Source organism: Lissotriton helveticus, chromosome 5_1, assembly GCF_964261635.1.
Source record: "Lissotriton helveticus chromosome 5_1, aLisHel1.1, whole genome shotgun sequence".
NCBI lineage: Eukaryota > Metazoa > Chordata > Amphibia > Caudata > Salamandridae > Lissotriton > Lissotriton helveticus.
The window spans coordinates 1,093,421,074-1,093,565,252 of record NC_136065.1 but is presented as its reverse complement, the minus strand read 5'-3'; the positions used below and the strand labels follow the sequence as shown (position 1 = coordinate 1,093,565,252).

The window sequence follows — 144,179 nt, the reverse complement described above, 5'->3', positions numbered from 1 at the left end:
GGTTTCCAAGCCAGGTCCCAAATGGACCTCCCTGCGACACTCCTGTCCATGTGCAGCCAGTGTTTTTCTGAGAGTTGTTGGGACCATTCCACCAGCACGCGTAACTGCGCAGCTTTGTAATAGAGGTGCATATCGGGGAAACCCACCCCCCCTCCTTCCGCGGCCGCCGTAGAGTAGTGAAGGAGAAACGCGCTCGACCTCCCTGCCAGGTGAAGCGCAGCATCAAGGTCTTGAGGCGCCGGAAGAAGTCCATGTCTATCGGGATGGGAAGAGCCTGGAAGAGGTATAAAAATTTGGGGAGGAGGACCATCTTTAGAGCGTGGATTCTACCCAGCCACGAGATGTACTTTGGTTTCCAACGATCTAAGTCTGCCCGCACCGATGCCAGCAACGGGGGGTAGTTCGCGGAGAACAACTTCCCTATGGAAGGCGTTAGCCGAACTCCCAGGTATAGGAGAGAGGTGGTCGCCCAAGATAGAGGGGTCAGTAGCCGCACTCGTTCCACCTCAGCAGGAGGAAGTGTGAGATTGAGGATATATGATTTGTCAAAGTTGACGTTGAAACCGGCAACCCCCTGAAGCGACAGAGGGCCGCTTGGACGTGCGGGAGTGAGTGCACCGGATCCCCAACGGATAACAAAACGTCATCCGCAAACAAGGAGATTTTGTGTTGCTCACCGGTAAAGGGGAGACCCTGGATCCCCTCATGCTCCCTCACTGCCAGCGCTAACGGCTCAATGCTCAGCGCGAAGAGCAGGGGGGAGAAGGGACAGCCCTGTCGGGTACCGCGGGAGTGCGAGAAGAAGGCGGATAGGTGTTCATTAACCGTTACTCTAGAGCGGGGATCGCTGTAGTTTGCCCGTATCATTGTTATAAACTTATCCGAAAAGCCAAAGGCGGCCAGGGTGCGGAATAGAAAACCTCAGTCCACGCGGTCGAAGGCCTTTTCGGCGTCAAGGCCCACCAGCACTGCTGGTATATGAAACCTATTGGCTTTTTCTATCAGGTGGACCACTTGCCTCATATTATCATGGGTCTGCCGGCCCTTGATGAAGCCGAACTGGTCCGGATGGATGAGGACCGGCATTAAGTCCTGGAGCCTACGTGCAATGATAGAAGAGTATAACTTAGCATCAATATTGAGGAGGGCTATCGGGCGATATGAAGAGCATTTGGACGGGTCTTTCCCCATCTTAGGAATAACGTAAATCACCGCCTCAGCCATAGATCCTGAAGTTCTCCCAGTCGTCGCCATTTCATTAAAGAGGGAGACCAAATAGTCACACACCTCTGCCGCGAATGTCTGATAGAAAAGGGCAGTATAGCCATCGGGACCCAGCGCCTTATGGAGTTTCAGGGCTTTGATGGCGTCCAGCACCTCTGTTCTGGAGATGGGGGCAGTCAAGAGATCATTCCGTTCTTTAGAAACCTGGGGTATAGGGAGCTCTGCCAGATATCCCTTCTGATCCTCAGGATCGAGGGCATCCCCCGTGTAGAGATCGGCATAAAAGCGGCCAAAGAGGGCCGCCTTGTCCTCATCCCAGTGTTGCAGGTCACCTGACGAGTCTCGGATACCTCCGATGTATTCCCTCTCCCTCCTATCCCGAAGCTGGCGGGCCAAGTGTCGTCCCACCTTGTTCCCCTGAGAGTACGAGAGGTGCCGGAGCCTTAGTAGGGTGAATTCTGCCCGATTATTGTAATGGGCCTTTAGTTTCCCCCGAATCGCTGTCAGTGGGCGAAGGGTCAGTCGAGACGGGCGCAGTTTGTGCGCTTGTTCCAAAGCGGCGAGTTCCGCCTCCAACCCTTCCCGCTCCTTCCTCCTCAGTTTGTTAAGGTGAGCGTTGAGGGCCAGGCAAGTGCCCCGCAGCGAGGCCTTGCAAGCGTCCCATGTGGTGAATACAGACGTGTCCGAGATGGGATTAAGGGACAGGAAGTCCCAAATGGCCTTTCGTAGTTCCCTGCATGATGTGTCGTCCCGGATGAGCGCGGCTGGAAAGTACCACTTGCGAAGGTTGTCACCTTTCGCCACCCAGTGTATCCTAAGGACTAGCAAGCTATGATCAGACACAGACAGTGGAAAAATGCTGGAGTCGCGGACATCTCCCCTGAGGGCCTGGCTCAAAAAGATATGCTCTAGGCGGGAATAGGAATGGTGGACATGAGAGAAGAAGGTGTAATCCCGGGACTGGGGATGCAGGGAGCACCAGCCGTCAATCAGGCCCAATTCACCCACCAGTCGCTGCGTTTCAGTAGAAAACAGGCCAGTGTCGGATCTTTGAGTACGGGAGCTATCTAGGTCCCTGTCCCAAACCAAATTAAAGTCTCCTAGCAAAAACAAGTGCCCCTCTACAAAGTTCCCCACCCTATGCAGCAGATCTTGGAGAAAGCTATTTTGACCCGCATTGGGGACATACACCACCACAAAAGTGCAGAGCCTACCATGCAATAGCCCCTTGGCCATCAGCCAGCGGCCTTCCCTATCGCAGCTCACACCCATTGGCTGAAAGTGGAGGGACGCACAGAATAAAAGCCCCCCCCCTGTGTTTAGTGGAGGCGGAGGACCTGTAAATGAGGGGGAAGTGTCTGTGCTTAAGGCGTAGCTCATCTTTACAGGCTAAATGGGTCTCCTGGAGGCCCACCACATCCAGTTGGTGATCATTTAAGTATTTCCACATTTTCTGGCGTTTCTGCGGGGAGTTCAGACCTTTCACATTCCAAGTACCAATACTAACTGGCATTGCAAAACATTAATTCCATTCTCACAGCCACCGCCTTGTCGATGAACCCCAGCATTCCTCTCATCTCCCATGTCTGAACCCCCCCTGCACTCCAACCCCACCACCCCTCTCGCTAGTCTGCCACGCCCCCTCCCTGAGCAACATCCAGAACCAATCCCCAGGCTGCACCGGAGGTCCTGCTAACAGCTGCACCAGATCGACATCACCTGAACAAGAAGCACAGCTGGCACCATAGCCAAGGCCCGCGCTAACAAAACGCAGATATAGTACCAATTCAAAAGCAACAGTCACACCAAACCACGCATTCCGGTCACCATCACCCCGTAGTGCAGCCCCACCAACTCCCCTACGTCCCCCCCTCCCCACTCCCTCAACATACCATCCCGGAACCCCCCCACCCAAAAAACTGCAAAGAGTCCCACCAAAGTGTGAGCAATGGAAAGATATACAACGAGTAACAACAGTTCCCATGCATGGGCAAGTGTAGTCGCCCCCCTGCGGCGGGGGAAGGTGCACCAATGTGTGTGCCCTCCGAGGGCCGGACTGGGGTGTCTTCCCAAAAGTACAAGTTTACCCACAGTACCTGAAGGAGAAGGGCCCCTCCGGCGCCATAGGACTTCGCTGTAAGGCTCAAGCCGCCCCAGAGCTAGCCTGTGACGATGGCACCGTCACAGATGCGACAGAGGCAACCGCTGCCCCCTGCTCCTGCAAGCTGGTCGTGCGATCAGGTCGTCTCAGATTCCTTTCTCGGCCCACTCTCTGCCAAGATGGCGACCGCCGTCTCCGCCTCGAAGGGGAGCCCCCGTCATCCGAGGCAGGGGCTGCATCATCAAGGCCCAAGATGTCCCTGGCCACCTGAAGAGACCGGACCTGCACCAATCTGTTCTGCCACCGGAAGATGAGGCGAAAGGGGTGACCCCAGGAGTAAGATATAGATTGTTCTCTGAGATAGGAGGTTACAGAACGAAACTCACGTCTCTTCTGGAGTGTCGAAGCCGCCAAGTCCTGGAACAACTGGGGGCGATGGTCTCGGAATTGCAAAGATGGGGTCTCCCGAGCCTTCCGGAGAATGCGCTCCTTCAGTTGGAAGTCGTGGACGCAAACCAAAATATCGGGGGAGGCCCCCCTCCGCGCCTGGGCAAGCCGACCCTGTGGACCCTGTCCATCCTTACGGCACTCACTCCCTCGTCATTTAGGACCTGTAAGAAGAGCACTTCCACATATCCCCGCAAATCACCAGCTTCCCCGTCCCACGGAACCGCCTGGATGCGGATGTTGTTCCGGCGGGAACGGTTCTCCAAGTCCTCCGCATGTGCCTGGAGATCCAGGTTCTGTTCCGTGAGACGGATTACATCTTGCTGTAGTTGGTGCACGTCGTTCGCCACACTGAGGTCATGGTCCTCCAGAGTGGCCACCCGCTCCCCGATGCCGTCAACATCTCTCCTCACCTCGCAAAGGTCCGAAGCTAGCTGAGAGCGGAGTTCTGAGATGTCCTCTTTTATGGCGGCGAAAATTTCCATCATAAAGGCCTTAGTTGCAGGAGCCTCATCGTCGTTTGGTTTGGAAGATGCCCTGGGTCCAGGAGATGCCGGCTGTTGGGTTCCCTTCTGAGGTGCATCCTGACCAGGCTTCCCTTTACGCTGTGACGCGGACATTGTGGCGTCGCTGGTTCTCCCACTCTCTAGTGGCGAAAGACAGCCCTGGCCCGCCGGGATGACACGTCGCGGGCCTCTTTGTAGATAGCGTCACCCCGCCGCGAGAGCAGCTGGCTCCAGCCCAGGGATCAGTCAATCCACTACTTCAGCCTCGGATCCCTCGGACCTATCTCCAATGGGCAGACCCTGCACCTTCCCAAATCTGCTTCTGGCACCGGTACAGGACGCAAGCGCCTTGCGGTCCGTTGGTCACCACGTGGCGTAGGCCGCTTGCCACCACTCACTCTGCCCGGGTGCCTGTGCAGGTCCACCCCATCATATGCGCCGCCAGGCCTCTGCACTGGAGCCGGTCCAATCACTGTTTGCTGGAGGGTGTCGCAAATGGCTCAGCTCCACACCGCGGGTCCGAGCCCACTGTCGGTGGCTCCCCAGGGCAACAGGCCCAGAATGACCAGGGGCACCCCACTGCGACGCGAGGAGAAAGCACCCCACACCAAGGTCCCGAAGCGTTGGACGCCTCACAGCCTACATCGCGGGGCCTCGGATGATGTGAGTCCGGTTCCAAGCTGCTGCAGGCCCTCTATGCACGGGCCCAAGTTCTGCATTGGTGGCCTCTCAATCCAGGAGGCCCACGAGGCACAGGAGCTCCAGCGCCACCACGCTGGGGGGAGGCAGTCGCCGCTGTTGACGGGATAGATCAGCAGCACAGATCTACCCCTCGCAGGTCCCCAGATGGCACTGGCTCGGCTCTCCGGTGATGTAGGCCCGAAATGTCCGGGTTCGATTTGTGTTGGCCGGCCCCTATTCAATGCGCCACCCAGGCTCCAGGCGCTCCTACGTTAGGGGGATCGCCGTCTCTTTGGTCCCACAGGCCGCTCCCCTTTCGGCCCAGAGAGCCGGGCGTCAGGTGGGCCCCTCCGTCCGGCCGTCACCGCTGGGACGCCTAGGCCACAAGCCTCGGGCTTGCGTGGATCGCAAGGCCGGGAGGCGCGCCTCACCCGGGCCGGGCCTCCGGCACTCCACCTCGTTCAGGGCGCGCCGCCGCACACCCCAAGGCAGCGCCTCTCACCTTCGGCCAGCTCCCGGGCGGACCCCAAAGCGCAGCCTCCGCGCGCAGCCCAGCACAGTCGAGCCGCGGTCACGATCGTCTCCGCCGCGGCTCGTGTGCGCGAGTCGCCGGCGCCGGTCCCGCCAGGCAGCGCTCTCCGCCCCCGGGCCACCGCGGCCGGCAGCGGAGCTACGGTAATGGGGCACGGAACTTCTAGAGATGCAGGAGAACTCGGAGGGCAGCTGCCGGTGCCGGTGCAGAGTGCTAAACAACGCTTTAGAAGGCCAGGCACCGGAGGGACCGAAAAGTACGTCCTAGTCCGCCGCCATCTTGGCCACGCCCCCTACCAACATTTTTTAAGACTTTCAAAACAGAGAAAGGTAGAGAGTGTGTGCTTTTTTGTCCGTTTTGACTGATACAATCTGACCAATACCTCACCATACCCGACTGAAAGCAGCTGTACCGCTCAATTTACCAGAAAATACATTTATTATGGGTGTGTAACACCCCAAACACCCACCAGTCTCCGTAGCTACACCCCTGCTGAACAGGTGTGTTGCAAAACTTTGCCACTTGAAGCTTTGCCCGACTTCATGAAGGACAATGTTTTCCCACTTCAGTTGATTGCATTGGGATCATTTCTAGTTCAGCCCCCCTTGTTCAGCTTCACTTTCTCATTCACACACAGTGATGATGTAAGAAGAGCAAAAGGGGCTCCAGAGAGCGTGAGCTACTAGGGTCTTAGGCTCAGGTGAAGAAAAGGAGTCTTCAGTGGCAGCTCACAGCCGGTGGAAGGGTTCATTGTGCAGGCAGGGAATAGCTGGAAAGTTTCAGCTCGGAATGTTACATGGAGTGGCGGCTCCTCCATTATGGCGGAGGAGTATCGCCCTCCTGCCAGCAGAGGCAATTAAAGAATAAAATGATGATCATTTAATTTTTCGGCCTTTAGCTGAGTCTTGGGGGGGCGTGGTGACAGCACTGCAGCAGGGGGAGGAGGGGTGGAGGGCACTGCTGTCAGTGCACATGACGGTTTGGCCAGCCGTCTTAGGATGGCCAAATCATCATGCGCACTGACAAATCTCCAATCAAGCAGTGTTGCTGGGTGGAGAGACCAGCAGGCACAGGCTCCCAGCTCCCAATGGAGTTAAAAAAAAAGCAAGGTCTGTCCAATCCCGATACTGCTCCCATGGGTATGAGAGCAGCATCTGTTTTGGCCATAGGGGAGTCTGGGAGCTTGAGCCTGTGTCCGGGGGAGCAGAAGAGCGGCGGGCAGAGCAGCATACAGAAGACAGGCAGGTACGTTTTTTTATTATTCATTTTGTTACAGGGCCCACCCCACACTGCCACACCACAATTTCTTGGCACCAGCCACTACTGGTTACGTGGAAATTTGTGAAGGGTGGAAGACATTATAGGAGGACCCCAAAAGTTAAATTTTCCATATAAGTACTCAGAGAAATGTTAATAATTGAGGAAAAATAGACCATTGCCTAGTGAGACCCATTTATAATAATATAACAATAAACTTTATTTCGGTCAATTGGTCATAAAAGTTGCAAATAAAAACAATCATAAAACAAATTTCCATATCATTGTGAACAAACATCACATTAGTTTGGCAAACATTTGACAAGCAAAATGCTAATGGAAGGATCTCCAACATCATATAGTAATGGGTCAACAAGCAAGGAACAATCGTAATCAAAAACCTATAATGGTCCGTCATGTCATATGAATGAAGCTGTGCATGTCCCCAACCCAAATATTGTCCATGATGTAGGAGATAAATAAACCGGATTTTCAGATTCCAACACAATAAATACAAAATACGAATATTCACGTTTGTCATCGTCATGTCATATAAAGAGCAATTGCATAAAAATGCTTCACGCACAACTAAAAGGTTTGAATCTTAAAACATTATGTATAAAAATATCATTGGATGTGAGCCTCGTTGAAATCACGATAGTAATAGCAGCGTGGGCTCAAAAGTGCAGAAGTTAGCATGACAACGAACAGTAGTTTTTTAAATACAGTTTTTATTAGCATTTATTATTAAAAAAAAAACAAAGAGGCAGAGGCCTTAAACGATGAACAGAAAGTGAGGAGGAACAGGAAATGGGGTGGAAGCGTGGAAAGAAAAGGGGGGATAAAGGAGGAGAGAAGCAGCTCAATTCAACAGATGCATCACAGTATCTCAAGGTTACAAATAATGAGGGATAGATTTGACAGTATTACTGAGTCTGTAAGTTACAGACAGAGCTTGCGGGAGTCCAGGCGCCTCCAAGTTGTAAAGTTGTGTGGCACTCCAACATTAGGGAACCACATCAGGGGGAGGATCAAGCACCCCTCCAAAGTTCAGATGTACCTAGAGGGGGTGCGGCCACTACAGGGTCCAGGGAATGGGTATCGCAGACAAGTCGCCATCTGCCATCGATCGAGGGGGAGTCTCATATTCACAGGTACAGTAGCAGTGGCTCCTAGATATCTTTAGGACAAGATGCTGACAGCATTAGTTCCCAGTAGGTGGTCAGTTGCTCTTGACAGTAGGCTGCATCCTGTAGCCAGGAATCAACTTTGGGTGCAGGTCTCCTCCCCCAGTGCATGGCCACTCGACGCCTAGCCAGAAGAAGCTGGTCCTAGGAAGCTTGATTCCGGTCCAGGGAAGGCATGGCTTGGCAGTTCGGGCTGGACTGTTCCCATGAGGCACAGGGTCAGACTGATTTGCATATGGCCATGTCTGAGCTGGGGTGGCAGAGTGGGCTAAAGAACGGTGATCTATTAAACCCAGATCTCTTGACTGGGTGTGAGTGTCTGATTGGTTCAGATGCTCCGTCCATCACCACTCCCTTTTGTATAGCCAGAACCAACAACATAACTGTGAGATGTTGAGTTTCAGGAGGGATGTCTCTGACAAAGCCCAGAATGCATTTCAATGGGGTCTGCAGTATGGAGCGGCCAGTAATCTGTTACAAGGTATGATGCACTGCCCGCCAATAGTCTACCACCCTTCGGCAGTACCAGGCGAGATGCAGAAAAGAAGCCTGGGGTGCTGAACACCTCACACAGCTCGCTTCCATCACCAGCCCCATCCACTGTAATTGTGTCAGTGTAGGGTGGAGCTGGTGGAGGAACTTGAAATCAATAAGCCTCGGTCTGTAGTTAGGTGAGAGAGCTGCAGTTTGCCCACAGCAGTAGGTCCACTGTTCATCCGTGAGGGGAGTCAGTGTCTAGGGCCCAAGCAGCACAGGCTGTGGGGGAGCAGATTGATGCCTTGTCTTGCATAATTGCATATAGGCGGGTGACCACTTTGTTTGGTGAGGCGTTCACCAGCTTGTGCTCAGGGGCGTGTAGCGTAGACAGAGGTTCAGGGAACATGTTGTGTATTGCTCAGCATGTGGAACGGATCTGGTGATAAAGGAAGATGTCTAGTGCAGTGGGGCGCAGGGGTTCGTTTAGGGTAAATGGATGGAGGGAATTGGCCATCAGGGTAAAGGTCAGTGAATGTTAATAGCTTTCTCTTGTGTGCTCGTGCTTTAGACCGTCATCCTGCAGGGCTGGTAGCAGAGGGTTGCGCGCTAAGGGGATGGACCGGGCATAGGTGCATTGCCATCAAGCACGTCATTGCAGGTCATCTCATGCCCACTAACACACTCCACTTTTTTTTCTTCAATTTTTGTGTGTGAGGGCTTGTAAGCCTGATAGAGCTCAGTGGGTAGCAGCCAGGGGGATGCCAGGTGCGCCTCTACCGTTGCATGTGGCTTGAAGTGTGTGGGGTATAGACAAAATTTAAGATATTGAGCCATAGAGCAAAATGCATACAATTTCATGTCTGGTGCATTAAGGCCTCCTTTTCATAACAGTAATCTGAGTATGTTCCATGCAATTCTCAGCTGCTTTCCAGCCCACGCATTTATAGCAGGTTTGAGCGCAGGCACCAAAGAAATTGTGTAGTGAGCGGCATGGGGATGTTAAGGAAGAGGTATAGGAATTTGGATAACACAATCATTTTGGCTATTGTTAATCGCCCTGTCAGTGACAAAGGAAGCCGGTTCTGTGTTGGGAATCTTTCATCTAGATAGGATATGGCCTTACCGTAATTAGCACGCCACAGCTCATGCATGTCACGGCTGAGATTGCGCACTGGTTCTGAGACCCACCTCAAGGTGAACTCATTTAAATGCCAGCGTACTTGCAGTAAGTGGGAAAAGCCTGGATTTAGCCCAGTTTATACCAAATGCCTAAGTGACTGCCAAATCTAATAAATTCCCCTATGATTGGGTTAAGATTCTCTTGAGGGTCCCGGACATAAAGTGCAATGTCTTCCGTGCACATGGAGATTAAGATCCTCCATGCTGTAAAGTTAAGCCCCTGGTGTGTGTGATGCTGTCGGAACTGGCCAGGACAGCCAGCAGCTCCATCGCAACCGCAAAAAGGACAGGCGAAAGGGGACCACCCTGCCGACTACCGCTCCTGATCAGAAACAGGTCTGATATCATCCAGTTTAAGCGTAGTCTGGCCATTGGAGAAGTATATTCTAACTTGATAAGGAGCACAACATGCTGACTAAGACCCAAACGAGAAAGGAGAGAGAATAGGAAAGCTGATTCCAGTGAATCGAACGCCTTTGTGGCATCTAGTAGAGCAGCGATCGCAGTGAGACTGGCTCCATGATGTTCAAAATTGCAAACAGCATATGAAGGTTGTGTGCTGTGGACCGACCTGGCACAAACTCTGATTGGTTTGGGTGTACTATGTCTGGAAAAAGAGCAAGGAGGAGGTTAGCAATGAGTTTAGGGAGTATTTTATTGTCAATGTTTATCAATGACAGTGGCCTATAGGAATCGCACTGGTTCACTGGCTTGTTAGGTTTGAGTAGCGTATCGATGACTGCCTCGCGAAGCAATGGTGGCAATTCAGCCACTTTCAGAGATGCCTCAAACATCGATAGTAAGTGAGGGATCAGTAGAGCAGCCCATTCCTTGTAAAAGTAAGTTGTAAGTCCATCTAAACCAGGCTCCTTATCATTGAAAAGGCTCTATTAGACCATTAGTGCTTCATTCTCCATGAAGGGGCAAGCTAAGTCTAGGTGATGTGCGCGGTTGAGCCAGAGTAATTGTATAGCATCCAGGTAAACTAGGAGCTCCTCTCTGCTCGCTACTGTTGTGGCCTGATAGAGTCAAGAGTAGAAGGAGGTCATTGTGTGTAGCAAAGTGGTGGGGGTAGACCGTCACTCCAATCAATCAACAAATAGTTCTACTGTCAAGGATCACTGCCTGCGGAGCATGTTAGCGAGTGTTCGACCGGGGTGAACACACTCACCATAGCGACATGCAGTTGCTTTGCACATCAAGTAGTTAAACTCTTGCCCTGTCTCTTTGTTTCTCAAAAGGTTGCCATGATGGCTGGATCCTTAGAGACATAGTAATCTAGTGTGAGCCCCCAGAGTTCGTGCTCCAGCATGGCAAGGCGCGTTCTGGTTATCTTGAGAACACTGGCTTGCTTTGTGATGCACACGCCCAGATCACAGCCTTAAAGGCCTCCCATAAAGTCAATTGGAAAGAAACTGAGCACTTGTTGGTCGCAAAGTAGTCAATAATGGCAGTACAGATTTCAGTTCAAAAGACAGACTCTCGAAGTGATCAAAGGGGCAGTCGCCAAGTGAATGCATGTGCAATGGCCAATGGCGGGGAAAGTTCCCAGAGTACCGAGTGTGGTCCGAGAGTGTACAGGGTAAATGTGGTCCATTTGAAAACATCACGGGTGGTCAACCAATAGTCTATATTCAACCAAGAGGCATGGGGCGATGTGCAGATGTAACACATGTGCCCTCCCTACTGCACCCGTGCATGCATCTCCAAAAATCTGCAAGGCGTTTATTGCTAATTAAGGTGTGCAAATGTGCAGATGTGCAGATGCCTAGGTTCAACCGGGAGCACCAGAGTGATCCATATTTGGATCCAGTACTACATTAAAGTCACCCCCCCCCCCACCACCAGTCCCATCTGCCCCAACAGAGGCACAGAGCTGCAACGAGTGCTGAGTCCATTGAAATCACGAGCCCTGGGTGGGGCCCACTTGCAGTGATGATCACATCAAGGCCAGAAGAAGATCACAGCTGAGCCTAGCCCCCTGTCTGCAAGCCAATCCAGAGGCACTGGATGACGTGTACCTGGACGCTAGCTGTTGTACCGGAGCAGCTGTGGTTGTAGTCCCAAAGGAGGTACCAGCAGGCGAGAATCAGAACTGAAGCCCTGTCTCACCCCAGAGCGGCCCCCAGCTCTGGGGGCACAAGTAGGCCCAGGAGCAGATCACTGGCCACCAGAGGTGGAGAGCTGTGGATTGGTTAATGGGCAGAGCACATCTCTTACACAGAGGACGTCCTGGAAGCCCAGAAATGTGGCAAACAACAGGGCACCCTTGATAGGAGTCAATAAGGGTTCAACAGCTACCTAGCTACAGTCGAATGAGGGCAGTAGCATTATTTATGGGCTATCATCAAGCAGTCGGTCACCCCTTGAGAATAACGGTTTTAGAGGCACTAGGGGAATGGGCCTAGTAAAAGATGTAGAATCCCTAGGTCTAGGGTGTTAAATGGAAGATATCAACAAGATTCACCACCCACATGGATTTACCAGGCAGCGGGCTTGCAATCTAGAATTGACCACCCTGTAATATCTTTACCCTTATTTCAAAAGATGTCCTCCATTCAGATTACAAAAACAATTGAAAGTGACCATGGGCAACACCTTATTGAGATCCAGGTCCAATGTACAAGACATCAAAAGGTAAAGTTCCTTCCTGGGGAGTTAATAACAACAAACTGTAGGAAGCTGTATTGGTCGGAAGGAACTATAAATTCAATTAGAACCCCGGCTTCAACTTTGGTCGAGTATTGTTTTTTTAGTAGATTCTCTTACTTTACCAGTACAATCAGCTCTATTTACAGAAAAACTAATGGCCACCTACTCATCGAAAAATAATACTACCACTTGGCAATTAAAAAGGCCAAGCACAAAATTTAAGCAGGATTAGATCATCAGCCTTCTGAAGAGTAGTTGTAATAGAATTCTGAGGCAAAAAGAAGTGGCCAGGAAATGAAGAGCTCCAAACTGAATTGAAAACTATCAACAAAGACTTTGGCAGGTTAATCTGAGAAAATAAATCAACAACAAAACAAATACTTTGGGCAAATGTGCTGTATAATGGCAAAAAGAAACATTCAAGAGACTTTTGGAAGATGATTAACAGCCTGAACAGAGCCCCAACGGCAAATATTTATTTTTAATTTTTAATTGTTTTTATTGCATTTTGAATATAAACAGCCGTCATCCTATCCATAGTCGGCATTACGAATGGTAAGAGACAATCTGCTAGATGCATCAACGTTCGATTTTGTGAGTCCTTAATTGCGAAGTTTAAGGATTCGCATTTAGGGACTCGCAAAATCAGATGCAGGTAGGATTTGCTAAAATATTAGCAATTCCTAAATATTCCTTATCTGCGACTCGCAGAGTGCGATTCGCAAATAAGGAATGACATCTCATTGATTCCTATGGGCCAAGAGGCCCATAGGAATGAATGGGGAGGAATTCTCAATTTGCGATTAGCAATTAGCTAATCGCAATTTGAGAATGCGATTTCAAGAGTGACGGGTGTCCAAAGGATACCCTGTTGCACCCCTTAAATTGACCTGGACACTGGTATTGCGCACACACATGTCCCAAGGACATGTGTGTGTGTAACATACAACTTTGAAAGATGCACTTTAGTGCATTTTTCACAGTTTTCGCTATTTACCATGAAGTTTGATTTCACGGTAAATAGCGACCCCTATCAGCGAAATCACTAGCTATTTTACATTCATGCATTGCATTTAAGGAATCTCAATTTGAGATTCCTTAAATGCAATCACAAATAGCGATTTATGCATTTGGGATGATGCATCCCAAATGCATAAATACCGGTCGCAGCGGGGCAGATTCTGAGAATCTGCCCCTTTGCGAATGGTATTTCGCTTGATGCATCTAGCTCACGGGTACTCATAGTACGACAGTAGCCCGGCAAGCCTTCCGCCAGCGGCCCGGCAAGCCTTCCTTGGCGGCCCGCGGACTTGCTGACATTGTACCTGTGTTTTTTGGGTTTTTTTTAGTGTCAGGAAACACCGCCGGTTGCCGAGAAATTCTGTTCTAAGGGGGTCGGGCGATTCCAGGGCAATTCCAGCAATAGTATAGTGGAGCTGCAGGGGCCTAAGAAGAGGTGAAATAGAACAAAGCCTCATTAACATGTAAATGGTCTTTTAAAGACCTGTGAAGTACTCGGGTGCGGCTGTGTGTGCCTGGAAGCTGTCTCAGCCAGGGCTGACACACGCTCGGGGTGAGGTGACAGAAGACAGCAGGGAGGGAGACAGAAGGATAAGAGAATCGCCGACCCCCACAGAGTTTCTCGGCAACATACTAGATAACGTTTGCAAATAAAAATAGTCAATTCACCAAGGCAGGCCTATAGACGTTGTCAATGTTCAACTTATGTTGAGACCTGTAAATTATGCAGCATGTTCGATTATGTGGCAAATAGAGAAAATCCATAGGTATGCCGAGTACACAACATGCAAATAATAGCACAGGGTACATATTCAGTGAACAATGTGCAGCACAAGATATTTACACACTGTACTGTGCTGAATGCACAGGCTGCTCTTGGTAATATGCAAAGTGCATTATATACATCAGATGATTTTCACACATAGGATAGCCTAAATGACACATAATATACTACTGAATACATACCACATAATACACGCATTTGAATGCAGAGCATAAAATACCCTGCACAAGGTATGGATAGCACAATGGAAAGTGTTCAGCATATCCTGACCAGCACGCAGTGCTCATTACATTATACACATGGTGCATAAGCACTGCACATCAAAAGCTGTATACGAATCTCAAAACACAATCGCATTGCACACAGCACAGACCGAGAACAAGGGACAGCCAACACATACTGTGCATCCAGATGTACAGATGACAACACACGAAGAACATGACACACAGAGGCACATTCAGAATCCAAAGTCCAGAGAATGAAACACATGCCGCAGTGTGGGATTCATAACAAGCCTGCCTCACAGTAATGGCACAGCACCATGAACAGTGTTTGCGGCATGTGCTATACAACCCATGCTTCAAAGCTCCGAGCACACAACGAATGCTCAGATCAGGGGACACATCGAATGGTACACTGCACAGGAGGCAGTGTACACCCTGCAGACCCCAGGATACGAAGTGCATACTGAAGGAGGGAGACAGAGACAGACAGAGGGAGAGACAGAGGGAGAGGCAGAGGGAGAGACAGATGGAGGGAGGGAGACAGACAGAGGGAGTCGGAGACAAACAGAGGGAGGGAGATGGAGACAGACAGTTGGGAGGGAGACAGAGAGAGGGAGATAGAGAGAGGGAGGGAGACAGAGAGAGGGAGATAGAGAGAGCCCAAAAGATGGAGACAAACAGAGGGAGGGAGACAGACGGAGGGAGGGAGACAGACAGAGGGAAGGAGACAGACAGAGGGAGGGAGACTGTGAGAAGTTGGCCTGATGTGCAGTGCTCACTATTCTAGTGATCACTATATATCAGTCCAAACAACCCTTATTGATGATTGGTTGTAAGTCAACCTTATAGACCAGCTATCCTAGTAGCATGGATACGAGCAGTCTAAGGCTAAGACTCTAGAGGGCGTGTTAAGCCAGCTGTTTTACCATCACATTACCCCTTGAACACCCAGTGAAAGGACACCACACAAGTTGTTATGAAAATAAACAGTGTATTTATTTATAACAAGACTACCCTGGCTCTTTATGAGACAGGGAGCTAAGCACACAACAAAACTCTTACGAAAATACTTTTAAGTTAGCACGTTACACAAATGCCCGAGGGGCACGAAAAACCATATACGCTAAAAGTGGAATGCGAATTACTAGCAGGTAAGTAACAGTTCTAATAGGCTTTGGAATCGCTAGGACTGGACTAGGGAATTGTTAGATTACTACTAGGAGGCCTAGGGGACTCGGGTGCAGAGTGTGCACTCTCACGCGGGATGCGGGACAAAGTCTATGGAAGCTAGAATTCACAAAGTTAGTGTTCACGGGCGAACCCGACCTGGTAGGGAGAAAACGACAGTGGATCCTGAACCTTGGATAGTGAGGCTATGCTGGGACACCGGAGTGCCGAAGTTACCTAGCCCAGGGGCTGCAGCTGCATAGGTCTGAAAAGACGTCGGGGATCTCGTTGCCGGACCAGGAGCCTGGAAGGAAGAAGTTGCTGGCAGGCGACCAGTGAAGGAAAGTTCGATGGATCCAAGCCTGGATCAAGGAAGAAGAAAACCTGAAAGCAGAGGGGACCAAGTTCTTGAATCACTAGCCAGTGATTAAGTGGGCACCAGGATGGCACCGGGCGAAGTCACCGCAGTCAGGTGAGTGGGCACTGCTGGGCTCTGCAGTCTCTCGGACCAGGAGGCGTTGTCGGCGACCAGGATGGAGGTGCGAGCTGTCCCACGAAGGTTGAAGTCGTTGGCGTCGAAGTTACCCAGGAGTGGGCAACAAGCCTTGGCTAATTCAAGCCCACGCGGTGGACTCAAAATGGCGTCTTGAGTGGACCAGGAGGGTCCAGGGTGCTCCTCTTCGGGAAGGGAGCAAGGGCCAGTCTGGAGCAACCAGACCAGCAGCAGAAATGTCGTCGGGCGTCGTCAGGAAGGCCACAAGCCAACGGGCTAGTAGCCAAACAACGCGGTGAGCAGCGGAAAGCAGAAGGGCCCCACGCAGATCGTGGAGATGCTGGGGGGCTGCACTTCGGAGCTGGAGCTGCTCAGAGTCGGGGCTTCTCGGACCCCAAAGCACTCACCAGTAGATTACTCGGCGGGCTTGCTGGAAAGAAGTCGTGCAGTCTTGCAGATGGCCAGTCCCTTGAGGTCTCGTCGCACCCACGGTTCTCAGCTGGGCTGTAGAGGTGGGTAGAGGTCAGAGGTGCCAGGGAAGCCGGTTCTCGTCGAGCTGGGCAGTCGGATTCCGGAGGAAGGACTTACAGCAGACCGCAGTGTTCTTGGATGGTGCCTGCGGATGCAGGGTGACTACTCCTTAGTCACAAGGGAGAAATCTTAGGAAGAAGTCTTGAGTTCCTTTCGCAGAAAGTAGTTTCAGGATTCAAAGATGATCTGATTTGGAAGGGGGCCAGTCTCTACCTTTATCCTGTAAAAAGGGGCTGGCACGCGACTAAGTCCTGCCCTATGGGTGGGACTAGGAGGGGGGTGGTTACACCCACTTCCTTGGCGGGCTTTTCCCCAGCACAGGGTCTGGAGTGACCCTGGAACTGGTTCCAGCCAGCCTATGCACAGTGAGCACCGGGGTGCCACGTGCAGTCACCTTCCTCTAAAGCCCTGCCTACTTACAATGCACAAAACCCTGTCTGGGACGGTGCTGGCACCGCCCCTGGCAGGAAACCCTTTGTCCTTATCTCCTGCTCTGGGAGGACTCCCAGCAGCAGGAGGGCAGACTTGTGTCTCGGTGGCAGCATCCATTTTGTGGATGCTAAGGCTCTGTCTGACTTTTAACCGGGTTATAGGTTACAGGCATGTCGTGTCCCTCTAGAAGGGTGGAATGCTAACCCCGTCGCCAGAATTGGCGAGGGGTTAGTATTCCAATTCGTATGACACCTTACTCGACATGTTTTGATAAAGCGATACCAGAGTTGGCACATAACCGCGAGGATTATAATGCACTTAAGAGTATATGGTATGCGATATCATGGAAACGGCTAAGGGATGGATCCCGAAAGCCGCAGACAGGCTCAGCTCATGCCAGAGCACCATCTCACACGATTCCAAGCACTCTGCCTTCAGGATGGTTAAGGCCTGCTATAGGAGTGACTGATAGGAGATCTGTGTGTCCATTTTTAGGGTTAGATATAGGTATACTATATCTAAAGCAAAGGGTGAGTACACCACCTTGCCCCAGCTGTCGTGCAGCCAGTTGTGTCAGTTTTAGTTAGTCAATCCAGGGGTGGCACAATACATGCTTCAGCCCCTGGGAGACTTCTGGGTGCACCTCAGCCCTGGGTACAGGGACTTGGAGAGGGCCCAGTGCCAATTCAGTACCTGGGTACAATTTGGATAGAGAGAACAGCTAGGCTGTGGGTCTGATTAGCAGGCCCACAGCCAGGGAAAGTCGTAAACCAGTGCAGCAAAAAGCAAAAATCTGGGTGATCATAGGATTGCAGACCCTACTCTCCTACAGAGACAGACAGAGGGAGGAGAGTGACAGAGGGAGGGAGACAGAGGGAGGAGACAGACAGAGGGAGGAGGGAGACAGAGGGAGGGAGACAGACAGAGGGAGGGAGACGGAGACAGACAGTGGGAGGGAGACAGAGAGAGGGATCTAGAGAGGGAGGGAGACAGGGGAAGGGAGGCAGAGGGAGGGAGACAGAGAGAGGGAGACCGAGAGGGGGAGACAGAGGGAGGGAGACAGAGAGAGGGAGACAGAGAGAGGGAGGGAGTCAGAGAGAGGGAGGGAGACAAAGTGTGGGAGACAGAGAGAGGGAGAGAGACAGAGGGAGGGAGACAGAGAGAGGGAGACAGAGAGAGGGAGATGGAGAGAGGGAGGGAGACAGAGAGAGGGAGATAGAGAGAGGGAGGGACACAGAGGGAGGGAGACAGAGGGAGGGAGGGAGACAGAGAGAGGGAGATAGAGGGAGGGAGGGAGACAGAGAGAGGGAGGGAGATAGAGAGAGGGAGATAGAGAGAGGGAGGGAGACAGAGGGAGACAGACAGAGGGAGGGAGACAGAGGGAGGGAGACAGAGAGAGGGAGATAGAGGGAGGGAGGGAGACAGAGAGAGGGAGGGAGATAGAGAGAGGGAGATAGAGAGAGGGAGGGAGACAGAGGGAGACAGACAGAGGGAGGGAGACAGAGGGAGGGAGACAGAGGGAGGGAGGAAGACAGAGAGGGAGACAGGGGGAAGGAGGGAGAGGGAGGGAGGGAGGAGGGTGACAGATGGAGGGAGACACACAGAGGGGGGAGGACAGACAGAGGGGGAGGACAGACAGAGGGAGGGAGACAGACCGAGGGAGACAGAGAGAGAGAGAGAGAGAGAGAGAGAGAGAGACAGAGAGAGGGAGATAGAGGGAGACAGAGAGAGGGAGGGAGATAGAGAGAGGGAGATAGAGAGAGGGAGGGAGACAGAGGGAGACAGACAGAGGGAGGGAGACAGAGGGAGGGAGACAGAGGGAGGGAGGAAGACAGAGAGGGAGACAGGGGGAGGGAGGGAGAGGGAGGGAGGGAGGAGGGTGACAGAGGGAGGGAGACACACAGAGGGGGGAGGAGAGACAGAGGGGGAGGACAGACAGAGGGAGGGAGACAGACCGAGGGAGACAGAGAGAGAGAGAGAGAGAGAGAGAGAGAGAGAGAGAGAGAGACAGAGAGAGAGAAATATAGAGAGGGAAGGATAGAGAGAGAGAGAGATGTGTGTATGCCAGGTCTGGTGGCTCAGTGGACGAAGGCGTCCGCTGCAGGGGCCTGTGTTCAACCTCACGGTCACAGTTTATTTGTTGCTCTAGCCCCGCCCCCTCCCCCACTGACCCTGCCCCCACCGGTGTGGCCCTCGGCCACAAACCACACTGTAAATTTGGCCCCTGAGAGAAAGTTTGTGAGTACCCATGATCTAGCTGAATATCTTCCAATATGACAGCTAATCAACATCAAAAAAGAAACACAAAATGCAGGAGAGCACAGTAAAAAAATAAACAGATAAAAGAGGAATGAAAATACATAACGGTTAGCTGGTAAGTACATAAGCGATGGTAAATGTTTAATACATTCAAAGCATTTACAGGTCGGAGCACAGAAAGTCGATGCGGGTGGGTGACGTGGGTGATATTAATAGACTAGGTTCTGGATAGAGGTGAGACGTATTTTGTTGTAGTAGAGTGGTCTGGAAGGAGGTGGTACTGTGATATAAATCAGTCACCTCAGGGAAGAACAACAGGTAAGAGTGAAGGGGCTGCCAGATATTCTTAGGTCTAGAGGAGGGGAGCAGCAGGGTCGCATAAATATCGCTGGTGGTATCACAATATATCAGATCTCTCATCAGGCCTTAATTGTGCAGTAGTGCCACCCCAATGTATAGCGATCTGTCTCTTAGCCAACAGCAAAGCAATGGAAGCGAAGCGCCGAGACACAGGGCTCAGCGGTCAAATGTAGCAAAGCAGCGACAACAATGTGGAGGGAGTCAGCTCACATTCAAGCATTAGTGGTAGATGGCAGAAGGCTGCCTCCCAGAAAGACAAGACAGGGGGGCAGTTACACACTAAATGAATAAAGTCAGCACGGTCGGCAGCGCATTTGCGGAAATTATGGGACCTAGTGGGATCCATTTTAACACAAAGTGCAGGGGTAATATATGCTCTATGTAAGTACTTAAAATGAAGGAGTTTGTACTGGCAGTTGCTTTGTCCTGCAAGGGTTGGCCAAATCCCTTTCCCACACCACCCTAGCCTTGCCTCCCACCTCCGGCCATAGAGTGAGAGCCAAATGGTATAAACGGGAAACAAAATGGGTATCGTCAGGGGAGAAAATGACTATGGAGGGCGGCGGAAATTATTTCAATTCAGTGGTAGAGAACTGTAGTGCAGCGATTACGGAAGTTTGTGTTCTATGCAGGAGAAAGCTGTCCATGGGGGGCATGTAATATCCTGCAGTCAAGTCGGGTACCAACCCCAACTGAACCTTGTGAAATAGGTCCCCAACAGTGTGGAGACCACACCGGGACAAAATTTGCTTTGTCATGGTTTCAGTAGTCGGGGATAGTCAGGAGTTGCCCAGTAAAGGTAAATTCAGGGAGTACAGAAGGTATGCCCGGAGATAGCGACAAAGTATCTTCCATGCCCAGTACGTGTTATGTAATGTTTGTATATCCTTCCGTGTCCTAGTGAGCCCAAGAGAGAGAATGGTAGAGAGAAGGCGGGGGCTATGACCATTCAGGTTTCAAATATTGTAACGCGTGTCTGGGTGGTACCAAAAATAAGTGTAGTGTATTTGGGCGATGAGATAATATAAGTAGAAATGTGGTACCCCAAAGTCCCCATGCGTGAAGGGCATTGTGAGTGTCTGCCAGCCTATACAGGCCTGTTCGCCCACCCAGATCAGTCTTATCAATATGCTCCGAAGTGACTCAAAGAATTTAGTCGTGAGATGGATGGGAATATTTAAAAAGAGATAAAAGAAACGAAGCAGCACAACCATTTAATAATAGCTATCCTGCCGGCAAGCGACAAAGGGAGCTTTATCCACCAATCTATCTGCTTGGAAAGTCAGTCTACTGCTGGGCCGTAATTTAGGCGGATGACTTCGGAAAGGGTGAAACGTAATATAACACTGAGATATCGAGGGGGATCATCGCACCACTGCAGTGAAAAGTCAATTGTAAATGGGAGTGTGGCATCTGTTTACGGAAATAGTCCGGACTTGGACCAGTTTATGACTAGGCCAGAGAAAACCCCAAATTGTACCACTTCTCGCAGAAGCAGAGGAAGATTGATCTCAGGTTCACAAACGAACAAGAGAATGTCGTCCGTAAAAAGAGAGGGCAGGAGAGGTCCTCGGTAGAACCTAAGACCGCAGTGAAGATGCCTCTCCTGGAGATGTCGCACCAGAGGGTCCATAGCAATTATAAACAGTAGGGGTGAAAGTGGGCAGCACTGTCTAGTGCCCCTCGATAAAGTGAACTGGTCTGTAAGTTCACCATTTATCCGGAGCCGGGCCATGGGGTTAGTATACAAGAGACAGATGAGGTTACCAAAACAGCGAGGGAATCCTAGCTTACTACGTGCTGCATATAAAAAGGGCCATTCTAAAGAATTGAATGCTTTTTCAGCACCCAGTAATATCGTGGCAGCAGGGAGAGTGGGCTTGATTTGAGTGAGGACTGTGAATATGGTATGCAAATTGACAAAAGCGGACCTATTCGGGACAAAATCAGACTGAAGAGGAGAGATTATCTGGTTTATTAGAAGTGAGATGCGGGTCGCCTGTATCTTAGCCAACATTTTATAGTCCTGGTTAAGAAGGGATAGGGGCCTATAGGAGACACATCGATCAGGTAGTTTATCTGGTTTGAGCAGCAAGGAGATGATGGCTTCACACATCATGGGAGGAAGTATACTAAAATCAACAGATTTCGCATAAACTTCCAATAGGTGTGGAATCAGCAAAGTCATATATGTCTCATAAAAGACACTTGTGAGCTTGTCTGTGGCTGGCGCCCGTGCCCCATTTACGTCGTCAATTGCCTGTGATACTTCATCTGCACCTATGGGCTAGACCAAAAATTGGGGCTGGTCTTCATCGATCCAAACCATTGCTATTCCTTCCAGATATTCGGAGAGGGCTGTGTCTACTGGTGGGGAGTGAGTTGTATACAAACAAGAGTAGTAGGAAACAAATGCGGCCAAAACATCCGCGCTCTGAGTAATACGGGCGCCGTCATCTAATTGCAACTTAGTGATATAAGACTGGTGCCGGGGGCTAAGCATTCTGGTCTGTCCCGGTCGATCTCCCTGACCATATCTTCAAGCATAAGCCTATTTCCCAAGGTAGTTAGCCTCACGGGCCGCGAGTTCCTGAAACACCTCAAGAAGTCTTGCCACTGATGCACAGGAGATGGGGGTTGCCCGTTCGGGTGCCTGCATCAATATCCTTCAACGCTCGTTCATTCGCATCTTGGTCATGCTGGATAGTGCGCAAACCCACCCGCCTGTTTGGCAATGCAAATGCCGCAGATATATACTTTGAAGGCTTCCATTAAGTGGCGTAATGGGACACTGAGCCTGTATTAAGTTGAAAATATTTAACGATGGTCTCATTAATCTCGCTTTTAAACACTGCGTGAAGAAGAGCATCAGTAGGGAAGCGCCAGAGCAGGTATGGTTGTGTGATGGAGGGGATCTTGAACAATAGTAGCACCGGAGAATGATCCGATAAGGTGCGTGGTAGGTAGTCCGCTGAGAGTGTATAAAGTAAAAGGTCAGGTGTCAGGTACCGATGGTCTATACAGGACCACGAACCGTGTGGCGCTGCTAAAAAGGAAAAGCCGCTATTAGCAGGGTGGAGATGTCGCCAAGCGTCCGACAATAAGTGGCCCCCTTAATAGGTCTGTAAGTTCATGTGTAGAGTGTACTTTAGTGATATGTCCCGGCCCTGTAGTGTTGAGTGTAGGTTGCAGCGTGAGATTAAAATCTCCACCTAGGATAATGTAGTCAATGGCAGACTTGGAATTATGCATGGAGATACCAGAGAAAAAGCCATTCACATCCACATTGGGGGCATATACATTTGCCAACAGTATCAGTTTCGTGCCAAGAGTCCCTGTCACCAGTAGATACCATCCCTCGGGATCCTTAACTACTGAATGCGTCTGAAATGGTACAGATTTGTGGATTAAAATTCAGATCTCGCGGGAATAGGTGTTGTAACTGACGAAAAAGCAATTAGCACTCCAGGAAAAGGCAAAGTGATTGTCAGCAATGGGAGTGTAATGGGTCCCTTGCAAAAAAGCAATATGTACCTTGTGGCGGGAAAGGTAAGCCATGCACCTGTCTACCTTTACAGGGATTAGCCAGGCCTCTAACATTCCAGGACAAAAATTTCAGCTCTAATGCCCCTGAGTTCCCACCCATCTGTGCGGAAGAAGTGTTAGTCAGATGTGCGTAAAGATGTCAATATGAACAATCGAATGACACCAGTTGAAAAAGTGAACCTCCTGCATGAAACTAACAAATATCATACAGCATAACCAAACTCCCAACCCACCTCCCACCACCCACATCGGATATCCACCCAACCTGTATCCGGTGAATCTCATTGTACCCAATAACTTAGTAGGAGATCTCCTAGGGGAGACGCAATGCACAGGGGTGGGGGGAGGGGTGCTAAGAGTAAGATTGGGATAGCAACAAACCATTTGCAGCTAATGACATAGACATAAAACAAAGTTATATAACTATGGGGTATCCCCTCGATGCATCAGATAAACCACCAACAAGCTCAAGTTCAGTGGAGCCTACCACAGAGGAATCGGATATAGTACAGTGCATACAAGTAGCCCAAAGGGCAGTGTCTCTACTTCCCGAGAGAGGAGTTTGGTTGCAGTTTGTGACGTTTCCAGAAGTCTGCTGCATCTACAGGGGTGTCAAAGACTTGAGCTGTACCATTAAGCTGGAGGCACAGACACGCTGGGTAAAGCATGGCAAATCAAACATTTGTGTCTCTCAAGGTCCGCCTGATATCCTGAAATTTATGGTGGGCATCTTGGACCAATGGAGTAAAATCAGGAAAGAAGGACAAAGACATGCCCTGATAGTGCCGGTCTCCCTTGTCTCACCATGCATTGGGCAACTTCCCGATCATGATAGTTCAAAAGCCGAGCAATTATGAGTCATGGCGGGGCTCTGGGGGCCGACCTGGGGGCGAGTGTTCTGCCGGACCGTTTAATTGCGAATGGGGAAGAGGAGTCTCCACCAAAAAGTTCTACTAGGAGTCATACCACATATGGCACCATGGGCACAGTGTTAGTGGATTCTGCTACCCCCACAATTCTTACATTATTGCGTCAGGACTAGGCTTCCAAATCTTCTTCCTTGGTTGCTGTAGTCTTGAGGAGTCATTCCGTTAGCTCTAGGCGCTTAGTGATTGCTGATAGAGAGTCTTCCAATTCCAAAATGCAGTGTTCAGTCGCATCAATGCGAGACTCATGCTGTTCACTTCGGCCATACATGGTGTCCAATCGGGCTGCCAGGGTGTCAAAACATGTGTCTATGGCCCAGAACCCAGCTCGCAGTTCAGCTACTGCAGCGCCATCCATGGCGGGCTGATCGGGGTATGTCAATAATTGAAATGGAGGCAGCAGGGCACCGTAGCAGAGACTACAATGAGGTGGAGGCACAGAGGTGCCAATAAGGGGCCCAGTGTAGTGGGCCCTTGCTGTTGAGAGTCAGGGCAAAAAAACAGTTTGTAGGAAGACACCATCAAACCCAGTGCCAGCAATGAGCAGCAGCATGGTGTGGGAGAGAGGCTTAGAATCAGGCCTGTACATTAATTCCTCATCAGTTTGCCGTGGGCACGTATGGGGTCATGTTCGTTGGCGATAAAGGCGAGAAGTGGAGGCCCCCATGAGACACGTGCACAGCTGCAGCGGTCCCAAAAATAAAAATAAATCCCTGGCCCTGGGGCCCAGCGGCAGCAGACCCCACCAGGAGGCATACAACAGAAATATGCGATAGAGATCTGGGTGAAGGAGGGCCCGCAGGGTGGACCAAGGGCAGGGAGGACTTACTGCACCACATCCCCAATCAATGGAAGAGTGTGGGGCCTGGATACTCTGGATGCCCCCACCGGCTCCGACACCGCCTCCACCCCGGGCTTGATTTAAGAGGAGCAGCTCAGTCACGGCCGCGGCCCCGCCCTCAGGCTCGCCCACGGCCCCTGTCACCGCAGGGCCTTCGAGGGCTGCCTCAGGCCTCATCAGCGATGGGTGCATGGTCGTTCACCCCAAAGAGCTTAGGATGTTCCTCGGAGCAGCAGGGAGCAGCGAAGATGATCGGCTCCATTTATTGCGCCGGTGAGGCGAAGTAAGGCTGCATGACTCCGGAGCTGCTCGGTCGATCTGACATCTTGGCGCTTGGCCTGGACACGTCACCCCCGTCCCCCCCCCCTCCGTCCCCCAATGGCGATCATTACCTCTACCTTAACAGAAGCTGGTTGGTCTGGTTTTCTAACAGAACATTTTAATCAAGTTTTGAATGCCAACCTGTGCTCTATCCAAGAAACACAAAGTATAATGAAGCAGACAAATCAAGGTGAATATAAATTTACTATCTCAGAAGAGCAAGTATGCAAGAGCATTAAGAAAAGTATACAAGACGGGGCACATGGCCCGAACGGAATCCCACATGCCAAGTAAAAAGAAAAAAACCTACCTTTTGGGCAGGATACCTGATTAAAGTCTTGAATAATGCTCTTCAGTTGGCAAACATATAGGATTCATGCGAAGGCTCCATAATAACACCCATTTCTAAAATTGGAGATTGGTCGCAACCAGCAAATTATTGTTTTATTATGCTGCCAGATACAGAGGCAATACTCTATGCAGGAATCCTTCTGACTGAATTATCACAATGGTCAGTAGCAAGGTAGTTTATTCCGCCAAATTAATTGGGTTTCGCTAAAGGGTCAGGTCTCGCGACCAATATTTAGCACTTTCAATAATTATAGATAAATATAAGTCAAGTAAGCAACCAATTTACCTCTGTTTTTTTAGTTTTTAAGATCAGCGTTTGACTGTGTATAGCAGCAAGTTCTTTGACGAAAGCTGATCAAACAAGGAATACCTGCTAGTCTCTTAAAGGTAATTTATTTGTTGTACTCTGACACCTGGATCAAGGTGAGAATAGGTGACGGTTCGTATTTATCTAGGAAAACTGGAACCTCCTAGGGGCTAAAGCAAGGGTGTATACTTGCGCCATATTTATTTAATCTATTTTTGCCCGATTTAACCCAAACATTGGACAAAGCAAATGTGCATCATCCTAAGTTAGCAGACAAGTATATATTGAACCTACTATACGTCAAAGATGTCATTCTGTTAAATCAAAAAAAGGTTAGTTTGCAAATACTTATTGACATAATATCAAACTATGTATTAGCTAATGGCATGGTTATAGATGAGAAAAAGACAAAAGTTATGGAAGTAAGTCACAGGATACAGATAAAGTATACGTGGTCCTTACAAGGCCGCCAACTGGAGAAAATTAAAATAAACAGGTATCTTTGAGTACTTTTTGATGGCAAGGGTTCCTTTCAGCAGCATAAGATGGATGGACAGAAGAACTGTAATACCCTACTTTTATCATTTAGCACTTTACAGAGGTCTCTGGGTGGGCCAAACCAGCGCTCATTGTTAAAGGTAACAACAACTGCATAATTACTGCTTAGTATCTCTTATAGAAGCGAGGCACTGCGTGGTAGAGACTGTAATTTTAAAACACAATCATTGTAAAAATATTTAAATCTCATTTTCGTCTCCCCTGAAACGCCTCACTGGCCCAGCCAGATAAGGCTAGAATTTTGATTAATTAATCAGATTGTCACAAGGAAAGGGTATTATATTAAGGTTTGGAAGAGAATAAAATCAAACACCTCAAAACAAATGTGCCAAATTATTTTGCAAGAAGTCCAAACAAATCGAAACTCAATCCTGGGAGTATCTAGATGCAGCAATAGATGAATTATCTGCTCGTTCTGTATGGGAAAATGTCATTCTCTGCAGTCTTTAAAAAAAATAACGTATTAATTGAAAGAATCTCGATGTTGAAAGATAAAGAGTCCCCTGTGTAAAGATCGCATGGCTGGATGAAACTGAGGTCCATATTATCAAGAAAGGGCGATACATTATCGCCGCTTTTATCGGCAGTAAACTGCCGCTAAAGCGGCTATAATGGGCTTGATAATAGGCCCTTGTGAATTCCCATAGAAGCCCAGGTTCTGGTGTTAACCTGGGCTTCTATGGGAATTCACAAGGGCCTATTATCAAGCCCATTGTCGCTGCTTAAGCGGCAGTTTCCTGCCGATAAAAGCGGCGATAATGTATCGCCCTTTCTTGATAATATGGCCCCAGATTAGTATACAATTCTTACATTTCAGCCCTATCTAGAAACTGGCTGGCCAATGAAGCTAAAATACGTTTTTATTAGAGCACCATTCGTCTTACCACAGGCCTGGCTCACGCGATGCCTTGACTGCTGGTAACAACAAAAACCACATACTGCAGACTATGTAAAAATGGAGAGGAAAACATTATTCATCTAATTTGTCTTTGCCCTGAACTATCGGAAGAAAGAAGGGGGTATATGTACATGCTGGCAAGCAAGCAGTAATAGCATGTTTTAAAACATCTGATACCGTTTTGAATTACACTTTTACAAAGTTCTTAACACTTGTGGCTAGAAAACTGGATTCCTATGATGCCATTTTGGTTTACCTTTACTGTAAGTAATGGAATTTAATTTATTATATTGTATAATATTATAGACTCACGTTTTTTTATTTGAAGTCTGTTTTTATTTCACCCCCGAAGAAGGGAGTACACAAAAAAGGTGACATATACACGGCGATAAGCCTACAACCCCACAGGGGCCGGCCGAGTCAGAGGAAATGCAGTAAAATAACATGGAAAGTGTGTTTGCTTCTCAACAGTATACACAGCGTTCCGCCTACAACCCAATAGGGCCGGCCGCGTCATAAGATAGAAATAGCCTTCTGTCATGCCCAATAGTCACTGCCAATAAAACCTGGCCTCTAGGGCCAAGTGTAGACCAGGAACTAGAACTAATAAAACTACTGGACCAGAGTGGTCCAACTTACAACCAGGTGCCTAGGAAAAGGCAATAGAACAACAAGGGTAGCAGAAGAGAAGAAAAGGAAAGAATCAGGAAAGAGGAGAGAAAGGACCTAGAAGACAACGGAGGGACCAGCGGGAATAGAGTCCTCACAGACCCCGTCAGCAACAGGAGCACCCGCCACGTGCCACAGTACGGGCTCCAGGGCTATTACACCACAGGCCTGCGTGAGGTAGGAGGAAGCACAGCATTGTCCACTAGATGCAGCGCCCTCAGTTTAGGGGGCATGTTTCACGCATGTTCGGTTTTGCACAAATAGGTCACCAGAGGTTGCCATACCGCCTTGAAGCGTGTATTACGAGTCTGCAGTCTAGCGGAGAGTAACTCCATGGTAAGGACAAGCCAGAGTCTCACAAACCACGCAGCTATAGGGGGCGCCTCCGTCTTCTTCCAGTACAGGGCAATGAGTTGTCTGGCAGAGCCCAGCATTTGTAGCGCTATAGTCCAATCACTCCGGGTCAGTGCTGACAGATTCGCAGGTTTGATTCCCAGCAACAATGTACTAGCGGCATCAGGCAGAGGAAACCCCAGGACCCCCTTAATGTGACTCAGGACCTCCTTCCAGAAGGCGGTGATCAAGGGGCAGGTCCACCAGATGTGTAGGAAATCCCCAGGCGCAGCTCGACACCTCCAGCAGTCGGGAGAAGAGGTTGGGAACATTTTATGTAAGCGCTGGGGCGTGTAGTACCACTGGGTCATCATTTTATATGCGTTTTCTTGTTGCGGTATACTACGGTCTACTTTAGGGATATCCCACCACAGACGAAGCCACTGTGCCGGTGTAATATCCGTCCCTAACATCGTGTGCCACCGCTGTTGAAAGGTCTGCGAAGGCGGCACCTGAGGGTGTTGCAGAATCTGGTATATCTTGGAGATCAAGCCCTTCGTTTCGGTACAAGAACGGGCTAGGCGCTCGAACGGGGTAAAGTCTCGGGTGGCCCCAGGGTACGTTGCATCCGTCAGGACCCAGTGTCGCAGCTAGAGATATTGCATCTCGGCCTCAGGCGGGAGTCGGAACTCCTCCCTGCAGTGGGCAAAAGACTTAAGGGTGCCTCCATCAAAGAGGTCCGTAAGGACCCTGCAATTGCCCTGAGACCATCTACGAAAAGCTCTAGTACGGAAAGCCGGCGGAAACCACGGGTTTCCCTCAATAGGGGTGTGCGGGGAAGGAAAAGTCGTGAGACTTCTGCGTATCGCTATTCTGTCCCATATTTCCAATACTGTTTTCGTGGGCACCGCCAAGTAGGAGCTCGGGGAACGCCCTGCTTTATGGTTCCACGCCAAGTCCCAGATGGTATGCCCGGTTACAGCCCTATCCATGTGGAGCCACCCCTTTTCACTTTCTCTGGTGCCCCACTCGACCACGAAGCGCAAATGGGCAGCCCAATAATAGTCCACCAAATTAGGACATGCAGGCCCTCCACGGTCTCGTGGCACCATAAGGAGTGCTTGGTAGAAGCGTGGCCTCTTTCCCCCCCAGATGAAGTTGGTTAATTCCCTCTGCAAACTCCGAATATTATGTAAGGGGATGGGTGTAGGTAGACACTGGAACAAATAAAGGAGTTTGGGTTGGATGGACATTTTTACTGCATTGAGTCTACCCAACCATGATGGTATCAGCGACTTCCATCTCCGCAGGTCTTCAAGGACCGATCTGCGGCAGTCCCTCCAATTAACTTGCGACCAACCATCTAATGAAGGGGTCAGGTGTAAACCGAGATATCGAATGTGGCGTTCTGTCCAGCGATACGGGCACATCTGCTCCAGTGGGAGGATTTCGGGTTTGGGGATGGTAAGGTTGAGTGCCCAGGATTTGCTGTGGTTAATTTTCAGACCAGAGACACGTTCAAAGAGGCAGAGCGTAGAATGGATCGCTGGTAAGGACTTCCGGGGCTTACTAAGGGTGAGGATGAGATCGTGCGCATAGAGCGCCACTTTATGGTCCTGTCCACCCAACAGGATGCCGTGGATGTCCGGAGCCCGACGGATCATATCCGCCAGAGGCTCAATCGCCAAGGCGAATAGCAAAGGCGAGAGTGGGCAGCCCTGCCTGGTCCCTCTCCCTATGCTAAACGGTTCCGTTAGCTGTCCATTCACGCGGACCCTGGCCTTTGGTGCAACATAAGGCGCCATGATTCTAGTGACCATCTTCGGGCCAAGTCCCATCTTGCATAGGCCCGCCCGGAGGAACGACCAGTCCCCCGGTCAAGCGCTTTTTCAGCGTCCAACGAGAGGAGGCAGGCCGGGATCTACCACTGGTGCACCTTCCCCACCAGGTGAGCCACCCGTCGCACGTTATCAGCCCCCTGACGGCCGCGTATAAATCCCACCTGATCCGGGTCAATCAGGTCAGGCATATGGGGGTCTAGCCGCTTCGCCAGCACTTTGGTGTATATTTTAAAATCGGTGTTTAGTAGAGCTATCGGGCGGTATGATGAACATAGCGTGGGGTCTTTCCCAGGCTTTAAGACTAAGGCTATTTCTGCCATTCCCATATCCGGAGAGGGACCCTGTTCGTCAGTGAAAGAATTGAAGAGCCGGAGAAGGTAAGGTCCCAGCTGAGCCTGAAACAGGCGATAGAAGGAGAGCGGTAGTCCATCAGGACCCGGCGTTTTCCCCAGGTGGAGCTCACGAAGAGCCGAGGCCACCTCCTCTTGTGTTATCGACTCCTCCAGGAGCTCCGCCAAGTGGGGGCCCAATGTCGTCCCACCATAGTGCTCCAAGACTTCCTCCACCAAGTCAGGAGGCGGCGTCTCAGCAGTGTAGAGTGAGGCATAGTAATCCCGGAACGCCTGACATTTATCCTTAGCTGCCGCAGCCCTGGACCCATTAGGTAGCTGTACATTCGCTATATGAGACTTAGCAGCTCTGACCCGCAGCCTCCTCGCTAAGAGGCTCCCAACCTTGTCTCCCCCCTCAAAATGTGTCTGTTGACTCACGTTTTTTTAGCGGACATTCATGTATTTGCTGAACTATTTAAACAAAATGGCAATATACGTACACATGAGATGCTAAATCTTCACTTGGTTTCGGTATTTAGGATTTGTATATGAGCCACTATTCAGCTGGGATATCAAAAGAGGACCAGCATATAAGTTTGCTAATAGCAGACACCTGGTGTGCAGCTGGTATTTTAGGAATTTTAAATTGATTTTAAACTGTAATTTGAAAGTATTTCATTTAATTGTGCCTGAGTGATTTTAATATATTTTACTGTATAACATGTTTTTAATGATTGTATATTGTATGATTTTAATTACTCAACAATAAAAAATGTTCTCTCAATAATGGTTCCTAGAAATGTTCCTTTAAGTTAGTGGGAGTGCTGTTTGACATTTCAGTTGAAGAATGCCATAAATGCTCTCTTTTAATAGCTACACATAGCTGTTTGATCTTTTTGAGCCATGGGTACACACATTTCTATCTAGGGTAATTAATTTGGATAAGGCTTCCCTATAGAAAGTCAACTCTGATGTACTCTAGAGATGTACCCAGTATTAGAGGATTTTCAAGAGCGCTGACAAATCCACCTTATTCATAGCCAAATCAATACGTAGGGGCAACAGTGGAGTGCTTGATGGCAAACAAAGTAGTGAACAAATGAACTTTTTTTTGGTTTGGATTAGAGAGGAGAGGTTGGCAGCCTCAGATCTCTTCCCCATAAGTGACCCCAGGGCTGGGGTAACCGCATCACTGTTAGTGGCCCTTTACTTCCTTTTCACTACAGATTCCCTTTGATCTAAGACAGCTCTACGTTTTGCTATTTAGGGTGGACCAAGAGATATTGTCTGCCAGCCAGACTCCCAGATATTCAAAGTGGCTCACTTGCTCCGAGGGCGACTCGTCCACCACCATCCTACTGCTAAAGATTGGCAAGGATTCAAAGCCATGAATTTAGATTTGCAGAATATATCTCTATCAAAAAGAGGCAAAGCCATCCAAGAGAACCTGGAGATCCATAGGAGTTCTAGAGAGGAGCAAAGTATCATCTGCAAACATCAGGATAGGGGTAATTTTGCCTGCAGACAGATGTAGGCGCATCATGCCTGCAATATCCCAGCCAATTGACTGAACCATTGATATACAGGTTGAACAACATAGTAGCAAGGACACATCCTTGCTTACTCCACGATTCACTGCTGTGTTTTCTGTGTTAGTTAAAGAAAGGGTGGGAAACCCAATAAACCCTTGCGAGCTTGGGTCAATGTAAATAGTCAAGAAAGGAGTACCAGCAAGGGAATTCGTTTAAGTCAATTGTTTATCAAAATAATAATTCTGTGTTAAAACTAATCACAGAGCGCCTCTGAGACCCGCTTGCGCAGACGCACACACAGCCCCTGCTTTCCCCTGGCTTGCATGCAAACACGGCGCACACACACACAGCCAGCCCCTGCACATACACACACACACAGGCGCGCGCACACATACACGCACTGCCGCCCCCTGCACACACACACACACACACATATAGACACGCGCACACAGACACGCACGCATACACCCGCCGCAGCCCCCTACCCCCCTGCACACACACACACCCCCCGCCCCCCTTACAACTAAGCCCCACTCACCTCATCACCGCCACTCCTGACTTCAGCAGCCACCGCGGAGCCCCGCGTCACCAATGCTGCTCTCTGGCACTCCGTGGATGCGGGCTTCACGCAGAAGGCGGAAGTCCCGCCCCACGACCGGCTTCACGCTGCCGAACTTCCGGTTGCTAGTTTGCCTATGCTGTAGAAGTTCTATGCATTGGGGTTCGTGCATATTGGGTTGTCTTCTGAAACCTGGTAATTTGGGATGTTGGGGTACAGGGATGCCTTGCGCTGTGGTTCAGAGTAAACAGGTGGGTGTTTTAGGATGTGTCCTGAGCTCGTGCACGTCAGGCTGCTGGGGAACAGGTGAGCAGTGAATCGTGTGCTCGAGGCTTTAAATCAGCGCAGCATTAGCAAGAAACGCCATTACTGCGGGCCCTGGAAGCTTCCGGAATGGCGCCTCTCAATATAGCCAGCACCAAGCCGCGCTTTAAGTGCAGCCTTGAAGGCGCTCCACTCACGCGTGCCCCCGCCCCCCTTCGCCAGGTGCCGCTGCCCAGGGTGGCGCCTGACGTGCCGCAGGCAATTATTTCCCCCCTTATTTTCAGGAACCATAGAATTGCAATCATTCCGTTACTTTTATAGCGCTGCGCTGGTATAACCCCGCATAGAGTTTTATGAATGCAGCTAAATTATATATTCCCTCCTCCCCCTCGCTCTCTCTAGCTCTCCGTCTCTCCCACGCACCCCTGCCTCCCCCAGCTCTCTCTGACTCCCACTCATCCTCTCCTCTCCCTTCCTGACTCTCTCTCTTGCTCATTCCACCGCCCACACGCGCTCACCGCCTCTCTGCCCCAACCTATCCACCTCCTCCAGCCCCCACTCCCGCTCTTTCTCTATCATTGCGGTTTGCTCTAAACATGGCAGGAACTCAAAGCCACAAATCTTTAAACACAAATTCACCGACACACACAGACAAGTAGAATGCATGCACACACAACGACTTGTCACACACAGGCAATTATAAATACATACAGTCATACAGATGCTAACATGCAACCCACACCATGCACAGTTCATGCAGTTACATTCATTACTGTTACATATATGACCACACAAGCACTCACGCACATATGAGCTAATTCAGACATGTACAGATATAAAAAAAAATAAAGCAAAGACAGACAGATACATGTAACAATTGACATAACGTGCACACAAGCACAAAAGCACTCACGCACAAACAACAAACAAAGACACAAACAGAGAAAACACAAAATACAGACATATGACTCCATAGATAAACAGCAACGGTTGCTGTTTATCTATGCTGCAACACACACATGCAACCGCAAGCAGACACGCAGCACACCTACACTACAGCACATCAGAAAGTGTGTTATATTATGGCATGCTCTGAGCGTGTTTTTATAGTACATTTCCACCCCAGCATCAATCTGCGCAACCATTCAACAACAACTGGTTCAAATATGTTCTCTCAATGTTTCAAACTTTATTACAAATGTCACAAAAAGATGTTAATATTTCACTTCTGTTCTTGGATTTTCGTCACAATAAAATAAACTGAACATAATCTTCACAAAAGTTATTTACAAAAGTTTAAGCTATTGCCATTGTAAATTAAAATCCATTTTTTTTAAGTATTAATTATTTAAAAAAATTAAAAGCCATTGTAATTTGTAATATTAATACAGCTAAGTCACGTAAATACAAAACATGTTGCATTACAAATGCTATAGGTGTCACATTTGCGAAAGTTATAACTATTGGCATTGTAAATGACAAAGCTATTAATTTAGCTATTTTCAAAACTAACACATAAATAAAAAAAATTGTCATTTACAAGACCAATAGCTCAAACTTTCCTAATGCGAGACCTATTGCATTGCAGATGCTTGTTTTTTGTGTCACCTATTACTCTTGCATAGTGCATAATTTTGAACTTAGGGCCATATGTATGAACACATTTTCCCATAGACACAGAATGGGTAAAAGCCTCTGATACATCTGGCCCTTAGTCATCTCCAGGTGTTTATAATGGCTCTCACTTATGAGGGCCGGAGTTGAGGCTGAAGACATTACGAGTTTCTCACAGTACTTGTCAGTGGTCAAAATGGAGTTCAGAATAAATGGTCATACAATGCTTGGTCTCTCTGCGGAGAGCACAGAGCAATAGTCACATATTCCAAATGCAATTGTGATTCTCTGCAAATTTGTGTGAAGGAGGTACACAACTGTCTAAATATTGAGAAGGCAAGAGTAAAAGAAAATGCAGTGTTTACAGGAGAATGGGTGTGTTGTGTGTTTGGGAGGTAGTGAAGTGAAGGAGATGCAATGAAGTGCATTCAGGAAAGAGTGAAAAGAGGATTCTGAAGAGAAAGAGATGAGGTTAATTATGCAGACGGCATAGATATGGAGAGAAAAAATGTGTGCATATCTAACATAAATTGAACATAAAGGGAGTGATAGAGACACTCTAAAGACAACTGCCCCTTCTACAGACCTCCGTAATGTTTAATTCACAGTCTCATTTTCAAAATTGATTTTTTTTAATAATAATTATTTACAACTAAATCGTTGCTACTTATTTATCCCTAAACAGCTAACAGATATTGACAAAGCCAATAGTCCTGGCTGGTTGAGGTTAACCTGTTTAAGCCACGCCTTTAATTACATAGGCCACACCTGTTTTGGAGCCCCCCTACACACTTTTTTTATCCCACTTAAAGCCCTGCCCACAGGTGCGATCAAAGTTAACTCCATAAGACCAATGCCCCCTGTGTAAAGATAAGGGCCATACCCGGCTTGAGTTGGTCTTAGTAAATAGCTGAAAAGCACGCCACACACCCAGTATCCACCGGTAATAATGAAAATACGCTGTAGGCTCTGGGGCACAGGATCTTGATAGAGTGGATATTCAAACAACATGCCCTGCGACCAAAACATTTGGGCATGCCGAATGAAAAGCCTCCGGTGGTACAGTCATTTGCTCAGGCCGAAAGTCACAAGCTGTGCCACGAGATTCTCTGCAGGGTATTGATTTTCAGGGGCCCGATGACACTCTCACGTAAGAAACTCAGGAGTTGGTCAAGATATTTTTGATCAGTTTATCAATAAAGTGTGACGTTGGCAGCACGACACCAGAAACCTGTCAGAATACGTCTCCTTGTGACTAACGCAGTTAACACCTCCTGGTTCACTCTCTTCTATGGAACTACTATTCTTGCCAGCTTAAAAAAAAATGTTGTCACAATATAGCTATCTGATTCCATGACCAACCTTGGCCTGACTGGGTAGCACTCTTTTAAATTCAACCCCCTCCTACGCCACCTTCTTCCTCCATTGTAGGTAGGGTAAGAAATATGTCCAATAAGTATTGAACCAACTCGGAACAGGGAACCTGTAATAGACAAGTCAGGGTCAAGCCTCTAGAAAGAAAATTCCATGTGTGAGGTCATACCTGGGAATTGAAGTAGAGGCATGAGTATAGAGCAGTTCATACCTGAACTAGACATGGGAGAAGTTCGCGGAGTTCCACGTATGACCAATGAAACCCCGCCGTGCTGTGTTTTAGGTCATGCCGTTCGCACCGATATTTAGCGTCTGGTGTTTGTTCCGCGCTGGAAAATCACAGCGAACGGCACAATGTGCTACTGCTTATTTCTGCTGCTTGCGTAGATGTTCTACTCGAGTGGCAGCTTTTTCAACGCGAACAGAAGGTTTCTCAATGCGAGCCGTCATGACCATCCGCGACCGCCCGCGTTGAGAAATCTCGCTAGGAGGTGGTCTAGCATTGGGTTTTCCTCGCTCACGCTCACCAACTTAACAATGGCTAGCGAGGAAAAAACTCGGAACTCTGTGTGCTCCACATAGCGTGGAGTGTGGAAAACTTTGTAAATGGAGCAGAGTTCACCCCCAGGCCTAATCAAAATGCAAGGGGTTAGTCTGTTCAGCGAGATCAGATTTCTTTAAATAAGTCTTATGAGCTCGAGCTACATCGTTTCTATTGTTAAGTGGTTGACACATGGAATTTGGGGGGTAGAGGCAGTCTATGGAAATAACACTTTTTGTTTTTGAGTTTAGAAAGCTTTATTAAAATAAATAGAGAAAACATGGTACAGAAATATAAAAAAGAGCATGAAGCACAAATCCATAGAATAACGTAGAATAAAAAGTAAGAATCAAATGGAGAAAAACCTAATACATCATACAACAACGAGTAAAAACCAATATAAGAGGAAGAGAAAATCATATAGTACCATAATAAAATGAGCATTTTTGCTTTTGAGTTTCAAGAACAGAAAAAGAAGGAAAGAGAGAAAAAGGAGGAAAGAAATGGAGAAGAAAGGAGAATAACTCTTACTTTGACCTTTTCACTGTAGCAATAACTGCGCTACATACATGTTATCAGTATAATTGCTTCCAATAGCATGTTTTATCGGGGAACATTTATTTTTACAGTCATCGTTTACATATGTAAATAAACGTGATGTGATGGCGTGGGTAAATATTTTTTCTTTGAGGGTTTTGAACACGATGTAAGCTGCAGTGAGAGCATTAGCTAAGACAACACACATCTGCCCTTGCAGTGTGTTTAAACATCCCATCTTGTTTCAGTTCAGTAGGCGACGGTGCAGCGCCTCGAGGGTCGGTAGCTTCAGATGCCACTGCGTTTCTACAAGACGCGCACCTTCGGCTAAAATGTCACAGGAACCAGTTCGGTGGAGATGTTTGCATGAGCATTCCCTTCTATGCAGATGAAAGAGGCGGGGCGGGCTCGTCTTGTTTACTGATGGCCGTGTCAGTGGGCAGCACGCCTCTGCTTTTGCAAACAAGCTTTCCCCGAGCAGTCAGGTGGAAGGAGCCGAGCTTACCTGCAGACAGGCGATAATCGACCAACTTCCTACGCGCACAGCCAAGTGTTCAAAGACCTGCCAGGCAACGTCCCTGCCAGAAGCTGTGAGGAGACCGGGACAGAGCCAGCTTTCTAAGTTACCTCAGTTTGAGGAAAGACAACCACCTCAACTATTTTCTCTGGTCTTGAGGAACCATAGCGTTCATCTCAGATTTTGGTAAGCAGTTGAGCATTCTTGACCCATTGAAGTGTGTAGGCATCAGACACCGCCCCATTTGATCGCAGAAGAAGCCGAAGAGCGCGCCTGTGAAGATGGATAAGTTCCGCATGATCTTCCAGTTCCTTCAGTCCAACCAGGAGTCCTTCATGAATGGCATCTGCGGGATCATGGCCTTGGCCAGCGCCCACATGTACTCGGCATTCGACTTCAACTGCCCGTGCCTGCCGAGCTACAACATGTCCTATGGCATGGGCATCCTGATTGTGCCGCCCATCGTGCTGTTCCTCTTGGGCTTCGTGATGAACAACAACGTGTCGATGCTGGCGGAGGAGTGGAAGAGGCCCACGGGCATGAGACAGAAAGACCCGGCCGTCCTGAGGTACATGTTTGCCTCCATGACGCAGCGGGCACTGATTGCGCCGGCTGTCTGGATCTCAGTGACGTTACTGGATGGGAAGTGCTTCATTTGCGCTTTCAGCACCATGGTGCCTCTGGATAAGCTTGGGAACACGACTGACATCGGCCTTTCGGAGAAGGACATCATGAAGATCCTGGCCCGGCTTCCATGCAAGGAAATTTATGAAGGACATGAGATTATCGCAAGAGAAGTCGCGACCAGATACCTGCGCTGCATCTCTCAGGTAAGAGAGGCACATGCTATCCTGCATGTTACATGGGATGGGACTTTAAAGATAAGTTAGGTTGCAGAGGTAAAAGGGGATGATGGAGAAAGAAGCATCTCCTGAAAATTTAAGATTACTGCTGGGAGGCGCAATGGGATCACAATGTGAAGGTGGTACATGCCAGATGTACCAAACCAATTTGCAATCAGAAACTCAGATATTTGCAAAATCCGAGCTTTGTAACTGCAAAGTAGTGTTTTTGCAATATGCTAAAGCCATTTGAGATTCAGTAAAGACTTTCCTAATTGCAAAATGGATTTAACAACTGATTCCGCATAGCAAAGGGGGGCTTGACAGGAGCATCCTCTCCTGTTTGTATTTTGTAATGAAGTGTATCACTGGTTTGTGACCTCAATTGCAGTTGTGAATCATTGAAACGTTACTGGCTCCTCAAAGAAGGTGGTAAGGTGACCCATTTGTAAAGGGGAAGCTCTCCCTGTTGGACAGCTTCCACTTTGGGAATTTTGTTGGGTGGCATTGCCAATGACCTTTTCCCCCAATGTGTTGCCAACCAGGAATACTTTTTTTTAAAGCGGCAGTGGTTCCTTTATATAACACATTGTCCATTAAAAAAAAGTTTGGTGGTTAGAACTGTATTGGCAGAGATGGGGGATCTGCTGTTCCTTGCAGGCCAATAGCACTTTGCTTACAGCCAAGGCAGCCAATTGCAACCTACCTAATTAATATTCATGACGTGAGATTTTGCGACACGACCTAGTAGTTCCTAGGTCACAGTGCAAAATGACATTTCTCAAAAAGTCGGTGCTCAGTTTCTGACCACTATTTATGACGTGTTTGTGCACATGAAGCCCTAAGTTTGCTATCTGATTCTCCTTGGTTGTTAAAAGAAAAAAGTTATGGATTGAAATGCTTTAAGTCATCTGAAGTATGATTCCATTCCACCATTTTTTATAATGTCTCTACATTACACAAGGATCAACCACAGACAATTCAGTGTTTGCCACTTTCCAAAAGGAGCATTCCAGCTAACCCCCCCGCGAATAAAGCACAAGCCAGCCTTACACCTTTCAGCCTCCACAGCCCGCGTGAGGGAGGTAGAGCTTAAGCCCAGAGGCAGAGGCAGAGGCCCAGCACTTCACGATTGATTTAACAATTTCCATCCTACACTGTTTGCTGTGTCACTGGGTGTAGCCTGTGTTCTTTGCCGTCACTCAGTGTGATCTTGGAATGTTCATTTCACAGTTGATTGCCCCAATTAATTCACCTTATATCATAACTTGAAGTAGGGTTTGCTAGTATGGCATGTGGCTTTCACTTTAGAAATGCTAACATCCTCCTTTGTATACAGAATTTTACAGAAGTAAACAGAAACACAAAGACAGATAAGAGTCGCCGGAGACAACACAACGCGCGGACTAGTGGTCTGGGTGGCTTCTTTCTTACCTCAAATCATAAGATCTAGTTCCTTCACAAGCTTGACGTAAGGCGCGATTTTGGGAACATGAAATCAACAGTCTTTGCCTCAGTTCCTCGCAGAGTAACACTAGAGAGCGCTTCGAAACAGGGTGACTTGATGTAGTCGTTCACTATAGATCTTTCAAGTAAAACGCTGGTAGCGTGACTGCTTCTAGGCACTGTGGCCTACCTGATTGAATTAGAGAAGTGGAGAATGCTTAAAGGGCAGACTTTCAGACTGCAAACTTGGGCTCTAACTCCAGCTTCTTTAATGGGTCAAGATTGTCATTCTGGATACATCATTTTAGCTCTGACAACAACTCTTCAATAATAAAGCACATTACGGCCACTTAGAGAGGCATTGGTCAGCAGTATTTAGCATCACATAAAAAAAAACATGAATACACTGTCAAACCTGGAAGCCTCAAAAAGCAGATCACTTTTGGTTGCACCATAGGGGCTTCCTCGGCCACTCAGGGGGTCCTTAGTGCACCTCGATGTGTGAGATGGAAAGCGAGAGAAGTGACTGTCAGCGACAGAAAGAAGGATCAGAGACAGAAGGGATAGACAGGATAAAAAGCAAGGGTCAGCGAGCGAAGGGATGGTCACTTACAGAAGGGACGTCGGTAGGAGAAGGGATGGTCACCGAGCAAAGGAATGATCAGCGATTGAAGTTAGGGTCACTGAGCAAAGGAATGATCAGTGACAGAAGGGATGGTCAGTCACTGACAGAACGAATGCCCTGCAAAGGAAGGGATGTCCACAGGATGAAAGCTCTCTGGCTGGTGTCACGTACCGGATAGACTCCTGCATGAGCACTGGGAAATGCAGCAACTGTTAGCAAAGGCACAGGCGCAGAGTAAGTGTTTAAAGATGCTCCCAACATCAGTGAAGCTTTCCCCGCAGAATGCTTGTGCGCGAGTCTGACCCTGTGCCTCATGGGAACAGTCCAGCCCGAACTTCCAGGTCATGCTTCCCTGGACCGGGTCAGGCTGATTTGCATATGGCCATGTCTGAACTGGGGTGGCAGAGTAGGCTAAAGAACGGTGATGGATCAAACCCAGATCTTTTGACTGGGTGTGAGTGTTTGATTGGTTCAGATGCTCCGTCCTTCACCACCCCCTTTTGTACCACTTTCTTCGCCATAAGTTGGCAGGGTATGCTCAGACGTGAGTCCCTTGCTCACTTTGCCACTGGATTCAAGCAAGCCTGGCTGAAGATGGCTGAAATGCCAGAAAGCGGTCCTAGGAAGCTTGTTTCCGGTCCAGGGAAGGCATGGCTTGGCAGTTCGGGCTGGACTGTTCCCATGAGGCACAGCGTCAGACTGATTTACATATGGCCATGTCTGAACTGGTGTGGCAGAGTGGGCTAAAGAACGGTGATGGATTAAACCCAGATCTGTTGACTGGGTGTGAGTGTTTGATTGGTTCAGATGCTCCGTCCATCACCACCCCCTTTTGTACCGTTTAAATCAAGTGCAGCTCAGACTATACTTTCAGGGATCATTTCTATAGTTTTTAAATCAAGTGAAGCTGCACATCTTTCTCTAGTGCATGACTGCTGTTCAGGATAAGCCTGAGAGGGGGCCCAGTAGTCAAAGATGCCAATGAGACGAATCGATGACAGCAGGTGCCCTGACTCGGTGTCCCTCTCAGAGGTTAAGAGAACAGGGGATCAGAGCTCTCTTTTGCCAGGTAGCTGAACCCTTCAGCCCTGGAAGGGTGGCACCAATTGTGAAAGACGTCTACAGGGACAGAAATTGAAGCCTTCATCCATAAGCCATTGAGTGTGAAGGCACTTTATAGCGCCCTCTTCTCGGTTGGGAAAAGACCATTCACTTAGTCAGATCCTGAGCTGGACTGCCGGCAACAAGTAGACGCATTGGCTTGTCTCTTCACAGGACTTAGAGCCCAGACTACAGCTGTGCAGAAGGGCTATCAGTGGGAACGCTTACTTCATATTAAAAGTGGCTTTAAGGCAGAGCCAGTGGGTCAAGTGGTGTTTCCCGTTTCACTCAGCTTCAACAGGACTTTCAACAGTTTGGAGACTGAGATAGACACATTCTGCAGAGCTCAAGTGTCCCAGCAACATATCAGAGTCTGCTGTTTAAAAAGCATCAGGCAGGCCTGGTAGGAACTGTGCTCTAATACTGTTCTGCCCTGTCATATACCGTTTCCCAATGGAGTCAAGGTTGGTTTCTGCCCATGGCTGGGCCTATCTATGGCTGCACTGAAAGTAATCCCACCAGGCTTTGGGAGTGGCATAAACCTGCAACCACCTACTCAAACCCTTTAGCACAAACGCATGCTTGACCTTGTGCTAGCGCCCCCTGTGGACACATTCGGTCTTTTTCAAGCAAGGGCCCGCAGAAACTTTCAAAGGCTTGGAAACAAAACAAACAGTCTAAAAGAGGTGTTGATGACGAATGACGAAGGTCTACCAATGTGGGGCAGCCATGTTTTCAGAAGCAAGGATTAAGTGCTGTGGACCTGAACCACGGTCAGTTGCTTGCCAGTTGTATTTTGGGCACACATTTGCTTCCAGGGAGGAGGCAGGACGAGGGAAATCTGCTCCACTCGACCTAGTAATAGCACTGAGCAAATCTAAACCTGGGCCCGGAGGCCTATGGGGGCATCTCTGGGTGTCACTTTGTGCCACAGCAATGCTGAGACTGCATGACAGCATGTGTGAAGATGCATAGCACCTGACACTGAGTGAAAGGGGCCATGCAGTGCAGAGCAAACAAGCAGTGATGATTAACAAGTCAGTCCTGCCTCACCGACAATCACGGTCAATACACGTTCCAGAATGTTCCTCTGTTTGATGATGGTACTTGAAATCACAACGGAATTTCAGAAGATAAAAAGGAAGTCAATGGGGCATATTACCAACAACTAGCGATATTTATCGCTAAATGAGCTTAGTGAGGTTTTTTTTATCGCCAAGCATCACCAGATATTATCGCAGAGATAACGTGCTATTAGCAACGATTATCTCTAAAGCGATAAAATATCCGGCGATAGCGGCGAAATGCGTGAATATCGCTGACAATACAGCGATATTCACGCATTAACGCCAATAGGGTCTTAGCCATAATATCCACCTCCCATTGGATATAATGGCTAAGAACTGGTCTGAGCAGGCGTTAGCTTTTGGAGATATTCGCGCTTAGCGCGAATATTTCCATCGCTACGCCTGCGTTGATAATAGGGGATAGCGATGTTAGCGACTGTTTTTAGACGCTAACAGGTTGGGTATGCCCACTTTGCATGGTATTAGCGATAAATATCTCTGACAAGCAAAGCGGGCCCCAAACCGCTCGCTATCACCTATAAGCTGTCGGTAACTGCTGTTAGCGACAGCTTGCTAATAGAACTATAGAATTATCTCTTATCGGCCTCCTTGATAATATGCCGAAATGTTCATAGACAATGGGTTCAAAATGAGTGTTGCGTGCTTCCATATTTTTTCTTCTTCAAAGGTGTTCTGGCATTACCACTGAGTATTGAGTCCCTCACAGGTGAGTAGCCACACTTTATAAACCCCTGATTGATTGACTGATGACAAATTACTTTAATCATTTTAAGCAACTAAAGAAATGCTGCCAAGGATGAAGACATACGTTTTGTGGTAGAGAGTGTGGCCAGTCATCCAGGCGCCTGCATTTCACATGACAGTTCTGCATCTGAGCTAGTGCTGGAATCACAAATGCCCAGCGGCGGCTTCCTCATTAAGGCGGAGGAGTGCCACCCATTGCTCTCTGAGCAGGGCAAAATGGGAAATAAAATGATGATAACACAATGTTATTATCATTTTCTTACCCAGTAGTGAGCCAGGGCGGGGAGGGGATGTGCTATCCCAAAGGACCCCAGCAGCCAGCACGGAGGAGGAGTGGTGAGCACCATAAGTGCGCATAAGGGTTTGGCTGGCTGTCTTAGGATGGCCAAACCGTGATGCATAATTAGCATTTCTCTACTCAGCTGTGTTGCACTGTTGGCTGGAGAACACTCCCTGGCTCCCAGGTACTGTCTCAGTGGCAAACCAGTCCTCTCAGACCAATCACAAGACTACTGTCATACTCGTAATACTATGAACAGCATGACAGCAGCCTCTTGATTGGCTATGGGGAGTCTGGGAGCCTGTGTGCTGCTGGGAGTGAGGAACAGAAGAGGTGGCAGCCGTACACAGATAAGTGATCTTTGTTCTTTCTTTCTTATCAACCCCTCCCCCGCTGCTCCTCCACTTCTGGTCCCTAACAGCTGCCACTGCAAATTCCCACTTTTTGCCCATCATGGAGGACGATGCAGGCTTAGGGACAGCAGTGGGAAGGAGTTGATACAAACAGCTGTCTGGAAGACTAGAGTGGTCCTGTTAGATATCCCAGCCCTGGTACTGTGTTCAGAGGAGCATGTAAGGGGACATGGTACATGGTGGCGAGGAGCTGCAGCACAGCTGACCTGTGCAATGCTGCTTTAGAATCACAATTACCTTCGGATGAGCCAACACAGAGGAATGTGAGCACCTGATGTGAGGCGATCCTCAGACATGAGGTATCCACCCTAAAACCTGCACCTTAGCCTACCTGAGTTAAAGGCTAGTCAGTCCCTAAAGACTACATATTCTGAGACTCTTTCTTTATGCGAGTTAAGCATTTCACCAATTTACCATTTACAAAATGGAAAAATACAAATGAGTAAGTTCAGGAATCTTGGTTTGGAATCTATGTTCCACTACTGTGGTTTACGATGGAAGTTTGATATGCTTACATGCGTTTCTTGTAATTATAATTAAGGCTAAAGACAGCACTTCAATCAAAACAGTGTGGTATAGTGTATTATTAACATTTGCGGCTGTCGCAGGTAAACGCGGTGGGGCAGAGCGGAGTGGGAGGGTGGGGAGTTGACAGACAACGGAATACGTCTAATTAAATAAAATAATAATACCTATTCCATCGTCCGTCGGCTTCCCCCTCTGCCGCGCCGCGCCGCGCCCCGTCTCACCACGCTTACCTCAGCCGGCCGCCCCTGTTTATAAATCAGACACAGTGGTGATCAAGGTGGTCATTAACTGTTAAATTACCCCCATTTAACCACAAGATTATAATGAATTCATAAGCATGAAAAGAGTTCCTGGGACCTGTCCTGGGAATATGCCCTTAATGCTCATTTGCTGTGTTTAACCTGTTTCTAAGTACTCACACAATGGTAGATAAATGATAGTGATAGGGAGAACATGATTTGCCGAAGATGAAGCAATTTGATCAACTCAGAAAACACATAGTGCAATGCAGAACTGATCATGCAAAGGTCGGTAACTGTCCCACTATACCTGACACCATGGGGCATATTTACAAGCCCCTATCGCCACAGGAACGTCACTTTTAACGACGTTCCTGTGGCATTAGGGGCTTCGCCTTATTTACAAGTCGGTAATAAGCCTCTTCACAGGGCTTAAGCCGCCTTGTAAATAATATAGAGTCAAAGGTGCCAGCAAGGGACTTTGTTTTGACTAATTACTTTTCAGCTTAAGATTCTATATTAGAATAATCTTTAAATCTTATCTGATTAATCAGAAACTGCAGCAATTTAACTTTGTAATACATATACAGAGCACAGCATTTGACCAACTTAAATGTGTAAATACTGGAAATTAGAGATGAAGAAGACACAGAGTAGTAAATCTTTTGATAAAAAATTACTTTAGTTTTTATACTGCCTATGCAAGTCAAATGGGTACAAATCAACAATTACTGGTGGGTACACAGCACTAGACAAATGAAATAAGAAATTGTGAAATCAAACTATAATTCATTTGCAGAAACAAGTCCAATCCTATATCAAACAAGAGATGACAACTAATTCTTCATAATAAGACAGTCATCAATGTAAATTAAGGAGAAGGACTGTGTGGTCGATGTTTCGGTCTTCAGTAGAATATATCCTGAAGACCTTCTTCAGGACAGAAAAATAGATAAACAGTTATGACCCTTCACAAGAAAGTCCAAATGCGACTTTATAGGTCTCCACCTGTGGCGGTAGATTTCTGTGGAGGTCTTTGATTTTCTGTTTTACTTTTGTCAAGCTATTGGACAGCTGCTTGTGCTTGTTCAACCGTCACAATATATATATGGCACAGTCTTTGTAATTCTTTAAATTTTAAACAGACAATTTCTGCATTGAATGTCGGTCTTCACAGAGGGCGGCATCCAGAATGACCTTGATGGTAAATGATATTGAAAGGTGAAGACTTGATGCCCCCTCATTGTAGTATTTATCTCAGGGTTGTACTTACTTTGGGTAGAGGTTGTTTGGCATGTACTTTACGTTTCACCTTTCAATATCATTTACCATCAATTTGGGTTTTTAGGCAGAACTCCCTCACCTCTCAGGGGTGTCATTCCACTAAGCACCACCAATGTAACGGTGTTATTCGTGTACCTACTTCTCTCTTTTTATGTGTGGTTGTTGTGCACACAGCTGTGCCACACTAATGATGCATCAAGTTTTACTGATGCACATGCCTGTTATCTATCCTGTTTTTTCTTGTCTAGGTACTGTTCAGGAACGGCCTCCATCATTACACTGTAACCACAGTGAGGGTATACAGGTTACTGCCCTGTCCTACATGGAGGGTATATTTTATGTTTTGTCTCACGTGCACCACAATTTTAGTTCTGGCCCTGAAGAAGCGCATTTGACCCTTATGGCAATATAGGGGCGAAACATGTCGACCTACGACCAACGACACCCGGGCATAATATGCCACGAGGGGAACATTTTATTTTAGCAGTTAGATTCTGCTAAGGGTACATCAGTTTTACACTGGCTGCATGATGATCCTTTATTAATCTTCTACACTATTGCACGCACCACTTTCACACTCCATAGAGGACCCACTCTCCACACACCCGCATGCATCATCCGGCAGTCCTTAAAAGATCTCCAACAAAGTGACCCTTCGGGGGGCCCGTAGGGGATTGCAGCGCCGGCCCTACGAGGAGCACCGCCCGATGATGAAGCATGACATCCTACGGGGTGTGTGAGGGCAACAGAGGACAAAGAGTGGTCTTCCTTTAGCAGAGTGAGCCCTTCACCTAGGATTTCCTTTACTCTTCTCTTTCTCCGTTCTCTTTTTGGGCATGGGTGACTTTTTGCACCTAGCCATAGGAACAGTGTCCTTTATGGGTTTTCATGGCATGTATAGGAGCCAGTGCCAATATTAAGACCAGGGAAAACTACGTCTTAACATGGTGAAATGAGGAGAAATGCTTTCTTTTTCCTAATTTTGCTGTTTCTATCTGTGATGCATTGTGCAGCACACATGGTAATAGCAAAACGCCATGAATGATTGTTTATGTGCAGGAAGGTGTTTCTTACTGCACATAAACAGTCATTAAAATATGATGATTTGCAACTTCTATGCGTGCTACACAATGCAGCACACATAGAAGTTTCAAATTGCCATTTGTGATTGTTTAGGTGCAGGAAGGATCACCTTCCTGCACATAAACAGGCATTCCGCCAATGCAGTCACCCTTGCACTATGGTGCAAGGGTGCCTGCGTTGGCACTAGGCAGCTTCATTTAGCACCAGCATTATGGAATCTTTGTAAATGCGGTTCATGCCTGCATTTTCGGGCTGGCACAGTGTGGCGTTAGCATTTTGTGCTTAACGTCACGCTCCACCATTCCCTTGTAAATATGCCCCCAAGTTCTTCCAACCTTTGTCAAAATAGAAGCAGAGGTAAAGGAATGTGGAGTATTATGTGGTGATGCTGGTTAGGCTTCCCTATGCAATACTCTCACAAACCCCAGAGATGGTCCTTGGATTCACACTAATAAATTCTTAGCTCAGTGATGGTAGAGTGGCAACGAGCAGTCAAGCTTTATTAGAGTAACATGTGTTCAGCATTTCACGGTAACAACATGGACGATAAGTAATTGTCACGACTCGAGAGAAATCCAACACCAATTTATAAAAATCGAGTGTATTTTTATCTTAATTTAGACACTGAAACTAATAGAATAGCATACACATAACCAGAGTTTTCGATTTTAGAAACAATATGAAATCAGTGCAAAACAATACAGTGAAACTTTAACATTAGGGTCAAAAGGAAACACCACTATTGATTATTGGTCACTTGCAGATCGAGTTGCTTTGTACCCATGCAGGGTAATGGTGATGCTGGTCCCGGACCAGGCCACAAGAGTAAGTTCAATTTTACCTGGCCCGTGGAGCCCAGGTGCAGAGATGTTGCGGCAGTCCCTGGTGCTGAATGGGAGCGCTGCTTTTACCGCTTACACAATGCTGCGGGGGAACAAGATGTAAAAATACAACAATGAGGTGGCGGATGATGTTGGTCGAAGGTCAGATGGAGATCCCTCTAGATTCACCGTCGAGTGAAGAGGTCAGTTACCAGACTAGTAACCAGCAAGCCTTGGCAGCAGTAATCCTTGGAAAAAGGTACTTCAATGTCCGGTGGTCCTGGGGCGCATGGTAGGTGCCTGTACCTTCATGGAAGTCAGTACTACAGTTCCCACAACGTACTAGACCATCTGGATTTGGGCGATCCCACAAAGAACCCAATGGCTAGGGATTCTTTAGATCCGGAGCGTTGTTTTACGTGCAGTTTGCAAGGGACTAGTGCCACTTGTCCAGAGGAATCTGAGGTTTCCACAGGAGTCCCTCTGTCTGAGGGAACTGAAAGTTAGCCTAGGACAAGTCTCTATCAGACAGTTCTAGGAGCATTTCCAGAGGTGCAGACTATCCTTTTGCTTTGAGCTAGCCCAGTTGCCCCAGACACAGGTCTCTTCACCTGTCATCTTTGATGCAGGTTGTTTGGAACTGAGATTCTGGTGTCAAGGGTGTCCCTTAAATTCTAGATTTAGGGGAGTTAAGGGTGTGGGAACAAGTAGCAAATGGGCTGCGGGTCTCTACAGCTAGTCCGCCCAAGGAAGGTGACGACATCCGGCGATGTGGGTCAATTTTTATACAGTGGTTCTGCCACTTTTAAAATGGCAGAACCTTTCTTCCAGTGTACAGACTGTGTTGCCCAACCTAGAGGTGTGGCTAGCCTTCTGGGGTGTGACTATCTAGGCTGGGTGCAATAGTGTCCGGGGCAGGGGGAGGGTTGTTTCCTCCTCTGGAAATCAGCCCGATGCATATCAGAGTAGGTGGAGCCTTTGAAGCTCACCGCTTTGATGTGTGACTTAACTAGCCTGCCTGGGACGGAGGAGGTGTGACCTCCTTCCTGCCCTGTCCTTTGTTCCTGACTTCTGGGAGGGATAACACTGCCTGGCAGGAGGTCAGAACCCTGTCTTTGCGGCAGCAAGTGTGGGAAGCATAGGCTTGCCAGCCAGAGCACAGAGAAGCTGGGACAGCCAGATGGGAAACCTGTAAGGTAGCCACCTGTATGCATGTCATATCACCCTCAACTTGAGATTCATCAAGGAGGCCTTCCTTAGGGGTGACAGGCATATATCAAAGACAGAGCATTGACTATGGCACACATGGTGTGTATAAAGTCAAGTTCGAGCAGTTTGCACTGCTCCTGCAGTCTGCAATGGCAGGCCTGCTGTCAGTACTTTACTTGGGTCACTGAGGGTGGCACAAATAGTGATGCAGGCCCTGGAGACACCTTTACCACCCATGTCCTGGGTACCCTTGGTACCATATACTTGGAAGTTATAAAGGGGGTAAAATAATTGTCAATTGGGTATGCCGATTTACACATAACAGTTTTAGGGAGACAGCACTGGCACTGGGATCTGGGCATCAGACTCCAATGTACTATTAGAGTCATAACTATCAGCATTGGAGCAAAAAGTGGGGGGGGGTGGGGGTTACCATACAAAAAGGGCACTTTCCTACAGAGGAATATATTTAAAAAGTGACTGCCCAAAAGCACACAGTTAGCAGCAAGGATTAAAAACCACATCTCAATGATCCACAGTTTCTAATTTGTCCGCTACAGCACTACAGTGATAAAAGTAGCCGGAATGCAAAGCTCAGGGAGTGCCCTCTCCTGTGACATGTCTCTGTGGCAAGACCCTGGCCCAGATTTTTAAGCGCATTTGCAGCATATTTTGGTAAAGTTGTAGCATCAGAATTAGATGTCAGGACTCATTCCTAAATGGCTAAAACCTACCCACGTGACGAAATTTAGTGATAGGGTTGGTGATGTCTGCCTGCCCCAGTGAATTGCCCTTCTATTTGGAGGAACTGTTAAGGTTTTTATAGCACATATAGCACATCTGCCTCCATCTAAGCATCCTTACTCTGGGTCCTGTGGGAGTGGATGGTTCATAGGCAGCAACAGTGGTGAGTACTCTAGTTAACCATGGGCCCACATTATACCATTAAATTACACAATTCAATAACCAAGTTACTCTCTTTATACACTTGACTCTCCAGTGACAGAGATATCGAGCATCATGGCTCATTCCATGAAGTGAGAGACAGATAACAACTCTGGTACAGGTTGACAGCAATCACACTTGCTAAACTCACTGCCGGTCATATATTTTTTATTTTAAAGATACTAGAAGCCTGCTTTAGAATGGGGTGGCATGGAATGAAACTCATAAAATGGGTTTGGCGAGTCAACCTCCCTAATAAATGCTTTTGATGGCTCTGCACACCCAAAGTGTCTAATTGTATGTGCTGTGTCTTGTGAAATAATAATAGTAAGTTGGCCACCCTAAAGGTAGACAAACATTGATGCCCATAAATGAGGTGGGATTTGCTAAAATATTGGTAAAAGCAGTCACCTGTCAGTGCTGGAGTTTCAAAGAGCAAAACTAACCCACACTCACTGTCTCAGGAGCTGGTTTTGACTTTTATAAAGTCCAGCATAGATCTTAGTTTGGTGGTAATAACACATTTTCCGCTTTTTATTAAAAAACAATTCCAGCTATTAATGTGTTTTCCTACTATTAGTAATGTATTTTTACAGCTGGTAATCTTCTAAGTAATCTTCTAAGGGCAGTAAGTAACAGAGTGGATTTTTCCTATGGGTGGTATTTCATCTTTCTGCAGCAGGTGGTATATACAAATACTGCCAGCAGAGCTCATGTTACCCCTTCTGTAATCAGGGCCATTGTCCCATACCGCTTAGGGAGTGCTGTTTCAATGAATTGAAAAATGTGACTCATATGCCATGTCAGAGCACTGAGATGCCTTCAAGATGATGTCCCTTGAGATATCTCATGACCTGCTGCACCAATTACCGTGCTACACATAATCCCTAACATTACATAGCAACGCCTTCCAGGACCAAAAATCCTGCAACTGAGGGTTTTTGTAAACTACCTCCTTGCTACTGAGGTGTAACTTGGACCTGCCCTTTAAACACCTAGGGCCTGAACATGAAGAGCTGCGCTGGCTCAGAGCAATCAAGCACCTGTTCTTTTACATTTGAGCAGTGTTTAATTTGTAAAGAAAATAAATGCCAGGGCCATCGTCAGTGGTCACTACAACTTGCGCCACCCATGGTCCTGCCAGTGCTACCAATGAGAGTACCAACATAACTACTAACTACCACACTCCTACAGGTGTGCCAATGCAGACTATTCCAGGCCCCAAAGCTGTGAGAATGGCTTGGGCTACAGGCCGTAGTTATTTTTAAGTCTCGCCTAGGCAGCGCTAGCGCTGTCTCTTTGAGACATGCTGTATTCAGGACCCTTGACCCTTCCAGGTAGGTCGCTCCCCCTCCGCACTGCACCGCCTGTGCCTCCCTGCCCAGCTGCCGCTGCTGAGGAAGTTTGAGGCCCTCCTCAACCCACAGGCTACCACGTGCGCCTCATCCCTGGTGGCCAGTGGTAGGCCGTAGGTTTGCTCATCCTCCATTGTATTGCCTGTATTTTCTTTCATTGCTCCCGTTGTAGTGACTGCATTTTCATTGTTGTGTCTGTGACTGCTGTTGTCTGTCTCTCCTGCTGCCTGTACGTGGTCTGGGCCCGTTCGTTCCCTCTGTTCCCCTCGCTGCCCCTGTGTCTCTCTGCCCGGTTTCCCTTCTGCCCCTCTCACTGCCCGTGTGTCTCTCTGCCCGGTTTTTCCTTCTGCTCCCCTCGCGGCCCCCGTGTCTCTCTGCCCGTTTTTGCCTTCTGTTGCTTAGCTGCCCATGCATTTCTGTGACCTTTTTGCCTTCTGTGCCACTCGTTTCCCCTGTTTTTTGTGACCTTTCTGTTCTTTCTTGTGACCTTTTGCCTTCTGTGCCACTCGTTTCCCCCCGTTTTTCTGTGACCTTTATGCCCTTCTTGTTAACCCTGGGCGAAGCACTACGCTACGCTCGCGCAGTTTGCGAAGTTTTCGCAACTTCGCACTACGCGAGCAGCATGTAGCACAGTGTGAACATGCGCAGTGCAGCGTAGCGTAGTGCAGCGGTCATTTTTTGCTTGTTCGCGGTCCTGAACGTCATGTTCGCGACCGCGAGCAAGCAAAATGACATCCCGGCGAGATTCTCAACGCGAGGAGGTCAGGTTTCTCATTGTGAGTGGTTGCGCATGCTCGCGACTGCTCTCAATGAGAAACTACCTGTTCGCGTTGAGAAAGCTGCCGCTCGAGCAGCAGAAAACTACAGCTCGCACTGTGCAAGATGCCGTTTTCAATGCTTGCACAGTGCCGGATGCTTGTCCGCACTGTGCAATCATTGAAAACGCATCTTGCACAGTGCGAACATGCTACTACGCAGCTCGCGTAGTGCTACGTGAAGTTCGCGTAGTGCGAAGTGCACTTCGCGTAGCTTCGCATAGCGCTACTTCACGAACTACGCCCACCCTTACTTCTTGTGACCTTTTACCTTCTGTGCCACTCGTTTCCCCCTGTACTCTTGTGACCTTTTTGCCCTTTTTGTGACCTTTCTGCCCTCTATGCCACTCGTCCCCCCTCAATTGTTGTGCCCTTTTGCCTTCTGTTTCCTTCGTCGCCCCTCACCGCCCCCGCCGCTGCGTCCCCTGCGGCTCTGCCCCCTGACTGCGCATTAGCTGCCCCAGCCTCCCGCCTCCCAGCTGCTTCTCACTCTCACCTCCCCATACATGCCGGCCGCTGCGCGGTCACGCCACTGGCGAGCGGCAAGCCTCTCTGCGCCCGTCCGCGCCTGGACCACGCCCAGCGCCAGAACCCCTGGCCCCAGCACCCGCCATGGCGCCGCCGCCACTACGACGCCAGCACTCTTCACGCTCTCAACCCCGGACGGACCCACAACTGCTTCAAGGCTGCCCCAAAATGCACACACGGTCCTTTCACCTGCCGGAAATGCAGCTACACCAGCCACAGAGCCGACGAACCATCCGCCAAGAAAGACCTCAACCACCTCCGAAGCATACTACTGAACACCCGCTCCGCACGCAAACACGCCGTCAAGCTCTGGGACCTGCTTAACACATATCCATAGCCATCCCAGACGGCTACAAGATCACCCACAGGGACCGCACCAACGGAGTCAGAGGAGGAATCGCCATCGTCCACAAGAACAGCATCAGGGTCTCGACTAGCACCGACGACGCGCTCAGCACCTCCGAACACATGCATTTCCATATCCACACAGATCCCAACTCCACCCTCAGAGGCACCCTCGTCTACCAACCGCCCCGGACCCCGCCCCCAGTTCAGCGATTCCATCGCCGACTTCATCAGCATACACGCCCTGACCTCCACCAACTACATCCTCCTCGGAGACCTGAACTTTCACCTTGAGAACAACAACGACAACAACTCCACAACCCTGAACGATAACCTCGCCAACCTCGGACTGAGACAACTCGTCACAACACCCACCCACTCCGCCGACCACACGCTCAACCCCGTCTTCTCCTCAAGCCCGCACGTCTCCGTCAGCCACACCACCGAACTCCTCTGGACCAACCACCGCTGCATCCACTTCACCTTCCAGAAACCCACCACACACCACCGCACCCAACAAATCCCTCGCCGCCGCTAGAGCAAAATCACCGAAGACCAACTACATGCAAACCTCGCTCTCAGCCCACCCACCGAACCCTCCAACACCGACGTCGCTGCCCACAACCTCAGACGCTGGATCGAGGACTGCGCCAACACCCTCACCCCGCTGAAGAAACCCCCCACAGAGACACCAGCAAGAGGGCCAGCTGGTTCACCACAGAACTCCTAGATTCCAAGCAAGCCTGCCGGGAAACTAGAGAAGAAGTGGCACAGTGAACAAACTCCGGACAGCCACGCAGCACACAAGGACGCCGTCCGCAACCACCACCACCTCATCAGGGCTGCCAAGAAGACCTCCTTCAAACAACAACGCACACGACAGTAAGGAGCTCTTCAACATCGTGAAGGAACTCTCCAACCCCAGCTCCAACACCAACGACATCCCGCAGTCGCAAGCCCTGTGCGACTCCCTCGCCACCATCTTCCACCGCAAGATAGCAGACATCCACGACAGCTTCAACACCCAGACAGCCCCAACAGACAGCAACGCAACAGACCCTCCGCACACCATCGACCACGTCCCCTTGCTAGCCTGGGCCAGCGTGAGCGTCGATGACACCATCAAGACCATGAGCACAATCCACTCCGGCTCTCCGTCAGACCCATTCCTGCACCACGTCTTCAACAAAGCAAGCAGCTCCATCGCACCCCACCTACGCAACGTCATCAATCTCTCCCTTGAGACTGCGACCTTCCCAGAGAGCTGGAAACACGCCGAGATCAACGCCCTACTCAAAAAACCCCTGGCAGACCCAAGAGACCTCAAGAACTTCCGACCCATCTTTCTGCTCCCCTTCCCGGCCACGGTCATTGAGAAAATCGTTAACAGACAGCTAACCCGATACCTCGAAGAGAACAGAAACCTGGACCCTTCCCAGTCAGGGTCCTGCAGCAACCACAGCACCGAGACCGCCCTCATTGCCGCCACCGACGACATCAGGACCCTGCTAGACAACGAGGAGACTGCAGCACTCATCCTCCTAGACCTCTCCGCAGCTTTTGACACTGTCTGCCACCACACACTACGCGCACGCCTCCACGCCACAGGGATCCAAGACAAGGCTCTGGAATGGACCACCTCCTTCTTCTCCGGCAGAACCCAGAGCCTCCCCCCGTTCCATTCCGAAGCCTCCGAGATCATCTGCGGCATACCCCAAGGATCCTCTCTCAGCCCGACACTGTTCAAATTTACATGGCCCCGCTTGCACAAGTGGCCCGACAGCACAACCTCAACATAATCTCCTATGCCGACGAAACTCAACTGATCCTCTCCCTCACCAAGGACCCCATCACTGCCAAAGCCAACCTCCATGAAGGAATGAAGGCCGTCGCCGACTGGATGAAGTTCATCCGTCTGATACTGAACTCGGACAAGGCGGAGGTCCTCATCCTCTGCTCCAACCCGTCAGCCTGGGACGACTCCTGGTGGCCAGCGGCACTGGGGGCAGCCCCGACCCCCACCGACCGCGCACGCAACCTGGGAATCATCCTCAACTCAACGCTCTCAATGACTAGCAAGTCAACGCCGTCTCCTCCTCCTGCTTCAACACCCTCTGCATGCTCCGCAAGATCTACAGATGGATCCCGACAGATACAAGAAAGACAGTCACCCAGGCCCTCGTCAGCAGCAGACTCGACTACGGAAACGCCCTCTACGCAGGAGTTCCGAGCAAGCTCATCAATCGACTACAACACATCCAAAACGCCTCGGCACGACTGATCCTCAATGTACCACGACACGGCCATATCACCCCCACCTGAGTAACCTGCACTGGCTCCCCGTCAACAAGAGGATATCCTTCAAGCTCCTCATCCACACACACAAGGCACTCCACAAGACCGGCCCAGCCTACCTCAACAGACGGCTCTCCTTCTACACCCCCAACCACCAGCTACGCTCCGCCAGCCTCTCACTCGCCATCGTCCTGCGCATCAGAAGAACAACCACCGGTGGGAGATCCTTCTCCCACCTCACCACCAAGACATGGAACACTCTCCCACTGAGCCTACGACAGACCCAAGACCTGCTGACCTTCAGGAGGACACTAAAGACCTGGCTGTTCGATCAGTAGTGGCCCCCACCTCCCCCCTCCAGCACCTTGAGACCCTTGCGGGAATGTAGTGCACTTAACAAATGACTGATTGATTGATTGATTGATTGATATGGGCATTAAGCAGCACCCACCTTTCTAATTGGCTCATTTTACTGTCCTTTGTAAATGGCTGCTTTTCATTGGTTAATATGGTCACTAGTCCCTCCTTTTTTACTTTCATAACCTCCCACGAGGACTGCCCTTCTTACATGTGGTGTTACTCATTATGTTATTTATTAGTGTCTGAGCAATATTTTTCTGTTTAACGCTCGCTCCCCTGCCTTGGCTACAGCTGCTTTGGAGGTTGCGTTTGATTTTGCTCTTTATATTTTCAAAAAGCGCTTGCCGCACATCGCAACATCGCGCTTGAACTTAAAATATAGTAGCAGCACCTCTTGCGTGGCCACTTTATATTTACAAAAAGTGCTCGCCGCAACGTCGCACTTCAACTTTAATTATGTTTATTTTTACAATGCACCACACCGCGTTTCAAATTGAACATCGTGGCCAAGCACCTTTCTTTTGTTCTGCACAGTACACCAAAATCAACTTTTAAAACATTATTTTTTTTTGTCAGCAGCCCACCATGCCATGCTTTAACTTTAACAATGGCGCCTGTGCACCTATTTAGCAGATCGCCATCCCTTTTAGTATGCACGCTGTCCTCCCAGCCCGCTCCTCTAATTGGCCACTGCTGCAAAGACCACCCACAGCACACACTGCTTTTCAGAATTTTTATCTTTGTCCATTTTGGTGCCTACGAGCTACTAGGTACAAACAGTTGGAGCGAATTGTTCAATACATTAATTTCTTATCTGGACAAAGCTGCAGAATGCATCACATATTCCTTTCATTCTGTCACACATTTCTTCATTCCATTACAAATCCATATGGTAGCTGGACTAGCGCCTAAAAGTGAGAATGCGGGTATTGCTCCAGCCATAACTGATGCTGTGAGTCACAGCGGCATCACATGCTGAATTAGTGAACACTGCAGGCCTGAATGGATGTTTCGGCTGCTGTGTCCCCTCAACTCGACCTTTATATGGCCAGCAATTTGCCCATTGTGCCCTGTCCCTTGCAACTCACTGAGCTGCAGCCATACCTGTGCCACTTGCAATTAACCCCACTGCCCCTCATCCTATGCTGCAGCATACCAGGGTGTAGCTTGCTCTTAGTCTGGGGTCCAGCAGACACTGGACTCTTATGAGTTACCCCGTCAACACAGTGCTCCTGGACTGGTGTGCTTGTTGTGCCCCATCCCCTTTGCCAGTGCTTGTTTAAAATCTTGCTGCCCTGCCCATTCGTCCATGGGACCCCCTTCATACACTGCATCTACATATAATGCATTTTTCATGTCACGGTCTACTGGTGTTGTCAACAGCAGCTTAGTCTGGTTCAAAGGTTCCATGTTGATACTGTTGGATCGTTACCGGAGTGAAGCAAACGATGCAGGTCAAATTCAGAATCTCGGAGGACAGACTGCATGTGAAGGGAAAATATTTATCTACCGACAGGGAAAGAGAAACTTAGTGACAGATAAAAAACTGGCATGTGGTTAAATGATACAAGGCCACTGTTGTTTAGGCATGCCTGAATTGCTTTTCAGCGACAGCAACATTTCTGAGTGGGCACACACTGATGACTGTGCAAAGAACATATGTCTGGCGGGGATCAGTGAGTAAAAAAGTGCCTCATGCATCAGTAACTCAAGATCAAGAAAGCAAACAAAAAGTCACTTAAAAATCACTTTGACTGGGTGCCCTTGGGAAACTTACCAGACCTCGGGCTGCGATGGGAACAAGAGGGGTTCCGTTATCTTGGAATACAGGTGGCTCCGACAGACACGCAGGTGTTAGCCCAGATTGTGGATCGTATACTCACGTCCTCACAGCAGTCGGTGTCTTTTTGGAATACTTTGCCACTCTCATTGATGGGACGGCTGGCCGTCGCCAAGATGGTAATGCTTCCTAGGAGGTTATATGTCCTCCAGAACTCACTGTGTCCGTTCCCACCACGAGTTTTCCGCACTCTCAATATGCTGCTCACGTCCCTGCTGTGGGTGGGACGGCGCAGTAGGGTAGCTCTCCACACTGTTGTCTGTAGCTACGAGGTGGGGGGCCTGGAAGCGCCACACTTCGACTTATACTACTATGCGGCAGTTACAACATGCGGCCCGTTGGTTATCAGACGCGGACAACTGGGAGACGCACCTCCTTTCTGGTAGGGCGGACATCCAGACGCTGCAGGTCGCCTTAATGCAGGGTAGAGGGGCGGACGTGTCTCTTCCTTATGTTGTGGGTCACGCGGCCGGCATATGGCAGCGGTTTGTTGAGAGGGTCTTACGGAGGGCACCCTTTCACAGGGAGCGCCCAATATGGATACTGGCCCCTTTCATCGACATGGGGAAGTACATGTCCTTTCACTCCTGGAGGGAGGGTGGTTGCAAGGTTCTGGCTGACCTTTACCCCAACGAGTCCTTCCTAACTTATGAGCAAGCAGAGGAGGCCTTTGGCCTTGGGAGGGGACAATACTTACACTTCCAGGCACTCCAAGATGTGGTGAAGGTTACCTGGCCCCAGTACCCGGACACTCCACCACTGACTCACACCTTAGACATCCTCCTTTCCTGCAGCAAGGGGCAGTTTATTTTGTCTCCTGTATAAGGCCATGAAACAGGATTCCCCCCCCCCCAGTGCCACCGTCCCAGGTGGCCTGGGAGGCGGATCTCGGCATTGCACTGGAACAGGGGCAGTGGAAGAGCATAGGCTCCCTCACGTGCAAGGTCTCGTGCAACGCACAGTTTAAACTGACACACTTTATTTTTTACACCGCACCTACCTAACCCCAGTTTCCCTGAGGCGTATCTCTGGGGATAGAGGAGACGGATGCCCTAGATGTAACGCAGAGAAAGCGGGCTTCCTACACTTAGCCTGGGACTGCCCTTCGGTCAGGCATTTTTGGGTGGGGGTGGTGGAGCGCATAGTCACAGCTACAAGCCTTCGGATGGCAATCGACCCCCTGCATTGCTTGCATTAGTCCCCTAACCCAAACCCAAAAAAAAGAAACTTTCGTATAAACTCTTACAATTAATGTTGGTGCTAGCCAGACTCAGGGTGGCGATTACTTGGATGGGGCAGAGGGATCCGGAGGTGCCCATTTGGCTCCGAAATGTACGGGAGTGGTCCCTGGCTGAGGAAACTCACATGCAACTCACTCAGAGGGATAAGAAGCTGCAGGATGACTTACTGGCCTGGCGAGTCATGTGTGCATCGGGGCTAGCAGAACAGGAGCTTTCCTCCCATGACGCGTCAGACAGTGGGGGCAGTGGGTTGAATACGCCAGTTGGGTCTGGGTCTGACGGGGAGCGAGGGGGAGGCCCCTAGAGATATTCGCCGCATGCAGAAGTGCCGTGCTTGGTTCCTCCCTCACGATGTTTTAATTGTCTACTATTGTGTTCCTTCCCCATGAGTCCGTTCCCCCCTGATGCTGTCTGTACTCCTAAGTGCCGATAATGAGGTCGTCAATCTGTTTACATACACTGATATGATGCCAGTTGGGTGTTCTTGTTTATGTTGTGTAAACTGAAAAATACAATTATTAAAAAAACACTCTGCAGGCATTTCAATGCTACCTGACCAACAATCTGATCTGTGTTTGTCACTTTATGTGCTAACTTGCTGAGTCTCTGCTTCTGTCTGATGACTATTTGCTTGGTGTTTTGCAATGGGTCTCGCATCACTTGAAGTTTGAGCTATTTGCGTTGCAAATTATGTTTGCTACTGGTTTTTTGTCAAGAAATATACTAGCAGTAGCATAAGTAATAAAATAAAATCCACAAAGCATGAAAAAATTGCAGTAGCACAGGCTGTTACTAGGTGTTCTTGTGGAGTTGTAAAGGGACCTCTATTAACCACATACGGTACTGCATCCTTAATACAATTATAAAGAGAAAGATTGCACCTGAGCATGTTTCCATTTGTTTTATTGGAAGTCAAATGTTTGTTAGCTTGAGTTTAAAAAATGCACCATTGTTGTTCATTTTAATAGTGCATTTTTTTAAACACAAAGTAACAAAAATATCCCTTTCAAATTAAGCACTGCGTTTGAGGTGTCTAAAGTTCGTACATATAGCTCACAATGTCTTTGAGTTAAGGCATGAAGCATAACGAGTCAAATAGATAAAGAGACAATCCATGCTCACTGCTTCCAAGTTGTGCTGTCTGCATTTCATGCATTAATTCAGAGAAATTCCATGTTATATATATGAACTTTAGGCACCTGTAATGCAAAAAAGGCACTTGGCTCTAAGCTGAACCAGCGTAGCTGAGCATGATACGGCCCAAGTTGTTCTCACTTGAAGTGGCTAACAGTATACACAGAGACGGTTTTTGTGTACTTTAGACACAGGATAGAATCGAGTTTTGAAGCTCCTGCTGGCTGCTGGTAAGATGGCGCTGTACACAAGCACGATTGACGAACATTATGGATGAGTGGGCAGAGGCACGGAACCAATCATAGCAGGTGGATGGACCAATGAAGATGTGTAGCCCAATATGGTCACAGTGCCCCACTCAGATCTTATCATGCACTTGCCACCTTTGGGCACTAACTAGGTCCTTAATCAGGACAATAATTGATGCAGTAGGTTCAGTAGCACTTTGGTCCTAGGGTCCATTGAAACCTGATTTTTGCTGTATTTTACTATTCCAACAGCAGGCACATTAGTAATTTTCCTTTGCTTGCACCTATACCAATGGCATCATTGCTACGCTATTGTGCTTAATGTGTGCTGCTGGTCTTGTGTGGTGGGCAACAGCGCCTATTTGTGGCAACTGGGATCTTTTTTCACTAGAATTTCATTCCAAGCAAAAGAGAAAAAAGCAGAAAAGGGAAGACGAATAAGGAAGAGAAAGGCCCAAAAAATGGCAAAGGGAGAATCTGGAATGAAAGGAACCAGGGAGTGTGAGATAAAGAGTAGGGAAGCGTAGGGTGATGGATCACACAGTTTATGCAGGTGATCGGCCTAAGAACAGCGATCAGGTCATCTATCTTCACAGAAGACAATCTTACTACTAGCCCAGAACTGGCCTTTGCTAAGATAGCGCCCTGCAAAAGACACACAATTGATGGGCGGAATGTAGAAAAAAATCAAAACATTCACCCCTAGTCAAGAGATCTGGTTTAAATCCATCATTCTTTTGCTCACCATGCCACCCCAGTTTAGACATGGCCATATGCAAATCAGTATTGACCCTGTGCCTCATGGGAACAGTCCAGCCTGAACTGCTAAGCTAGGTCTTCTCTGGACCAGAAATAAACATCCTAGGACCGGTTTCAGGGTTTCACCCCTCTTCAGCCCGGATAGCTTGAATCCAGTGGCCCAGTGAGCCCGGGACCCACCTCTGGGCATACCCGGCGCACTTAGAGCGAGGAAGCAAAAGACACACAATTGAGGGACGGAATGCAGAAAAAATCAAAACATTCACCCCCAGTCAAGAGATCTGGGTTAAATTCATCATTCTTTTGCTCACCATGCCACCCCAGTTTAGATGTGGCCATATGCAAATCAATCTTGACCCTGTGCCTCATGGGAACAGTCCAGCCCGAACTGCTAAGCCAGGTCCTCCCTGGACCGGAAACAAGCATCCTAAGACCAGTTTCAGGGTTTCACCTCTCTTCAGCCAGTATATGGGATGGTGAGCAAAAAACGATCCTGGGTCAGTCAGTCAGTCAGTCAGTAAGAAAACTTTATTTGGTTAGTTACAACCTTAAAAGTATACCCTATACATAAAATTCTATAAAAACATAGGCAGGATCATATTAAAAACGTGGCAAATGTACATCACATTAAATAGCACTTTCCTTCATACTATATACAAATGTTCCCCTTTGGGTAATTAAGTCAAGTAATTTTCCATCAGCATCAAATCCTTTCCAAGAGGTTCCATGCCATAACGTTAACCTTTACATGCACAGCCTCATCCTGCCCCAAATGCGCAGGATACGATATTTACTCTGTACACTTAAGGAACGCCTTGACTTTGCTCATAAATTTCCCCACAGCACAAGCAATATCTAAATTCGTCATTTCAACTATAAGACTAGCAGCTTGCATCCTATTTCTGATCCTGTATTTTTTAAATATCGGGCATAAAATCTCTTTCCGTAGATCTAAAAACAACATACAATCTAAAAAAATATGTACAATATCACAATGGGTACCTAACGCACAGGTACAGGTCCCATTATTATTCAACATAAAAATTTTAACTCCATTATTCCCATAACAGGGGTTTATCCCCATTCGCACTTTCAGTACCTCACGTCTTAAATGGAAGCTTGGCAATCTGTCTAAATAGGGAAACTGTTGGTTAAGTTCCCAAGCCAGGGTCATATGCGATACCGAAACTTTCCGCGAAAGATACTCTCTGTCATATGTGTGGGTCCAAACTGGAATGGCATGGTCAGCAAAAAAACGATGTCTAAAAGCCCAAAACTGGTCCTAGGATGCTTGTTTCCAGTCCAGGGAGGACCTGGCCTGGCAATTCGGGCTGGACTGTTCCCATTGCAGGGTCAAGACTGATTTGCCTATGGCTGGGTCCAAACTGGAATGGCATGGTGAGCAAAAAAACAATGAATTTAGGCCCAGATCTCTGTACTGGAGTGAATGTATGACATTGTTCTGGGAGGAGAGACATTTGGCACCCTTGCTGATGGTAGTGAATTACATGAGCAGCAAGGGGTCCCTTCCGTGTTCACTGGTCACTATCCGGATGAGAAGGGACTGGCCCCTGTACACACACTTCTCCGGACCTCCTCCAGCTCACCTAAGACACCCATAGCTTAACTGTCTCACGTAGATGATGGTTTGCTTGAAGTGTGCCAGCAGGGGTCAGAGAGTGAAGAGAGGGCAAGGTGGGGGTAAAGGAGTGTTAAAACATCACCTGCTGTATGATAACGAAGGACTAAAACCACTTTAAACTGGCAAATCAGACAGAAACGACAGGTAGGGAAAAGGACAAGGCTGGAGCAAGATGAGAAGTGTGTTTCTGTTGGCATAATCTTAAAGCACACAGCTCCATGCACCCCTCAGAAAATTGGCGCCCTGTGCCTCGGTCCAGCTCGCCCATGCTAAAGGCCAGCCCTGACAGTGAGGATTCCTCACCCTTGTTGCATCACAAATGCCAACAGCGGTAACATTTTCCTCATTGGACTAAACGTTGTCGCGGTACGCACTTCAATGGGGAGCACGTTGTTTCCAGAGTCGGCCATTTCTGCAAGAGTCACATGCTGCATACCCCCTGGGTCACCATAGGAAGGCATTTAGAAACGAGCAGAAAAACGTGAAATACCCTAATGAAAACAATCTGCTTAGTTCGCCAAGTCGAACTGCCCACGTGAACAAAGCCAGTTGAGAGATGAGGTGGTATGTGGCCTTGGGTGGCACAGATGTGCGTCACTTAGTGTTAACAGCTTCTGTAACCTGATAACATCAGCAGGATTAAAAACGTCAAAGGCACTTTCAGCAAGCTGGGAGGAGAGAGGTGGCTTCCAATGGGCACGCCTGGGGGACTTCACAAAAGTTGCTTGATGCCAATTATGAATGGTATTTTTTTTTACAGGCTTTTGTTGTAGCCCAGGGAATGCACACTGCTTTATATACCTGCACAGTGCTGAAATGGAAAAACGTACTCAGGGAGCCCATAGATTGAAAATCAGCCAACTCACACAGTGTCCTTGTGTGTCACACGATGCCGGTTCCATTCACACGGTCACCTGGCAAGGAGCCGAAATCACACAGTGGCAGGGAAAACAAGCTGAAAACCACTGTGGATTTCCAACGCTTTTTCGGAAGCTGTAAGCGGCCGATGTCCATTAAAGGTGTGAAAACACCAAAGGACATCTGTGACAGCCTCAATGACCCTTTGTTTTTGGGTTTTTTAGAAGATGGTGAGGGACTTGGGGAGGGGCAGAGTGCCTCTCAATTAGCTCTCAGAACAAGGCCTCGCACCCTACAAGACCCCACCTCCTCTTCACACTGTGAAAATATTGTGTAAGTTGGCTGGTGTAAGATTGGGGTTCAAGGTGTCGCAGTGTAAAGGGGGGGGGGTCACAAGTGGTGGGGATAATAAAAAGCAAAGTTGGACCGTCACCTTACACATTTATTTTTTAATAAATTCTGCCACAAAGAAATTGCCAAAAAGAACACACGTGACAGATCAGTAGGTTCTGCCCAGCAGTTTTCAGGCGATGATAATAAAGGTGCTTAATGCACTTACTGGAGATAACTGGGGGGCATATTACCAACAACTAGCGATAATTTTTGTCTCTAACTTGTTTAGAGACAAAAATTATCGCCGCAAATCGGCGATTTTTATCGCAGATAAACCTTGCTATTAGCAAGGTTTATCGCAAATGCGATAAAAAACGGCCGCAATGCATGAATATCGCTGAAAAGTCAGCGATATTCATGCATTATCGAGCAAATGCTCTTAGCCATGTTATCCACCTCCCATTGGATAACATGGCTAAGAACTGCTCCTGGGCAGGTGTTAGCTTTTGGAGATATTCGCGCTTAGAGCGAATATCTCCAAAAGTTGGTAATAGGAGATAGCGATGTTAGCGACTGTTTCCAGTCGCTAACATCTTGGCACGCCCACTTTGCATGTCATTAGTGATAAATATCACTGACATGCAAAGCGGGGCCCAAGATGGTCGCTATCTCCTATTAGCTGTCGCTAACTGGTGTTAGCGACAGCTTGGTAATAGGGAGATAATTTTATCTCCGCTTTCTTGGCTTTTAAAGCCAAAAAAGCGGAGATAAACCCCCTTGATAATATGCCCCTGTGTTTTTTACTCACAGTTTTGACATATAAATTAGCATAAAGAGTTAATGTTCCTGCTGCAAAGCACATTGTGTAAAATTCAGATGTGTATTTTATGTAGCTAGGCATGTGGGTCAGTGCTTTTGACACTCAGATGCTTTTGTTACTCTCAGTTCAGAAGTTGCAATCCTTTCAATGGAGCACAGTGAGCTATGAAGGAGCTGTATGCAAACTGCAAGGCATAGGTTTAAAACTTTTAAGTCTTTTTTTCTCTCTCTTTGATTATTCTAAGGTTGCTAAAATCGTTCCTTTGGTTAGTAATAAAGTCTTATAGATACAGACAATACCAAGCACTGCGAAATCCTAATTTTCTGGTTCTCCCAGCTATGCAATCCATACTAATATTATAAAGAGAGAGCCCAAAACTTTGAGGCGGGTAATCTCAGTAACCACAGCACCAATCACACAGCGTTGGAAAGGGCAGTTGCAGCAGAAGGACATAGGCAATGCAGCCGGTCACCATATTTTTATTTTTTTGCAGAGTTTTATATAGCGCGAACTTGACCTGAACTGAATCAGGTATCAGAGCGCTTTACATAGCACCAGTTACGTTACATGAGGATACACATTCATTTTTGTTAGGCACGGGGAGATTAAGTGATTTGCCCAGAATCACAGGATGTTTGGCGTCGTTACCAAGACTCAAACCCAGATCCCCAGGTCCGAGGTCGAGCGCCTTAGCCATTAGGCCAACTCCTCTATACATTTAAAAGGTAAAAGAACCCTGCCTGCAAAGTAGTTCCTTGTGGGCGTGTCTGAGTTGTGCTGTGGGCGTGGGCTGGAGGCGGGACTAACGCTGGGGGCGTGTGGTACGGCCATCACATCGTGTGCTGGGGCGTGACAAACGCTGGGGGCGTGTGTCCACCCTTCATGCCATGTGAGTCGTACATACAAGTGTCAATTATGTTGCAGCGCAGCATCAAGGGGCATGCTGGGGGCGTGAGAAACGCTGGGGGCATGTGCTACGTTCCGCCCTTCATCGTACATTAATCAGAAGATCGTCTGCTGTGGCCGTGTGCTGGGGGCGTGACAAACGCGTTCACCTGGAGGCCTGGTAAGTAACGTTACTGCAGCCTCTCCTGCGCGCTGTTACTGAACTCTCTCATTCAACGAAATTACACACGCCTGCCACCATCAACCAGGGCTCTAGCCGGGCTCAGGCGGCGGATCAGTACACTAATTACACGCGCCTGATAAAATCAACCAGGGCTGCAGCTGGGCCTCAAGCGGGGGAACACACGCCTGCTAACATCAAACAGGCCTGCATCTGGGCCTCAAGCGGGGGAACACGCAAATGAGCGTGTCTGCAGGGACAATTACTGCAGCCTCTCCTACTCGCTGTCACTCAACTCTCTCATTAAACGGATTTACCCGCGGCTGATAACTCTCTCATTCAATGACATTACACGCGCCTGCTAACATCAACCAGGGCTGTAGCCGGGCTCAGGCGGCGGATCACTACACCAATTACACGCGCCTGCTAACATCAACCAGGGCTGCAGCTTGGCCTTCTCCGTCCCTATTCTAATGAAACAAAAAATGTTGTCTAACGCGAGATTTTAAAATAAATTGCCCTTGCCAAATACACACATTACACACATTCTATTACATACCGGGACAACGTCGGGACGGGCTGCTAGTCTTAATATATAATGTCTATCAGTAAAGACGATATGTATTTCTTATACCTTGTGACCTCATTATCTTATGTAAATTATCTTGGATTTACACACTTGCATGCTTTACTTTCTCTTTATAATGTGTGCATATGATGTAAAGTGCTTTAACACCCTGCATTCGGATGAATAGCACAATAACAGAATAAATAAATGAGTAGGTGCTATTTAACTTGTTATTTGCCTAATTACTCATGCAGCTGACATTCTTGCCATGCATACTATTCAGGGGTTGGACAGTCATATATTCTCTTAAATACTTGTGCAGTGATAACAAGCTGTGAGCCTTTGTTTCACTCCATTGCATGGGAATCTAGGTGTTAAGCTCCAGAGAGCTCCCAGCCAAGATGATACTCCAGCACAAGAAGGGCTCATGGCCCTTTAAAACAGGCCCAGCTGGAAGTGAAAATACGTAAGACCCTTTATTTCCTGCATGTTGATGCTTGGAGCGGAAAGCAGGCAATGTGCAGATGCTGTTGAACATGTCCCAAAAGCCAGCAAATTACACTAGAACATATTCAGCATATTTGACTGGGGTCAACCCTGATCCTGGATCCACCTTAAATCAGCCAACCATCTCCAACCACGCTGCTTTGAATCCTGCCCTTAAGTGGCACTTGCCCAGTGTATACGTAGAAGAAATCTAGTGTTCTGGGCTTGGAACCCCGGGGACGGGCACATCATTTCAGTATTAATACCAGAGTTAACCAGACCACCAGTGCCAGCTATGCGTACTCGTCCTGTGCTCAACAGGGAGGTTATGGTAAACAGATTAAAATGTGCGTCGCTCACTTTCCCTGTAATGAAGCAGTTCCCTTCCTAGAATCTCCAAAATGAAGAGATGGCAGGGCAATAAATGGGTATTGACTGCCATTGCTCCTTGGAATATGAACATTTGTTCAAGTGCTCTTGGGGGATGGTCAACCATTCTCACTTTTTCACCTCCCTAATATTGACAACAACATTCTCACTAGAAAAATTAAATGTAATTAAAGTAAATTGTAGCTGCTCTAAGAGAGGGAGAGAGAAAAAGTGAAGAAAAGGAGAGAGAGCAAGGCGAGTAAGGGAGCGGTGTTCATTTGAGCATTTTTCCCTTGTCTGGCCTTGCTTCATCCGCTGAACCTTGACTCTTTCATTACCGCTAACTGGAAGACAACCGTTGCTCCGCTCTCTTTGAGTCTAAGAGAAGCAGCTGTCCTGCCTATCAGATGCCCTTTCAGCTTGTCATTCCTCGTCACAGTAAAGTGAGCTCTACAATACAAAAAAATAGCCTAATAACAGTTCAGACAATTTCCTGGAGTAAGTAAGCCTACCAGTAGCGGCCCATCTCCTGCCAAAGTGGAGGGTGCACGCTGGACCAGAGGAGGGAGGTAGGGATGAGGGAGGTGTTGAGGGTTTAGGGGGACAAAAAAAGAAAATAAACTTGCTTTGCCGCCACCGCCGCTGTCTCCCACGCATCGCCTCGTCCGTCTTTTGACCCTGGGCACAGGCCCCAGCCTGCCCTGCGGCCAATACTGAAGCTGCTTTTGCATGAGAGCAGCTTCAGTATTGGCCAGAGCGACTTCAACTTGGGCTCCCAGGCACACTGGGAGCCTGCCTGCTCTCTTCAGCCCCAGCCACGCAGCTGAGGCTGGAGAGAGCACACTGCGCATGAGGGGTTTGGCCGGCCTTAGACGGTTGGCCAAACACCTCATGCGCAGTCAAGGGAGTGCCCACAAGCAGTGTCATCCCCTGGCCCTGCCCCCAAGACTCATCAGAGTCCTGGGGGCGGGTCCAGGGGATTAAAATAAAACAATAATAAAACTGCTTTAAAACCCTTTTTATTATCGTTTTATATTTCTGCTGGTGGCAGGGGGGATGGCGCTCCTCTGCTCTAATCGAGCGGCCGCCTCTGTTTTAACCAGCAAGGTCGTATTTAACGCCTTAGTTCAGCCAAAGCCGTCACTTGGGGGAAGGGATCATCTACCTGCAGTTCGACCTACAAATAGACACAATTCTGAGATACAGTGCATGAGATGGCAGTTCTTTAGAAGAAGAAAGCAGATGCTCCAAATATCCAAAGGGCCATCCAGGAAATGTCGTCAGAACCGGTCTCAGTTCCCAGGCACATTCTAGAACTCCTTTTAGCGGTAAGTGTTGTTGGAACAGAGGTGTCTGAATAGAACTGGTATTTTTATTCTTGTCTCCTGAAAGCCCTTTTCAAAGTGAGACTCTGGGATACACATAGATATTGGTTCCTCAACACGCTAAGCAATCCTGCTCTGTACTATATCTCAGGGACAATGCAAATCCATATAGGAATGAAAATCTAAGGCATAGGAATGAAAATCTAAGGCCTGCAAAAAAACTTTATGAACACTTAATAGAGAGAAATGTATTCCAGTCTATTATTTCGACGTGACTTGCTGGGCCATGCGTCCTGCTTCAGAACAGCCGAGGTCCTTGCTGGTCATCGTCTGTCCAAATCCCTCACCCCCACCCGGCCCACCGCTCTTACCTGCATGTGCCGTGGCTGCTTCAGAACAGTAAAAGTAAAGCCTGACAGCTCCACAATGTCATGGAACAGAGCGTAGCACATGGAGAACTCCTATAGCAATGCTGCGCCCTGGGTCACAACCGCAGAGGATGGAATGTGAACATTTTTATCTGTACTACCTACACAGGTGCACGCGAGATTAAACCAGATATGGAACATTTGGGGCATTTTTGTCACTTCTTTGTCCTCACTTCACACATATGGCTTCAGTATTTTTACCTTAAACATTTGCTTTACAGCTTGAAAATAGTACTGAAGAAAGAGAATGTTGCAAATATGTTGTAATTAAGGCAGGTATGCTAAATACCACAGAATTACACTCCGACATCAGCAGCCTTCATTTACCATGTAACATGTTAATTTCAGAAAAACACCATGCGCCTCATGTATGTAACAATTTTGCATTCGCAAACGGCGCGAATTGCACAAATTCGGCCGTTTGCGAATGCAAAATAGCCTTTCATGATGTATGAAAGGATTTGCAGTTGTAAATTTAGGTAATCACAATTTCTTTGCGATTACCTAACATTGCGAATGCAAATAGGGAATTGCAATTCACGTTTCTGAAAGCACAGGTATGAAGCATTTTCCAAATGCAAACAGTGCATTTAGGAAAATGCAATTACCATCAACTTCAAGTCGATGGTAACCATGTACCATTTAGCCACACATGCCGCTAGGGCATGTGTGAGCTTTACATGTGAACATCATTTTTTTTAGGAGTACTTCAGGGGGTCCTTAGGCCCCCGGGGACACTTGGCTTTGTATTTGCTAATTAGCAATTACTAATTAGGTAATCGCAAACTAGCTAATGCAAAACCATTCTCACCTATGGGCTTTTTGGTCCATAGAAACAAATGGAGTAAAAGTAATAGTAATAGCGATTCAATATTTACCAAATCGTTATTAGGTCATATTAAGGAATCACAAAATCTTTGGCAATTACATTCATACCATTTTGTGATTACCAAATAGCGATTCATAAAATATCGCTATTTTGTAATTGCAAATTGCTATTTTGATAGATGTGGCCCCATATTTTTAGCTTAACAGTTTCAAACATTGCAAAAGTTTGGTAAAAGTCATGACATCTATTCCCCAGAGTTTTACCAAACCATATGAGTGAGTGGGGGATTGGGCTTTATTACTTTAGTTCTGACTTGCATGGATTTAACCAGCAGCAACATAACTTCCCAGACAGCTACAACCGCGCTTGCGTTTGGTCATCAAGTGCAACCTTAACTAGTGCTACGTAATTCAAGGAAGTTATGTACTTTCAACTTGTTTTCTTTGTTGGCTTTGGTTCCAGGCTGGGATTGTGAATGCTTAACAGCTTAATATAAAACTGTATTTTCGTGAAGAGTCTCATAAAGAAAACTGCAAGAACAACTATGAAGGACCTGCTACTGGGCGAGGCATGTTTACTACTGCATTTAGCTTTCCCAACACTACTCAGTAATGTAAACTGCAGCGCATTCTAATTAGCACAAATCTAACTTGCAATTATACACCATGATATTAACTAGGATCACTTTCAGCCCACTCTGCCACTTATTAGTAGTACTTTTCAATTAACAAGACGAACGGATTAACAGGAAGATCGGATGCACAGAAATGGTGTTTTTAAGTATGAGTTCTGCCCAATCCTAGGAGCTAAGAAGAGCCTGCTTTTCGGAGCTACATGTTTAGTTTCAGATTAGGTGTTGAAAGCACACAACAGTAATGTAAACTGCAGCACTCTATAATCAGCATGGAATTCAAAATTAAATATACATCAAGGTATTATCTTGAAGTTCTTCCTGTATTTGACGCTTAGCCCAAATGTCACTGCTTTTTAGTTCAGAATAATTTTATTGAATTTTCGAAAAAAGTAACAGAGATAGACAATACAAAAATACATAAATTTGCAATAACATCTAAGTAATTGAGTAATACAAATTCTTAACAAATTACAATAAATCAAGCAATTATAACAAAATAATAGTCAATCAAGGGGAAAACAAAATCACGGTCATGAGAAGGGAAGGGGGGGAGAGGGAGGGTACCTAATGTATCATCTTATAAGAAACATAGAGTGACTATTAACATATAAATATTGAGTATGCAAATATTGTGAAGATAAAGCAGAATAATAGTAAACATTATTATTATCACAATAAATATGAATCTATAGGTGACCAGAAGGAATGATAAGAAAATAAATTATGATTAAGTCCATGTAATAATAATTGAGCACCTCTTCTTGTAAAGATAATCCACGACCACCAAGCATGGACAGAAAGAGAAGGAGCGTCTTTCCCACAAAAAGTGATTGATTTTAAAGCAGCTGAAATTAAGAAATTAAACAACTTTGCTTCAGAGTCACTAAGAGGTTGTATAAGTACAACTGATTTACAGATTAACAATTTATAAGAAAGAACATCTTGAATAGGCAATATTTTCAATATAACGTCCCAAACTTCAGACCAAAATTTTAAAATTATAGAGCAATCAAATAACATGTGATGTAAGGATCCAGGATGTAATTTACAGTGCCAACAAATATCTAACGGAAGTAATTTAGCACGATGCAAACACAGTGGTGTCCATAAGGAATTAAACAAAATATATGCATTTGTCTGATAAAGAGACACTGGTAATCAACCAGAAATGCTATTGAGCCAAATAGCTTTCCAAGAGACATCAGATATAGAAATGGAAAGTTCATTGTTCCAAAACGTTGAAATCATAATAATATTGGAACCAATGGAAACAGCAAATTTCTTATATAGAATAGAAACAGCATTTGAAGATTTAGAGACAGAATGAAGATAAATAATAAATAAATAAATAAATTAGCATATCAGTTGCAATTGTAGAAGGAATACCATTTGGAAATGAGTCTAAAATTGAGTTGCTTAGAAATTGATAATTAACCAAATCAGTATTAGGTAACTTGAAATTCGATTGTAATGTGTCAAAAGGAATAAAAGCATCATCACAAAATATATCTTTAAGATAGAATATGCCTGCCTTAATCCATGAACTCCAGAATTTCAAATTCTATTCAATTTAATAATAGCACTATGCCATAATGATAAACCTAAGGTAGAACCTAAGGGAGAAGCAAAGTTAGAATCTAAATCATTAAATATTAATCTTGAAGATTTAATTATGGACGAGCGGTGTACAACAGTAGCTTTATGAGACATTGTAAGCAAGGAGGGTAGTGGAAAAGGAGCAATAAGCGATTTTTCTATATCAAACCAAATAGGAGGTTTAACTACAGGGGAAACAGTAAACCATAAGGAACTTTGTTTCAATATGAATGCTTTGTGATAAAGGAAAAAGTCAGGAAGGCCAAATCCAGCATGAGATTTAAGCATTTTTAATTTTTTGTAAGCAATTCGAGGAGGCTTGTCGTTCCAGAGAAATTTGGATAACAATTTATCAATATCTTTGTAGAACTTTAGTGGAAATTTAGTGGGGATCATAGCAAGGGAGTAGGAAAATTTTAGGAGCAATGTTAATTTTTATAGATTCCATTCTCCCCCAGAACATCTGGAATTTTTATTTGTGACATAATCAAATATAAAATCACTATTTAATTTTACAGTGGATGGTAAGGATGATGAAAATAAAATACCCAAATATTTCAATTTGTTTTTTTGCCAAATAATATCTGTCACAGGTAACATATCAGAGGTACAAAGAATATTTAAAGGGAAAAATTCAGTTTTACTAACATTTTGGGGGTCCTTATGATGACGGGCGGACTTAGTCCGCCCGCCATCATACAGGGACCCGGGACCGCCCGCCATAAGGGCGGGGGTTCCGATCAGGGCATAAGGATGCGCCCGCCACAGAGGCGGGCGCATCCTGTATATGTACCATTGCGGCGGGCGGAGCAGAAATCTCCGCCCGCCGCAATGGTAAAAGTGCAAGTTGTGCTTTTCTAAGCGCGACTTGACAGGCACCGCGCAGTGCCTGCCATGTTGCACTTAGAAATGCGGGGGGTACCATTAGGTACCCCCCATGTGCACCCCCCAAGCCACGGACTCCCAGGGGGCCCGCAAGGGGCCCCCACAGGGAGTCTCCACATGCCTTTCCGTGGCGGCATTGCCGCCACGGAAAAGCATCAGCAAAAGCCCATTGTAATATGGCGGGCGGTGTCTAACAGACACCGTCTCCATATTAATCATTTTCCGCCCCGGCCGCAAGCCGACCGGGCGGAAAACAGGAGGGCGGTGTTTCACACCGCCACGGTCCCCTCCGCGATCCTAATGTGGCGGGGGGGAATTGGGCAAAAGATGACGGGCGGATTTCCTCCGCCAGGCTGGCGGTGGCCACCGTCAGCCTGGCGGAAGAAATCCACCCAACATTGTAATGGACCCCTAAGTTTGTAACCCGAACCTACAGAATATTTGGTAATGATGTCTAATAAAAACGGGACAGAGGAAATTGGATTACTAATAAACAATAACACATCGTCCGCATAGGCTAAGGTTTTAATAGTAACATTTTTAATTGTAATACCTTGAATATCTGCACAATTACGTATATAATTAAGGAAAGGTTCAATTCCCAACAAAAATAAAAGTGGAGAAAGGGGACAACCCTGTCGTGTTCCTCTAAAAAGGGAAAATTCTGTAGAAATTTGGCCATTGATAAATAAGCGAGCAGTGGGAGCAAAATATAAGGCAGATATCATTCGAATAAAAGAGGGACCAAAATTAAATGATAGTAAAGTTTAAAATAAAAATTGCCAGTGGATTTTGTCAAAGGCTTTTTCTGCATATAAAGCCATTACCCCTGCGTGAACAGAAAGGGTTGGACTCTGTTCAATAACATGGAGTAGCGTTCTTGTGTTATTAGCAGAGTATCTATATTTCATGAATCCTGATTGATCGGGGTGAATGATAAAATGAAGAATAGGAGCTAATCTAGAGGCAAGGATTTTGGCATATAATTTACAGTCTTGACTTATTAAGGATATAGGACGATAATTAGAAACCAGGGTAGGGTCTTTATCAGGTTTGGGGAGAACAATAATTAAAGCATCAGCAAAAGAGCCTGAAATGGTTCCAGAAGAGCCAAAATATGAAAAAAGTTGAAATAAATAAGGCAAAAGATGGGATACCTTCAGGGCCTGGGGATTTATTTTTCTGAAGTGATTTAATGGCTTTCAAAATTTCTTCATTGGTGATGGGCGATTCTAATCCAAGTCTATCTGAAGGAGAAATTTGGGGTAAATTACAAGTGTTTAAAAAGGTATCAATTAAAGAATCATCACAAGTATCTGGTTTGTTGTATAAATTTGAATAAAAATCTAGAAATTCTTTAACAATATCATTGTGGGACAACGCAATCTTGCCTTGAGGGCTACGAATAGATGTAATCTGCGTTTTATCTCTTTTAATGCGTAATTAATTAGCAAGAAGTTTCCCAGACCTATTGGAATTAAAACGGAATCTAGCATTTGATTTCGCAAGTTGAACTCCAGCTCTTTTACTGAGAATAGAATTAAATTCATATCTAAGTTTTTGTAATTTAATTTTATATTGGGGATTATTGGATGTAATAAATAATCGCTCATACTGTGCTATTTGTTTCTCAAGGTTTTTAATATTAGTGTTAAACAGTTTATTCTCATGAGCCATAATAGAGATTGTGGTACCCCTAATATAAGCTTTAAATGCATCCCATCTATTAACTATAGTAGTAGAATTTTCTGGATTGAACAAAAAATAGTCCTGAATAGCTTGTAATAATGTAGGCCTATTATGTTCATTAAGAGAAATACCAGAATTCATGCACCATCTGGTTTGTTTAGTAAAAGTGGATGAGATATTCAGAATAAAAGAAATTAAAGTGTGATCTGAGATATCTATAGTACCAATGACTAGAGTGGTTGCAGCTTGAATAAGAGATGGGGAAATTAAAAAATAATCAATTCTGGAATGGGAATTATGGGGGTTGGAGAAAAAGGTATAACATTTTTCAGTAGGGTAGTGTAGGCACCAAATATGCTCTAATTTGGTAGTTTGAATAAAAGATTTAAAGGCATGAAACACCTTATGAGGACGAAATCTAGTTGTAGATATTCTATCCAACAGGGGATCCGCAATAACATTAAAAACACGTCCAACAATCAGTGGAACGTTACCCAGTTTTAAAACTTCAGTAGTGATGTTAGCCAAAAAAGCGGGATCATCTGCCGTGGGGCCATAAACATTAAGCAAAAATAACGTAGAGTCATGAATTTTAATTTTAGCTATTATATACCTGCCCTCAGAATCAGAAATTTTACTTAAAACTTGACAATGTAATTTTTTTGCAAAGAAAATGGCAACTCCATTTTTCTTTCCATCAGCAGGAGAAGAAATAATAGTGTCAACCCACTTTTTATTCATTTAATGTAATATCTTATCATCAATATGAGTCTCTTGAACAAAACAGATATCAGCTTTACAACTACCTAAGTAATCAAAAAAATTTGTACGTTTGACTGGGTGTCGCAAACCTTTAACATTAAGAGAAACAACTTTATTATCGTGAACATTAGCCATTTTGAGTAGGAAAGGAAAGAAAAACGGTACTGATACAAGAAGAGATGAAGAGAAGCATAATTGAAATAAAGATTAAAATAGTAACTCTAAAGTAAAGAATAGAACAGGAGTAAAAGAAAATAGGTAGAAAGGAACAAACAAGATACATAAATAGAAACATAGAAACGCACACAAGTTCTACAAGCATGGCCAGAACCGTCGAAGCCCGCAAATGGAGGATTACTCAAATATGTGTCATTTAATTTCTGAATAGAAGGAGTCACGTGTTAGGGTCATGAGTATCCATTGATGGTGGAATTTGCTGGTCAAGAAATTGCCTCAAGTCTTCAGGACGTTGAAAGGATTTGGAGAAGTTGTCTTTCCAAATGCGCATCGTAGAAGGATTAAATAGTCCATATCTGAAACCGAGGCATCTGAGTTGTGGACGACAAGCAGAGAACTCTTTACGTAAAGCAACCGTTTCTTTAGCAAAGTCTTGGTGAATAAAAATTTTGTTACCATTCACCATTAGTGAGGGGACTTCTCTAGCAGCTTTCCTTATTAGGACAAGATGGTGATGACACAGTACTTTGAATATCATTTGCCTAGGTTTAGAATGCCGAGGATTACGATGAGAAGGGATTCTGTGAGCTTTATCCACTTCAAATTTTTCTGGAACCTTGATATTCAAAAGACCAGGAACCAGAGATTCCAGATATAGTCGACAATTAGAACCCTCAACTTCTTCAGGCAAATTAAAAATGCGAAGGTTGTACTGCCTATTTCTATTTTCCATATCCAAAAGATGCCTATGCATAGGAAGTATTTTAGCCACTAAAGGAGTAAAAGCGTCCACTTTACTTTTATTATCTTGAATTTTGATGGAGTTATCATAAATTTTCATCGATAAGAAAGCCATATCTTTGCGCACACTTTTAACTTCTGAAGCAATAGTGTCAGTACTAAGACGTAATGCCTGAATTTCTTCTAAAATTAATGAGAGAGAAGGTTCGGGTGACTTCACCACCTTGGACTTGACTGGAAGAGGAGAGACTTGCTGTCTTCTTTTATTGTTAACTGGAGTTTTAGTCTCCATTTTGAGGTGAAATATTCACAATTAGAGGCAAATAAAACCACCAATGTGGAATATAACGCTCAAATGTAATAAAAAATGAGGTGAAGAGTGAAAAGAGCAGTGAAAAACTCTGTAAAACTACTGGTGCAGCAGCTATGTTGGACTGTGGGCGTGGCTAGGCCCAAGCCAGGCCCTTTCCTAAGGACACACTCCACCCCCTGAGCACTCAGAGCAGTCAATACCTTTAGGAGAGGCTGGGAGCAGGAACCAGGAGGCAAGAAAGTAGGCTTTCGCTTAACAAAACTGCTCAAAAATCGGCACAGAGGAGAAAATCCACTTCAGGAGGTAAGCGCTGCCAAATGCGCAGACTTTCTGACGCAAAATTTGTCGTTACATGTAAAAACGGGCCCGTAAATTCACGGAGTTCTGACGATGGCAGCCATCTTGTTTGACGCGCTCGCGCGTCTCAAATGTCACTGCTTTTTAAATTCACTCAGTAACAGGTGTAACAAACAACAAATAAACCTCCTCCCGGACAGCAATAAATATAGGGCTTTGATGTCTGTGCCTCTGTTGGGGCAGCAAGGGCTTGGGCTGCCCATCGGATATGTTATCTCAGCCTCCTGGGTCTGCTTGTTCCCCCCCCCACCGCTAGCGCACAACTTGGAGTGTTGCGGAGCTTGAGAGCAGTCTTCATCGCACCTTGCAGACACTCGATTCACCCGCCCAGCGAGCCTGTAGTAGCCCTCTCAGATCATCTGGGCATTCGACGCTGTGCCTGACAACTGCCTTTATCGGCACCATTCCCTGTGACCCACATCACACCCGGGGAGACAATGGGCAAACAGGATGCACGCCAATCAAAGTTCTCCTTTGACAGTTTGAAAATTGTTTAACATCCTTTTGTTTCTTTAATGCGTTAGGAAACCTTTGTAGTCTGTTATTTCCCAATTGATTTCTGCTAGTCTTTTTTTGTAAAACGCAATTCTAATTGTTGTGCTGAGATGACTCTTGTTTGTTAGTATTTTCACTGCTAATGCCTCCAATAACCCCTTGGTAGTTTTGATTATCAGGATGAGGCAATCCCTGGTGCAGTGCCAAGCGATCAGCAACAAATCGTTTCTAAAAGTTGGGTCCACTAGAACTTTGTGAGGAGCATTGGTAACTAAAATTCCCCAGACAGGTCGCGTTAGATCTAAAATATTCAGTCATTATTACCCCATGTAGAATGGCCTTAATCTGGCTGCGGTTTAGCTCTGTAAGTGTATTCCAATCATTTGTTTGCGCAGTAGTTTATGTGATGTATATATCATTAAGTAATGGAGGACCTAAGAGGATCAAATTAAGGTCCTCCTTTGTGCAGGTTATTCTTAGGTTTTCAGCCATACTAGTTGTGTCACCCAATATTTAGAAATAAAGAATATGGTATTCCTTCTGTGAATTTTCTGGTTGTGTTTGCTAACTTCTGGTTTAGAGTTTTTGTTAGCTCATATTGTTAATTAGAAGAAAACTGGTTTTCCGGTGTGTGTATCTCCTACAGCTCTGGTACCAATTCTCAAAAAGGGGAGAGAGACTAGGTTAAGCCTGAGTTTACTCTCCTTCCTATTTAGTATGTCTTAAAATCATCTGAAAGAGGGAACCCACTTATATTCATTCCAGAATCCCTCCTTACTTATCTAGTGGGGGCATCTCCGTTTTGATAAAAGGACCCTCTCCTTCGAGGGTTAGTTAGTGGTGTTCTCCATCCTTTCGACTCACACTATTAATATGCTATATGTTACGATTGTTGAGTTTCAGAAGGGGCAATGGCCCATAAGAAGCAAGCTTGAGTGGGTAATGATGTGCCTTCCTTCCTTCATGAATGGTAATAAATAGAATATTACACTTAGCATGTAGACGTATGTGGTATATCACATTCTGTTTTGTCACGTGTAGTAGTTACAAGTAAAAGTAACAACCCAGAACCGGGATACAAGAGCTAAAATGTATGCATTGAGAAAAAAGAAAACATTGATTAGCCTCAGGACTACTAGTAGAGTGCTTTTCCTGTGTAAACTTAGTATAACATAAAATCAGTCAGAGAGTAAGCAATGTTTTTCATGTCTGTTTCTATGGGAAGCCGTTCACGTCAAAATTACAGATCCCCATGTTTCCCTCGACTATGTTAATAAAAAATAACTTAACCTTTGCACTGTAATAATTCATGTGTGCGTATTTTAGAGGTACTTTAAAGAAAACAGCTTTTTAAATCTAACTACCTCAAAATATAAATGTATTATAAAATAAACTTATGTTATTAATATCGGTCTTAAAATAAACCATGGAAATTCAGCGGAAAAAACAAAGGTTAAAGTGACGTTATGGTTAGGTGAAAATGTCAATTAAAATGTTATTTTTTAAACTAATAAAACACTGAAATGCACCAGTCATGGTTTTCTTAGCTGACTAGTACTTGTGCTCCCACCATGGTCTAATCATGACCGCACAGACTGCAGCACTCGTGACATGTTCAATTACGTAATTGATGAAATCATTGATTCCATCTCAAATATATATACACACACATATATATTACTTTTCCAGTGAAAAGCTGCAGCAGTGTAAGCACATTTGGGTGCTTCATGATTGACAATGAGTTATGATGCCTAGGGCTTCATTTGTGCTTGTGGTTGCAGGTGTTCAGCACCAGCATTTGGTTTTGTAGCCCTATATTTTTTTAACTGCTGGCTTTGGCTCACACCAAGAAAGAGAAAGCCAGCACAGGGAGTAAGAAGAGTCAGAGAAATAGCAGTAAAAAGTGACAAAGGCAAAAAGTAGAGATAAAAAAAAATCTGCAAAAGGCAAAAGAAAATGTAGGTTAGTGGACAGAATATGATTGAGGTGGAATCAAGACAAGGCATCCTCGGTATTTAGCAACGTGCGCATTCTGCAGTGCTGGTGGCGGGCTGTTAGGAAATCTTTGGGCCCTGCACTTATTTTTGACAAATTAGGCACTTTCCATCACAGAATCCAGTCACTTCTACCCCGCTTTTTTATGTTGCACCTGCACAGCACTTGCGGTGTGCGTTCGAAATCTCTTGTAAACCACAAAAAAACTCATAATCAGGCATAAAGTCAGCCCATCACTTACCATTACTTACCATTGATTGGCTTCCACAGCACTCTCATGTCCTTGCTTTCTGTTGGTCAGCACCTCTTCCTCACCTCCTGCTTCCTCCTCGGGCTGCAGAGTGTGTCCCTGCGATGGCGCATGAACGAAGTATAGCTTCCTGTCTGCAGCCAGTGTTCTTCCCCTGCCCATAGGGCTCCTGTAGGCACTCTTTTTTTTACCTTTTCACAGGCACTCTTATAGAGTGTATGTCTCTGCACTCCATATCCCTCCCCCCTAGTTGCTGCTCCCTCCCTCGTATTACATTCCCCTGCCCTCTTTCATTGTTTCATTCTTCCCCTTCCATCCCACTGTCCGCTGTTGTTTCCCCAATCCCACCCTCCTTCCACTGTCTGTTGTTTCTTTGTTTGGCTGGTCCCCACCCCCAACTCTCCTCCCGCTGTCTGTTGTCTGATTGTTTGGATGACCCCGCCCCTCAGCCCTCCTCCCCTGTACCACATGCCACCCGCCCTTCTCCCACTGTTCATTGTTTGGTTGACTGCCCCACACCTTACCCACCTACTGATGTCCGTTGTTTGTTTGGTTCAATCTCTGTTTCCACCCCTGCCCTCCTCCTGCTGTCTGTTGATTATTTGGGTTCTTTACCCACCCCTCACCTGCCCTCTTCCCGCTGTCCATTGTTTGTTCAGTTTGATCCCCACCCCTTCATCCTCCTGGGGTTGCTTGACTCCCCCGCTTTCCTGTACGCTGTTTTTACACATAAATATTATTTATTTATTTGTCGAATTTGTAATGCGCATAGCTGCCCCAGCATCGGGGCGTCCCAGCGCAAACCACAGACTCCAAGGCAAGAACCAGAAAGCAGATGGATTATACAGGGAAGACCCAGGTCTTTATGGCTTTCCGGAACGCAAGATGGTTTTGGATAACTCTGATGGAAACAGGAAGCGAGTTCCAGAGTTGCTCGGCCAGGCTGCAAAAGGAGCAGCCACCCGCTCTGGCTTTCAAGACACGCGGGATGCAGACCAGCGCTGAGTCGGCGGATCTCAAACGACGCCATGGCACATAGAACTCTAACAGACCAGCCAACCCCACGGGTGCCTGAAGCGACAAGATCTTATGTGCCAAACAGAGCGCCTTAAATTGAATGCGCTTCTCCACAGGCCACCAGTGGAGTTTACGAAGTACGTGAGAAACAGAGCATGATTTAGGAAGGGCCACCAGGAAGCGAGCAGCTGCATTCTGTGCTCTCTGAATACGCTTAACACTAGCCTTGTTTGCACCCAAGTAGAGGCAGTTACCATAATCCAATCTAGACAGGATTGTAGCCTGAATAATGGTTTGGCGTACTTTTGAAGGACAAAAACCCAGCAGCGGCTTCAAGACACGCAGAAGCCCAAAACAAGCCCCAGCCACTACCTTAGATTGGGCGTCAAACGTCAGGCCACTATCAAACCAAATACCTAGATTTTTCACTGTCTCCTTAGGCAGGGGGGCAGGTTTCAGGCGGTCCGGCCAGCATTGCTCGGACCACAACCCTCGATCCTTCCCAAACAATAGGATCTCGGACTTACTGGCGTTCAGCTGCAAACAGTTTAACGCCATCCAGTCCGCAACAGCTGAGATCAAAACAATTTTATCTCTAAGTGCTTCACTATTGAAATATTGAGTAAAAGATCAAATTAAAAAAATTGTTACAAGAATACACAAATAAATTAGGTTCAATTACAGCAATACTTGAAAGTCTGAGTTTATACATTACAACTTTAACTCTCAATGCATTATCTTCCTTATACTTGTATACCCTTTCTATGTAGTTATGTATCTATATATTCATTACTTTACTCCTACTGTAGAAGAAGAAAAAAACACCTTTAGTTCTCTCCAACAAACTACTCTGTCTCACCCCATACCTCTCTCAATGTATCCTATACTTCCACTTTCGGACTCATCCCAAACCTCATTCTACTACTATGATCTCCAAAATAATCCTTACTAAACAATTACCCCCTCTTTCCCTCTTTGGCTCACCCCCAAACATCATTTTACTACTACGATCGCCCAAACAACCCTTTCTAAATTCTTCCCTCATGTATCCCTCCTTTGACCCATCCCAAACATCATTTTACTGCTAAGATTTGGTCAACTCTGGCCACATCATGGCACTTCTTTTTTTACTTTAAGCCATGTTGATCAGCACTTTGCGGTGCTGTCCAACATGTCTAAAAAAAACATTGACAAAGCCAATAGATGTTGCACAGGTGAAACCTATTGACTTGGTCAATGCTTGTTCTGAACTGCCGTGGAATATTCCCGAAGCTCTGTGTATGTGACCATAGACGTCAAAGGGATTGCTGCTTTGACGTTCAGAAACCAAAAACGCTGTCCACCGCCATGTCTTTTGCATGCCAAAGCTGAAACTTGACTCCCTGGCAAATCCAACCTCGTGGCCAACATTCAAAAGAGGAGTGCTGTGCTGCATGCACATGCTAAGAAAACAAGTGCTCGATATAGAACATTTGAAATAGAAAGGGCATGTTCGGACTTTTCAACAAATATTCCCATGGACAAAAGATTTCTTTTGCAAAAGAAGGGATAACTGTAACAATAGTTCATTGAGCAGCAGAAAGCTGGGAGCCACACAGAATCGAAGAATACACCGGTGGGAAACAGAAAACAGAAGATATGTTTCCAGAAGAAAGCATAAGCTTCTGGGAGGCACACACCTCTGAGATGTTTTACCTCTTGCATAAAAACATCAAAGGTTCTGTTGCAAATTACACAATATTAACGCAATTCATTAGTTTAAAATATCTCAATTAAAACTACAGATGTGTTTAAAATTATGTGTTTGGTTTATGATTGTGCAACTAAAAATAAGAGAAATACGTTATTCACATAGATAAATGTTGCACCTAACAGGGTCGTTTCATCTTATAGCGTTTCTATCTTTTTCTTTTTACGTCACCTGAATTAAATAATGTTTTTCATATAGGAAAATTCTGATAATTACTGGATGTAACTTGTTACCATTGTCAATACAAACTAACAGAAAAACTAATTTGATGGTCCAGGAAGACAGGCCTAAAGTTGCACTCAAGCTTTCCCCCATAAGGTTAATTAATACGAGAGGAAGGGGGTCACAAAGTATATTTGGGAGAAAAGAGTTAACAAGCATTGGCAATGGCAATAGATCTGGCATATAACCATAAGTGCCTCTTCAGTCGCTGTTGATGGCAGGGATCCAATAAGTCATGCACACACATGTACGGGGGCTTCACACTTGAAATCACTGTGATCTGGGGCTGACCACTGCCCTCACCCACAGAAATCTGTAAGAATGGAAGAGTAACTTTCTCTCCGAGGGAAACCGAGTCTTCTTAAATCAATACTTGAACTGGTGGGGGAGCGAGGACAGCTCCCTATAGTCACACGTTCGTCAAGTTGAGCTATCGCTGACAAATTGTCTCTCCCGGCGCCGTGCAGTTGCAACGAACGTATGACTATAGGGAGCTGTCCTTGCTCCCCCAGTTCAAGCATTGATTTTAGTAAACTCTGTTTCCCTCTTCCATTTTTATGAGCATTCACTTAGATTTGTGTCTATGCTCTACCCTAGGAGTGAGGAGGTAGGGGTAGTACCTATGGGATCTTTCTTTTGTTAGTCCTGATGAAAGCTGGGGAAATTACGGTAGCCGGCTGAAACATGTCGACAGTTTGCAGAGTGGAGGGTAGGGGGATTCATGTTAACCCACCATACCATCATCCACAGGTCCGTAAAATGACCTTTTACTCTGATCAGGGAATCCAACATTAAAGTATACATTTGGAATTCCCGTGGTCAGTTTTAAATTGTTTCTCTGCACTTTTTCCACTTGATTCCACACTGTTTCTTTATGTGTTGCATTGTCTTACCCTCCCCTATTGCTCCACCTCCAGCGTTGGTCTGTCGGAGGTGTGTTAGCAGCCCTATGATGAAGCATGCCACAGATTTCTGTGTGTGAGGGCAGTTTTAACACCCTGGTGTGTTTTCTCACCCCTAGATCACAGCGATTTCAAGTGAGAAGCCCCCCTTCTACATGCGTGTGTAAGTGTTTATAGGAGGTCGAAGTGGGCCGTTTTTCCTCCTACCCATTACCTTTTGAGTGTTTTGGGATTCAATAAGTCATCACACTTGCATTCTGTCACTTATCCTCGTACTCCTGCATCCATTCATTCATCCACTGACTCACTCTTGCATTCACCCTTTCTCTCAATAAACCTAATCTCAAAAGGATAAGCAAAATAAATAAGAAGAATTGAAGTAGATTTTTTTTTTATTCAGTTGCCTGAACATGGTGGGCATATACTTGTAGTAAAAAATAAGCGAAAAATTAAACATAACAGCACACAGCCATCTTGGAAGGGTATTGTGCATCATGTACACATAGTGTAGTAACATAGTGAATGCTTATTGGTTTGCATAATAAACAGATCAGACCAATGTAATCTGACATACCTTTTCCTAATTAACCAGGAAGGCCTATAGTGATTATTAGTGGTTTGTCACCATAAACAGCTCAAGGCAACTGTATTTATCAGAGGCTTCCCCACTATGCAACCACGAGGGTTGCAGTAATACAATTACAATTATGTTCAAAACTACAGTTGGCAAAAATATATACAAACGCTTCTAGGAGTGCATAACAAAGATGATCACATTGCAAATCTATTACAACCAGTGTTTGTTGGAGGGAGTAACCAATAACAAACCCCTTGCCAACTATGGTAATCTTGAGATTTCATTTAGAAAGACCCACTTTAAAGGCTTTAATACAATGTAATAATGATCCATCCGTTAAGGCCTTTTGAGCTTAATATGTGATCTTCTCAATAAATATGTCATATCTATTATATTATCTACTACATGAATTTACATAATGGAGTTAGTTAAAAATATATTTTGTAATATAAGTAGGATCAATAATGAGTGGAAATATCATGCAGCTTTAGATTGGATAAACACTTTGGCCCTCATTACAATGTCGAGCGGAATCACTTCCGCCTGACACCGCATCGGTCCTGGGACCGACCTACACCCGGTTGTTGGGGGAAACATTGTTTACAACGCATGTGATAAATCGCATGCCATTGCACCGCAGGTTGTTACAACGACGCGTTGTTACATTGAATGCCATTACAACGCAAGTCATTACAAAGACTTGCTGTAGGGGGCAGAAGGTATTGGATTTGTTGGATTTTCAGTCCAACACCTTTCCTACTGGTGCACACACTGGAGTTGGAATAGTAAATTATACTATTCCAAACTCCAACACCCCCACAACAAGTTGTTGTAACAACTTGTGTTGTAATGGCATGCGATGTAACAACGTGTCATTCCAACGACTTGCGTAGTAATGGCATGCGTAGAAAATGCAAGCTTTGTAACGGCTGCTATTAGTCGGCGGTCCCAACTACCACATTTCTATATTTTGCAGTTAGGGATCATACAATATGTAATGCATGCTCCCGTTGTAAAACCGGAGGTGCGATTCATCCTTGCACCTCATGGCATGCACCTCAAGGTGCCTCCCACAAGCTGCAGGGATCAACTGGGGAGCACAATAAGTGCCCCTCGGCCTCAAACCGGAGGTCGTGAAACCAAGGGGGCCTTGCTGGGGGCACCCAAAGACACTTTCCAACATGGACCCATGTTGGACAAGCCGACATGGAGACCATGTCGGAAACCGTCACCGTAATCACAACAGCAGAAAAGCCCGCCCTTGAGATTACTTGACACATTCCGACTGACAGACAGGCTCTCCCAACTCTTTGGAAGCCAGCAGGAATGACTGGTCAGATTCCTTTCCAACTGCCTCAATCAAAATGAGGCGGTCAGAAAGGAATCCAACCATCACTTGACGATGCAGCTCGGAAGGCTCCACCCAACGGTCAGAGTCTTCCTAATTGCATCGTAAACGGGCCCTTTATGTCCAGATGTGTTATTGTTGCACGAAACCCACTTGAAAACCAATAACCCAACAATTTCTACCCCACATTGAGTCTAGCCTGCTATATCTTTGCCATATTGCATGCCATTTGTGCTACTGGAACCAAGCTATACTTGACTGATATACACTAATAAGGGCGAAACCAATTGTGGGTTGCTTGTGTTCCAGTTCAGGGAGGAGCTGACCTGGCAGTTCAGGCTCAATTGTTCCCACAGGAGTAGAGTCAAGACTGATTTGCATATGGCTGGATCCAAACTGAGGTGGTATGGTTTGCAGGATAATAGTGGATTGGAACGCAACCCCACGTAATTACCAGTGGCTGAGATTGATTCAAGCATTGTATCCACCACCCTTTTGTATACTTTATATTTGCATCTGCTAGTGAAGCCCATAGTAAGGATGGCTATCTTTTTTAAGCATACATTAAATCAGAATGTAATTATATCATTTCATTCATGCAGGCATTGAACTTGATCTGGACATCTTGTCCGTTGAGTGAAAGAACCATTTGCAGGACAGGACGTTGATCAAGATTCCTAAAACAATACTTTAATGAAGTAACAAATTTGATTCAGAATTTTATCTGCAACAGTCATCATGACTGTTTAAAAGGATGATGCCTTGAGTACTGTTTTGACTCAAGTTAATTAGATTGTTAATTTTGTAAATTGATTGATCTTTTAATTTCGACCAGAGGTCAGCAATGTATATGCTATCAATCTGGATGGGTAGTATGTAAAATGGAATTTATACTTACACGTACAGATAAGATTAACCTCAGTGTCCTGTTTTTAGGATATGAGCTTTCAAGTGAAGGGAAAAGCCTGGCAGCAAAGTTTGTACAAAAATGTGCACTGCTCCAAACCTCCAAAATCATTAAAAAAATTACAATCAATCCTGGGATTCCTAAATTTTGGTAGAACATACATTTTAGACTATGCATCAAGAGTTAAACCTTTCTAAGACTTATTAAAACCTGTAAGACTTTGGACACAGGAACACACAGATACACTTCGTTCCTTATAAGCTGACAGGATAGCTTCCAAACACTTGCAGACACGCGTAAACGTACGCAACCTGGTGATCCGTATAGTTGCTGGTCAATCTGGGTACACCTATCTGACATACAATGAAGATGTAACAGTACCAATTGCATACAAATCACAGTTGTACACAAATGCTGAGCTGCGTTTCGCATCTACAGAAAAGATTCTGACAGCAGTACAGACTGCTGAAGTGAGAGAAAGAGCACTGGCTCAGGGGAAATGAATAATAGCAGTGACTCCAGTCCCAGCCTTAGAGGCTGTGACATAGTCAAGCGTTCCAAACGCTAAAGCCTTACATCTGAGATGGATACAATGGGCTAATTCTCTCACTGCAACAGATGTAGTATATAGGTACTACCCAAATTTAAAGACACAAGCATTTCTACAATACGAACAAGAATATCCTCCACCAAATGAAATACTGCCTCTCGATCAGTATGAATATATAATTTACACTGACTGATCTGCTCAACCGGCCATAGGAAGTAAGCAACAATATAGCGCAGCATGTGCAATCATTAAAGGTCGCATGCGGGATGGAAAGTTACATCCAAATTGTACTAAAATGCAATCTCTAGGATTAAGATTGACGAAGGGGAATATCTGCTATAAAGTGACCTCTTGTTACTCCTATGTAAAGGTGTTTTGAACATTTGTGCTAAGCACCTGTATGATGTTTTTTTTATGACTTACCTTTAAAATAATAATAAACAGATCAAACATAAAAAATCATGACTGTTTAAAACTCAACTGTCTGAAATTAGATAAAGAATATGTGAGTTGACCTTGCCACATATAATGCTTTACAATCTAGCTGTTTCACTAGCTAGCACATCTCACTATAATAATACATTACCTGTCCATACTTTTGACTATCTAATTTATGTAATAATCGAAGACCTAGGAAATCAGTTATCTTTTTTTGTTAGAATATTCAATCTTCCAAAAATAACATGACACAAATCAATTTGTGATCTTAATGTGTGTAAAAAAGAAATCTTTAAGGAGTACAATGTAGCAGATTGCTGTGATTTTGTGATGCTGAGAGATTGCAAAAGTTATAGTTGTGCACTCACAAGCAATGAGATTTCAAAATGCAATAGTTTGGGATTTCAAACAGTAGCTGATTTAAAAAATGATTCTTCATGAAAAACATGGGAGCAGCTAGACTTCTCAAACGTAATAGAGGGTGGGTGACTTTGGTTCAGTTATTTGAAAGCTACAACTTGTTCCAATTCTATCCAGCCTTGACTGGATAAAAGGCTAAAATGATTTATAAACATAAGCTTAAAGGCATCTGATGTTGCTATAGATAATCAGGCACATCCATCCTCTCTTTCATCAATTGAACAGAGTTGAGAGAGAAACAAGGTGCAAACTCACACTGAAGGAATGGAGGCAAATGTCTCAATATAACTATAGGTTGTTGAGAACGACAGCAACCAATTTTAGAAGGATGGATTTTTTCCTTAGGTAGTTGCTCTATTATACCCAAAGGGGCATATTCTCAAGAACGTGTGATAACCATCGCAAAAGGATCTTAACACAACTCCCAACATCGCAGTCTATCGCAGGAAAATTACGCCGTGATAACGAAGCATTCTCAACACAGCGGCACCATGCCATACACTCCAGATAACGCGTCAACTGACCGCATTAAAATCAACGACAAGCTGCAAAAATGCAAAATACAAACACAAAAAAAGCTGCGATGAGGCCAAGCGCGATTCAAAAAAATGCAAAAAACAGCTACAGGCCTGCAATTCACACGCGTCAGGCTTGAAAAATCACCATAAAAGCAGAAAAAAACGGACAAACAAATGCCAGACAAGAGCGAAGCTCAATGGATGTTGCCGAGCAAGTACGAAGGAGAACCAGAACCCCACAAGCCCCCCAGAGGACCTGTCTGGGACCTTGGGTCAGGGAAGGCCAAGGAGGAGAAGAGTAGGAATAAGCACTTCAGTCCGCAGGAAATCAGGACCCTGATAACGGAGGTGGTCGAACACCATCAACAACTGTTTGTCACCTCCACTGTGTCATTGGCAACCAAAAATTGACTATGGGAGTCCATCGTGGACAAGGTGAATGCAGTGGGAGTGCTGAAGAGGACAATGGAAGAGGTCAAGAAGTGCTGAAATTACGTCAAGCGCAAAAACAAGCCGAAACTCGCCAACAACCGGAAGGCAGCAATGCAGACTGGAGGTGGGAGTCCTGCACTACAGGAGGAGCTGGACGATATGGAGGAAATGGTGTCCACAGTCATCAGTTGGGAGACGGTGGCTGGAGTCGGGGGACTGGACACTGCTCAACATGATCGGACGTAACAGCAGAAGGGTGAGTAACAACCAGGGACTGGGGGGACAGGGGCAGATGGGCACAATGGCACACATGTACAATTGAGCTGACAAACCATGCCCCAGCCCCCAACTCCCACCAAGAGACCAATTTACCCAAGTAAGCAACATCTCAGCAATGTATAAGCACAGAAGTCAAAGGCACTTCGCAGGAAAGGGATAAGGGGCTGCAAAATCAGAGCGGCAGGGGCCACTTCCCCAAATGCAGCACACTCACATTACATGCAGAGCACATCAACACTGACAACAATGTAGCACAAACCGCAACACATCCACAACAGGACACAACTGGTGCCGATTGTGTGTAGACACTGGCCAATCACAAGTGGCATTGCAGGAAAATGTGAGTTGCTAATGTACAAGTACAAACACACATACGTCGAAATGTCCACTGTCCCCCATCAAAGGCAGCTCCTCCCAAACAGCCACGATGTACACAGTCATGCAGTCTGTATGTAAACATGTACAATGCGACAACATACATGTGAACACATTTTTAAACTGCATCTCCCCTTCACATTGCAGAGGGTCAATCAACACCTCCTGCAGAGCAGCCCAAACCTCTCTTCTCTGATGACAAGGAGGACCACCACAGCTTCGACTCCGACGCCCTCCAAGAGGTCATTGACAGCCTCCGTAGCCCACCTCCAGTAGCAGGGCAGCCCAGCTGCAACGAGGACACCCCACCCCCTGCACAGACCACACAGCAGGCAGCATCCATCATCACGGCTGCCTACCATGGCCCCCACGAAGAACACACGGCCTTCCAACGACATGTGTTGGGGTGCCAGGAGCAACTGGCTGAACAGGTGCGGGTGGGCTTTGACCGCATGGCAGACAAACTAGATGCCATACGTGGGTGTCTAAGTCCCATCAGGGACCACTCACAGTCCCTAAAGGACACCCACAGTTTGCTCCATGCTCTCCAACGGACCATGGCTGACTTCGCTGGAGCCCTGACTCAGAGAATAGAACAACTGTCCAGTCAGAGTGGCTCTAGCGATGTCACACAGGAGTTGGGGAACATGCGGAGGCTAATGGAGACCATGGAGCGAGCCAAAGCGGAAAGAGCGGCTGCCACGGCTGCGCACCAGCCAGTGGTAGCTGGGTTCCTCAATGACCTCAACACCATCCTCATGGCATTGCTGCCACAAGGCTTTGCGCTAATGCATACTGCTGCTACCACTCCATCCACATCTCCGCCCCCTGTAGTGTCAGTGCCACATAGTGCGGCAGACATTCCACCTCCGGCCCCTGAGGTGTCACCGTCACATAGTGCTGGAGAAAGGCCGGCACCATCCACACGTGAGGCACATGGAACAGCAGAGGACGAAGATGTGAATGAAACCTCCTTAGTGGTAAGAAGGACGCAGTAGCATGCATACCCGCCATATGGCCGGTTTCAGCTTGGTTCAGCTCTCTGCATCAGCAACTTCCACTGTTCCCCGATGCACTCTGAGACACTCACCTTGGACCTCGTAATGGACTGCCATATGCTGTTTGATCACCAATGACACAGCATTCAGATTGCAGACTGAACTCTTCCTCTTCCTTTGGACTTGTCATTCCCTAAAGGATTTGGGCTGTGCTGTACTGTAGTGGCAGGATCAACACTGATTTGCAAATCGTTGGAGTTTATTTTAAAAGCAAATATTACACATAAAAACAATGGACTGGAATGAGCACATACTATTTATCCATGCTTCAAAGTAGCGTAAGCATTTCCACCCTCACTTTAATTTGACTTAAATGGAACTGAGGACCCTGCATCAGAAAGTCAGGGCATTTTGTTAGTTTGCAGATAAATTAATGTAATAATAAGTAAGAAAAATGCATTGTGGTACAAGTGATTTTTCTGTGCAGCTGTGCCAAATCTTTTACTTTCCCCAATTATACGTGGAGTGATGTTTCATCGTGGCACTGAAGAAGTGTTTTGGAAAGTTCTGAAATTTATAGCAAACCCAGGTCCCATACGTAAGATGTTCTAAAGATAGAGGGTGACAAACTCTTCCCCCCAGGCTAGTACAGTCTGCAATAAACGACCAGAGCACTCAGGCTTAACACGCATTTTAGGTCATCCACAAAATTCCTACAAACAATACTATTCTCGGGGTGTGCTGGCTCCCGGCAAAATACAGGTAATCCATCAGCCAGCACCAGAACTTGACCTGACTTGGTTCTGGAGCAACTATACCTGGTAATTGGCACACATCCCTTTAAGAGTTTCATGATTACTCGATCTTTGAGAATTGGCTGCTCCCAGCACAAAAATAATCCAGTTTAATGCTTACTGCTGTCCTGAGACGTATCCTCAAGGTGCTCCCTAATTACTAATGTCTTTTCCAAAAGTACACACTGTTCAATGAGTAGATTCATTCTCTGCCACTCCTCCGCTCTGTCGAACACTCATTCTAAAGCCCAGGCATGTGATATTTCCAGTTCTCATGTTCCACTGCACAATGATCATTTTCCACTCTGATGTGCCCTTGGGGGATGTATTGCTCTTTAGCAGTCAAACCCTTAGCCTTTGTTTGCAGTTGCGACAGCGTAAGCAAGGCACTATTGAAAATACCTCCCGAGTCAATTCAGGCGTTTTGGCCAATTAGATGATCTTTGACAATGGAGAGAGCCTACATTTTTAACCTTAGGACTGGAGTTTCATTTCCGATTGACAGTGACCAAGAGGCTGAAGGTTCAAAACTGCGATAATGCCTTATGAGGCTTGTGACGTGGCATTGAGTTACCCAACATAGAGTGTTGACAGACGGAAGTTAGACATTGATGCAGTTGAGGAGGTACTAGGTGAGTTACCTTGAAGATGATGAATTTGAAGAATGTCCTGGTAGTCATTGTCATGCAGAGATCCAGTCCACCTGGTGGCGTAAGGATCAATAAACATAGACCAGAGCAGATGATATAAGTTATTGACGTCACCCAGAATATTGAATCAGGATTATAGCACGCCAATGGGGAAGCTACAGACATAATAAAGTTTGTATGGGATGAAGACTTTGACTGGGTTCTTGTGTTACAGGAAGGGGAGTTGGGACTATTATATGAGAATAACAATCAGGCACTGAGGAGCTTGACAGAAATAATGAAAGAACAATCTTCAGATTGCTCAAAGTCTTCTTGTTTGCCTGATGACAAAAATTGAAGGAGTTATATCACTAGCCACGCCTGAATCATAAACGGGCCATGAAGCGTAGAATGAAAAAGGTCAAGCTAATCCTATCCAGACCACGGTTTGTTTACATCTCAAACCTTAGGGTGGTCATAGTTCAAGTTCATCCCACTCATACTAAATTTGCTTTTTATACATCTGATTTCGCTGCTCTGATACTTTGAGTTATAATTAATTAAGAAAATATCATGATATCCAAATATTTTAAAAAACTTCATCTACCAAAATACAGAAAGATTCTACCCGTCAAATGCTGTAGCAAGTGGGCGATAGCGACTGAGGACTTTATTAACAATTATGTTGATTACTGCTACACACAGTCCATGGGTCTGCCAAACAAACAAATGCTATATGTTGCAAAATGCAGCAGTAATACGGAGAAAAGTGGATGTTATGTTGGTCAAAAGGCAGTATAACTTGCTGCCGGAAGCCGACAAACAATTCTGTAAATCTATTCTTGAATCATAAATGTTCCATGATATCCTGCACAACATATCACTACATATCCGACATCACCCGATGGTAAGTTCTTGAGGTTTTCCGGCTTTAAGAATCTTGTCAGAGGAGATCTCAGCTCTCTGCCCCTCTCTGTCAGAGGCACTGCACTTCATCACCTCAAGACTGGAGCGTCACTGCGCCTTGAAGGCATATTTTGAGACCCACGCTGCTTGGTCCAGGAAGCAAAACAGCCCATAGTGGTTTCTGAGTCCGCAAAGCATGCTCAACAAACTTTGATTGAAAAGTGGTTCCTATAGGGTGAGTTGCTTCATCCTAACCATGGCTGTGACATAAATTCTATGGCCGTGAATTGCTTTTTCATCAAAATATAAAAGGGGCCAAATGAGAAATAAGTTATTTTGTACTAGATTTCGTACACATTTTTTTTAGCTTTGCTGAATATATATTTGAATGTGATATACATTTCCCAGTCTAGAAAGGACACAAAGCACGCTAACCTTTCTTGGCTAGAACTTCATTACTGAAACCGTTCCACTCTGCACATATCAAATAAATAAATAATAAACATGTTCTCCTTTGACACGCACTGTATTCTACACACTGAAACGCGTCGAGACACAGGTGCCTATAGTGTGCAGATGTCCCAAAGCTGTGGAGTTGGAGAAGCATTTTAACAAAATGTTAAATTTCAAGGTAATATCAGTTAATAATACAAAATATGTATTTATCAGGGTTTCTTTGCCTCTGTTCAGCATCTTCACTATGAAATGCAAACTCTAATATGTTTGGTTTTTCTTAAATGTATATTATAACTGACTGGCCTACTAAAACGAAAAAGATAAATGCAGTGTTCCTGAATAACACCCCAACCCAAGAAAAAGCGAGAACCGTCTCCGGGGCACCTTCAGATGTAACCACGGGACATAGGACCATCCTGGAGGAGAGATATTTGAAGATTCAGTAAAGGGCCGCCTGGTCCAATATCCTCTACTTCATGTTTATGCCTTCGGGGTGTTGATTGAAGTTTCCAGAGGAGACACACACTTTTTTTGGTTCCACTAACGGAAAGTATGCTGCCACAGGCAGTTCCAGGCCCCAAATTGCAGAAAATTACATTGCATCCCCAGGTGTGCAAGTGAATAAAGGGAGACAAGGTAATACTACCCACAATGATTGAAAGCCATCGCTTGTCAAAAGACAGACTCAAAACTAATTTGATTTTCAAGATACTTCAGAAGGTGGTTTAAAGGGTTTGTGTAATTAATGTAGGCAGCGAAAAGTAGAAAATATTGTAATCGTTCAACTCAGATGGATAAATTCCCTATGGAAAATGGATGCGTTTCAGACAGTTTGTATTAAAATTGTAGTGCTATGGCTCAAAGAGGAATTTAGAAAAAACATAGGGGCATATTACCAACGATTAGCGATATTTATCGCTAACTAGGCTTAGCAACAAATTTTTTATCGCTAAGCATCGCCGGAAATTATCGCTGAGATAACTTGCTATTAGAAAGGTTTAACTCCAAAGCGATACATTTTCTGGCGATAGCGTGAATATCGCTGAGAATACAGCGATATTCACGCATTAATGACAAAATGTTCTTAGCCATGTTATCCACCTCCTATTGGATAACATGGCTAAGAACTGGTCTGAGCAGGAGTTCGTTTTTGAAGATATTCGTGCTTAGCGCGAATATTTCCAACGCTACGCCTGCCTTGTTAATAGGCGATAGCGACGTTATCGACTGCTTACAGTCGCTAACGGGTTGGGTACGCCCACTTTGCATGTCATTAGCGATAAACATCGCTAATGGGGCGATGTAATTATCGCCGCTTAGCGGCCGAAAACGGCCGCTAAATTGGCGATAATTGTCTATCGCCCGCCCTTGGTAATATGCCTCATAGTTCTAAAAGTTGTTGATTCTTAAAGCATCGGTAAATAATAAATTGGCAAGGACTGTGCTCGGGCACACCAAATTACAGCCAAGCGCCAGGTGAAATGGCCATATTCCTTGTTTGCCCGTGGAATACCCTGACCTCTGTGCCCGATGAACTGGGGAAGCCACCTGGATATTAATATGGTCCTACACCCCCGAAATCAGTTCATTTTAATGGGAATGGGTCTATTTACCAGATGAAATCGAGGTTCATATTTTGCTATACACATATAATAGATGTAAATACATATATTGTGCCCAATGTATGTATTCATACATAAATCATCCATTCATGTCTATATACTGATCTGGCTCTCGGTGCACATCTGTGAGTGTCTGATGTGATACATAAATCTACATTGAAAATAATTTAAATCTAATTTAAAAATAATGCAGGCATTTATAACATTGAATCGCGTGCCAAAAAGGACAAATTAAGAATTGTGACGAATGCTTTAAGGAGCGGTGCACTCTTTTGCTATTTTCAGTAACACAAAATATGGAACTCTTAAAGTTAATATCAGCTATGACATAGCATGTCAACTGCACATACGTGTGATACATTCTTGAAAGTGACCTTGCAACGTGAATGTGTATTTCTAGCTGGATTTCACAGAGGAGTGTTAGAGTGGTATGTTTACATTAATGCTCCGTAGTGGCTTTCTGGCTTTGAGAGCAGTATAAAAAACAGCAAATATACCGGATATTATCTGATATAAACGTGTTTTAAAAAAGTAGAAGTCATTTTAGACATTGTAAATTCACGTGTGTCTTTTGCACACATTTAGGAATGGTTGAGTTTGATAATATCTCAAAGGAGCAACATTTTAAAACCAACGGTGACAGAACACGTGGGCTCGGTTTTACTGCATTAACGCATGCAAACAGAATTTGATCATGCTTGTGTTTGCAAGTGTTAGCACATTAAAGGGAGAACTTTTAGGTTTGCCATTTCTTGCTATGTATACATCAACAGGGCTTTAAATGAGCAATAGAACAGGCAAGTGCATTGTTCTTGGTACTCAATCAATCAATCATGGGATTTGTGCACTACTCACCCGTTAGGGTCTCAAGGCGCAGAGGGGTGGATGTGAGCAAGCTCCGTTGAGGTAATACAAAGAGCCAGGTCTTGAGGTCTTTCCAGAATTGGTGCAGTGTCGGGCTTCGCCGGAGGTGAAGGGGGAGATCATTCCAGGTCTTGGCTGGGAGGTAGGAGAAGGACCTTTCACCCACTCTGGTCCTGTAGAAACGTGGGACAGTGGCTAGGGAGAGAACGGCTGAGCGGAGGTTTCTCTTGGGGGCGTGGAAGGAGAGTGGTCGTTGAGGTATTGAGGTTCGATGTTGCGGAGGGCCTTGTAGGCGTGCGCCAGCAGCTTGAATGATATTCTTCTTTCGAGGGGAAGCCAGTGGAGGTCGCGGAGGTGTTGGGTGATGTGTTTGTGCCGTGGGATGTCGAGGATTAGTCTTGGTGTGGCCTTCTTGGCGGTTGGAGTTACGGAGGAGTTTTTTGTTAATTCCGGCCAAGAGAGCATTGCCGTAGTCCAGTCTGCTGTTGACAGGTGCGTGAGTGACCATCTTCCTGGAGTTGGGGGGATCCACTCAAATGTCTTACATAGTATGCGGAGAGTGTTCAAGCATACGGAGGAGATGGCGTTGATCTGGCCATTCATGGCACTTTCAACTAAAAGAATACATATCTATAAATAATAATAATAAAAAACAAACTATAGCCCCAAAAATCTGATTCTCTTGAAGGTGGAAATTCAAACAGGACAGACTTAGAAGAACTAAGCAATGCCGGACAAATATTGGTGTCGGCATCACATGGGACAGTAACACCACATGCCGCTATAGTTTTGCATTATTTGGTGCACTAACAGGCAGAGCTTGAACTAACATGTATTGAAAGGTTTCTGCAGCTCATGCTTGCAATGCAAAAGCCTCAAGAGCTTTATTTGCAGCAAAGCAGATAGCAACCAACAAGCTTGGATATGGTTCTGCAGGTCTAGTAATGGCAGAGTACAGGGCTGTACTCTGACAAACAGCACAGGCCTTCCACTGGAGACTAACCTCATTCTGGGCCATCGTGCAGAGCAATTGTGATAAGAATTGCTGACTTCACTTGAAGCCATCCTACTGTAGATTTAAATTACAAGTTCTCTGAGCTTTAGCTTCATAACTCAGGCATGGGCATAAAACAAGATGAACGAGGAAAGTGTCAGACATCTTGAAAGAGCAGCAGTTTATATTGTTCATGGACATAGGTATAGATTTGTTATTCTTATAAATTGATACTATTGTGGTTTGATAGCTATGTGATAAAAATGATTTGGCATAAGTCTGGCCTTCTGAAGCTAGTGCAATGGCTATTTTTTATTTTTCATTCCAATCACAGGCCACGAAATGGAAAGAAAAGAACACGCAGCCACCTCCACCTTACCTCCAAATGCTTGCTATAACAGTCTAAAATGGAAAACATTCTCTGATGTGGCCATTTTACGAGTGATGGCTATTAAATAACAACCCTTTTAGTTGTGCCATGCATTTTATTGTCATTTGTGAAGGAGATAAGAATAAATGGTCTCTAAACCAAGAGTTCACATTTGAGGTGGTTAATAACGTTACCATACCATTTAAACGCTTTATAACAGCACCTTTGAAGGGAGATGGAAAATAAATCACCATCTACATGGATATCTAAAGTGCAGGCAAAGTAAATGACCATTACTTAAAGTTAATGTACAAATAGGTAAAATAAAACACACTTGCAACCAGATTTATCACTGAAGAGAAGGAAACTACTTTAGGTGGACGTCAACAATGTTTTCCAGCCAAGTGCATTCACTCAAAGTGAAGGGAGCAATGGATAAAATAACTGAACCTTCACCCCACCATCACCCCATGCAGTATGGCGTAAATGTTGGGAGTAAAATATAACAGCCAGTTTGATAGACCAATGAATGAAGTCCACTGACCAAAAGCCCCTCTGTGTACGTATATTATGTGTGGATTTTTGGAGGATAGTAGTCTGGAGTAACAACTAAAACTGTCTCAAAGTCCAGATCTAAAAAGTGTGATAATACCTGAAAATATTTTATTTTCAAGTGATGTCAAGTTTCTATGGAAAGACACCTGCAGCATTATACATATGGAGAGAACAATGACAAATGAACATGCAAGAAGGAAGAGGGCGTAATGGGGCGAGAGCAAAGAGTAGAGGAGTAGACACATCAAGGGAAAGATGGATCTTTGTCGGTGCAGGGTAGAGTGGCATTGTTAAAAATGGTGGCACTCCCTCGACTGCTGTATTACTTCAGAACCCTGCCTATTTGGATCCCGCAGCGGATCTTTCGGGACCTGAGGTCGATGATTATTGAGTCCCTCTGGGGGCATGGCAGACGTAGGGTGGCGTTGCATACCATGATTAGACCCAAACTTGAGGGGGGGATGGCAGTGCCGGATTTCGAACTATACTACCTAGCAGCCCAGCTCCAGGTTCTGACGCAGAATGTAGCCAGGGAATTTAGGGGCCCTGATCGGATCCGAGGGATGGGTATCCAGAGGCACGTCCTCTCCTATATTGTTATGCAACAGAGATTGGCATTAAGTGAGCTCACCTTAGAGGAAAAAACCCTCCGGCTATGCTGGAATAGGAGCCTGAGGAGGGCACGGGCAGTGCGACCGTATGCCCCGGAGATCCCTCTCGGGATGCTGACAGCGCTGCCGCACGGAGGAGATTGGTCTCCGCTGGCGAAGAGTTGGGACTACATGTTGTGGGTGATCTGTTTGTGGAGGGAGTGATGGCCCCGTTTGCGGTGCTACAGGAGCAATTTGGCCTCCCGGATGGGGATTATCTCCTGCATGCGGCGATATCTGCTGCGATGCAGAAACACTGGAAGGCGGGACTGACGGAGCCGGATACGACCATGGCCTGTCAGTACGTGGTGATGGCCGCGGGTACGATCAAGGCGGTGTCCTGTCTCCAATCGCGGATGTTGAACGACGGGCTAGAACCGCTCACGGCGCTGAAGGCCAGATGGGAGGACAGCATAGGCAAGCCTTTTCCGGATGCAGAGTGGGGCCACGTTATAGCACGGACATGGAAGGGTAGTAGGAATGCTAGGTTCCAACAGGTACATTTTTTCCTTTTGCACAGAGCTTATCTGACCCCGGGGAAGCTCCACCGGCACTTTCAAGTGCAAGACGCGGCATGCCCGAGGTGCTCGACACCGGAGGTTGAACTAGACCACATGATGTGGGGCTGCCCAAAGCTGGGTACGTATTGGCCCGAGGTGGGCGCCCTTCTGAGCGCGGTCACGGATAGGGAAGTGGAATTTGACATGGCGGCATGCCTATTACCATGATTTCCCCACACAGCGAAAACGAAAGTTACGAGCAAATTCATTGATTTGGGGCTTATGTTGGCCCAGAGGGAGATCACATGGCGCTGGAAAACCAAGGAAGGGCCTGTGGTGGGGAGATGGACGAATGAGTTGCTGAAGTGGTCAAGGTGTGAGAGTGTACTGAGGATGCGGCAGGCCACCAGATTGGGGAATGAGAGGGGCGTGGAGGCAGCTAGGGCTTGGGAGACGATTGTGCAGGCCTTGTGTGATTCTTTAACGGCAGATGTAGAGGAGAGACTTTCGGAAACTGAGTTCCATGAGACCAGAAGCACGAACACTTAACCATTATTGATGGCGCGCCACTCTGTCCAACACACACAATCACCACCCACATCAGCAGCAGTTAGGGGGAGGGGGGAATAGAGGAGTTTGTAGCCTACCCTGTTAGGGCTGAAACGCAGGTAGCGACGAGTGGGAACCGGGTAAGTCGTCATACTGCTGTGCCAGCGGGACCCTGCTCTGTAGATCCAGTGGGCCCATGTGTTGCTTGCACGGTAGGCACGGCCCCTCCAGGGGGTCTCTAGGGGGAGGGGGAAGTTGTTGTTGAGGGGATACAAAATGCAGAAGCATAATTATGTTGTTGACCAGAAACCCCTCGGTAACATACTAGGAGACCTTGTTGGACATCGAACTTACGCCGCCCGGCCTCCGGGATGTGGGCTGATGGGCTGTGTACAACCCAGGGAAAGTGTGGTACCTTGTATGGAGGTGGTGCTGATGGTTGATTTCTCCCGATGTTTTGTCCGTAATTCTGCAATAAAAATATACTTAAAAAAAAAAAGGGAAAGATGGAAGCCAAAAGAGAGAAAACACATGAGAGCATGGATAGAAGGGCGAGAGCAACAAGGATCAAACACTTGTGGCTAAATTCCCAGCAACACAAGAGAAATAATAAAACATTGTTTGCTTGAATTAAGGTGAAGAAAACTGTGAAATGCTTTTCAGGTCTTATTTTCAAAGAGAACTATTTATTTTTGATGTAGTAATTATTGTTACACACAAAAAGAATATTTTTTTATATTAAAACCCAAAACTGTTTTATTGCATTTAAATACTTATCCACATCATACTTCTACAAAGGATTAGGGTAATATGCACGTGTTGAAACTAGAAGCCTCCATCCCAAGATGGCTTTTCCATTTACCAAATAGTCCCTGACAGCTGGTAAAAAGCATCTAATACATTGCAATGGAAGCACCTCCATGCGGTGGTGGAATGATACATGAAAGCACAGGTCATAATAAAAGAGAGGTATTTAATGTATTAGTGACAAAAGGTGGTAGACTGCTGTGCTATCAATCCATACCTAAAAATAGCAATTTCCAATTAGAAAAATAATTGTTCTGAGCAAACTTGCTTAAAGTTATGATACTTTGGTGGTAACACTTTTATAAGTATGAGAGAAAGCGTTCTAATGCAACCATATATGTATCCCACCAGAAAACCATTAGTCCGGATTAATGAGACCCTAACTTGAAGTAGCCCTCTTCGGCCACTACGACTTGGCTCTCATGTGTGTCTCCAAATCAGCATAAAGTTACCTTGCAGGTAGGAGTAAATTTAGATGTAAGAAGCTTTTGTTAGATGAAACCAAACTGTTACACAAACATTGAGGAACAACCTACTTTTCAAAACCCACTTGCGCTTCATCTTTCAGAAATCTATCATAAACATTCTTATCACTTTCTAGAAAGCAATTGGTGCCATGATAAAGAACAACACATAAGGCATTATTACGGTGCCGGTCGGACTCTTGTCCAACCAGCAGCGTAGCAGAAGCAGTACTGCCCGACTAGAAGTCGGCGGCCCCGCTGCCCTGATTACCATGTGACCGCCTTCACGGCAGTCGCAATGTGTATATTTTCTATTGCAGCATGTGCAGCTGGATGCAGCACATGCCCCTATAGAAAATAAACACTTTAAAAACATTGCTGCACTGTGTGGCAGGCAACATGCAGTGCCTAACACATGGTGAATGGATGGTTAGGGGGTCACCAGAAGTTCCCCCCAGGCCCCATAGCAGAGCCAGGGGCCCCCAAAGCCACTTTCCGCCTGTCTTTTCATGTCGGGTGAAACGTCATGAATGGGCAGCCAGAAAGGGACATTGTAATTCCTATGGCGGTGCCTGAGCAGGTACTGTTCTTATTATAAGGATTACTGACCCTCAGATGCACTTGGGAAGTGCAGCAGATGGTCCCTATGCCTGATGTTTCTGCCCACCCCATCGTAGTGCGGCAGGAGAACCGCAGAGGCAGATATCAGTTGGTCCGATGAGCAGTTGGTGTCGATTCCACCGACATCGGAATAAACCCCAAAGATTCTATAAGATTTGTAAATGATCCACACAACTGTGCACACTTACTCCAGAATTTAAACTCAAAATAAATTGTTTATTTTGATAGTGCAGTGTCCCTATCTATTGCAAACTAAGGCCACAGAAACCATGTTTTTACAAACATACATGTTATACATTTTCAGAGATCATAGTCATTTGTGTTGTCTATTGTTAAGTCAAGCAAATACTTTTGTAAAAACAGGTGTTAGTTTAATTGTCCTATTTTCATTGAAATTGCGGGTACATCCTGTAGTACCTTGGCAGTTCAGCCAACATGTGTTTCATTCACCCTATGCAGCTGATTAGCATAGGGCTGAAAATTAAATATACAGTCCTGTGTTGTTCTGCCCCAAAGGTTTATATTCCTTAAAAAGGGTATATAAGTCGTGTTGCATCTGAGATTGACCTTTATGTTTGTAGGGAGATATACAGTAGCTTCTGAATTCATTAAGTGTGATAAGGTCTGGAGTTTTCCTGAAGCTCATAAAGGCCTGGACAATGTGGCATACAAATCCTCAAACTAAATACAAAAAAAGTTGGCTACAGCAAAGTCCAGTGGATAGTGGGGGTTTTACGGTGACCTAGCTGCCTGTGATTTTCCCGAAACGATGGGCAGTAACGTATGGAGGATGAGTAAAATGTTTTTTGTAATATATGTAGCACCCCAATTTTGAATACTTGTGTGCTTTTTCAATATGAGAAATATAATGTGTTTAAGTTAATATTTGCTCTAAAGATGTAATGTTGGATTGGGGAATCTGCTAAATATCAAGAATGCTGTCTAGACAATTGCAGCTGTATTCTGTTGATGATTTGTGGGATGCCTTCTGAGTTGCTAAGCAACGGACTGGCTATTTTAGTAAAGAGAAATAGTAGGATAAGTTGCGTTGTCTTATATAATTATTTTGAACAGAAAATCAACATTAACAAAACATAAAAACACTAGAACCTAATATCGACTTTTCCATTGTCAAGAACATATTTTAGAGAAGTGACAGGTGACACGCCTGCAACTCGAGCTAAGTCAATGGCTCTAGCCTGAGCACCTGTAAAACAGTGATGACAGCACCTCCTCGGACAGTGGGGCCACCACACCACGTCCAGGCCACTGCGATAACTAACACATAGCAAATTATTATCTCGTCTTCAGGGGGATTGACCATCTGACGTGGTTCAATCTTTACCAAATAGCCGTACACATTGTGAAGGATGCGCCCTTGCTCTGGAGTTACCGATAATGTGTCAATTTCCAAATCAGCCCACTTCCGAATATCTATCTGCCAATCGCTTATGAGTGGTACCACCGCTGCCATCCAAGACACAGTGATGCATATCTTCGCCAGCACCAAAGCTAGGTCTAAAAATCTACAGACATGTTCAGACTTTTTTTGTTAGACTTTCACCCCGAGGATGCAAGCCAATTCTTTCAGTATCAGTCTAATTTAGTCAGATTTTTTGAGTACCATATCCAAACACTGAGAAATTTCTGGACAATGCCACATCATATATGAAAGTCTGCATCCACCACAGCACATCAGGGACAATTAGTTGAAGCCCCTATTCATTTTGGGGAAAACATGTTTTGCCCTGGACCTATCTCATAGAATTCCCATATATGCTTGAATGATCTCAATGCCCCTTCCACTAACATATTATTCCAAACCCAAATGGTCGCCTCCGACCAAGGACGCGGGTCATGTGTTGGGGTCAGATGTACACAGCCAAGAAGAGACAAAGGGCAACTCACCAGAATGTGCCGATTTTGTTGACCTACCCTGCTCATGTCTCCCAAAACCAATGAGCTAAGTTCAAAAGTACATTGTCTTAGCTTGTTTTACATCCCTTCCAAGTAGCCATTCTATTATCAGTGAATAGGCTAGCAGCGTGAAGTGTTTCAAAAACTAACAGACCTCCCAGACACCTTGCAGGCCACAGCAGTTATCATAATTATGGGCTCCTAGTCCACCCTCAACCAGGGGGGTATGCAGTTTTGCCATCGCTCCTCTGGGTCTTCCCTTTCCTACAATCACAGAGATAAGATGGGATTGTAGTCCCAGAAAAATACCTTCCTTAATGTCACTAAAAAGGCTGAAAAAAACATAGCATAGCAATCTGGGAAGTATGCATATCCTAGATACTGCCACTCTCCCTAGCGTCAACTAAGGCAGCGCATTCCAAAACAAAGCAATTGTCCAATGATGTAAGCACCTTTTCCCGGTTGCTGTCAATCAAATCTTTCTCAGCATGGCATATATTGACACCTAAGTATTTGATAGTAGTAAGTACTAATCGTGGGGCTGTGCTAAGAGGATGTAATCCCCTCCTGTCCAAGCCTTTAATCAACAGGAACAAGCATGATTTGTCCCAATTGGCTTTTAACCCTGATGCTTTACCAAATTTATTTAGGAGTCCCATTATGAGGGTCAACATGTCTACATCCACTGGCATCTCATGTAGACAAATCAATGCGTTTTCCGCATATAGGGAACCACATGCCAGTCCTACCACATCTTGATTCCCCTCTCCAGGCTATGTGTCCATAACAAACGGGCCCATGGCCAGACTGAAAATGATAGGTTATAGGGGGCAACCCTGATTTTATAGTCTGCGAAATAACTTTACCAATGCAGAAATCTTGCCACTAGATCTGTGTATAATACTTCTACCCACCGCAAAAATTCTGGACCCAGCTCCAGTCGCATAGTACCTCCAACAAGTAAGGCCAACTAAGAGGTTTGAATATCTACTGTTACTCTTCATCAGAGACGTTTTGAGTGGGGTGAAGTTGTTGTCATTTTTTCAAAATATTGGTAAACTTCACAAGACACTTCGAGAATAAAATCCAGTTCCACACAATTTTCTGGGGATTGCATTATCATTAATTTCAGTAATCCTGCTATTGTGCCTGACATCCTTAAGGATCCCAGTCTTGAAGTCTTAAACACTTGACAGCCTCTGTGATTAAGGCCTTGCCATTGGGATATTTATACTTGTAATATACTATTGATCTTTTATTGGAGTCAAGCCAACCTGAGGTTACGCAACTGCCTGCTCCTCAAAGCTGTGTTTTACCCGTTATTAATAGGTATTCAGTGTTGCTTTGACTTACCATACAATGACTGACTTCAAGTAGGCTGGTTTTTCGAGGCAGGGTTTAGCAGGACAGACACCATTATAATTCCTGTGCCCCTATTAGCCCCTGTCACTTAAGCGATTGTTTGGGGGCTGTTATTGCGAAGGAGGGCATTTAACTGGTCATTTCTGAGTCAACTAATAAAGTCTAATTATTGAGCTGTAACATAGCCGGTATTAAAGCCAAAGTAGCGATGGAAAATTGGGTGGATTTTATTCCGACATATGACATTGTCCTGTTGCAGGAAACTTGGGCCACAATGTTTTCTGTGTTGGCTCCTGCTGTTTTTTCGTTGCTGCTATTCCGGTTGCCACTGGCCGCGTTGAAGCAGGGATTGCTGCCTGGTTAAAGACGAGCCTTCCCAGTAGTGTTCACCCCATTCCACACAAGGGCAGTCTGATCCAAGCATTCCATTTATGCTGGTCGCAAAATATTAGAGTTCGTATTGTTAATTTTTATAAATGATAATTTTAACTACACAAACACCCAACTAAGCGGTACTATTTGAGCTTATTAGTGAATTCATCTGAAAATATGCTGAGACTGTTTGGGAACAGAAGTCATTTTAGCAGGAGATTTTATTACTAAACTTGGGGATTCCCTTTTGGATAATTCATTCTAGCCCGCCTGGGTTGAAGGGGTATCTCAAGGTACTTATTGAAGGGGGGGTGAGCTTTACTCTTATTTAGCTGCTCTGTAATGCCATGGTGGTGGCTCATCCACCTCCTTCTACAGCTGTTACTTACATGGGAGGAGGGCATGTCACCACCATTGACTACATTTTTATTTTGAAATTCCTTCTGAACTGGGTCACTGATGGATTGGTTAAATATTCTGCCTTCATTGATCATAAACTTCTGACCATTTTTTACAGGAGTTTGGGGATAGCTATGAAAGGCCCAAGGTGGTGCCTGGGGCTTACTCTATACTACATAGGGGTGAAAAATAGGCTGGCACTCAGTTAACATGAATGAACTCACTAGGAAACAGGGCATAAATCATTTGGCTTTGATTTTCAGCTGTCTCCCAGGTACCCAGGAGTGCTCAAAATGTAACCTGGATTTTCTTAGATTGGGCTCTGCAATTAAGGTATACCTCACTGAGCCATCTAGGAACAGGCCTGATACCCAACCCTCTTGGTTCGATGGAAACTGCATGTCAGCTAATAAGGGACTCAGGGAGGCCTTACACTCCATCCCCAAAACAGGGGCCTGATTGCCAACTGCAGCAGGTCTTACAAATGCGCCATATGTAAGAGGAAGGTGGAAGTGCAGGCTGACATCTGGTATAATTTGGTCACTGCGTGCAACATTTGAAACTATGATATGTTTTGGTGAATTTCATTGATAATTTGCTGGCTGGCAACAAGCATAGAATGTGCACTAATATTAGTTTGGGCCAATGGGAAGATCACTTCCTTAACATTTACAATCCTGCAAATAATCCTAAATTGACAACTGACACTCCTACCTCCTTTTGTCCCATTGGTATAGTTTTTTTCCTTGACCGAGGTCCTTGATGCTATTTCTATCTGTCCTGCCAATACGGTCCCAATAGATCTCTACAAGGCTAAACCAGAACTGTGGTCACCTTTACATACCAACTATATTAACGCTGCTTGTGCCTCTAGGTTCTTGCACTCGTGGCACCGTGCCATTATTATTCCATTTTTAAGAAAGGCAATTGTGCATGTCCATGCTGTTACCAAACAATTTCATTATTGAACTCTGTTGTGAAGGTCATGGGCAGAGTGGTGCTCAATCTCCTGACCACAGAGATAGATGAAAATTAAATCCTCTCTAGAGTACAGTTTGTATTCTATGGTGACCATGATACTGTGGTATATAAATAAATAATACCGGATCTAGGTTTTACTGGACATAGTAATAACAGATAGCTCAATAAATAAGAGTCAAGATTCGAGGTAGTAGGAGTTTGCAGGTTTAATACAGCATAAAGGACAGGAACAGGACAACCTGCACAGGAATAGGATGACGGGGCCCGGCAGGGGGGACAGGGAATGAGCTGGCGTGGCCCGGCAGCTGCCGGGGCTGGATCTGGGATGAGCGCGCTAACTTTAATAACAATACACAAGCATATATACTAAAACAGTTGCAATTGCAATACATACAATAGGCGGAGCAGTGGGTGTGGTCAATAGCAGTCGCGAAAGATAAGGGTGAAAGTGGGTGTAACAGGAGGCGTATACATAGACATGTGATGTAAACGTAACAGAATATGTCATAAATGGGGCGGAAACATGGCGGGGGCTACCTAAGGAGCCGGGACCTCTAACCTAGTGGTGCGCGCAAACGGACAATGACGTGTTACTAGGAGAAGCTGGGGGCTATGAACTCTGTGCTAGGAGCAGAGACTGAAGTCTGGAGAGTCAGGGCAACATGTACCTACCACTATCTAGTATCTGATGTTTAGAGAACATGTTGATAGAATCCAAAAGTTATCGGGGTAAAGGCTAACAGACTCTAAGACTGGTGCATGCATTATTCTACATGTAGTGCGTGATGTGGAATATTAAATGACCATTAATACAGTATTTCTCTTACATGGAGACGTAAAGGCTAGACGATGACGGAAACTATTGATGCGATTCAGTAGCTTAGGAATGCAGAGAAGGAGGGCTGGACTGATAACTAGAATCATAACATACTCTTGGCAGACTAGCAGGCAGAGCCAGGCTGAGCCGGGCACTGTGGGGCAGGAAGTAAGTGAAGGGTCGAGGATACAGGTGGGGGCTGTATCGCTCCTCAGCGAGGATTCAGGAGACAGGAGCTGAATCTGGTGTCCGGGCCCTTTTGAGGCCTAGAAACGGGGACTTTACAATGAAATAACGTGCACACTGAGAAACGTGGCAACGTAACTTTACATAGGCCTAATACTCGTAGCTTTCACGAGAACTGGGAACTGGCATACTAGGGATGGACACAACTGTAATTGCGTCTTTAATCAAACATGGGGGATGCATATGCATATTAATCATGCACACATAACATAAGATGGAGGACACGTAGGGACACAGAACACGGCAAAATTTACTTTTCCACATTCCCTCCTTGTCACTACGTTTCCATCAGCAAACATCAATATTCATGATACCATCTATCATTTCATACAGTATCATTTGCTCGTCTCGAATTTTCTTGGAACGGGATTTAGAACGGGACTTGGGACTAGGAATACAAGAGGTAGCACAAATGCCACAAATCGCAGGGCCACATTGTATACAGAGGCAGCAACTGAATATGATCGCTACTGCAATACCCAGAAATGACAATACTTTCCATCCCCAAGCGGAAATTATATTCCAGAACCAACCGGACCATGTCCAGGTGCCTGGATCTTGGTGTAACATATGGGCAATTTTATGGAGTCTGGTTATAGCTGAATAAACAGACGGTGCGTTATTAGGAATGAAAATGCAGCAACTAGATCCGATGACTCTACAAGCCCCGCCCCTATCGGCCAGTATGACGTCAAGGACGAGACGATTCTGGAGCACGACAATTCTCATAAAGGATTGTTCTTCGGTTAAGTTACTTAGAGCAGAAGTAGTCTCAATCACTACTGCTTCGAGTGTTCTGGTTAATCTACGTATCAGTTTACTATTCACAACAGTACCTAAATAGGGAAATACACCTTTATTGATATCTATGTATTGTTCTAGAGCAGTTTCAGTATAATCGACAATCGGGAGGTCTCTCTTGTGTCTAGTATGTACTAGGTGGGAATTCCTATGGTAGTCAGGTGGGGCTAGAAAAACTGGTGGTAGTAGGAAGGCAATGTAACAGGTTCCCTCCCAATCGAGGGGCAGACGAACATATGCGGTCTGACCACAAACAAAATAAGAATGACGTGAAGCTTTAAAAATAGATTTCCTACTGTCACTATACTTGACAATAGTAGTACAATCACTATGTCCTATATGTACGGAACCATTCTTTCTGACACATAATTCGCCTTTAACTGGTAGTACTGACATAGCAGGTAAGTCTGGAGTAGTATCAGACTGAACATTCAGGACCATGAAATTCGAAGAATAATTACCTAAATTATAAACTTCATTTTCTAGATCTAACCCTGTTCTGTGGGGAAGACCTTGCTTGTCTGGAAAACATGTACTGTTAAGAAGAGACATATCTGTTGAGGATGACGTTAACGTGGACCATGCTCCACACGAACCATTATGTGAAAATGGATAAGGAAAGAGTGGCAGAACTCCCTTCGGTGTCTGGAAAGGGGGGAGTCGACCACACACCCAACAATTAGTGGCATTGCTGGTCTGGTGTGAATAATGTAACATGCGGATAAAGGAATTATTACGCATAGCAAGACGATAAGAGAGTTCATGAGGAGGCAGATCACTAAACGTGTGCTCTACCGTAGCATTAGCAGACTTATTTACATGAGAAACTGGAAAATACAAATAAAATGCATAACCTGTGCAGGTAGTCATAAGGCTGAAAAACAATATGAAACTTAGAAAAACGATACATCGGATTGAGTTTTGACTAACTCTCTCACTATGGGGGTCTATTTTATACATGTCAGAAACCGGTCTAACCGTTTCACCTAGGGGAGGACTTAGACAATCAAACTGGCTGACTTATTTTACTAGACCTTAATTTTTGCTTATACTCCTGTTGCGGAGTTTTCTCTAACAGGGAGGGTTCAGTATCATTGTCTTTTGCGGGACAGTCCTTAAGAATAGTACTTTGGCAGTCTTTAAAATCCTCAGGAATGTTCTTAGAAACAGTCTTTAATCCATAAAACTTCTTGATGTGCGACAAATGGACCCACCCCTTCCTGCCTTCCAACTTGACGGCAGTACGGGTGGCCAGGAGGACCTGTCGTGGCTCCTTCCAGCGAGGCTCCAGCGGACTTGACCGATCAAAGTTCCTCACGAGAACCAAACTTCCGGGAACGATGTCATGCGGTGCCACCTCGGTATTGTCTGGAAATGCGGCAGCAACCTGTGAACGACAAGAGTGTAGGGCAGACATCAAGGAAGCTAGGTAATCTGTCAGCATATTACTTGAAACATCTGTAATACTTCGGGGTCTAGGTGTACCCCACATGTTAGGGGGGCGGCCGAATACGACCTCGTACGGGGACAGACCTGATCTGGAATGTGCGACCATGCGCATATAAAACAAAGCGACTGGCAGAGCTACTAGCCAGTCCACACCTTTCTCTTTACAAATCTTGGCAATACGGATTTTCAGGGTCTGATTATGTCTCTCTACGAGACCGGCTGCTTCAGGATGGCGTACACAATGGAACTTCCACTGGTACCCTAACAACAGGGAAACATGTTTCATCAACTCAGATGAGAATGGCTGGCCGTTATCAGAATATACGACTCTAGGGAGTCCATAACGGGGGAAGAACTCACGAACCAACTGTTTGGCAGTGGTCGCGGCTGTGTAATCTGGAACTGGATATGCCTCTGTCCACCTGGACAAAGCGCATACAACTACAAGGACATACTTGAAACCTCGACATCGCTCCATCTGAATATAATCCATTTGGAGGACTTCAAAAGGGTGGTCAGGGGGCTGGAATCCACCTTGTTCCACCGGGACACTTTTACCTGGATTGAACTGGCAACATATCATACAGGTACGGACTTTCTGCTTGGCTGCAGCTCGTAAATGTTTATTGAACCAAATGTTCTGGATACTGTCTAACATAGCTTTTTCTCCTAAATGTGCTGGACTATGTGCGGTATTGATAATGACTTGAACCATAGAGTCGGGGAGAAACCATGTGGCTTTACCCTTCGTTACCCATCCCTGATCTGTCTGGACCCCTCCTTGTTCGGACCATTTCTTAATTTCATCGGGAGTAGCATGTAACTGGATATCTATGACATCTTGAGTAGGGTCCTTAACTGTCATACATGTAGTCGGATCTGGAGTATGTGTCTGTGTCGGATTAACTGGAGTGTCTAGAGTCTGTGCTGTAAGCTTGGCTGTGCGATCTGCTAGATCATTACCTTGAGAAATAATGTCAGTAACTTTCGTATGTGCTTTGCACTTCATGATAGCAATAGATGTCGGTAAATGTATGGCATCTAACAGAGCTTGAATAAGGAGACCATGCTGAATCTTGGTTCCATGAGAAGTCATGAAACCTCTCTCCTGCCAGAGCACTCCAAAGTCGTGTACGACTCCGAATGCGTAGCGTGAATCTGTATAAACATTAACTTTCAGGTTCTTGGCGTGTATGCAGGCTTGTGTCAGAGCAACTAGCTCTGCTGCTTGAGCAGACAGGGTGTCAATACGGTGTGTTTCTATAACTTCAGTGTCAGTAGTCACTGCATACGCGGCTACTAGTTCTCCTGTACTTGTTCTCATACATGAACCATCCACATAAAGTGTCAGGTCGGGATCTGGTAATGGAATATCTGTCAGATCTTGTCTTGGCTTAGTCATAATGTTAACTACTTCCACACAGTCATGTGTGGCAGGATTCGAATTAACTGACGGTAACAGTGTAGCAGGATTTAGAACGTTGCAGCGTCTGATTTCTATGTGTGGCTGGAACAGTGTCAATTCATAACCTGTTAAACGTGCAATTGTCAAGTGCTGAGTCTGTGTTCGGTTTAAAAGAACTTCCACGGAGTGTGGAACTTGTACTGTCAAGGAATGTCCTAATGCTATGGAATCACTTTGTCTGATAGCTAGTGCTGTGGCTGCAACTGACTTGAGGCACGCAGGCAGAGCCTGGGCTACAGGATCTAGTGTGCTCGAAAAATAAGCACAGGGCTTGTATTGTCCTGCTTGATCTTGTGTGAGAACAGATAATGCTGTACCTTCGCGTTCTGTGACGAAAAGTGTAAAAGGCTTACTGTAGTTCGGTGTAGCTAGAACTGGAGCTTGGCATAAAGCTTTCTTTAACTCATTGAAACTAAGTGTATGTTCAGATGTCCAAGGGAGGACAGTCGATAGGGCTGCCTCCTGTGTCGTTAACTGTATCAGTGGTTTAGCTAGAAATGCATACTGAGGAATCCATTGTCTACAATAAGAAGTAAGGCCGATAAAAGCACGTACCTCCTTCTGTGTCTTGGGCTGAGGAAGACTCGCTATTAACTGGATACGGTCGGGTGTCAACTGCCTACCCCACTTGGACAGTAAGTGGCCTAAGTAGATCACTTGCTGGACACAGAATTGAAGCTTCGAAGGGGACACCTTGTGCCCCATCTCGGCAAGGAAATACAAGACTGTAAGTGATGCTCGCTCGCAAGCACGTTCAGAACGGGCTGTGATCAGTAGATCATCGACATACTGGAGCAGGGCAGTGTCAGTTGGCATGTGAATATTGTCTAGTTGTCTCTTAAGTGCTTGACTGTAAATACTAGGACTTTCTGTGAAACCTTGAGGAGCTCGTGTGAACATATAGCTCCTTCCATTTAAACAAAATCCGAAAAGAAACTGGCTGTCTGGATGAATGGGGACACTGAAAAACGCGTTCTTGAGGTCTATGACTGTAAAAAATGAGGCTTCGGAATCAATGGCTGTCAATAGGGAAGAGATATCTGGGACAACTGGATACTGGGGAATAATACATTTATTGAGTTCTCGAAGGTCAATCACTAATCGATATACTGGGGGTGCATTTGGATCAGTACGTTTCATGACTGGAATGATCGGAGAATTACATACATTGGAGTCAGTTTCTACAACTACTCCTTGAGCGATGAGCTCGTCAATAATTTTGGATAAGGCTGCTACAGCCTCAGGTGGCAATCTGTACTGTCTGATTCGTGGTAACACTACACCTGGCTTGAGAGTCACACGATGGGGTGTGATTTGCATATAACCTACATCAGTTGGACCTTGCGCCCATAGATGCTGCGGAACATTAGACAATCTTGGATCAAAATCTCGTAATACATAGTGACCCTTGAAGTCACGTAGGAACAGTCGTATTCCCTCTGGGGAATAACATATGACTGCACCTAATTCTTTCAGTGTCTTAATGCCTAACAAATTTTCTGGACATGACTTCGTAAGTAACAGATCAGTAGTACGGGACAATGGACCTACTTCTAGAGTAACTGGCTTAGATATCTCGTTTACAATAGGCTTTCCTGAAAATCCAAGGGAAACATTTCTAGAGCCTGAGAGCGGAGCCCCTGGAACTTCGGCGTGACTGATGGTCGTCCTACTTGCCCCTGTATCAATCAGAAACTTTCTGTCTTTCCCTAGTACTTGACTATGAACATAGGGACCTTCTTGATCTACAGGAATCTCGATGAGAGGCAAGCCTACCTCCCTCTCTAGGCTGTTTCATGAATATGGCTGATACTCTGGATACTCAGACGGTGCATACTGGTACATCTGCTGTGTAACATGCTGTGTTGCAGCAATAGGCTGCGGTGCTGGAACTGTCTGTTGTGCATTCTGCGGCTGAGGAGTCTGTGAAACTTGTTCTTGTCTAGACGGACGTGGTCTTTCTTTAGTTTTACCAGTGGCTATATTATGTTTCAGAACTGCACACTCGTTTATGAAATGACCTGGCTGTTTACAATAATTGCATGTCCCTTTAGCGGGAGCTGCAGGATGACTGGCTTGATTCGGACCCCTCTTCTGACTGTCTTGAGGAACAGATTGTGCAACTAGTACTTTCATTTTCGTGTCTTTCATATGTTTTCTCTCGTGATCTTGCTCTTCTCTGATTCTATTCTGGTGGTACTGGAGCATCTGTAACATCTGGGACGGGGTACTAGCTTGCCATGTACTTTCGACTTTCAAAACTCGATTCTTAACTTGTGGACTTGAATTCTCGACTAATTTAGTAACAAAAAGATGAGGGTACGACTCGCTACTTGTCTTCAAGCCACTGTTTATAATAAAACATTTCTCGAATCTAGAATAAAAATCACTAGTGTCTTCGTCTTGTTTCTGTTTACAGGCTGAGATTGCATCCCAGTCTTCCTTTTTAGTGGCTAACAATCTGGGCAAAACTTGTATTAACAGTTCTGGTAATTCTTTACATTTCTCTCCAAGACCGGTACCTGGTACTCGTATCTTATCTTCAGCTTCTAGAACTGCCCAATCGATCTTTTTCTCTCCCACCTCCCATTCCTTTTCCTTGAGTTTTTCATATATGCCTGCGGGCAACAGGACTTTTAGCATTTTAATAATATCTGGATACGTGTATTCTCCCATACGGAGCATGTCTTTTAATTCTCGGTGGAACCCTGCTGGATCTTTGTCGTGACAGGGAATTAATTTCTTCATTTCTAAGAGTTCCATCTTTGTAATCGGAGTGTAAACAAATACTCTTTGCATTTCACCATCTGTTGTCCTGACTGGGTGTACTTCTCGTAACGGGTTCTGTCTGTCTATGTAAAACGGTTTACTTTCTGGAGGTGAGACATGAACAAAATGCGGGTTCAAAAACATACTATATTTGTGGCGCTGTTCTAGAATGACACTAATTAAATCGGTACCTAAACCTTTCCATCTATACTGGAGTAACTCGTTCAGGACATCGTGTAACGGACCTGGATCAGAATGTTGACCCTCATACAATGTAATGAGGTGCTGAACCATATACATACCCACCAGTCGCTGCTCGGCTGGGGGCAATTTCAGAAACATTTGTGCCACTATTTCGTCTGGAAAAGTGGTAGAATCAGTAATCCATCGGACTGCTGATCGGACTAGTTCTTGTTCATGCATAGTACTTAATTCACTATAACCGATTCGTGATTTCAGAATATGATCGGTAGCTTGAAATACTTGTTCTAGAGAACCTTGTTCTGGTGCTGGATGATGAAAAACTGACTTGTGTTCTAGACGTAAATGGCGGTCTGGAAATCTAGATTTTCCTACATACGCTATTCTGGCGGGATTCTCGTCGTCTACCTCTTCAGTAGAAGAGTCATTCTCTTTCTCGCTTACTTGTGCTGCTTTACGTTGTTCGTGTAACTTTATTATTTCCTTACGAATTCTCTTGTACATACTCTCTATACTACTGATAGTTCTGTGCTTACCCTCGGCTATATTATCACTCCACCTTGTCAGGATTCTCATTTCGGCCGGATCTTTGGTCGGATAATCTTGTTCCCTTATTAAACAATTAATCAGAAACTTTAATAACATGAGCTGGATCTCAGCTTTCCTTTGAGACATGGCTTCACCAATACTTTCTGGATCATCCCCTGTACGGATGAAACGATATATTCTGTCTAGATCTTCTTTCATATTCGGTAGGGTATCCAAATACCCGGTCACCCGTCTTACACGGATGGAATATATAACTGTACTATCATCACCTGCAACTGGATCATAGCGGCATTCAGTGAGAGCTCGTCGGATATCTGCAACGGACTTATATTTGGGCGTACGCTGTAACGCACATTCATGTAACTCGACTAACGTTAAACGTTGGTGTGGTGGCGGGGTACCAGGAGGACCTCCTCCTGCGGCCCCTAAACTGGTATCATCGACTGATACTCTTCGTGCTGGCAGAGTGGAAAATTGTAATGTAGGCTGGACCGGGGGTACCGTAGCAGGTACTCCGGTGTCTGGAGGAGCAGGAATTGCTTGATTTACAGGGACTGGCGGAACAGGATTTGCATATTCTGGAACCGTGTCGTCCAAGTAGGACAAGATGAAAATATCAGCTGCGGTCGGTTTGTGACGTAGCTTGGTCGGAACTAATGGTGGCGGAAAATTACTGGATGCCTCCGGGGTTGCTTTTGGCAAGCCCTCGGCAAGAAGAGGATACATACCCTTAGTGAGGGCATGCCTCTGTCTGTCTGACTGTTCGGTTTTGACTCGTTCACCTATCTCGATTAATTCCCTTTCGTGGGCTCGTTCTAAGGATTCTCTACTTAATTCTGACTTTCTGATTTCTTTTTCGGTTCTTTTATGAGATTCTTTGCGCCATAACTCGATGGCATCTTTCTGGGACTGTCTGGCTTTCTTTTTCCATAATGCTTCTTCTACTCGCATGATGCACTCGGCATCCCATGTACCCGATACGGGCCATCTATACTTCTCTTCTAACTGTTTGGTATACTCTACCCATAAATCTAGATACAATATGGCACTTATGCCATGCTTCTGATACATAAAATGACCTGGACTGTCCCTAGGCGGGACAGGAACTGCTTCTTCTAACAGACCTTTTCTAGTTCTTAACTGACGTAGTTTGGAAAACCACGGCATGACTGGACTGTAATCTAGACACAATACAATACACAATGAACACGATAATTACTCCACATTCATACCACGACATTAAAATACATGAAGAACATTTAAAATAACAGTTCGGACAGAATACTACCTGGAATACTGAAAACAGAATACATGGATTTTCTCGAGAACAGAACTGACTAGAACAGAAACTAGATGCACTGCTGAAACAGTACGAAACTTACCGGTCTCATAAAGAGACACGTCAGGACCCGCATCCACCGGAGTGGACACTTCGTTTTGGGATCTGTGTACCACCAAACCCCACGGACCAGAGACAATTAGATTGACCCTGTCTAGATACTCCCCAGCAACGGTACTCACCGGGCAGCAAGAACGGAAGGCCTCGGACTGGACTGGACTGCTTCGACGCCGGACGGACACACTTCGGACTTCTGTTACGGGTGGGCCTCCGGATACCTCGGACCTTGGACTCTCGGCTTGGGCTCTGGTCGGGACTCGCCGCGTTCCTCCACCGCCTCGTCTGGATGCTGGACCGCCACCTCCGTCTCCTCCGTGGGCCTGAGGGATACTTGAAGCAGAAATATCTGCACGTGGCCGGTATGGTTCCGTCACGGCTGCAGAGGGTCAGGGGGCCGGCGTGGCTTCACCGGCGCGTGGGGAAAGGGCAAGTCCCTGTTCGGGCGCCATTATGTGGTATATAAATAAATAATACCGGATCTAGGTTTTACTGGACATAGTAATAACAGATAGCTCAATAAATAAGAGTCAAGATTCGAGGTAGTAGGAGTTTGCAGGTTTAATACAGCATAAAGGACAGGAACAGGACAACCTGCACAGGAATAGGATGACGGGGCCCGGCAGGGGGGACAGGGAATGAGCTGGCGTGGCCCGGCAGCTGCCGGGGCTGGATCTGGGATGAGCGCGCTAACTTTAATAACAATACACAAGCATATATACTAAAACAGTTGCAATTGCAATACATACAATAGGCGGAGCAGTGGGTGTGGTCAATAGCAGTCGCGAAAGATAAGGGTGAAAGTGGGTGTAACAGGAGGCGTATACATAGACATGTGATGTAAACGTAACAGAATATGTCATAAATGGGGCGGAAACATGGCGGGGGCTACCTAAGGAGCCGGGACCTCTAACCTAGTGGTGCGCGCAAACGGACAATGACGTGTTACTAGGAGAAGCTGGGGGCTATGAACTCTGTGCTAGGAGCAGAGACTGAAGTCTGGAGAGTCAGGGCAACATGTACCTACCACTATCTAGTATCTGATGTTTAGAGAACATGTTGATAGAATCCAAAAGTTATCGGGGTAAAGGCTAACAGACTCTAAGACTGGTGCATGCATTATTCTACATGTAGTGCGTGATGTGGAATATTAAATGACCATTAATACAGTATTTCTCTTACATGGAGACGTAAAGGCTAGACGATGACGGAAACTATTGATGCGATTCAGTAGCTTAGGAATGCAGAGAAGGAGGGCTGGACTGATAACTAGAATCATAACATACTCTTGGCAGACTAGCAGGCAGAGCCAGGCTGAGCCGGGCACTGTGGGGCAGGAAGTAAGTGAAGGGTCGAGGATACAGGTGGGGGCTGTATCGCTCCTCAGCGAGGATTCAGGAGACAGGAGCTGAATCTGGTGTCCGGGCCCTTTTGAGGCCTAGAAACGGGGACTTTACAATGAAATAACGTGCACACTGAGAAACGTGGCAACATAACTTTACATAGGCCTAATACTCGTAGCTTTCACGAGAACTGGGAACTGGCATACTAGGGATGGACACAACTGTAATTGCGTCTTTAATCAAACATGGGGGATGCATATGCATATTAATCATGCACACATAACATAAGATGGAGGACACGTAGGGACACAGAACATGGCAAAATTTACTTTTCCACAATACAATGGAGCAGAGTCTTAATCTCCACCTATTGATTAGTACATATTCCATTACTGAGTGTGGTTCCATCTACCTGGCCTTCATGGACCTCTCCTGTGCTTTCAATTGCGTTACGAGATCCAATTTCTGGGAAATCCTGGCGGGTTTACCAAGGCATTGCTACCTTTTTGCGTGCCCTTCACTGTGACCTGGAAGTCTTTGTAAGATATGGTATCAACGTTGAATGCACAGATCCCTTTAGTATTTCTCGGGCGGGAGATAAGGATGTGTGCTCATCCCTGTACTTTTTTATTGTATATCAATGAGTCTCTTTGATTAAGCAGGCCAGAGACATGCAAAGGATTAAAGATAAGGCGGTTCTCATCTTACTGTATGATGATGAGGATGATGATGATGAGGATACTCTCTTGCTGTCAAGAATCTCCAACGGGCTTAAAATCATGATGGACATAGTTGTTGATTTTATGTTCAAATTCAACCTCAAAACCAATTTAACCAACACCTTTGTTATGGCCTGTGGCGCTAAGAACCTCAAGTGCTGCAGGTTGGCCTTACAGGGACAACCTATTACTAGAATGCACAAATTTCCCAACTTAGGTATTACTTTTGATTCAAAAGGTAGCCGGGGTCCTTGCGGGCACTGAGGTTTTCTAACGTTGTTGGGTTTTATTTAATTAGGCTTCCTCTAAAAACAGAAACCCGATGCCACCCCCTTCTAGAAATGTATAATAGGAAGTGTCTACCTGTTTTAACGTATTGGCTCTGGGATGGGGAGTTATAAGGATGCAAGAGCTCTGAAATTGGAGGAAAATAGGATCTGCACACACCTCCTGGGCTTTCCCCACTTTTGCCATTCTAGTTGGGTCTTGCTTATGTGGAGGACTCAATCAACTTGCCCCATTATTATTATGGTGTTCTACTTGGTGCAATACGCTGGCAGCTCTTAACAGGGATATCGCTGAGGATTGCCTGTCTCTGGGCTTCGAATCCCATGGTTTTTATGAATCCAAATAGGCACTAATACCTGGGAATCGATCCTCCTTACTAAATTTAGATTCAGCATTGCTGGATGTTATTTATGTTTCCCTCTGTGGCAGTTTGACCAATCGTCTATTATGATTTGCCTATGTGTTGAGTCCTCCACCCAAAGTCTACTGCACTTTAACTTCTTTTGTACATTGTATGCTGTATATACTAAACAATGTTTAATCCCTCTTCTTAGAAGTTCTGGTTTTGCTATCTGCAGGCCCGCTCTGCTATTTCTCCAGATACCTAGCTCAGCCCTCGTATGTCAGAGTGTTCGTTTTTTTTTATCTACCCTTTGTCATTGGAAAAAACTGCTGTTCTTATTATACTTGAAGCCTGTGTTATTTATTAACACTTTTTTTCTCCATATTCAGTGTCTAAATGCCTTGCCTGCTTTTATGCTTGTTTTTAAATGATCGAATAAAGCTATGAAGAATTAGTCAAATTCCAATGCACCAACTTCACTTTAAAAGACTTCTGGGGGAAAAAAAATAACTTGAAAACCCTCTTCTTTGAATTGTGCAAGCAACTGACGATACCATCATCATGGAAAAAGAGTGGCTCCAACAAAGCAAGAGAAAAAAAAAGATGAGCCGCAAAATGGGGATGTTGAGCCCGGCTTAGTTGTAAATGGCTTCCCTAAAGTTACATTCTACAAAGCAATCAAAATAACACTAGGGGGGTCTATTACAATGTCAGGCGGATCGCCACCGCCATGGTGGCGGTGGCGATCTGCCCGACATAAATGCCCGCCCGCCACCCTTTTCCCCCCTGTAACATTACAATGGCGTGGGGGACCGCTATGGAGGGAAACACCGCCCACCACTTTTCCGCCCCGGTTGCCTTGCGGCCGGGGCGGAAAAGGAATAGTATGGTGGCGGTGTCTAATAGACACCGCCAGACATATTATGATGTGAGGTGTGCAGTGCCTTTCTGCAGGCATGCAGTCTTTACTCTGGGGGCCCCCTGCAGGCCCCCAGAGTGAAGTACAGATGGGGGGTGCACATGGGGGGTACCTGTGGTACCCCCCTTCATTGTCATTTGCAAAGCGGCAGGCACCGCACGGTGCCTGCCGCTTTGCAAATGACAATGTGAAAGTGCATTTTCAGCATTGTGGCGGGCGGTGCAGGGAGCTCTGCCCGCCACAATGCTGAAAATACAGGATGTGCCCGCCACTGTGGCGGGCACATCCTAATGGCACCCCCGGGACCCCCGCCCTTATGGCGGGCGGTCCCGATTTACGATAGGATGACGGGCGGGCAAAGTCCGCCCGTCATTCTAATGGACCCCTAGGTTTTTTTCCGTAGTTTTATATAGCGTGAACTTGACCCGAAGGTATTAGAGCGCTTTACACGAGTACTAGTTGCGTTACACAAGGACACATTAATTTTTTTTCCCTAGGCACGGGTGAAGTAAATTTTGTGACCAGAATCACAGGATGTTGAGTGTCATTGCTGAGACCCGAAGACGGTTCCCGGGATAAGAGATCACCGCCCTAGCCCTTAGACTACACCCTCTCGCCATAGGTTTACTGTCCAAATGCTATAGAGAACACATCCATAATGTATTGTGGGGTGGTAACTCAAGCTGAAAAGTTTTCGATTTTCTTGTTAGCTTGTGGAAAGCAAGGTGCATTTTGAGACTCTGAGTGGGAACTCCTCCATAATCCCTGCAGTCTCCTCCCAGAGTGCCATTTTAAGATTAAATATTGTGTCATGGTAGGGAGCTGACTTATCTTGATTTTGAGACCACTTTGTGTGTGCTCTTGTTCTTTGTCATTCCCATCTGTTTTTACAGAGATCACTGAAGATATTGGTGTAAAATTGTTAGCAGCTAGTTCACACTGTAGAATTTTAGACTGACCATCCAATGGGTCAATTTCAGCACAGGAGTCCCCTTCCAAATCCATTGCTTCTTCAGTAACATCTGAGAACGATGAAAAACTCTCATCAAGTAATGCTTCCCAACTTTTATCTGTGCGCAACCTCTTGGCCAGGTCTTTGGTTAGGGGCAGCCACCACCGGCTCTACCGGATACTTCCGATCCCTGCAAAAACAGTGTTTACAAGTGATGCAGGCTTTATCACATCCAATAATTTTGGCAGGTAAAACCTCCTGGAATTTAACAGGGGGCAAATGCTCGTTAATTACTGGGACATGTGGATTTTAGTGAAAATATAATGTGGAAAATCTCGTAGTAGGGTTATTTAACACACACTTCTCCAGGCCACTTGTAAAGGCGACTGGTTGGGGGCCCTATGGCTGCAGTAAAGAAATGTACAAGAAATGTACAAGAGGTTGGTTGGTTGCATGTTAATAAAAGTGCTATGGACACTGCAAACGTCACGCTGGGTTCTATTTGATATTTCCTAGCAGTTCTGGGATTAAGTTAGCTAGCTTTTCCTCCAGCTGCATTTTTTGCCTCTGACTGAAATAAACTCACAACCAACTGGGATGTGCAGGTCATAAACGCCAGCCATCTTCCCCGCATCTTAACAACCGCCCAGAAGGTAACAGAGTTTAGGCCGTTATATAACACCAAACAATTATCCAGCCTGGCTAGCCAGTGGTCTGTGATGTGTCCGAAGAGCTCCAACACTCCAACAAAGTCTGCCATCCACAACAAAGAGTCTGAAAACTTCTGGACCACCAACTGGAAGCGAGCGAGGATGTCAAACATCATCGGGTTGGGGGAGCAAGTGGTGCCCAGAACCACCTCTCCACCAATTGCAAACAAATTAGGAGGCAACCAGAGAAGAAAGTAATCTTGTGCATTTATAAGCACCATAAAGCTTAACGAGCCACCATACAACCCTTACTTTATCGCTGCTATTGTTATCAATGCCATTGACTCCATTAGTATTTTTACTCTCATATATCATGGCGTGCTACTGAATTTCCAGGCGGAAGGCATACTTAAAAAAGCTTTGCTTAGAGAGATGGAGTTACAAGTTTAACACGCCTGGCTTACAGACAGACACGAAGGGGAGCAGTGAGTCAGCAACTTGAACCCATGCCTTCTTACCCAGTGCTTTCAACTGAAGACCAAGTCCCCTCCCACTAAGTAAAGGACAACTTGTGTTCAGGTTCAGTCACATTCTTGCATATCTGCCCCAGAGCATACTTCAAAGACAGGCTAAAGAGCATGCTTCTCAGTGTCAAGGTAGCACTGATTATCCACAATGAGATTACATTATAATTGTACGAGTGCCGTTGACCTTTCAAATCTACCAGTGAACGAGATGTTGCATTTGAGACATGATGGACAATAGAACACCTCGGGGAAATGTGCCCTTTGCACCTCTCCTGTGCGACAACTGCATCTGTCGGCGCCACTGACTTGTCGGGAATAAATTGGTGCCTCCGGGTGGCTGAAAGGTACTCATGAACTTGTGAAATGAGACCGTGTCACGTATCTGGTTTTCTCCAAGATTCTTCTTGTTCAAACCTCTTGCCACAAAAGCACATAACCCACCTTAATTCTACCTATATCACCACCAAACCATCATTAATCCCACAATCCTCTCTGAAATACCACAGAAGAAAAAACAAAGGAGGTGTAAACAAAGAAATAAAAAAACAGATTTGGGTGTTGGATTCTAACGCTACACAAGACAGATCAGTAGCAGTGCTTAACATCCAATTTTTCCACTGTGTTCTGTTTCTGTGGTGTTGTGTAGTTCCTAAAAATACACAGAATCTGCAAGTTTAGACAACATAAACTAAGGGATTGGTGTCCAGACTGATTCCAGACACACCCAAAGGATATGTTAGCCCTCAGACCAGCTAGCTCACAGTGCCGCCATAAGCCCCCTAAGCTTACCAAGGAGCGAATAGTTTCTGGCAACTATCGAACATGACAACTCTTGGTCCTTCAGGGATCGTGGAAACAGTACAGCACTTTTCGCTCAGTCAATCGTGCTCACTTAGTCTCACGGAGATGCACAGAATAAACTATGAGGACGTTTTCAATAAGCATTTATTGAACCAGAGTCATTCTACTATAAAACATGTTTGCTGCAACAATCATTAGACAGAAACAGATATATAAGATTACGAGCACCAACAGATTAAATAAAAGGTAGAATCCTACCATGATGCTAAAACAGTGAATATATGCAGACATATAGATACATGACAGTAATCAATCGTACTCCTAAGATGCAAACCCTACCTAAGTGTACCTAAGTATGCCTAGCATGTATGTGGGTGTAAAGCCAAGAATCCCCTAGGAAAGGCGCGGGGCTGCCCTAAAATATTTGGCAGAGTCTGGAGTAAATGGAGGAAATATTGTGGCCTGGATGGGGGTCTGTGAGAAGGGATGAGGGAAGAAGGTCCATACACAGCCAAGTGGGGCAGAGGGCATTCTGGCAAGGCGTGGTAGATCTGGACACAGACTGTGCTAGTGAAATGTTGTGGGATGAACACTGAAGTATTGTTTTTAGTAGTAAGGCTGGGGGGGTGGAGGGTGGGAACCCGGCATATGTTGACCAGTGATGGCATGACTGTTTTGTTGTTATATGATAAAATGCAAAAATATTTTTTTTAAAAAGAATCCCCTAGGAAAGAGCCAACCCCAGTACCTGATGGGAAAGAAAGAGGGGCCCTGTCTTGGTCTCAAGTTGGACACCCCATGAGGGATGTCATCCTGCTGCATGTTGTAGCTTCTGCAGGCTGGGATCTCATCATGCAGTGTCAGCGTGAAGATTCTCCTCTGCATATCTAGTGGTGGTATGGTTCTTTTAACCCCTTCCACACTCATGACGAGCTGGGCTCGTCATGCAGTAGCCTCCCAGCACGCTCATGACGAGCCCAGCTCGTCATGAATAATGGGTTTTTGCATATTCCAGCACAGGGCTGGAACTCATCGAGCATCGATGTGGTTAAACCATAAAGATAGCCTTGGAGTTCCTTACAAAATCGATATGCTGTGAATATGAACATGCAAATGAGCCCAGAACAATACCTGTGACTATGCAGAGTAGTTCCTTTGCCCTAGCATGAAGATGACCGTGACTTTTACAAAGAGTAGGTTCATGCTGTTACATACGTCATTTGTAGGGACTTTTCTAGGAATCCTCATGCATAATAAATGAGGCTAGTTTCAAGGAATCCGATCGACATTTATTCAGCACATAACTGGGTAAAAGGTCAATGCTAGAACCGTTATGTAGGGTAAGGTAGGACAAATGTAGGTAAAAGGTTGTGTAACTACCTAGGCATATATTAGGGTACCCTGGGGTACATAACAGTGGGCTTCACCAGGCACCACTGGAGCTGAACCTGAATCAGCTCCCACAGGACATACTATTTAAGAATATCCAGGAGCACATATTCTTGACTCTACAAAGATGTGGTGTGATTTATCAGGCAAGATTTCAAAAAGCATGAGCTTGCCTGCTCAAGCCTGAGACCACCTTCCCCGGTGTTCTCTTCTCACTTTGACCTTGTTTCATTTTCTCTTGAAAGGTTATCTCCTTTATACTGCTTAACAGGTACTTCACACGATGGTATGTTGTCATAGTATATGTTTTTTATTGTTACCCTTTATATTACACATCCTCATCACTTTAGGGAGAGAACTTTATACATGTATTACATTAAATTAAATTCCTACTTGTAATATTAGTTAACCCATAATCAATTGTTCTCCTCGAGCAGTAAGTACTCAGAAAACTGTTCTTTTCAGTATGCTGGTCCGTTTTCAGGGTAAGAGGCCATCTTAGCTTATGGCCAACCCTACTTCTCCTGTCCCCATATTTTTCCAAAAGAGTGGTGATTGGAAGCATCCATAACACCACAGCGGTGTACAACAGTCTCCTTTTCAGGCAGCAGCCAATCTTCGAAAAATAAGACCGGCACATACAACAATAATATTAGTCTATTCTTTAGGTGATATTTTCACCTCTTTATCCAGACTATCCCAGGCTATCACCGTAGAGAAATTTGTCAGAAAGAAAGGTAACATAACACCTCAGACTTCGATAAGGGACGCCTTATTTAGAGTTTGTGGGAAGGATACTCCGTCAAAACATGGCGGATATCCCATCTATAATGATTACAAGTGCCATAGGCTATAATCCACCTCTTGTGCAATGGAATATCCCTTCCACCAAACTCAAAATAAGGCCCTTAGGGCCCTATGTATGAACACATTTTCCCATCGACACAGAATGGGTAAAACTCTTTGATACAACTGGACCTTAGTTTCTTAGAGCCACTTCTTACAAAGGTGTTCACAGGGGCATGCTGGTAGGATGGCCTTGGACGGATATCAGGTGTTGTGCTATTCTCTCTGTTCCTGTATATGACAATTGTCTATCTCTCTTTCTACTTGCATCACTTTGTTTTGCCCTTAGTTTTCGATACCCCAAATCACAACCGGTTTAGTTGTATCGGCGCTTTACCTTACATTTAAATGTATCTCAGTTAAAAATCTTCATCTGTTAGAAAGGCTTCAGACAGACACGAGTGGTTTATTTGTGAGAAACAAAGAGTAAAGACCTGGAGGCTCTGTCTGGATGACTAGTGGTGATTCTTATCTGCCACCCACGTCTGGACTTCTGTCCTGACAGTAATAATTTAGTCTTACAACATTGCTGCATTGCCCGGGGGAGGTATGCATTACCTGCCCTTTTGCTTCCTGAAGCAGAACTAAAGGAGTACTTTGTAGCTGACTAATACTATCTTCTATTAAATCTCAATGGATTGAAACGCCATACCATTCTGGACTGTAGGGACCACATTAAAGACTGTCGCAGTAGGATAAACACATACTCCCTCAACAATCAGTTTACATTTGCATTTACTGTTTTTCTACCACTGGGGTCAGGTTAAAGATTGCATGAGAAACCTGCCTTACCGCCCTCTGCTGATAATCATCTGTCGCAATAATGACTAGGCGCACCTCCAACACCTCTGTGCATTCTTCCACCAGGCAGTCACGTAGCAGACATTTAAAATATCATTTAAGCATTTTTCTCTGGTAAGAGTGGATTTTTTAATATTTACACAGATTTTTGTCACATTGGTACAGTAAAATATGTGGTCTTAAAATACTAATTTACAGGAGCAACTTTACCTGTAAATGTGGTACACAGGCCGCCAGGGTGGGGGCGGTTTTGGGCCCCTGGGGAGCCGTTTTTGTTACCACGGGCCGGCAATATCGACCCACTGTAATAAAATCGGCCAAGACAGGCCCAAGCAAACAGCTCGGCCGCACCCCGCAACACCCTCTAGGGGGGCCGGCCGAGCAGTTTGCCAGGGCCGGATTCAGTTCCCAGTCTGGCTCTGGTGGTGCAAGCGGATTTTGGCTGTCAACTGGAAACAGCAAAATGTGTCTTGAATGATTATGCATGGGCTGGAGTGAGGTGAGGTATTTACCGCAGTGATACATAATACTCCAAGAGCCAGTGTTTAACTGGAGAGGTGCATATATCATATTATGGGCTGACACCTGCAAAAAGAGGAATGACATGTGAAAAGTGGTGCTTCCCATTCCTATTTCTGCAAAAGAGAGTGTCCCCATATTTTCCTGCAGGAAATGTCAGCAGGTTACAAATGCCGAAATTTACTGGGAGAAATATGCATGGGGTGTGGTAATTACCACAATGCTCGTATTTCTGTACGCTTTGCAAACTCTTGTTTGTGAAGGGATCAGGTTCATTTTTCTGCCTGGGTGCCTCAGTGGTAAATAAGGAGGTAGCAATACGTGTAAATGGTTCCTGGTGCTGGCACCACTTATCACTTATGAAAGATATAGGTTTCCTGTATCTAGGGTCACTGCACTTAAGATCTATAAGTCGCCCCTACAGCAGGCCTTTTCAATCCTGAGGGCAGGGTGCTTGGTTTTAAGTGTGAGGGTGTGCCTGCATGAGCAGGACACCCCTACAACTTTCGGAGTCCTTTCGCCCGGGTTGTAAGTGAAGACAGTTATATAACATATAGAGGGGCACCATGTCATTAGGCAATGACCATCTTGAAACTGGCTGTAATGAACTTTGTCATGTTTGGTATCAAACATGTTGGAATCATACCCCCCCACACCGTAAACAGTGAGGGAGGTATGATTCCAAACACTGTAAAGGCCCTCCGTCAGGTCCTCAGTGCTCCCAGTACCAGTCTTCTAGACCCAAACAGCAGAACATGGCTGCTGCTGACCAGAGACACGATTCTGCCCTCCTGCTGCTGAGCCAAGCTCGAGCAGGGGAAGGCAGAACAATAGCAACCTGTCACAGGAGATGTGACCGCCTCCCAGACATGGTTTACTGTGTTGGGGCAGGGTGGGAGCGCTTGCAAATTGCCACATAGTCTGCGTGCAGGGCACATTTGGTGCCCTCCATGCATAGTCCAGGGCAAACCAGTTCAGGGAGCCATTGGCTCCCACTCTGGTGCGAAACTGGACAAAGGACAGAGGAGTTTCCTCCCCCTTGTCCAGCACCTCCTTAGGGTGGGAACCATGTATCGTCACAAACCTTTCCTTAGGGTATTTAAGGGCTTACCTGTGGGTGGGTCCCTAGGTTCATCGTGTCCCTAGATTCGTCATGGGACACAATACAATTCAGACACCACTTCATCTTCGACCGTTTGGGCACTCTGGACTTCGCTGAACTTTGCTCTTTGCATCAAGGCTTCAACCGGGAAGACTCTTGCTGCTCCTGAACTCTTTGCCCTCCTCGTCTGCTGCAACGTCCGTGCCTGTGCTCCATACAGGAACCCATCCAGGTCCTGTAAACTTCCAAGACACCTGAAGTAATCTCCCTTGTAGTGAAGGAGTCACTTCCCTGCATTCGCAGGCACCAAAACTAAGCTGATCAGTCTGCTGATCCTGAGGTCCTACGGACTCCGGAAGGCTCAGCAACACACGTGGTGGTTTTTCATATCCCTCAAGGCCTACCCTGTCCTCTGACCAAATTTGAGGCCAGTATCCCTCGTCGGAGCCGCGGGAAACAAATCCCTGTGCACAGCATCGACTAGTAGTTGCAAAGGCTTGCTGGCTTCCTTCCATCAAGATCTTTGAGCTCCAAGTAGCCACAATCTCAAGCATCTCCATCAACCAAGATCTTTGTCCTCACCACATCACTTGCACTGTGGGCGTACATCTTTGGTGAGCTGCTCAAGGTCCTCTGCCACTCCAGTATCACCAGCCAGTGGGTCCTCTTCAGGGTCACTTTTGTATTCTCTTGGGCTCCTCTGATTGCTCAGGGTCTGCCCTGACTCCTCTGCTTGTGGTGAGTCTTCTGGACCTTGCTGGTCACGACATTGCACCTTCATCTACTTCCATGTTGGTTGCAGTTGCCAAGGCTTGTTGGTGCTCCAGCCGGACACCAACCCCTCAACGCTCAACAACCGACGTGGGACAGCTCATGAATGGCTCCTGGTCCTCCACAGCACCACCTAGACCTCACAGCAACAGGTCCAAGGGCACGGTCATCTCTTTTACAACACCCGACGTTGGTGGGCATTCATCTTCTGTGCCTCCTGGTCACTTCCAAGTGGCATAGACTCTGTCCCCTCTGTTTTCAGGTACTTCTCAACTTGAATCCACCGTGCACTTTCACTGTCTCCAGCAGCAGCATCTTCCGGAAGTCTCCCATTGAGTTTGACAACGGTTTACGACACCAATCCACACCTGGGGCAGGTGTCCTGGTTCCCAAGGTATCCACAGGTGGGGTGGCTCTCCAACGTTCTGTCTTCCACGGGGTATCTTCAGGGTCCATTGGGAAGGGTCCTTCTTCTTAGAAATTGCAAGCGTGAATTACACTTTGATTTGTACGGAGAACGCAGTTGTGTTCCTACAGTGCACACGACCTCCGCGGGGCTCCTAGATACTCACCTTGGGTCCCCTTCACTTCTACGTCCTCTGACTATTGTCTTGACTTGAGTCGTGGTTCGCATACCAATATTTTAGTATATGGTTTGGTCTCCCCTTCAAGACCACTGTGTATTCTGTGCTACTTACCTGTTTCTATTGCAAAGTATTGTGTGTATTGTGTACACCTTCGGCTAGGAGATATCTCTATATGTTAGTGAGTGTCTTTTAATAATTGCACATTTTTATAAATACACTGGGTGGTTCTTTCACATTTAATCTACATATATAAGATTGCATACTAGTAAAACAAGCAGCTTTACACTCCTTCTGGAAAAAGCCTGAAGGCTGCTCTCCACGGCTATCACTTAGAGAGCTTTCTAAGGTTGTCTAATACCACTAAAATCACTATAAAGTTTGTCTGGATCTGTGCAAGGTGTCCACTTACATAAGTGTACAACATGTACTAAGCCAGCCTCTTACAAATCCTCAGAGGCATTTTCCTCATTCTAGGTGTGCTGCAGAATACAGCACACTTGGAAAGAGGAACCTGAGGATCGCCAGGTCCAGATCCGTGTCTGACACGTTACAGGTGTGGAGCCGGAGCAACTAGAGGATCTAAATGCCCGATTAAGAGAACAGGAACTCTGAATGTGTGATTCGAAACAAACTTCCTCACTTGTAAAACCCCAGGATTAGTTGGGCTGACTATTGAGTTTTATAAAGCTTATGAGGCACCACTGACCCCCAAGCTATTAGAGATGTACACTGCCATTCTTACTGTAGGATGGCTGCCTTCAATCAATCAGGTTCCTTATAAAGCGTGACTACTCATCCATTGGGTCTCATGGAACTGATTGGTGGGCGGGAGTGGATCTGGGGTTCAGTGGAAGAGCCAGATTTTGAGGTCCTTCCTGAAGTGCTGCAGTGATGGTAATTGCCTGAGGTGCAGAGGCAAGGAGTTCCAGGTCTTCGCAGAGAGGTAAGAGAAGGATCTTCCTCCAGCCGAGGTCTTGCGGATCTGTGGGATGGTGGCCAGGGCCAGTTGGGCAGAGTGGAGATGTCTGGTGGGAGTGTAGAAGGAGAGGTGTGGTTGGGGTATGCAGGTCCGGCGTTGTGGAGGTCTTTGTAGGTGTGTGTGAAGAGCTTGAATGTAATTCTTTTCTTGATAGGTAGCCAATAAAGGTCTCTTAGGTGGTCGGTGATGTGGCTGTGGCATGGGATGTTCAGGATGAGTCTGGTGGAGGCGTTCTGTATGTTCTGCAGTTTATTTAGGAGTTTCTGGGTGGTGCTGGTGTAGAGTGCATTGCTGTAGTCGAGTCTGCTGCTGACGAGCGCATGGGTGACCGTAATCCTAGACTCGGCTGGGATCCACTTGAAAATCTTACAAAGCAGGTGGAGCATGAGGAAGCAGGAGGGTGAAGCAGCATTGGTTTGGCAGTTTATTGAGAGTGAGGAGTCTAAGATGATGTTGAAGTTTTGTGTGTGATCCGTGGGTGTGGGGGGTTCCGAGTGCTGTGGACCACCAGGAGTCGTCCCAGACAGAGGGGGTGGAGCACAGGATAAGGACTTTGGTGGTCTTGTCTGAATTAAGTTTGAGGCAGCTCTCCTTCATCCAGATGGCGACTGCCTTCATCCCACTGTGGAATTTGCTCTTGGCGGCTGTGGGTTCATCTGTGAGGGAGAGAATCAGCTGGGAGTTGTTGGCTTAGGAGACGATGTTGAGTCCATGGCTTCTGACGATGGCTGCAAGCTGGGCCATGTAGATGTTGAAGAGGGTGGGGCTCAGTGAGGATCCCAGAGGCACTCCGCAGCTGATCTCTGTGGGTTTTGAGTTAAAAAGTGGAGGTCTGACACTCTGTGTTCAGCCGGTGAGGAAGGAGCAGATGCATTCTAGGGCTTTGTCACGAATGCGGGCGTCATGGAGTCTTGCATAGAGGGTTTGGTGGGTGATGAGGTCGAAGGCTGCTGAGAGGATCAGGAGGATGAAAGCAGCATTTTTGCCTCAGTTGAAGAGGTTGCAGGTGTCGTCTGTAGCGGCAAGGAGAGCGGTCTCAGTGATGTGGTTGCTTCTGAAGCCCAATTGGGAGAGGTCCAGGATGTGTTGATTTTGATGAACTCGGAGACTTGGGCGTTGATAGCTTTCTCAATGACTTTGGCTGGGAAGGGGAGCAGAGAGATGAATCTGTAGTTCTTGAGGTGTGTTGGGTTGGCAGAGGGTTTCTTCAGCAGAGAGTTGATATCTGCATGCTTCCAGTCTTCAGAGAAGGTGGCAAACTCAATGGAGCACTTCATGTCAGGTGCAATGGAGGTGCCGACTCTGTTGAAGATGTGGTGATGTTAGGGATCAGAGGGGGGTCCGGAGTGGATGCTCTTCATGATCCTGAGGGTTGTCAGAGGTGAGGGTGGTCCATTTGGGCAAGGTCTGCTGGGGTCTGGAGCCAAAGGGTATGGTGGTTGCCGATGGGGTGGGTGGGTCTTGGGTTGCGAAGCTGTCATAGATCACCTTGACCTTGCGGTGGAAGAAGGTGGTGAGGTTGTTGCAGAGCTCTTGAGAGGAGGGAATGTCTGCTATCTCTGTGCTGGGCTTGGTGAATTCTTCCACCGTGAAGAGTTCTTTGCTGTTTTGTGTGTTGTATTGATGCATTCCTGTATTTCTGCTTTCGTTATTGTTCTGATGAGGTGGTGGTGTGCGGTGATGGCGGTTTTGAAGGCTACATGGTTTGCCACAATCTTGCTGCTCCTCCATCTTTTCTCAAGCCGTCTGCAGATGCACCTGGACTCTTGGAGGGCAGAAAAGATCCAGCTGGCTTTCTTGGAGGGCTGCTTGCCTGAGGGTTTCCTGAGGGGAGCAAGTGTATTGACACAGTCGAAGATCCAACAGTGGAGGTTGTGTGCTGAGGTGTTAGTGTCCGTGGATGTCGGTGAGGGGGTTTGCTGAGGGAGGTATTGAGCTGGTCTTCAGTAACCTTGTTCCAGCTTCTGCGGGGATCGCGGTGGGCGTTTTGGCATACAGTGGGTTTGGTGAAGGAGAAGTGGACCCAGTGGTGGTCAGTACAGTGTGGCTCAGAAGTTTGGCTGACAGAGATGTTGTTGCTTGCAGAGAATATGGGGTTGAGCATGTGTCCTGCTGAGTGGGTTAGAGATGTGACCAGTTGTCTGCATACAAGGGGGCCACGGAGGGGGGCGTGCAGGTTGGTCTGGATCTGGAAGCGGAGGTGCTCCATGTCAGATGAGTGGTCTGGTAGCGGGATGTGAGGCAGAGGTTTTTTTTGTGTATGATGGCGATGCCTGGAACCCATAGCAAGGGTGAAAATTGGGCAACAAGCATCGCCCCTGTTTCCAGTCCGCAGGGGCACATGTCAGGGCTGAGCCCCTCTCTTCCCTGCTCTTCGCCCTGGTGATAGAGCCTCTGGCGCACAGAGGCTCCAACAGGCAGGTCATGAATTGTGCATACAGATGGAAGACTCACATAGTCTCCTTATATGCCAACGATGTCCTCATCTGGTACAAGGACATCAGGTCGGACATTGCTAAGATAGCAAACATCCTACACGCCTTTAGATCCTCTTTGGGACTGGGGATAAGTTAGGCACAGGCTTGCTTGTTTCTGATCCATCAGGATTACCCCCCACAGCATGTCGTGATAGGCTCTCAGGGCTTCGCTGGGAGCCCTGCACTTTCCTCAACCTGAGCATCAATGTTTACCACACGACCCAAGATCTCCTAGGAGGAAATCTAATGAAGGTGATCGCTTCTCTCTGTCCTCAAATCACATTCTGGTGTTCCCTCCTAATTTCAGTGCAGGGCAGATTTTCTGTCTCCAAGATGGGGATGCTTCCGTGTCTATTGTATTATTTTACTAATTTACCAGTGAGCATCCTCCGTAGCACATTACAAACATTACACACTATGCTCTGTGGCCTCATCTGGAATAAGGGCAGGTGCATGGTGGCCCTGCCCAAACTGCAACTCCCCATGGAGAGGGGTGGGCTCAGCTCCCTGAACTTTGAATATTACTACTTGGTGGCACAGCTACAGTGGCCCACCACTGGCTTGCGGGAAGACACATGGAGGAACTGGGACTGGTCCCTAAGAGAAATTCGCTATGGTTGGTGCAGGAATTGTTTCTCCCTAGGGTGGTGCTCCCCTCTCCAGCTAGTGATCTGCTACCGGTGGCATATGCCAACTGTGGGAGAGCCCTGCGTCTCATTACATATATGCCTTTGTAAGCCCCTGGGATCCACTTGAGTTCCATGCTAGGAGTTAGGGAGCAGATCAGTTGGGAGAGAGTGGAGCTTTGGAATGTGGCAGGTGTGAGCATGCTGGGTCACCTATTCCAGGATGGGGCCTTCATCCTCTTCGATCAGCTGGTAGACAATGCAGACCGCCTGGCGGGCCGCTTCCTGGCCTATGGGCGGCTGGCAGGTTAAATGGAGAGATTATTGGGAATAGGCAACACAGAAACTGACCCACACCTGTTGATAGAAGCAATGCATATGCAATGCATTACCTGGCTGACTAGGGTCCTCTCCCACATACTCAGGATCCCCTGGAGCCACTCAAATGGACTTGGGAGGAAAACATTGGACATTACTTGATTAACGTCCCACCCTACACTACTACAACCCTAACTACAAACCTAACCACCCGAAAATAACATATAACATAAATAAATCAAGGTCCATAATTTACATAATAAATAACAGTCATATAATTATATACAATGTATTAATGAATTCGCAAATATTATTACCAACTAACTTCCCACCCCATTCCTCTATAATCCCAACTACCCACTATGACACCATAAATTACTATAAACAATATAATACAAAATTCAAAATCAATTAAAATGTACAAACTATATTTAAAAAGAAATAAACTTTATATAAACAACAGTAATATATAAAATTAATATATCAACTAAAACACGTTGAAAAAATTAAAAAACAATATTTTTAACCATGTTATTGAAAATGATATTACAAACATCATTGTTAATTAAAACAATATTACTTACCTAAAAAACAATATTTGTGCATCATAATATTTGTATATCACAACATTTATTTTCCAATATTTCTGCCTCCTGATATTTTTAAATCGATATTTTGTTCTAACACCGGTTTCCAGGGCTAACCTTACCCACTTTGGGCATTTTCAAATGGCTGAAGCTTTACGTGGGCTCTGAGGGCTGGATGTGTGTATGGGGAGTGCACTATACTAATATTGTTGTCCTTTTAAAGCTAACACTGAAATCTAGTTTGACGCAATCAATAACAAACTCAGAGACAAATGTCTGTTAATATCAAAGCTGAGCTTTCAGCAACCAGATAGTTGATGCATACAAAGTGTTTTGGAATTTTGTTTCCCTCCTTTAAAGTGTGCCCCAGATGATAAATGTAAACCCAGCAGACCTATCAAACAGGCTGCAACAATGTCATTTCAAAAAGGATACTCAGCCCCAACCGGTGGTCACTCTAAACCAGTTCTGTGGCAGCTCTTCTTCCCACTGGGGTTGATGCCTGGCTGACAAGAACAACAAAAGAGGAGGCAATCCCACGTGTGAGCTACATCTGTCCACCCTGTTAAGGGTAGGACAACTCCTCCCAACACCCAAGGCTCATCGTCTTTGTCTTGGTAGCAATTTACACCTCACCACATGGATGTCATCAAGCTGCTAGGTGAATACTTTGTGAAAGGTCTCCAAAGGTTTAGGAAGACAAAAGATAATATTTCTAAACTACCTTTTCTCTAATACTTAGATAAAATTCAACTTTACCATTGAATTTGATTTGTTTAACTATTAATTCTATCCTGCAGCTGCTGAGACTCTAGGATGCCTTCGGTGAAGTCTCCGGTCTCGGGATCAATGTCCGCAAATTATTAGTGTTCCCATAGGGAGGGTTCATTGGGAAGCAGTTGCATCAGATACCAGATGTGGGACTCCGGTGGGAACTGGAAGGATTCTGGTATTTCGGGATTTGGGTAACTAATACTGAAGCCCAACACCAGCTTCAGGATGTGTATAGGGTACTGACCGGACTGGAGAATTCCATTACATTTTGGATTAAGCTCCCTTTATCCGTCATGGGTAAGGCAGCCATTGCAAAAATAGTTTTCTTCCAGAGATGCCTGTATTTAGTACAGAATTCCCTGTGTCCGCTGCCAGATCATTTAAATTTTTTTTTGTGAGTTGGATAGCCTGCTAGTGACTCTTTTATGTGCAGGTAAGCGCAGCAGGGTGGCACTTGCAACGCTGAAGAGGGACTTAAAAGATGGGGGGCTGGCGGTGCTGGATGTACAATTTTACTACTATGCAGCTAACCTGCTGCATACCGCCCACTGGCTCACAGGCTCGGGTAACTGGCAGAAGCGACTCCTGGGGGTTGGTCAGGAGGGGGACACCTTGCCCCAGTTACTAAGGTCGGGCAGAAGATCAGAGCACCCACTGTCGTATCTGGTTATTCATACAGCACAGCTATGGGAAAAAGTGGTCCAGACGTTGGTTCGCAGGGCTCCCTCCAGTAGGGCATTGAAGTTGTGGGACCTGGCACTCTTTCAAAATATTGACTCTAGCATGTCTATGGAGCAGTAGAGAGAGGGCGGCTGTCGAGAGGTGGGGGACCTGTATCCAGGGGACACCTTCATATCCTTTCAAGATGCACAGGATCCTTTTGGAGTGGGGCCAGCACATTTCCTTCATTATGCCGAGTTGGAGAATGTGGCAAGGGAGTCATGGACAGATTTTCCATCAGCCCCTTGCCCCTCAGGAGTCCTTGATGGGTTCATAGGGTGGGCGGGGGAGGATCCATCTCATCACACATTTTTAAAGAGCCTTTGGAAGTGATATGCAGCCACGACATTACCCGGCACGGAGAGCCTGGGAGAGGGAGCTGTTCACACCCATCTCTGATCTTGACTGGGAAATTGCATTACATCTTGTTCGCAATGTGTCCTGTAATAACAGGTTTAAGCTTCTGCATTTCTTTTATCTCCATCATGCATATGTTACTCCATGTGGCCTTAATAAAATAGACACAAGGAGGGGGGTTGTCTGTGCACAATGTGGGGTGGTTGGGGCCACTTTTCTGCATCTGGACTGGGAATGTGCCCAGGTCCAAACGTATTGGGCACATGTGGTGCCACGCATAGAATCGGCTAAAGGAATTAGCATTTTGCTGACACCACAGGCCTGCCTCCTGGGCATGGTGAAGCGACCCAGTGGACGCAAGATCCCCTATCAGATAGCCCAGCTGGCCTTTTTGATGGCAAAGAGACGGGTAGCCATTATCTGGTTGGGGTTAAGGCCAAATGCTAACACATTGGTTGAGTGATCTGCTAGATTGGGGGGTAGCAGAGGAACAGCACATGTGGCTTTCACATAATGATGGGGGTGTCTGAAGCTATAAGGCAAAAGGGCCCAACTGTGGGGTATGTTTAACGATGATGATCATTCCAGTGAGGATGGGTGTGAGACAGAGGATTGAAAGCTCTGTACCTGCACTTGTTGTTTCCTAGACAACCAAGTGGTCAGTGATGTTTGTTTATATGATATTTGCTAGACGTCTTGGTTCATGTATTATTATTGTCTTGAAAGAGCCTCGGGCAAATGGATATTTCCACATAAGTCTTTAATTGTCTTATTCAATCTTATATGCTCCCAGTGTATGTCATATGATGAATCCAGTCTAATACTGTCATGGTGCACTGTATAGTTTGTTGTTTTCATTCAAAATCAATAAAATATAGTTTTAAAAATAAGTATTAAAAAGAGTCCTCAAAATATTTCCGTAGCTGCTTTCTAAGCAGAGATAACATTTAGCAAACGTAATATTGTATCCTGATGCTCTTGCGTAAGTTACGACTTTGTCTTAGCTCAGCAAGGTGTGCTTTCCACCCACAGGTGACACATGTGAACTTGTTTCAATGCACCAGCGATGAAAGTCAAAGACAGGTTATTGTAGTCCCGCAAAACACTATTCAACATGTTATTGAGAATAGAGATGTTGCTTTTGGGTTACTAATAATTCCATAAAGGGATTAGTGGCACCGTGATAACAGTAACAAATCTCATTTCGTTATTCACAATATCACACCCACTGTACCAAGAAGAATTAACACTTTTAAGTTAAAAGTATTACTACAGGAATAATCTGTTTCTTAGTACATCTAAAAGAAATACACAAAATATTATAAAAACAGCAAAAGACACGTTATACATAACAAGAATAAAATGAAAATTTCAAACATGGTTAAAATGTCATTAAAATGTCATCTAGAAACATCTACTTCTATTTGCTACACTAAGAGAGCATGGAAGGCAGAGCAACTTGTAGTCTAGAGTTTCTTAGGAAGATGCAAAGTCTGTATTATCAGTGGAGGCGTGAAACTATGTATCCCATAAAGGGCAAACACACGCTGCGGTCTTTCTCCGGGAGTCTTTGTTTTATTGGCTGCAGGCGAGATGTAGCTTCTGTAAAGTGCAAAGTGTGCTGGCAGTAGGCGAATCCATCTCTGGCAGAATCTCGGTGATAATCTGGGTGAAGAACCTTTCCTGACAATTGGTCAAGTGATAGTCCTTATATGCTAAATCGTATCAGAAACTGGAATTTCTGACATAAGTTTAGGAATGTCTGACATTGATTAGGTGCATTAAATGTGCGTCCCTGATGTTCTCTTATGAACTTATAAGGAAAAAGAATGTTAATTCAGACACATTATTTCAGCCATATGTCTGTATTTGTGCCTAGTTAACCGACATGGTGGAAATTAGACATTTGACCCAAATGAATTTCGTATCTATGTAATCTATCGAGTGACTTTACGCTTTCACAGTTTTTAGACAGATACGGTCAGACAACATCTGCATCTAATAGCAGACACAACAATAATTCTGCATAAATCAGGAAAGATTGGAAAGATGGCGACCTCTATTAGCCAAGATGGAGTCGGGCCTACATATGATTGAGTCAGCCCTTAAGCGCTTTATGTCAGTGCTTTCCTTTAGAACGGCCAACCCTACTAGAGTGAAAACAGTTTTGAGGAGCTAGTTGCTGTAAGGACATGTTTAACATTGACCTTTACACGTCCTACTTTTAAATATCATCACCCTGCCATAATCTACAGTAAGGCTTAGTCAGAGGTGACTTGCAAATATTTAAAAGGAGGGATTTAGGCCTGTCAAAAATGGTTATTTTGACATGTTAAATTTGCAGTTTAAACTTACACCACTGTGCTACTTATAACATTAAGGGAGTAGCCAGAAAATGTAAATCCCCCCTCGAGCCAAAGCTATTATCGCACCTAGCAAGCACAGCAAGTGAGTCTGAGCCTCCATTGAAGAGCTCCCTTGTCTCTTCAATCCAAGCATCAATCCATTCACCTTTTTACCCTTCCATTCATGGTCTGATATCCACCATTTCAACTTTGCATTCTATCATCTATTCATTCTCTCATTCATCACACCTTTCACCATTCCATGCATGAATTGGCCGTTCCATCCATTCGTTCACGCATCTATTATGCATGCATCCATCCACACATCCATCTACCCCACATCCATCCTTTGACTTACCCTCCCTTCAATAAACCTTTCCTCCATCAATTGATCTTTTTATCCAACCATACATCTATCTACCCATCCAGTCAGATTTATATTTGCTCTGTCGTTGTTTCAATTGTCCATCCACTCACCCATCCTTTTGCCACCTCCATCTACCCATCCACCCCCAGTCTTCCATCCATCCACCAACTCATTCATCCATTCTACCACATTTCCTACCTTTCTTTCCCCCTACCTTACTTCCACCCTTCCTCCCTTCCACCCTTCCATCCTTTTTATGTAAACCAATTGTTTGTTCTTTCTTACAGCATTAAATAAGAGCTTTTGTCTGCTGAATTGCAGACAGAAGAGGCCCATAAAAACCCTACCATCGCTGTAGCTGCTAAAGCAGAGGATTCATTACGCCTCTGCATGGTATGCCCGCAGTCAAGTTTGTCCTGTCACTGCACTGGGTACCACAATGTGTGCTGCAGCACACTGGTGACATTTAACTTACAGGGAGAGGGTAAGCTGTGAGTACCATACACTAGGGGCTTATTGGTAAATTAAACATGCCAGTCTGGATTATACTAATTTTACCATGTTGAAAGGAAGGGCACAAGTACTTTACTGCTGGTTAGCAGGTGTAAAATGCACATAGTTCTTTAGCTGTAAAAATAGGGTTCAGCAAAAAGGCCAAAACATTTGGGGTGATCCTGTAGTAAGGGCAGATTATGAGCAGTAACTACTGCCCTTCCACTCACTAATATAAGGGACCTACTGATGGCCCCCAAAAGAATACGTACCCAGCTGTCCCAGCTACTTAAAGTGGCGAGATAATGTTAAATGTGATACTTAGAAAACGACAAAATGTAACAGCGCACCAGCATTAGTCTCTGTAGTGGCTTTGATTGTAAAATGTGGGTCAGACATTCCAAACTGGAAGGAAGATGGAATCCAAACATTGGAAGACCTATTTCGAGATGGCACCTTACTGAACTTCCAAGTCCTGGACCAGGACTACAGAATACGAAAAGGACACATTCTGAAATGTAGCAGGCTAGTGGGATCCCTACAGGTGGAATTGGGGGGAAATGTTAGGGTCGAATCTCCTAACCCCAAAATACTGCAATGTACACATTGGGGATTGAGAGGATATCAGTTAGTCTCCAATATAAAGCACAGCTGATGGAATATAAGGCAGACCTGAGTGGGCAGCGAGAACGATGATCTCAGGGTATGGATGGAGAAATAAATGAGAGTAACTGGACCAAGATTATACAACACACAAAATGGTTCCAGGAATGCCCGTTTTAAACTACGTTCTAAGTGTTTGCATCATACATGCTTACTACCCAAGAAATTATCTAAAATGTACCTCATCATGTCAAATTGCATTTAATGCAGTAGGTGAAAGCCATTTTCTAGATCATGGTGTAGGTTTCAGTGGCAACTTGTTCGCAATGGCGGAGGAGTGTCCCCCCCCCCTGCCTGGCACAGATTCAGCAAAGGAAAAATAAAACGATGCTCTCTAGCATCGTTTTATTTTTCGTTTGCTTGCTTGTGCATGGAGGGGCGGATCATGGGAGGGAGAGGAGGCGTGCTTGTGCCGGCCATCTCAGGCCCACCAAAACACACATGCGTACTTAGGTTTCTCCAGCCCGGCTGAATGCAGCCGGGATGGAGGAACCACCACTGACTCCCTGATCTGAGCAGGGCATCTTTTCCACCTGCTCAGAATAATCCCCGCGCTACTCTGCAGTACAGTGATTGGCTAGGAGTCTGTCCCAGGGGCTGCTGGGACCCAGGCAAAGGCCAGCAGGAACAACGCGACGCTGGAGGTGGCTGGCGGCATCAGGTACGTTTTTATCATTTTTATTAAACGCCTACCCGGCTCTTCTCCCCCACCCCGCGCTCCCCCCACCCGCCTCACCACCTTTTGTAACTGGCGGCCGTCACTTAGTTTTTTCTGAGGATTACAGATTATAGCGGCTGAGGATGGGCAGGACCCCACTCATAAAAGCCTATATGTGCATTCTAGGCCTGCACACACACACAAAGAAAGATAAACTAGGAAACAGATTTTTAGGCCGTGCCCTTGTGGTTGCCAAAAGATGCAAAGCTCAAAATTGGAAGTCATTCATGAATTCGTGGCATGAGAAATGGCGTAAAATACTAGAACAATGGACAGACCTAGAGGGAGAAGTCTTGCACTTCAATAACTTAAGGGCAAAGGCAGCGGCACTGGGTTGGAAGAAAATAATTACAACCTACAGAAAGACAGCAAATATTGACAGGCCACCTTAAACTTGACATTAGAGACGAGATACCTTAAATCTTTTATGACAAAGCAACTTTTACATCTATGGGACACTGTTATTACCTGATTCTCATGTGCACAGCAATATATAGCATAAAACAGCTACCACCTATGTACCCATGCAGATAAATATAGACGCGTTGACAAACCCATGTTATTAATTTGACTGTAAACTGTCCGTTATGTATTATCAACATGTATTCAATTGTACAAACCAAAACAGTCAATAAAACCATGGAACTCTTGGGGCCTCATTATGATGGCGGTCGCAGTGAGATTGGGACCGCCCGACAAGTAGCCGGTGGTCTCACCCGCCAGATTATGATGCAACCGCCTTTTTCTATAGTGGCTTGTGCTGCGGCTCTGAAAAGGGTCAGCACTATACACAATAGTAAAAGGGATGTTTTTAAACATCCATGCACTGTGTGGCAGGCATCGTGTGGTACCAAACAACATCATTACTCGGGGCCAGTTTAAGCCCCGAACCAGTGGCAACAGCATATTTGCATTTGCATCCATGTTTTGAACCATTTTTCTTTTCAACCTTTATGTAATCCTTTTGTAATCCATGTTCATTTTCTATTTCAACCATTTAACTTTCCTCCTGCAAGGTAGTGCAATTTCCCGAGTTTCGCATGATATGGTGGGCCATCCGAACCTCTTTTTCCAATAACACGTACTGAAGCAAAGTTCATTATGTGCAGTTTATTATAACCCAATGCATTTCAGACCTCACGGGTCCTTCGTCAGGGGATAACTGTAAACAACAATCAGACATGCTTTTAAATAAACATGGATGTGTACATACACTTTTAAACATTCTCATTAGTTTTAAAAAAGACACAGTTAATCTATTCTAATGATCACCAACATGTTATCAAAACCTTCTTTTATAGGGTGGCTGCAATCTCTCTCCTCACTTTCTGTTCACCCTTTTACTCTGTCACTACTTCGTTAATTCACTCCCTCCTCTTCAACCGTTCGTCAACTCCTCCTCCCTATTAAACGATCTTATCACTATTCACAATCTCCCTCTCTCCGATGCTATTCACCCCCATATCACTGCCGTTCTGCATCATGTGGTGCCTGGCACACTATGCATGGATGTTTGGAGGGCACCACATGTGCCCTCCTGACCACATAGCGGAGGTCCACAGGGGACGGAGAACCTGGTAGGGGCCCCAAATTCCCTTTCCAACAGCCTTTCCAAAGGCTGTGGGAATTGGACATTGTAATCCCTACTGCGCACGCACCGCCCTCATTGTAGGGATTACGGTCCGACTGCCGCCCTGATGGGCTCTTTGAGCCTGTTGAAGGCAGCAGTCTTTCCCCCGCCCTCTGCACTGATTGTATGACTAAACAACTACTGCCTGAACCACGACTTCCTGAACAACGAAAGTTTAACAACGACCTATTCTGAACCACTACTTATTTTTTAACGACTTCCTGAACAACGAAAATCCTTTAAATGGCCAATTACTAATTTCTGAGACTATTTTCTTTAATATAAACAAGTTAATTCTGTGTCTTTCTTCGTATAATTGCAAATAGGAACTTGCAGTTCCAGCATAGTAATTAGCTGCATATTGATAATATTTGATCGATATATACGGTCCTACAAGGAATGCTTGGTAATTACTATTATTGACGGGCAAATGTTCTTTTCAATTGTTATTTTAAATAAGTTAAGTACCGGACAAACCTAGGAAGACACAGGACCCTTGCGCTTAGATTACAAAATGTCCGATGAGGTGTACATCAAATCTATGATAGGTGCCACTAATCTCATTATCTGAAGTAGAAATAGCAATGAGATAGAGGCACCTAATAGAGATTGAGTCACATAGGGCTCTCACTTTCAATAAAACTTGATTGACAATGGCATTAAATCAGTCTGCGCATAGTCAGCCTACAGGTGTATTCGAATGTTAGAATACACATCTAAACGATTGTATAACTAAACATTTTCGCATCTAAATGAGAAAGGCTTGACCACGTTGAACAACAAGCCAACACTGCCATCTACTGGCTAAAAGAGGTAACTATTTCCTAAACCAATTGCATCAGCAGCAGTCTTTGTTCTGACCTTCGTGGATTAGCCCTTCGTTGTTCCGTCCTTCGTTGTTCCGACCTTCGTGGATCAGCCCTCTTCGTTGTTAACTCTTCGTGGTTAAGGTAAGTCGTTATACAAACATCGTGGTTAAGGATGTTTCCCCCCTGCACTCCGTCAGCGGGCATCATAATCCGGCAGTTGTCTTGCTGCTCTAGATGTCAGGCGGACCGCCATCGATGGGCTGTCAGTGATGGTCCGCCTGACATTGTAATGAGGGCCCTAATGTTGCAACGCAATGTAAACATCTTAAAGAAATTATAACTGAAGATCCTTCATGCTTGCAGGTTAGATTGTATGCTTTCTAGTGCAAAACTCAATAAAAATGTGAATTAGTGAGCAGCAGTGAGGAGAATGGGAACCAGTGAAGTGGCAATTTATGTTGTGTAGTCCAATAAGTGAAACTAAATTTGCTGACATTCTTCCCTTTATTCTTGTATCTTCCAGGCTCTAGGCTGGACATTTGTGCTGCTTATGACGATGATGGCTTTTCTTGCGAGGTCAATCCGTCCGTGCTTCACGCAAGCCGCCTTCTTGAAGAGCAAGTACTGGTCCCATTACATCGACATCGAGCGCAAGCTCTTCGATGAAACCTGCACGGAGCATGCAAAGAGCTTTGCCAAAGTATGCATTCAGCAATTCTTCGAGACCATGAACAAGGACATGAAGCTGGTCCACCCACACCTCCAGGAGACGAAGACCTCTGAAAACGAGGAGGAAGACAAGCTCTTGGGCATCACGGACCAGGGGACCATGAACAAGCTCCTGCAGAGCTGGCATATCTGCAAGCCCCCGCTCGACCTCAACCAGGAGGTGCATCAAAATGGCAACGGGTGCATCAAAGAACACAACCAGCTCAACAACTTGACGCTGCCCAAGAAGGAGATAATAACGTACTACAGCAAAGTCTGAACTACTGGCCAGAGACACAACACAGTGCTAGGCTTGCATTTCAATTGTGCGTACGACTGACACGATGAAGATGTCAACACAACTGCATTGTGGCATCACCAGTGCCACATTCAGAAGACAGCGCTCAATGATGATCTCATGATGAGATGATTTCTTGGAAATACTCGGTAGTAAAATTATAGGAGGCATCCTGGAACTGATCTGTTTGTGCCTTTGGAGTTGGAGCTAGTGATATTTTCACGAGGAATGCTCTGATTTCACGTTGCGGAGGGTCAGGCACACGTGAGCTGGGAAGCGGGCTGATGTGTGATATCGAAACAGAAGGATTAGAGTAGTGAATTCATGAAACTTCAATATATTTAAACTGTGATAAATGATAGAGCATCATCAATGAAAAGTGGCCACTTTTAAGAGGGAGTCTATGAAATAAACTGAGAATGACTTTGCAGTATTACATAAAACTATATAAAGCCTAAGAAAAGGGCTTCAGTTGATAGGTGCTTGATCAATGTGCAGAGTGGAATAGTTGTTTGAGTACGTCTGTCCTTGCGTGGTTATGCTAGACTCTCTATTGCTCAGTACATGCCAGCTCTACTTTCTTTTGCACAATGAAGAATATTAAACATGTCACTTTAATTCGACAAATCCTTCTGCTAACACAGGTTTTCATGGTGGCTCATTTGGAGCATGTCCTATTAGTTCCATGTGCCATTTAATGCTGCCAGTTGATGATGCTCTAATAATGCATAGTTTATGTGAAATAGCACAAAGCCTGGAATACAGTAATTCAATGGCTCACTTGGCAGCTGAGTACTTCAGACCCAGGGGGGTGGGGGTGGGGAGAACACGCGGAGAAACAGTGATTGTTCAAAGAAGCAGAGTCTGATGAAAGCAAAGTGCCTTGGGGTCTTGTTGATTCCCACGCCTTCTCCTATTAAGTGATTTCATGATCTTTCAAAAACTTTGTTTTATAT

The 144,179-nt window shown here is 45.9% G+C and overlaps 1 protein-coding gene across 1 annotated transcript; it reads left to right on the top strand.

Moving 5' to 3' along the window:
* The first annotated feature begins 37,440 nt into the window (after positions 1-37,440).
* CALHM1 (calcium homeostasis modulator 1) lies at positions 37,441-143,752 on the top strand. The gene is made up of 2 exons (XM_078641172.1): positions 37,441-38,204; positions 142,741-143,752. The coding sequence occupies exons 1-2, from the start codon at positions 37,656-37,658 to the stop codon at positions 143,203-143,205; spliced, it is 1,014 nt and encodes a 337-aa protein (XP_078497298.1). The 5' UTR covers positions 37,441-37,655; the 3' UTR covers positions 143,206-143,752.
* Positions 143,753-144,179: the final 427 nt, after the last annotated feature.

Coding starts and splice junctions, on each gene's coding strand:
- CALHM1 (XM_078641172.1), top strand. CDS start 37,656: ATGGATAAGTTCCGCATGATCTTCCAGTTCCTTCAGTCCAACCAGGAG. Junction 38,205..142,740: donor ACCTGCGCTGCATCTCTCAG/GTAAGAGAGGCA, acceptor TGTATCTTCCAG/GCTCTAGGCTGGACATTTGT.